The following is a 144,179-nucleotide window of genomic DNA, read 5'->3' on the forward strand; positions in this document are numbered from 1 at the left end:
CAACAACGGGTTTAGCATCAGGTTCTATATTAATTTTGTGCTGACAAATAGTGGGACTAATGCCCTTTAAATCATCAAGAGTATATCCAATAGCAGCCCAGTGCTTCCTTAGAATTTTCAATAATCTTTCTTCTTGATGTTCTGAAAGGTTAGCACTAATAATAACATGATATATCTTCTTTTCATCAAGATAAGCATATTTCAAAGTGTCTGGCAATTGTTTTAATTCAAACACAGGATCACCTTTAGGTGGAGGAGGACCTCCTAGAGGTTTAATAGGCAAGTTGTGTTTAAGTAGAGGACGTTGTTCAAAGAAAATCTTATCTATTTCAGTTCTTCCATGCATATGAAAATCATTTTAATGGTCTAGTAGGTATTGTTCTAAAGGATCAGTAGATGGTACAACAATAGAAGAAAGACCAATTAATTCATCCTTACTAGGCAATTCTTTTTCATGAAGCTTTCTACTAAACTTGGAAAAATTAAACTCATGAGACTCATCACCAAAACTAACACTGACAGTATGTTTGTTGCAATCTATCTTAGCATTAACAGTGTTCAAGAAAGATCTACCAAAGATAATGGGACAAACGTCATCTTGTGTGGAACCAAGAACAAGAAAATCAATAGGGTATTTTATTTCCCCACACAAGACATCAATATCTCTAACACTCCAAATTGGTGATATAGTGTCTCTATTAGCAAGTTTAATAGTAACATCTATGTCTTCTATCTCTGCGGGTGCTATGTCTTTCATAATTTCTTGATATAAGGTGTAAGGAATAGCACTCACACTAGCACCTATGCCACATAAACCATGATAACAGTGATCTCCTATTTTAATTGATACAACAGGTGAGGGGGTCCTGGATTAAGGGGTCCTCGGGCGTTCGACCTGTTGGACGTAGGCCGGACTGATGGGCCGTGATGATACAAGACAAAAGACTCTCTCCCATGTTCGGATGGGACTCTCCTTGGCGTGGATGGCAAGCCTGGCATTCGGATATGAAGATTCCTTTCTCTGTAACTGACTTTGTACAACCCTAGTCCCCTTCGATGTCTATATAAACCAGAGGGTTTAGTCCGTAGAGGCAATCACAATCATACAAGATAGACTTCTAGTTGTAATCCTCATATTCATCAATATCAATCAAGAAGGATGTAGGGTATTACCTCCACCAAGAGGGCCCGAACCTGGATAAACATCGTGTCCCCTGTCTCCTGTTACCATCGACCTTAGACGCACAGTTCGGGATCCGCTACCCGAGATCCGCTGGTTTTGACACCGACATTGGTGCTTTCATTGAGAGTTCCTCTGTGACGTCGAAGATAGGATTGATGGCTCGCCTTGTTATCAAGGACAGTATCACCTCCTGAGGAGCCCTGGTCTCAGGCCAAACCCTCCGACTGGGCGGCTTTACCATGACCGCCCGTCCGGCCGTTAAGCCGACGATGACTTCTCGGGTCATCAAAAATCGCCTCCGTGTTGATTCCGAATACTCCAAACGGATGGATCCGACGGAGTTGTCGTCTTTAAACAAACTCCTGGATCACATCGCCACCTTGGGGGTCGCTACAGACTACGATTGGATTGGGCTTAAACCCGATTAGAGAGAAATCATATCTCCACCGATCACCCATCAGATAGAGGTAGTAGAGGAGCAAATCAACAACTCTTCCTCTATATTGAGGACGAACTATGTTCGGATTTCCAAGCCCGAAGAGCCGGACACCCGTTCGTGGAATGACACGCCCTGTCCTCCGAACCTAGAATCGGATGGTGGACCTAAAAAAATGGTTGATATCCCGGAGCCTGAACTATTAAGCTCGGAAGTTTCTCAAACTCCAGATCCCAAATTGGGTCAGGGTTCGGATTTAAATCCACCCACCCACCCAGATATGCGCGATCTCATGTATATATGACAGCAGTCTCAGGAAACAGTCCATCACTTTTGGGCCAGATTCCTCCATGTCAAAGACAAGATTAAAGATTGCTGCGACGAAGACGCGATCTCAGTATTCTGCAATAATTGCACGGACGAAGGAATCCTCAACTCCATCAACCGTAGTCGCATATTATAGTTCGCTGACTTGGCAACCATAGTACAGAAGTACTGTGCAATGGAAAGCGCCTGGAAAACTCAGGCAGCTCGCTGAGAACCACCGTTTTCCACTCAACCCCTTGTTCGGGCAAAAAGGATGCACCCTCGCGGGGCACCCGACCCAATAGTAAAGAAATCTAAGCCCATCACGGGGCGTGGAACCGTTCTGGAGGTATGGCTCGATAGGCCATGCAAAATACACACAACACTGGATACCATACCAACCCACAGCCTTAGAGCATGTTGGATACTCCGGCAAGTGGCCAAGAGTGGCGAGGATATCCTCACCAAAAATACCTCAGAGCAACACCCCCCGGAAGACGGTGACCTCAGTGTATTGACGGTCTTCGAGACTTTCGCTTCAAACAATCGGCGCCAAAGGGCCCTCTGCGACCTCGCCGAAGTCTGCCCAGTCGCAGCAATAAACCACTGGAACGACACGGCCATAACTTTCAATGCCAGTGACGAACCAAAATTTTGGACAGTTCGGGCACCAGCTGCCTTGGTCCTCAATCCAATTGGGGATGGTTTTCGGCTCACCAAAGTGCTCATGGACGGTGGCAGCAGACTAAACCTCATCTACGAGGACACAGTCAACAAAATGGAAATAGACATGATCCGCATCGAGCAAAGTAGCACGACCTTCCGAGGAATCATTCCCAGTTGGGAGGCGCAATGCGCAGGAAAAATCACGCTCGACGTGGTATTCAGCACGGCGGAGAATTATTGGTCCGAAGAGATAACCTTCCAAGTGGCCCCTTTCAACAGTGGATATCACGCCCTATTGGGGCGAGATGCATTTACACGCTTCCAAGCTATACCTCATTACGGGTACATGAAGCTCAAGATGCCCGGGCCCAATGGTATTATCACTCTCGTCAGTGATCCGGACATAGCACTCCACGCCGAAAACAAAACCGCATCCCTGGCCCTCGTGGCACTGTCTGAAGCCCTCGCGGCCGAAGAGTTAACCGCACTGTGCTCCACGGTGGATAAGGACGACGTAATCCTGGACAAGCAACCCAAATCCACCTCCTTTAAACCAGCAGATGAAATAGTCAAATTTCAAGTCCACCCGACGGACCCCAAGAAGACAACATCCATCGGGGCACAACTGGACCCAATGGTTGAAGCTGCATGATACGTCTCCAACGTATCTATAATTTTTGATTGCTCCATCCTATATTATCTACTGTTCTGGGCAATATTGGGCTTTATTTTTCACCTTTATATTACTTTTGGGACTAACCTATTAACCGGAGGCCCAGCCCAGATTTGCTGTTTTATGCCTATTTCAGTGTTTTGAAGAAAAGGAATATCAGACGGAGTCGAAACGGAACGAAATCAACTGGAGAAGTTATTTTTGGAAGGAAACACACCTGATGGAATTGGACCCCACGTCAAGGAAGAAACGAGGCGCCCCCTGTCTCGTGGGGCCCTAGTGGCTCCCCTGACGTACCTCCTGCACCCATATATACCTACGTGACCTAAATTTTCCAAAACGCACAATAGATCGGGAGTTCTGCCGCTAGAAGCCTCCGTAGCCACCGAAACCCAATCTAGACCCGTTCCGGCACCCTGTCGGAGGGGGCAATCCCTCTCCAGTGGCCATCTTTATCATCCCGGCACTCTCCATGACGAGGAGAGAGTAATTCTCCCTCGGGGCTGAGGGTATGTACCAGTAGCTATGTGTTTGATCTCTCTCTCTCTCTCTCTCCTGTTCTTGAGACGATACGATCTTGATGTATCGCGAGCTTTGCTATTATAGTTGGATCCTATGTTTCTCCTCCCCCTCTTCTCTCTTGTAATGAATTGAGTTTCCCCTTCGAAGTAATCTTATCAGATTGAGTCTTTAAAGACTTGAGAACACTTGATGCATGTCTTGTCGTGAATATCTGTGGTGACAATGGGATATCACGTGCCACTTGATGTATGTTTTGGTGGCTAACTTGCGGGTTTCGTGACAATGGGAACCTATGCATAGGGGTTGGCACACATTTTTGTCATGATTCTCCGGTGGGAACTTTGGGGCACTCTTTGAGGTTCTATGTGTTGGTTGAATAGATGAATCTGAGATTGTGTGATGCATATCGTATAATCATACCCACGGATACTTGAGGTGACATTGGAGTATCTAGGTGACATTAGGGTTTTGGTTGATTTGTGTCTTAAGGTGTTATTCTAGTACGAACTCTAGGGCTGTTTGTGACACTTATATGAATAGCCCAACGGATTGATTGGAAAGAATAACTTTGAGGTGGTTTCATACCCTACCATAATCTCTTCGTTCGTTCTCCGCTATTAGTGACTTTGGAGTGACTCTTTTTTGCATGTTGAGGGATAGTTATGTGATCCAATTATGTTAGTATTGTTGAGGGAACTTACACTAGCGAAGGTATGAACCCTAGGCCTTGTTTCCACACATTGCAATACCGTTTACGCTCACTTTTACCATCAGTTACCTTGCTGTTTTTATAATTTCAGATTACAAATACCTTTATCTACTATCCATATACCACTTGTTTCACCATCTCTTCGCCGAACTAGTGCACCTATACAATTTACCATTGTATTGGGTGTGTTGGGGACACAAGAGACTCTTTGTTATTTGGTTGCAGGGTTGCTTGAGAGAGACCATCTTCCTCCTACGCCTCCTACGGATTGATAAACCTTAGGTCATCCACTTGAGGGAAATTTGCTACTGTCCTACAAACCTCTACACTTGGAGGCCCAACAACGTCTACAAGAAGAAGGTTGTGTAGTAGACATCAAGCTCTTTTCTGGCGCCGTTGCCGGGGAGGTGAGTGCTTGAAGGTATATCTTTAGCTCTTGCAATCGAGTCTTTTAGTTTCTTATTTTATCACTAGTTTAGTTTATAAAAGAAAACTATAAAAAAATGGAATTGAGTTTGTCTCATACGCTTCACCTTTTGAATATCTTTCGTGAGTATGATGGAAAGGATAATTGTGCTCAAGTGCTAGAAGAAGAAATATATAAAATGTTTGGCACTAAATATTTGAATGATGAGCATGATTGCAATGTTGTTAGTATGAATTCCTTGAATATCCATGATGCTAATGATATGCAAAGCCACAAGCTTGGGGAAGCTATGTTTGATGAAGATGATATTTTTTGTCCCCCAAGCTTTGATGAGCAAATTTACTATGATAAAAGCATGCCTCCTATCTATGGTGATTATTGTGATGACTTGTATGCTATAAAGAATAATGATATCCATGAAACTTGTCATCATGATTTTAGTTTTCAATTGGATTATGCTTCACATGATAATTATTTTGTTGAGTTTGCTCCCACTATTATTCATGAGAAGAATTTTGCTTATGTGGAGAGTAGTAAATTTTCTATGCTTATAGATCATGAAAAGCATGCTTTAGGTGCTGGTTATATTGTTGAATTAATTCATGATGCTACTGAAAATTATTATGAGGGAGGAACATATGCTTGTAGAAATAGCAATAATATCAAGTTTCCTCTCTATGTGCTTAAAGTTTTGAAATTATCCTTGTTTTGCTCTCCTATGCTAGTTGATTATTGTTCCCATAAGTTGTTTGCTCACAAAATCCCTATGCATAGGAAGTGGGTTAGACTTAAATGTGCTAGTCATATTCCTCATGATTCTCTCTTTATGTTACAATTCTTATCCTTTATGTGAGCATCGTTGAAATCATCATGCCTAGCTAGGGGCGTTAAACGATAGCGCTTGTTGGGAGGCAACCCAACTTTATTTTAGTTCCTTGCTTTTTGCTCCTGTTTAGTAATAAATAGTTCATCTAGCCTCTGTTTAGATGTGGTTTTATGTGTTTAATTAGTGTTTGTGCCAAGTAGAACTTTTGGGAAGACTTAGGGAAAGTCTTGTTGATCATGCTGTAAAAAAACAGAAACTTTAGTGCTCACGAGAATTGCTGCCATTTTTATTTGGAGAGTGATATTTAGTTAATTATTTTCGAATATGATTAATAGATAAATTCCTCAGGTCCAGAAATTTATTTGAGAATTTTATGGGTTTCATAAGTATACGTTTGGTCCATATTACTAGAGACTGTTCTGTTTTTGACAGATTCTGTTTTTCATGTGTTGTTTACTTATTTTGATGAATCTATGGCTAGTAAAAGAGTTTATAAACCATATATAAGTTGGAATACATTAGGTTTAACACCAATATAAATAAAGAATGAGTTCACTACAGTACCTTGAAGTGGTGATTTATTTTCTTATACTAACGGAGCTTACGAGTTTTCTGTTAAGTTTTGTGTTGTGAAGTTTTCAAGTTTTGGGTAAGGATTCGATGGACTATGGAATAAGGAGTTGCAAGAGACTAAGCTTTGGGATGCCCAAGGCACCCCAAGGTAATATTCAAGGATAGCCAAGAGCCTAAGCTTGGGGATGCCCTCCGGGGCATCCCCTCTTTCGTCTTCGTTCATCGATAACTTTACTTGGAGCTATATTTTTATTCGCCACATGATATGTGTTTTGCTTGGAGCATCAGTTTATTTTGTTAGGAATTTCTTGCTGTTATTTAGAATAATGTTTTGCATCTTTTATTTCAATAAAAGTGGCATTGATAGCATTTACTATGCCTATTTTAGAAGTCCACATGTTGCTGTTTGAAAACAGAAAGTTTACCGCTGTTGCAATAATTCCCTAGAAAATTCAGAATGTTATAAAATGCTGAAACCTTTTGCATACTAAGCTCTGATAAATTTACTACAGTGGGAATTTTATTTCATAATTTTTGGGGCTAGGGAAGTATGGATGTTGCAGCATTCTTTACAGACTATCCTGTTTAGGCAGATTGCTGTTATGTTTGCATTGTTTGCATATGTTTGCTTCTTTAAATATTCTATTTGAGGATAGGGCTATTAAATATGCAGAGGCATTTAGTATTAAATGTTGAATAATAATTTTAGTGATTTTCTATGGTAGAGTATGATAAGGTTTTGGCAATGGTTTATACTAACTTATCTCACGAGTCCTTGTTGAGTTTTGTGTGGATGAAGCTCTTGTGATTTAGGGAGACCATGATATGAGAGGAATTAAGGAGACACAAAAGCTCAAGCTTGGGTATGCCCAAGGCACCCCAAGATAATATTTCAAGAATTCTCAACCATCTAAGCTTGGGGATGCCCCGGTTGGCATCCCACCTTTCTTCTTCAACAACTATCGGTTAGTATCGGTTGATCCTAAGTTTTTGCTTCTTCACATGATGCTTGCTATTCTTAGATGTCATTTTATTTTGCTTTGCTTGCTGTTTGAATAAATTATCAAGATCTGAAATTATTAAATGTTAGAGAGTCTTCACATAGCTAAATAATTATTTAACTACTCATTGATCTTCACTTATATCTTTCGGAGTAGTTTGTCATTTGCTCTAGTGCTTCACTTATATCTTTTAGGGCATGGTGGTAGTTTTATTTTGAAGAAATAGATGAAATCTCATGCTTCACTTAGATTATTTTGAGAGTCTTAAATAGCATGGTAATTTTCTTAAAATCCTAATATGCTAGGTATTCAAGAATAATAAAATTCTCTTATGAGTGTGTTGAATACTATGAGAAGTTTGATACTTGATAATTGTTTTGAGATATGGAGATGGTGATATTAGAGTCATGCTAGTTGAGTGGTTATGAATTTGAGAAATACTTGTGTTGAAGTTTGTGATTCCCGTAGCATGCACGTATGGTGAACCATTATGTAACGAAGTCGGAGCATGATTTATTTATTGATTGTCTTCCTTATGAGTGGCGGTCGGGGACGAGCGATGGTCTTTTCCTACCAATCTATCCCCATAGGAGCATGCGTGTAGTACTTTGTTTCGATAACTAATAGATTTTTGCAATAAGTATGTGAGTTCTTTATGACTAATGTTGAGTCCATGGATTATACGCACTCTCACCCTTCCACCTTTGCTAGCCTCTCTAGTACCGCACAACTTTCGCCGGTACCATAAACCCACCATATACCTTCCTCAAAACAGCCACCATACCTACCTATTATGGCATTTCCATAGCCATTCCGAGATATATTGCCATGCAACTTTCCACTGTTCCGTTTATTATGACATGCTTCATCATTGTCATATTGCTTAGCATGATCATGTAGTTGACATAGTATTCATGGCAAAGCCACCATTCATAATTCTTTCATACATGTCACTCTTGATTCATTGCACATCCCGATACACCGCCAGAGGCATTCATATAAAGTCATACTTTGTTCTAGTATCGAGTTGTATCATTGAGTTTAAATAAATAGAAGTCTGATGATCATCATTAATAGAGCATTGTCCCAAAAAAAGGAAAGGCCAAATAAAAAAAGGGAAGGCCAAATAAAAAAAGAAAAGGCCATAAAAAAGGAAGGCCAAATAAAAAAAAGGCCAAAAAGGCCAAAAAAGGGGCAATGCTACTATCCTTTTTCCACACTTGTGCTTCAAAGTAGCACCATGTTCTTCATATAGCGAGTCTCATATATTGTGCTTCAAAGTAGCACCATGTTCTTCATATAGAGAGTCTCTTGTTTTGTCATTTTCATATACTAGTGGGAATCTTTCATTATAGAACTTGGCTTGTATATTCCAATAATGGGCCTCCTCAAGTGCCCTAGGTCTTCGTGAGCAAGCAAGTTGGATGCACACCCACTAGTTTCTTTTGTTGAGCTTTCATACATTTATAGCTCTAGTGCATCCGTTGCATGGCAATCCCTACTCACTCACATCGATATCTATTGATGGGCATCTCCATAGCCCGTTGATACGCCTAGTTGATGTGAGACTATCTTCTCCTTTTTTGTCCTCTCCACAACCACCATTCTATTCCACCTATAGTGCTACATCCATGGCTCACGCTCATGTATTGCGTGAAGATTGAAAAAGTTTGAGAACATCAAAAGTATGCAATAATTGCTTGGCTTGTCATCGGGGTTGTGCATGATTTAAATATTTTGTGTGGTGAAGATGGAGCATAGCCAGACTATATGATTTTGTAGGGATAACTTTCTTTGGCCATGTTATTTTGAGAAGACATGATTGCTTAGTTAGTATGCTTGAAGTATTGTTATTTTTATGTCATTATGAACTTTTTTCTTGAATCTTATGGATTTGAATATTCATATCACAAGTAAGAAGAATTACATTGAAATTATGCCAACTAGCATTCCACATCAATTTTTTTTATCATTTACCTACTCGAGGACGAGCAGGAATTAAGCTTGGGGATGCTTGATACGTCTCCAACGTATCTATAATTTTTGATTGCTCCATGCTATATTATCTACTGTTTTGGGCAATATTGGGCTTTATTTTCCACTTTTATATTACTTTTGGGACTAACCTATTAACCGTAGGCCTAGCCCAGATTTGCTGTTTTATGCCTATTTCAGTGTTTTGAAGAAAAGGAATATCAGACGGAGTCGAAACGGAACGAAATCAACTGGAGAAGTTATTTTTGGAAGGAAACACACCTGATGGACTTGGACCCCACGTCAAGGAAGAAACGAGGTGCCCACGAGGGTGGGGGCGCCCCCTAGGGCGCGCCCCCTGTCTCGTGGGGCCCTCGTGGCTCCCCTGACGTACCTCATGCACCCATATATACCTATGTGACCTAAAACTTCCAAAACGCACAATAGATCGGGAGTTCCGCCGCCAGAAGCCTCTGTAGCCACCGAAAACCAATCTAGACACGTTCCAGCACCCTGCCGGAGGGGGCAATCCCTCTCCGGTGGCCATCTTCATCATCCTGACGCTCTCCATGACGAGGAGGGAGTAATTCTCCCTCGGGGCTGAGGGTATGTACCAGTAGCTATGTGTTTGATCTCTCTCTCTCTCTCGTGTTCTTGAGACGATACGATCTTGATGTATCGCGAGCTTTGCTATTATAGTTGGATCCTATGTTTCTCCCCCCTCTTCTCTCTTGTAATGAATTGAGTCTCCCCTTTGAAGTAATCTTATCGGATTGAGTCTTTAAAGACTTGAGAACACTTGATGTATGTCTTGCCGTGAATATCTGTGGTGACAATGGGATATCACGTGCCACTTGATGTATGTTTTGGTGACCAACTTGCGGGTTTCGTGACAATGGGAACCTATGCATAGGGGTTGGCACACGTTTTCGTTGTGATTCTCCGGTAGGAACTTTGGGGCACTCTTTGAGGTTCTATGTGTTGGTTGAATAGATGAATCTGAGATTGTGTGATGCATATCGTATAATCATACCCACGGATACTTGAGGTGACATTGGAGTATCTAGGTGACATTAGGGTTTTGGTTGATTTGTGTCTTAAGGTGTTATTCTAGTACGAACTCTACGGCTGCTTGTGACACTTATAGGAATAGCCCAACGAATTGATTGGAAAGAATAACTTTGAGGTGGCTTCGTACCCTACCATAATCTCTTTGTTCGTTCTCCGCTATTAGTGACTTTGGAGTGACTCTTTGTTGCATGTTGAGGGATAGTTATGTGATCCAATTATGTTAGTATTGTTGAGGGAACTTACAATAGCGAAAGTATGAACCCTAGGCCTTGATTCCACACATTGCAATACCGTTTACGCTCACTTTTACCATTAGTTACCTTGCTGTTTTTATAATTTCAGATTACAAATACCTTTATCTACTATCCATATACCACTTGTTTCACCATCTCTTCGCCGAACTAGTGCACCTATACAATTTACCATTGTATTGGGTGTGTTGGGGACACATGAGACTCTTTGTTATTTGGTTGTAGGGTTGCTTGAGAGAGACCATGTTCATCCTACACCTCCTACGGATTGATAAACCTTAGGTCATCCACTTGAGGGAAATTTGCTACTGTCCTACAAACCTCTGCACTTGGAGGCCCAACAACGTCTACAAGAAGAAGGTTGTGTAGTAGACATCACTGCACTCTGAGAGTTCCTGCGTGAGAACTGGGACATATTCGCCTGGTACCCTTCTGATATGCCAGGAATCCCACGCAGGTTGGCCGAACACAGCCTCAACATATTGAAGGGATATAAACCGGTCAAGCAAACACTGCGATGCTTTTCCGAACCCAAACGACAAGCTATTGGGGAGGAGCTAGCCAAGTTAATCGAGGACGGATTCATCAGAGAAATAAAACACCTGGACTGGCTAGCAAACCGGGTGATGGTGCCAAAGAAGGATAAATCCTGGCGCCTATGCGCCGATTTCAAAGACCTAAACAAGGCCTCCCTAAGGATCCCTTCCCCCTCCCTCGCGTCGACCAGATTATTAATGCTACTATAGGACATGACTCACTGCGTTTCCTCCACGCATACTCCGGATACCATCAAATTAAAAAGGAGTCTGACCAAGCCGCAACAACATTTATTACACCATATGGGTTGTTCTGCTTCAACACTATGCCCTTCGGACTTAAAAACGCCGGCTGTCGGTGTCAAAACCGTCGAATCTCGGGTAGGGGGTCCCGAACTATGCATCTAGGATCGATGGTAACAGGAGACAGGAGACACAATGTTTTATCCAGGTTCGGGCCCTCTCTATGGAGGTAATACCATACGTCCTCTCTGATTGATCCTGATGAATATGAGTATTACAAGAGTTGATCTACCACGAGATCGTAATGACTAAACCCTAAAAGTCTAGTCTGGCTATGATTATGAGGATTCGGCCTATCTACGGACCTAGCCCTCCGGTTTATATAGACATGGGAGGGATCTAGGGTTACACAAGGTCAATTACAAAGAAAGAAATCTTCATAGTTGGTCGCCAAGCTTGCCTTCCATGCCAAGGAGAGTCCTATCCGGACACGGGTGGAGTCTTCGGTCTTCGTATCCTTACGGCCCATCAATCCGGCCCATATCCAATAGATCGGACACCCGAGGACTCCTTAGTCTAGGACTCCCTCAGTAGCCCCTAAACCAGACTTCAATGACGATGTGTCCGGCGCGCAGATTGTCTTCGGCATTGCAAGGCGGGTTCTTCTTTCCGAATACTCCAGGATAGTCTTCGGATCAAACGGAGGTGTCCAGATCTGCAACACAAGAACCACACACAACCGCAAGGAATATAGTATTTCACGAGTCCCATCTACTGACAACTTTTTGCAAGATGACATGACATCTGTTCGGTCACTATATCGAACCATTTTTGTCCGCCGTTCCACGTTTGGAGATGCGGTTTCCATTGGCACGTCTTGTCAAAGCAGAGATCATGTCCCCTTATTGCGGGATTTTCATCAATGCGGGCGTGGGTAACCCAACCGTGCCGTTTACACAGCCCTTGGGAATAGGTGAGTTTTAGGGCGAGTGGGGAGGCGTTCGATATTCACTGCCTTTATAAGGGGATAAGGATTCCCCTTCTTATCCCACGCCTTCTCTCTTCCTCTGCCCTTCCACTCTTGAGCTCCAGCGCTCAAGTTCTCATCTTCTTACCACTCATGCTAGCACTCAGTCATGTCCAGATCCGGAGGCCAAGGCAAGTGGATGGTCTCCTCCGTCAAGGAGAAGGACATTACTGAGCTTCGGGCGGCCGGGTACTTGGCGAAGGAAATCACCCACCGTCTTCTAGCCCAGGGGCAAGTCGTCCCCACGCCGAAGCCCAACGAGAGGATGGTATTCATCCCTCATTTCCTCTGCGGGCTAGGGTTTCCACTCCACCCCTTCGTCCACGGGCTAATGTACTATTACGGGATAGACTTCCATGATCTATCCCCAAACTCCTTCCTCAACATCTCGGCGTTCATCATCGTGTGTGAGGCCTTCCTCCGCATCCAACTCCACTTTGGGTTGTGGCTCAAGGTCTTCAGCGTGAAACCAAAGGTGGTGGACATTGTTTGAGAAGGTTCAGTCCGTTAAAAGCGGACTGACCAAAGCCTGCAATAGCCTTCTAACAAGTTTTGAGGTAAGCGGCGTTTAACCAAGAAAATCTCCACATAGACAGTAGCCCCTGAGACATTGTCTGGTGTTTGGAAAGAAAAGCCGGACAGAGGATCAATTAAATTTCGTAGGAAACTAACCAAACTGTGTCTGATGTGAATAAGCAGGCGTCGCTGCTGGCCGCGACTTCTCACACTTCCGAAGTCGCCAGACTAAAGAAGAAACTGGAGCGGGCCGAAGAAGAGCTCGGCCAGGCGAGAAAGCAGCTGGAAGACCAGCAAGGTATGCAATGGCTCTCTATATATTCGGAAAGTGTAAATGGTGTATACTGACCGTAGTGTCATTATATGTGTAGGGGTGACGACCGAGGTCATGGCCCTGAAAGAGGCCCTGGTCGAAGCTGAGGGGAAAGCTGTCAAGGAGCAGGCCGCTCGCAAGAAGCTGAAGGCCCAGCTGAACGAGGTCCAGCAAGAGCTCTAGGACGCGGTGAAGAAGTACGAGACCCTGGAGGGCGATGTTTCGGCTCGAGAGACCGAATTCTCCAAGGCTCGTCAAAGTGCGGAAGCGGCCCGGGTTGAAGCCCAGGGTGCCCTCTAGGAGATCCAAGAGTCCAGGAAGATCGCGGTGGGTAAGGCATTTAGTATGCAAAGCAAATATATAAAGAAGAAGTATTTCTTACTAACCTGGATTCGGAGTTCTCCAGGAGCCTTCGCAGATCTACCTCGTAGTGTGTCCAACGCTGTGGAGTTCTTCCGAGACGAAGAAGGGAGCTCCACGAAGAAATTGTTCTGGTCGCAGTATCTTGAGTCAGAGCATCCCGTGCCCTTCACCGATCAGCTGAAACAGCTGGTGGAGCTGCATAGGGTGTCCGAACTGGGCATGAAGGATTTGATAATCCGGCTGTGGCCAGCCGAAGCTATGCCCGGCAGCTACTTCGGACTCGTGAAGCGGCTGGTGAACGCCTGTCCACGACTGGACGTCATCAAGCGACCGGCCTGCATTGAAGGTGCGCGCATGGCCTTCGCCCGCTGCAAGATGTGGTGGGCGAAGATGGACGCCGTAGAGCTGACCAAGGGGCCGCCGGAGGGAAAGGAGCACCGCACACCCGAGCGCTATTTTGCAGATGTCCTAGAGGGGTCTCGCATTGTAGCAACGCAGTGTTTACAGGATAGTATCTTTGAATGAATGTATTCAAGTTCCTTCTACTTTGTATGATAAAACAAAGTGGGTTTGTAATATAATGCTTGTTATGTTTTTAAATTTTACCTCCTGTGCGGGCCGTGTTGTATGAAATCTGAGGATTGGCTAGTCGTAGGCTTCTGCCCCCACGTAGGTAGTACGGGGTGTTCGGGATGGTATCTAAACAATCTTGATCCAATTATATGGTCCTTGAAGGAGTTGTTTAGCGCAACGAACCAGGCAACCAGACTATGCGGCTTTAATGCCCTCACTTAGTTATAGGAGTTCGACAATAAAAACATGGGCGCAGCCCCTAGTATCCGAACTAGAGTGCTATAAGCGTCTGATCGGGAAGTACCGATCCTTCGTGTAATGCGGAAGAAATTTCCAATGATTTGCAACCTCCGAACAGCTGACCGGCTCTCGCCGCGTCATGATAGTCAGTTTTCGACTTTCTCTACTGAGGTGCTCCTTTGGATAAACCATGGCACAATCGCAGTAGTTCTCCCTTTACTACCTTAGCCGATATAGCGGAACGTAAGGTAGCAAGCACAGGAGCCGGGCAACCCAACTATTGACCAAAGACATGATTCAGAGCCAATGCATATAATGCTAAATTCGGGGTGCCGAACTATACTTATAAAAAGTGTTCGGTCTTTTGTTGCCGTAGTGTGGGGTGCTATGAAGCCCCTGGAAAACATCAAATGTACCAAAGTGTACATGTGCTACCTAATAGGGTTTACCAGAAAAGAAAAGACAAAAAAGGAAGAAAAAGAAGAACAAGTGATAAGCTAGGGCCGTAAAATTTGGGCCGCAAACTATTCTTATTATAATTTCATTGGTGCATTAGAGCGCGCTTATATACAAGTAATGCAATAAGTAGGAGGCTAGTTACTATGCCTTAACCAAGGGAGAGCTGCACGTGGGTCCTGAGAAATAGGTAGAGTGATCATTAACGAAACCACCTAGAGAAGTCCCCCATATGCCTATGCTTCTTGCCGCCTTGGTGTGTTTGTCCTTCGAGAGTACCGATGATCAGGCTATCAGATGGGGCATGCAGATTGAAACCTGAAAAGGAAACGAATAAAAGTGAAAGTATGTGTGTATCCGGTGTCAGTTGAGTCGTGTTGTGGATCACAAGCTAGCTATGCCTCCGTCGATGCCCATGGAATTTTGAGTGCGTAATTATGTACGCGTTGTACGAATGCCACCACTTGATCGGGACTAAGATGGAGGCCGGATTGCTAGTCGAGCTCCTGTCGAGATGAGCTGTCTTGCTGCAGGGTAGTTCAGATCCTTTTAATGGTGTCTGTGGGCTCGGCAGCCGAATTAAGGTTTTGCCTGAGAAGGCCGCTATGTACTTCTGCTGCTAAGGCAACTGTGTGCTCTTCTGTACGGAGGGAGCGTTCGTATTTCCATTGACTGTTATGATGATACGTCCATTTTGCATCATGCTTTTATATCAATATTTATTGCATTATGGGTTGTTATTACACATTATGTCACAATACTTATGCCTATTCTCTCTTATTTTACAAGGTTTACATAAAGAGGGAGAATGCCGGCAGCTGGGATTCTGGGCTGGAAAAGGAGCAAATATTAGAGACCTATTCTGCACAGCTCCAAAAGTCATGAAACTTCACGGAAGATGTTTTCCAAATATATAAAAACTACTCAGCGGAAGAAATTCACCAGGGGGGCCACACCCTGCCCACGAGGGTGGGGGGTGCGCCCTACCCCCTAGGCGCGCCCCCTACCTCGTGGGCCCCCTGGTGGCCCTTCGGTGGCCATCTTCTGCTATATGAAGTCTTTTGATGGAAAAAAATGATGAGCCATCTTCTTGGATGAAACTCCGCCACCACGAGGCGGAACCTTGGCGGAACCAACCTAGGGCTCTGGCGGAGCTGTTCTGCCGGGGAAACTTCCCTCCCGGAGGGGGAAATCATCGCCATCGTCATCACCAATGCTCCTCTCACCGGGAGAGGGAAATCTCCATCAACATCTTCATCAGCACCATCTCCTCTCAAAACCCTAGTTCATCTCTTGTATCCAATTCTTGTCTCCAAGTCCGGGATTGGTGCTAGTAGGTTGCTAGTAGTGTTAATTACTCCTTGTAGTTGATGCTAGTTGGTTTAATTGGTGGAAGATCATTTGTTCAGATCTTATATGCACATTAATACCCCTCTGATTATGAACATGTTTATGCTTTGTGAGTAGTTACTTTTGTTCCTGAGGACATGGGAGAAGTCTTGCTATTAGTAGTCATGTGAATTTGGTATTCGTTCGATATTTTGATGAGATGTATGTTGTCTCTCCTCTAGTGGTGTTATGTGAACGTCGACTACATGACACTTCACCATTATTTGGGCCTAGAGGAAGGCATTGGGGAGTAATAAGTAGATGATGGGTTGCTAGAGTGACAGAAGCTTAAACCCTAGTTTATGCGTTGCTTCGTAAGGGGCTGATTTGGATCCATATGTTTCATGCTATGGTTAGGTTTACCTTAATACTTTTGTTGTAGTTGCGGATGCTTGCAATAGAGGTTAATCATAAGTGGGATGCTTGTCCAAGTAAGGGCAGTACCCAAGCACCGGTCCACCCACATACCAAATTATCAAAGTACCGAACGCGAATCATATGAGCGTGATGAAAACTAGCTTGACGATATTCCCATGTGTCCTCGGGAGCGCTTTTCTCTATATAAGAGTTTGTCCAGGCTTGTCCTTTGCTACAAAAAGGATTGGGCCACCTTGCTGCACTTTATTTACTTTTGTTACTTGTTGCTCGTTACAAATTATCCTATCACAAAACTATCTGTTACCACTTATTTCAGTACTTGCAGAGAATACCTTGCTGGAAACCGCTTATCATTTCCTTCTGCTCCTCGTTGGGTTCGACACTCTTACTTATCGAAAGGACTACGATAGATCCCCTATACTTGTGGGTCATCAAGACTCTTTTCTGGCGCCGTTGCCGGGGAGTGAAGCGCCTTTGGTAGGTGGAATTTGGTAAGGAAAAATTTATATAGTGTGCTGAAATTTACTGTCACTTGTTACTATGGAAAGTAATCCTCTGAGGGGCTTGTTCGGGGTATCTTCACCCCGACCAGTAGAGCAAAGAGTTGCTCCTCAACCTACTGAACCTACTGAAAATGAAAATGTCTGCTTTGAAATTCCTTCGGGTATGATAGAAAAACTGCTAGCTAATCCTTTTTAGGAGATGGAACAAAACATCCTGATGAGCATCTAATATATGTGGATGAAGTTTGTGGATTATTTAAGCTTGCAGGTGTACCCGGAGATGTTGTTAAGAAGAAGGTCTTCCCTTTATCTCTGAAGGGAGATGCATCGACATGGTATAGGCTATGTGATGATATGGGGTCTTGGAATTACAAACGATTGAAATTGGAATTTCATCAGAAGTTTTATCCTATGCATCTTGTTCATCGTGATCGCAATTATATATATAATTTTTGGCCTCGCGAAGGAGAAAGCATCGCTCAAGCTTGGGGGAGGCTTAAATCAATGTTATATTCATGCCCCAATCATGAGCTCTCAGAGAAATGATTATTCAAAATTTTATGCTCGGCTTTCTGATAACAATCGCACCATGCTTGATACTTCTTGTGCTGGCTCTTTTATGATGAAGACTATTGAATTCAAATGGGATTTATTGGAAAGAATTAAACGCAACTCTGAAGATTGGGACCTCGACAAAGATAAGGAGTCAGGTATGACACATAGTTTTGATTGTGTTAAATCTTTTATGGATACCGATATTTTTCGTAAATTTAGCACTAAATATGGACTTGACTCAGAGATAGTAGCTTCTTTCTGTGAATCTTTTGCTACTTATGTTGATCTCCCCAAGGAGAAGTGGTTTAAATATCATCCTCCCATAGAAGTAAAAGTAGCTGCACCTATTAAAGTTGAAGAAAAGATTGTCACTTATAATGATCCTATTGTTCCTACTTCTTATGTTGAGAAACCACCTTTCCCTGTTAGGATAAAGGATCATGCTAAAGCTTCAACTGTAGTTCGTAAAAGCAATATTAAAACATATACACCTCCTGAGCAAGTTAAGTTGAACCTAATATTGCTATTGTTAAAGATCTCTTGTCTGATAATATTGATGGGCATGCTATTTATTTCTGTGATGAAACTGCTAGAATTGCTAAACCCTGTGCTAAAGATAAACCTAGACCTGTGGTAGGCATGCCTGTTATTTCTGTTAAAATAGGAGATCATTGTTATCATGGCTTATGTGATATGGGTGCTAGTGATAGCGCAATACCTCATTCCTTATACAAAGAAATTATGCATGATATTGCACCTGCTGAGATAGAAGATATTGATGTCACAATTAAACTTGCCAATAGAGATACTATTTCACCAATGGGAATTGTTAGAGATGTTGAAGTCTTGTGTGGGAAAACTAAATATCCTGCTGATTTTCTTATTCTTGGAGATAGCTTTTGTCCCATTATATTTGGTAGACCCTTCCTGAACACTGTTAATGCTACCATAGATTGCAAAAGGGATGTTGTTACTGTCGGTTTAGATGATATGACTCATGAATTTAATTTCTCTAAATTTAGTAGACAACACCGTGAAGAAGAATCACCTAGTAAGGATGAAATTATTGGTCTTGCTTCTATTGCCGTACCTCCTAGTGATCCTTTAGAACAATATTTGCTAGACCATGAAAATGATATGTTTATGAATGAAAGAAGGGAAATAGATGAAGTATTCTTTAAACAGGAACCTATTCTGAAAAACAATTTACCTGTTGAAATCCTAGGGGATCCTCCTCCACCCAAGGGTGATCCCGTGTTTGAGCTTAAACAGTTACCTGATACTCTTAAATATGCTTATCTTGATGAGAAAAATATATATCTTGTTATTATTAGTGCTGACCTTTCAGAGCATGAGGAAGAGGGATTATTGAAAACTCTGAAGAAGCACCGTGCTGCTATTGGGTATACTCTTGATGATCTTAAGAAGATGCTAAACCAGTTCGTGATCATCAACGACGGCTGAATCCTAAAATGAAAGAAGTGGTAAGAAAGGAAATACTAAAGCTCCTTGAGGCAGGTATAATCTATCCCGTTGCTGATAGTCAGTGGGTAAGTCCTGTCCATTGTGTCCCTAAGAAGGGAGGTATTACTGTCGTTCCTAATGATAAAGATGAATTGATTCCTCAAAGAATTATTACAGGTTATAGGATGGTAATTGATTTCCGCAAATTAAATAAGGCAACTAAAAAGGATCATTACCCCTTACCTTTTATCGATCAAATGCTAGAAAGATTATCCAAACATACACATTTTTGCTTTCTAGATGGTTATTCTGGTTTCTCTCAAATACCTGTGTCAGCCAAAGATCAATCAAAGACTACTTTTACATGCCCTTTTGGTACTTTTGCTTATAGACGTATGCCTTTTGGTTTATGTAATGCACCTGCTACCTTTCAAAGATGCATGATGGCTATATTCTCTGACTTTTGTGAAAAGATTTGTGAGGTTTTCATGGACGACTTTTCCGTCTATGGATCTTCTTTTGATGATTGCTTGAGCAACCTTGATCGAGTTTTGCAGAGATGTGAAGAAACTAATCTTGTCTTGAATTGGGAAAAGTGCCACTTTATGGTTAATGAAGGTATTGTCTTGGGGCATAAAGTTTCTGAAAGAGGTATTGAAGTTGATAAAGCCAAGGTTGATGCTATTGAAAAGATGCCATGTCCCAAGGACATCAAAGGTATAAGAAGTTTCCTTGGTCATGCCGGATTTTATAGGAGGTTCATTAAGGACTTCTCAAAAATTTCTCGGCCTCTGACTAATTTATTACAAAAAGATATACCATTTGTTTTTGATGATGATTGTGTAGAAGCATTTGAAATACTTAAGAAAGCATTGATCTCTGCACCTATTGTTCAGCCACCTGATTGGAATTTACCCTTTGAAATTATGTGTGATGCTAGTGATTATGCTGTAGGTGCTGTTCTAGGACAAAGAGTTGATAAGAAATTAAATGTTATTCAATATGCTAGTAAAACCCTAGACAATGCTCAAAGAAATTATGCTACTACTGAAAAAGAATTCTTAGCAGTTGTATTTGCTTGTGATAAGTTCAGACCTTATATTGTTGATTCTAAAGTAACTATTCACACTGATCATGCTGCTATTAAATATCTCATGGAAAAGAAAGATGCTAAACCTAGACTTATTAGATGGGTTCTCTTGCTACAAGAATTTGACTTACATATTGTTGATAGAAAGGGAGCTGAGAACCCCGTTGCAGACAACTTGTCTAGGTTAGAAAATGTGCTTGATGACCCACTTCCTATTGATGATAGCTTTCCTGATGAGCAATTAAATGTCATAAATGCTTCTCATACTGCTCCATGGTATGCTGATTATGCTAATTACATTGTTGCTAAGTTTATACCACCTAGTTTCACATACCAGCAAAAGAAAAAGTTCTTCTATGATTTGAGGCATTACTTTTGGGATGACCCACATCTTTATAAAGAAGGAGTAGATGGTGTTATTAGACGTTGTGTACCTGAGCATGAACAGGAATAGATCCTACGCAAGTGTCACTCCGAAGCTTATGGAGGACACCATGCTGGAGATAGAACTGCACATAAGGTACTGCAATCTGGTTTTTATTGGCCTACTCTCTTCAAGGATGCCCGTAAGTTTGTCTTATCTTGTGATGAATGTCAAAGAATTGGTAATATTAGTAGACGTCAAGAAATGCCTATGAATTATTCACTTGTTATTGAACCATTTGATGTTTGGAGCTTTGACTATATGGGATCCTTTCCTTCCTCTAATGAATATACACATATTTTAGGTGATGTTGATTACGTTACTAAGTGGGTAGAAGCTATTCCAACTAGTAGTGTTGATCATAACACTTCTATTAAAATGATTAAAGAAGTTATTTTTCCAAGATTTGGAGTCCCTAGATATTTAATGACTGATGGTGGTTCACATTTTATTCATCGTGCTTTCCGTAAAATGCTTGCTAAATATGATGTTAATCATAGAATTGCATCTCCTTATCACCCTCAGTCTAGTGGTCAAGTAGAATTGAGTAATAGAGAGCTCAAATTAATTTTGCAAAATACTGTTAATAGATCTAGAAAAAATTGGTCCAAGAAACTTGATGATGCATTATGGGCCTATAGAACTGCATATAAAAATCCTATGGGTATGTCTCCGTATAAAATGGTTTATGGAAAAGCATGTCACTTACCTCTCGAACTAGAACACAAGGCATATTGGGCTATTAAAGAACTCAATTATGATTTTAAACTTGCCGGTGAGAAGAGGCTATTTGATATTAGCTCACTTGATGAATGGAGAACCCAAGCCTATGAAAATGCCAAGTTGTTTAAAGAAAAAGTTAAAAGATGGCATGACAAAAGGATACAAAAGCGTGAGTTTAATGTAGGTGATTATGTATTGCTATACAACTCTCGTTTAAGATTTTTTGCAGGAAAACTTCTCTCTAAATGGGAAGGTCCTTACGTTATCGAGGAGGTCTATCGTTCCGGTGCCATAAAAATCAACAACTTCGAAGGCACAAATCCGAAGGTGGTGAACGGTCAAAGAATCAAACATTATATCTCAGGTAATCCCATAAATGTTGAAACCAATGTTATTGAAACCGTAACCCCGGAGGAATACATAAGGGACACTTTCCGGAACGTTTCAGACTCCGAAAAGGAATAGGTATGTGGTACGGTAAGTAAACCGACTCCAAAACAGTTTTTAAGGCAATATTTCTCCGTTTTGGAATATTTAGAAAAATAGAAAAATAAGTAGCAGTCCGACAAGGACACGAGGGCTCCACGAGGGTGGAGGGCGCGCCCTACCCTACTGGGCGCGCCCCCTACCTCGTGGGCACCTCGTGTGCTCTCCGGACTCCGTTTTCGTACACGACACATATTTTGGTCGGTAAAAATTCATTATATAATCCCCCGGGGCTTTTGACTCCCGTATCATGCAAAAATCTCCTGTTTTCATTTCGAGTTGTTTTTCTGACAGATCCAAGTCGTCATGTCGTCTTCAAGCGCCCCCAAGGACCAGTTCTTCGAGAAGGTCATCAACCCCTACCTCGCGGAAGTGCTGCAACACCCTCAAACCATTGAGATGCGTGAGGGGTTGTTGCACATCCGTGATGCTGAGGGACCAAGGAAGACCGGAAGCACGGGCAAGGCTCGTGGCATTGGAGCAAGAAGTTTTCAAGTGTCAGGAGATGGTGGAGCGTGGACTCGATTCCAATCACATCATGATCACGGAGTTCACCAACAACCACAAGCTGGACGTCAAGGACATTGGGGAGGCGATTTTCAAGCTTCATGAGAAAAACGAGCACCTCCAAGCCCAGATCTATGACCTGCAAAATCAAAACTGTGAGTATGAATATAGATTCAAGAGGATGAGTTTGGCTGCAGATTTGAGGTTCCAGGAGACTCGGTCATCCTTCTATGATGGTGAGCCTATGCCTTGGAAGAAGGACGACAAGCCTAAACCATCAACAAAATCACCACCGTCTCCACCAACAAAGAAGAATTGAGTATATGGTATGGGCACTCCACTTGTCAACTGCCAAGCTTGGGGGAGTGCCCCAGTATCGTATCACCATCACTTTTATCTTTACTGTTTTTCTTAGTTTGATCCTTTTGGTAATATCTTGATCTAGTAGAATAAAAGTTCTTAGTATAATCTAGTTGTGAGTTTTGCTTTATTATCCTTCTATGTAATCGAGTCCGTGAGCTATATAATAAAGATTAGTGTTTAGTCAAGGGCTTGATTCTTTTGCCATGATCCTAAGTGAATAAAAGAAAAGAGAAAGAAATAAAAAGAAACAAAGAGATCATATGGATCTCATGGAGAGTAATGAGCTCACATAGAAAAGTATGATGAATAAAAGTAGTTGAGGGTTAACAAACATAGTTTTGGTCATTGTTGCAATTAATAGGAAGTAATAAAGAAAGAGAGGTCTTCACATATAGATATACTATCTTGGACATCTTTTATGATTGTGAGCACAAATATGACATGCTAAAGAGTTGACGTTGGATAAGGAAGCCAACATAATGGGTTATGTTTTCTTACATCTGAGATAAATTATATTGTCTTGGATCCTCCAACATGTTGAGCTTGCCTTTCCCCCTCATGCTAGCCAAATTCATCGCACTAAGTAGAGATACTACTTGTGCTTCTAAATATCCTTAAACCAGTTTTGCCATGAGAGTCCACTATACCTACCTATGGATTGAGTAAGATCCTCCAAGTAAGTTGTCATCGGTGCAAGCAATAAAAATTGCTCTCTAAATATGTATGACTTATTAGTGTGGGAGAAAATAAGCTTTATACGATCGTGTGATATGGAAGAAATAAAAGCGACAGACTGCATAATAAAGGTCCATATCACAAGTGGCAATATAAAGTGACGTTCTTTCGCATTAAGATTTTGTGCATCCAACCATAAAAGCGCATGACAACCTCTGCTTCCCTCTGCGAAGGGCCTATCTTTTACTTTTATCTCCTACCTTGCATAAGAGTCATGGTGATCTTCACCCTTCCTTTTTACATTTTATCCTTTGGCAAGCACAGTATGTTGGAAAGATCCTGGTATATATGGCTAATTGGATGTGAGTTTTCATGAACTATTATTGTTGACATTACCCTTGAGGTAAAACGTTGGGAGGCAAAACTATAAGCCCCTATCTTTCTCTGTGTCCGATTAAAACTCCATACCCATAAGTATTGCGTGAGTGTCAGCAATTGTGAAAGACTATATGATAGTTGAGTATGTGGACTTGCTGAAAAGCTCTTATATATTGACTCTTTCCTATGTTATGATAAATTGCAATTGCTCCAATGACTGAGATTATAGTTTGTTAGTTTTCAATGAAGTTTACGATTCATACTTGAAATTGTGATTGAATTATTACTCTAGCATAAGAAATCATATGACAAGAATTATATAAGTTGCTGTTCTAAGAATGATCATGATGCCCTCATGTCCGTATTTTTTTCGACACCTCTATCTCTAAACATGTGGACATATTTTTCGATTTTGGCTTTTCGCTTGAGGACAAGCGAGGTCTAAGCTTGGGGGAGTTGATACATCCATTTTGCATCATGCTTTTATATCGATATTTATTGCATTATGGGCTGTTATTACACATCATGTCACAATACTTATGCCTATTCTCTCTTATTTTACAAGGTTAACATAAAGAGGGAGAATACCGGCAGCTAGGATTCTGGGCTAGAAAAGGAGCAAATATTAGAGACCTATTCTGCACAGCTCCAAAAGTCTTGAAACTTCACGGAAGACATTTTCCAAATATATAAAAAATACTCGGTGAAAGAAATTCACCAGGGGGGCCACACCCTGCCCACGAGGGTGGGGGCGCGCCCTACCCCCTGGGCGCGCCCCCTACCTCGTGGGCCCCCTGGTGGCCCTCCGGTGGCCATCTTCTGCTATATGAAGTCTTTCGATGGGAAAAAATGATGAGCCATCTTCTCGGACGAAACTCCGCCGCCACGAGGCGGAACCTTGGTGGAACCAATCTAGGGCTCTGGCGGAGCTGTTCTGCCAGGGAAACTTCCCTCCCGGAGGGAGAAATCATTGCCATCGTCATCACCAACGCTCCTCTCATCGGGAGAGGGCAATCTCCATCAACATCTTCATCAGCACCATTGCTACGTCTTGAGCTAGCGTTGGTTTTCCCCAAAGAGGAAGGGATGATGCAGCAGAGTAGCGTAAGTATTTCCCTCAGTTTTTGAGAACCAAGGTATCAATCCAGTAGGAGCCCATGCTCAAGTCCCTCGTACCTGCACAAAGCGATAGCTACTTGCAACCAGCGCGGTTAGGGGTTGTCAAGCCCTTCACGGTCACTTATGAGAGTGAGATCTGATAGATAGAATATTTTTTCGTATTTTTGATATAAAGATGCAAAGTAAAAAGTAAAAGCAAAGTAAATAGCAAATCAATATAAAAGTGATGGAGATTGATATGATGAGAATAGACCCGGGGGCCATAGGTTTCACTAGTGGCTTCTCTCAAGAGCATAAGTATTCTACAGTGGGTGAACAAATTACTATTGAGCAATTGATAGAATTGAGCATAATTATGAGAATATCTAGGCATGATCATGTATATAGGCATCACGTCCGTGACAAGTAGATCGAAACGATTCTGCATCTACTACTATTACTCCACTCACCGACCGCTATCCAGCATGCATCTAGAGTATTAAGTTAAAAATAGAGTAACGCCTTAAGCAAGATGACATGATGTAGAGAGATAAATTCATGCAATATGAAATAAACCCCATATTGTTATCCTTGATGGCAACGATACAATACATGCCTTGCTGCCCCTTCTGTCACTGGGTAAGGACACCGCAAGATCGAACCCAAAGCTAAGCACTTATCCCATGGCAAGAACTACCAATCTAGTTGGCCAAACCAAACGGATAATTCTTAGAGACTTGCAAAGATAACCAATCATGCATAAAAGAATTCAGAGAAGATTCAAATAATATTCATAGATAGACTTGATCATAAACCCACAATTCATCGGTCTCAACAAACACACCGCAAAAAGAAGATTACATCGAATAGATCTCCACAAGAGAGGGGGAGAACTTTGTATTGAGATTCAAAGAGAGAGAAGAAGCCATCTAGCTACTAACTATGGACCCGAAGGTCTGAGGTAAACTACTCACACTTCATCGGAGGGGCTAGGATGATGTAGAAGCCCTCCGTGATGACGGCCCTCTTCCGGCGGAGCTCCGGAACAGGCCCCAAGATGGGATCTCGTGGATACAGAAAGTTGCGGCGGTGGAATTAGGTTTTTGGCTCCTGTTCTGATCGTTTGGGGGTACGTGTGTATATATAGGAGGAAGGAGTACGTCGGTGGAGCACCGAGGGGCCCACGAGGCAGGGGGCGCGCCCTAGGGGGGGGCGCCCCCCACCCTCGTGACCACCTCTTTGATCCCTTGCAGTAGGGTCCAAGTCTCCTGGATCACGTTCGGTGAGAAAATCACGTTTCCGAAGATTTTATTCCGTTTGGACTCCGTTTGATATTCTGTTTACCCGAAACACTAAAATAGGCAAAAAAACAGCAATTCTGGGCTGGGCCTCCGGTTAATAGGTTAGTCCCAAAAATAATATAAAAGTGGAAAATAAAGCCCAATATAGTCCAAAACAGTAGATAATATAGCATGGAGCAATCAAAAATTATAGATACGTTGGAGACGTATCAGGCATCCCCAAGCTTAATTCCTGCTCGTCCTCGAGTAGGTAAATGATAAAAAGAGAATTTTTGATGCGGAGTGCTACTTGGCATAATTTCAATGCAAATCTTCTTAATTGTGGTATGAATATTCAGATTAGAAAGATTCAAGACAAAAGTTTATATTGACATAGAAAATAATAATACTTCAAGCATACTAACAAAGCAATTATGTCTTCTCAAAATAACATGGCCAAAGAAAGTTATCCCTACAAAATCATATAGTCTGGCTATGCTCCATCTTCCCCACACAAAGTATTTAAATCATGCACAACCCCGATGACAAGCCAAGCAATTGTTTCATACTCTAACTTTTTCAAAACTTTTTCAATCTTCACGCAATACATGAGCGTGAGCCATGGATATAGCACTATAGGTGGAATAGAATGGTGGTTGTGGAGAAGACAAAAAGGAGAAGATAGTCTCACATCGACTAGGCGTATCAACGGGCTATGGAGATGCCCATCAATAGATATCAATGTGAGTGAGTAGGGATTGCCATGCAACGGATGCACTAGAGCTATAAATGTATGAAAGCTCAACAAAAGAAACTAGTGGGTGTGCATCCAACTTGCTTGCTCACGAAGACCTAGGGCAATTTGAGGAAGCCCATCATTGGAATATACAAGCCAAGTTCTATAACGTAAAATTCCCACTAGTATATGAAAGTGACAACATATGAGACTCTCTATATGAAGAACATGGTGCTACTTTGAAGCACAATATATGAGACTTGCTATATCATGGTGCTACTTTGAAGCACAAGTGTGGAAAAAAGGATAGTAGCATTGCCCCTTTTTATTTATTTTTTTTTGGGGCCTTCTTTTTTTGGCCTTTTTTTGGACAATGCTCTATTGAATGATGATCATCACACTTCTATTTATTTACAACTCAATGATTACAACTCGATACTAAAACAAAGTATGACTCTATATGAATGCCTCCGGCGGTGTACCGGGATATGCAATGAATCACGAGTGACAAGTATGAAAGAATTATGAACGGTGGCTTTGCCACAAATACTATGTCAACTACATGATCATGCTAAGCAATATGACAATGATGGATGTGTCATGATGAACTAGATGGTGGAAAGTTGCATGGCAATATATCTCGGAATGGCTATGGAAATGCCATAATAGGTAGGTATGGTGGCTGTTTTGAGGAAGGTATATGGTAGGTGTATGATACCGGCGAAAGTTGCGCGGTATTAGAGAGGCTAGCAAGGGTGGAAGGGTGGGAGTGCGTATAATCCATGGACTCAACATTAGTCATAAAGAACTCATATACTTATTGCAAAAATTTAGAAGTTATCAAAGCAAAGTATTACGCGCATGCTCCTAGGGGGATAGATTGGTAGGAAAAGACCATCGCTCGTCCCCGACCGCCACTCATAAGGAAGACAATCAATAAATAAATCATGCTCCGACTTCATCACATAACGGTTCACCATACGTGCATGCTACGGGAATCACAAACTTCAACACAAGTATTCTTTAAATTCACAACTACTCAACTAGCATGACTTTAATATTATCACCTCCATATCTCAAAACAATTATCATGCTTCAATCTTTTCTTAGTATTCAACACACTCAAAAGAAAGTTTCACAAATCTTGAATACCAAGCATATTATTATTAAGCAAATTACCATGCTATTAAGAGACTCTCAAATTAATTTAAGTGAAGCATGAGAGATCAATAGTTTCTTTAAAACAATCCACCACCGTGCTCTAAAAGATCTAAGTGAAGCACATAGAGCAAAATTATTAGCTCAAAAGATATAAGTGAAGCACATAGAGAAAATTATCTAGCTCAAAAGATATAAGTGAAGCATATAGAGCAAAATTATCTAGCTCAAAAGATATAAGTGAAGCACACAGAGCAAAATTATCTAGCTCAAAGGATATAAGTGAAGCACATAGAGCATTCTATCAAATTTTAATTCACGTATGGCTCTCTCAAAAGGTGTGTACAGCAAGGATGATTGTGGCATACTAACAAACAAAGACACAAATAATACAAGACGCTCCAAGCAAAACACATATCATGTTGGTGAATAAAAATATAGCTCCAAGTAAATTACCGATGGAAGTGGACGAAAGAGGGGATGCCTTCCGGGGCATCCCCAAGCTTTGACTTTTTGGTGTCCTTAGATTATATTGGGGGTGCCATGGGCATCCCCAAGCTTAGGCTCTTGCCACTCCTTGTTCCATGATCCATCAAAAGAATTCACCGAAAACTTGAGAACTTCACAACACAAAACTCAAAATAGAAAACTCGTGAGCTCCGTTAGCGAAAGAAAACAAAAGACCACTTCAAGGTACTGTAATGAACTCATTCTTTATTTATATTGGTGTTAAACCTACTGTATTCCAACTTCTCTATGGATTATAAACTATTTTACTAGCCATAGATTCATCAAAATAAGCAAACAACACACGAAAAACAGAATCTGTCAAAAACAGAACAGTCTGTAGTAATCTGTAGCTAGCGCAAGATCTGAACCCAAAAAATTCTAAAATAAATTTCTGGACGTGAGGAATTTATCTATTAATCATATGAAAAAAGAATTAACTAAATAGCACTCTTCAAATAAAAATGACAGCAGTTCTCGTGAGCGCTAAAGTTTCTGTTTTTTACAGCAAGTTCAACAAGACTTTCCCCAAGTCTTCCCAACGGTTCTACTTGGCACAAACACTAATTAAACACAAAAAACACAACCAAAACAGAGGCTAAATAATTTATTTATTACTAAACAGGAGCAAAAAGCAAGGAATAAAAATAAAATTGGGTTGCCTCCCAACAAGCGCTATCGTTTAACGCCCCTAGCTAGGCATAACGAGCAAGAATAGATCTAGGTATTGCCATCTTTGGTAGGCAATCCATAAGTGGCTCTCATGATAGTTTCATATGGTAATTTTATTTTCTTTCTTGGAAAGTGTTCCATGCCCTTTTTTAATGGAAATTGAAATCTAATATTCCCTTCCTTCATATCAATAATCGCACCAACCGTTCTAAGGAAAGGTCTACCAAGAATAATAGGGCAAGAAGGATTGCAATCTATATCAAGAACAATGAAATCTACGGGCACATAATTCCTATTTGCAACAATAAGAACATCATTAATTCTTCCCATAGGTTTCTTAATAGTGGAATCCGCAAGATGCAAGTTTAGAGAGCAATCATCAAAATTACGGAAATCTAGTAAATCACACAAAGTCTTGGGAATAGTAGAGACACTAGCACCCAAATCACACAAAGCATAAAACTCATGATCTTTAATTTTAATTTTAATAGTTGGTTCCCACTCATCATAGAGTTTTCTAGGGATAGAAACTTTCAACTCAAGTTTTTCTTCATAAGATTGCATCAAGGCATCAACAATATGTTCGGTGAAGGCTTTATTTCGACTATAAGCATGTGGAGAATTTAGCACGGATTGCAACAAGGAAATACAATCAATCAAAGAGCAATTTTCATAATTAAATTCCTTGAAATCCAATATAGTGGGTTTAGCAACATCTAGATTTTTATTTCTTTCAATCCCACTTTCATCAATTTCATCATTAAGATCTAAACACTCCGAATTTTTAGAACGCCTTCTAGGTAAAGGAAGATCATATTCAGTTTCATCAAGATTCATATTGCAAAATAAAGATTTAATTGGAGACACATCAATAACTTTTAGATCTTCATCTTGATTTTCATAGGAATTGGAAGAACACGCTTTAATAAAGGCATCTTTGGAAGCACGCATCCTAGCGGTTCTTTCTTACACTCATCAATTGAAATTCTCATGGCTTTTAGAGACTCATTAATATCATGCTTAGGTGGAATAGATCTAAGTTTCAAAGCATCAACATCAAGAGCAATTCTATCAACGTTCCTAGCCAAATCATCAATCTTAAGCAATTTTTCTTCAATCATAGCATTAAAATTCTTTTGCGAAGAAATAAATTCTTTAATATTAGATTCAAAATCAGAGGGCATCTTATTATAATTTCCATAAGAGTTGTTGTAGGAATTCCCATAATTATTAGAAGGATTACTAGGATATGGCCTAGGATTAAAATTCCCTCTATAAGCGTTGTTACCAAAATTATTCCTACCAACAAAATTCACATCCATAGATTCATTGTTATTCTCAATCAAAGTAGACAAAGGCATATCATTAGGATCAGAAGAAACACTCTTAGTAGCAAATAATTTCATAAGTTCATCCATCTTTCCACTCAACACATTAATTTCTTCTATCGCATGCACTTTTTTATTAGAAGTTCTTTCAGTATGCCATTGAGAATAATTAACCATAATATTATCTAGGAGTTTAGTAGCATCTCCTAAAGTGATTTCCATAAAAGTGCCTCCCGCGGCCGAATCTAAAAGATTTCTAGAAGCAAAATTCAATCCGGCATAAAATTTTGTATAATCATCCACAAATTCAAACCATGAGTAGGGCAATTACGTATCATTAATTTCATTCTCTCCCAAGCTTGTGCAACATGTTCATGATCAAGTTGTTTAAAGTTCATTATATCGTTTCTAAGAGAGATGATCTTAGCGGGAGGAAAATACTTAGAGATAAAAGCATCTTTGCACTTGTTCCATGAATCAATACTATTCTTAGGCAAAGACGAAAACCAAGCTTTAGCACGATCTCTAAGAGAAAAAGGAAATAGCTTCAACTTAACGACATCATTATTGACATCTTTTTTCTTTTGCATATCACATAAATCAACGAAGCTATTCAGATGAGTAGCGGCATCTTCACTAGGAAGGCCGGCGAATTGATCTTTCATAACAAGATTCAACAAAGCAGTATTAATTTCACAAGATTCAGCATCGGTAAGAGGAGCAATCGGAGTGCTAAGGAAATCATTATTATTGGTATTGGTGAAGTCACACAATTTGGTAGTATCTTGAGCCATCGCGACAAACAAGCAATCTAACACACGAGCAAACAAAAAGCAAGCGGACAAAAGAGGCAAACAGAGAGGGAGGATAGAGAGAGAGGGCGAATAAAACGGCAAGGGTGAATTGGGGGGAGAGGAAAACGAGAGGCAAATGGCAAATAATGTAATGCGAGAGATAGGGATTGTGATGGGTACTTGGTATATTGACTTTTTGCGTAGACTCCCCGGCAACGGCGCCAGAAATCCTTCTTGCTACGTCTTGAGCTTGCGTTGGTTTTCCCCGAAGAGGAAGGGATGATGCAGCAGAGTAGCGTAAGTATTTCCCTCAGTTTTTGAGAACCAAGGTATCAATCCAGTAGGAGCCCACGCTCAAGTCCCTCGTACCTGCACAAAGCGATAGCTACTCGCAACCAACGCGATTAGGGGTTGTCAAGCCCTTCACGGTCACTTACGAGAGTGAGATCTGATAGATAGAATATTTTTGGTATTTTTGATATAAAGATGCAAAGTAAAAAGTAAAGGCAAAGTAAATAGCAAAACAATATAAAAGTGATGGAGATTGATATGATGAGAATAGACCCGGGGGCCATAGGTTTCACTAGTGGCTTCTCTCAAGAGCATAAGTATTCTACGGTGGGTGAACAAATTACTGTTGAGCAATTGATAGAATTGAGCATAATTATGAGAATATCTAGGCATGATCATGTATATAGGCATCACGTCCGTGACAAGTAGATCGAAACGATTCTGCATCTACTACTATTACTCCACTCATCGACCGCTATCCAGCATGCATCTAGAGTATTAAGTTAAAAACAGAGTAACGCCTTAAGCAAGATGACATGATGTAGAGAGATAAATTCATGCAATATGAAATAAACCCCATCTTGTTATCCTCGATGGCAACGATACAATACGTGCCTTGCTGCCCCTTCTGTCACTGGGTAAGGACACCGCAAGATCGAACCCAAAGCTAAGCACTTCTCCCATGGCAAGAACTACCAATCTAGTTGGCCAAACCAAACGGATAATTCGAAGAGACTTGCAAAGATAACCAATCATGCATAAAAGAATTCAGAGAAGATTCAAATATTATTCATAGATAGACTTGATCATAAACCCACAATTCATCGGTCTCAACAAACACACCGCAAAAAGAAGATTACATCGAATAGATCTCCACGACAGAGGGGGAGAACTTTGTATTGAGATTCAAAGAGAGAGAAGAAGCCATCTAGCTACTAACTATGGACCTGAAGGTCTGAGGTAAACTACTCACACTTCATCGGAGGGGCTAGGATGATGTAGAAACCCTCCGTGATGACGGCCCTCTTCTGGCGGAGCTCCGGAACAGGCCCCAAGATGGGATCTTGTGGATACAGAAAGTTGCGGCGGTGGAATTAGGTGTTTGGCTCCTGTTCTGATCGTTTGGGGGTACGTGTGTATATATAGGAGGAAGGAGTATGTTGGTGGAGCACCGAGGGGCCCACGGGGCAGGGGCGCGCCCTAGGGGGGGGTGCCCCCACCCTCGTAACCACCTCTTTGATCCCTTGCAGTAGGGTCCAAGTCTCCTGGATCAAGTTCAGTGGGGAAATCATGTTTCCGAAGATTTTATTCTATTTGGACTCCGTTTGATATTCTCTTTATCTGAAACACTGAAATAGGCAAAAAACTGCAATTCTGGGCTAGGCCTCCGGTTAATAGGTTAGTCCCAAAAATAATATAAAAGTGGAAAATAAAGCCCAATATAGTCCAAAACAGTAGATAATATAGCATGGAGCAATCAAAAATTATAGATACATTGGAGACGTATCAACCATCTCCTCTCAAAACCCTAGTTCATCTCTTGTAACCAATTCTTGTCTCCAAGTCCGGGATTGGTGCTAGTAGGTTGCTAGTAGTGTTAATTACTCCTTGTAGTAGATGCTAGTTGGTTTAATTGGTGGAAGATCATTTGTTCAGATCTTATATGCACATTAATACCCCTCTGATTATGAACATGTTTATGCTTTGTGAGTAGTTACTTTTGTTCCTGAGGACATGGGAGAAGTCTTGCTATTAGTAGTCATGTGAATTTGGTATTCGTTCGATATTTTGATGAGATGTATGTTGTCTCTCCTCTAGTGGTTTTATGTGAACGTCGACTACATGACACTTCACCATTATTTGGGCCTAGAGGAAGGCATTGGGGAGTAATAAGTAGATGATGGGTTGCTAGAGTGACAGAAGCTTAAACCCTAGTTTATGCGTTGCTTCGTAAGGGCCTGATTTGGATCCATATGTTTCATGCTATGGTTAGGTTTACCTTAATACTTTTGTTGTAGTTGCGGATGCTTGCAATAGAGGTTAATCATAAGTGGGATGCTTGTCCAAGTAAGGGCAGTACCCAAGCACCGGTCCACCCACATACCAAATTATCAAAGTACCGAACGCGAATCATATGAGCGTGATGAAAACTAGCTTGACGATATTCCCATGTGTCCTCGGGAGCGCTTTTCTCTATATAAGAGTTTGTCCAGGCTTGTCCTTTGCTACAAAAAGGATTGGGCCACCTTGCTGCACTTTATTTACTTTTGTTACCTGTTGCTCGTTACAAATTATCCTATCACAAAACTATTTGTTACCACTTATTTCAGTACTTGCATAGAATACCTTGCTGGAAAGCGCTTATCATTTCCTCCTGCTCCTCGTTGGGTTCGACACTCTTACTTATCGAAAGGACTACAATAGATCCCCTATACTTGTGGGTCATCATATGACACCACGTGGACCGGGCATCTTGAGTTTGAGATAAGCATAGTGTGGCACTGCATTGAATCTAGCAAATGTGGTTCGTCCGAGCAGCTCATGATAGCCGATGTGAAAGGGGACGATATCGAAGATTAACTCCTCACTTAAGAAGTTGTCCTGAAATCCAAAGGCAACCTCTAGTGTGATTGAGCCCGTATAGCGGGCCTCTACTCCCGGTACGACTCCTTTAAAGGTAGTCTTTGTGGGCTTGATCTGTGATGGGTTAATGCCCATGTTGCGCATTGTATCCTGATAGAGAAAATTGAGGCTGCTACCACCATCCATCAGGACTCGCGTCAGGTGGAACCCATGAATTATTGGGTCCAGGACGAGTGTGGCTGAACCGCCGTGACGGATACTGGTCGGATGATCCCGGCGATCAAAAGTGATCGGGGCATGATGACCATGGATTAAATTTTGGGGTGACTGGCCCTATCGCGTAGACGTCCCTGAGCGCGCGCTTACGCTCCCTCTTGGGGATGTGGGTAGAATATATCATGTTCACTGTTTTGACCTGAGGGGGAAACTTTTTCTGTCCCCCTGTGTTCAGCGGCTGGGGCTCCTCGTCATCATCCTCGCTTTGCGATCCCTTATCCTTGTTTCCGTCACTCAGCTTGCCGGCCTGTTTAGAAACCCAACAATCTCTATTGGTGTGATTGGGTGGTTTGTGTGGGGTGCCATGAACCTGGCACGGACAATCAAGTATGCGGTCTAAGCTAGATGGGCCCGAATTGTTCTTTTGAAACAGCTTCTTCCGCTGACCGGACTTAGAGCCACTGAATCCGGTGTTGACCGTCGTATCCTCGGTGTTGTCATTGTTGTTTAGTTGCTTGTATCTGTGGCTTCGAGACTTGTCTTTGTTATTTTTAACTTCAGGGGTGCTGGCGTTGCTTGCATTGTTTTTGCTACGGGCCAGCCAACTATCCTCACCCGCGCAAAAGTGGGTCATGAGTGTCGTAAGGGCTGCCACAGATTTTGGCTTTTCTTGGCCGAAGTGGCAGGCGAGCCATTCGTCGTGGATGCTATGTTTAAAGGCCGCTAGGGCTTCGGCATCCGGACAATCAACGATCTGGTTCTTTTTGGTTAGGAACCTAGTCTAGAATTTCCTGGCTAACTCTCCATGTTGTTGAACTATGTGGCTTAAGTCATCGGCGTCTGGTGGCTAGACATATGTACCTTGGAAGTTGTCGAGGAAGGCTTCTTCCAAGTCTTCCCAGCTACCGATAGAGTTTTCAGGCAGGCTGTTTAACCAGTGCCGAGTTGGTCCTTTAAGTTTCAAGGGGAGGTATTTAATGGCATGAAGGTCGTCGTCGCGGGCCATATGAATGTGGAGGATGAAGTCTTCGATCCATACCATGGGGTCTGTAGTGCCATCATATGATTCTATATTCACGGGTTTAAACCCCTCTGGGAATTCATGTTCCATTACTTCGTCGGTGAAGCAATGAGGGTGTGCGGCGCCTCTATATCGGGCCGTATCGTGACGTAGCTCTGATGGGGTCCGTCTGCAGCTTTCAGCCCACGCATGACTAGGTTTGTCACGTCCGAACAGATGGCCATCGTTGCGTGTTGGGGCATGTCCTCGCGATCCGTATATCGATCTGGTATGTCCTGCTTTATTGTTCAGGTCATGTAGAAGGTCATATGTATGACCATGAGCTGATTTACCTTTGCCTCTGCGATGAGGCGGGGCGGGCTGATGTTCGGCTTGAGTTGCCGCTTTGTCCCGGCCACGTGGTGGTCGGTCAGCCGCATTGCGCGATGGTGGTATGTGTTCTGGCGCCTTGTCGTCGAACTGAGGTAGTAATTTGCGCTTCGGGTAGCTTTTGGCTGGGCGCTTGAGGCCATATTCTTCGGCTGCTAGGACGTTAGTCCATTTATCGTTGAGCAGATCTTGGTCAGCTTGAAGCTGCCGCTGCTTCTTTTTCAGGCTCCTTGCAGTGGCTATCATCTGGCGCTTGAAGCGCTCCTGCTCGAGAGATTCCTCAGGCACGATGAAATCCTCAGTGCCGAGGCTCGCCTCATCCTCGGAGAGTGGAAGATAATTGTCGTCCTCTAAGTCTTGTTCAGTAGTTGCGTCAACGGGGTCTTTGTTGTCTTTGGCACCTTCCGGAGTATTATCTTCTCCAGTGCCGGTGTTGTTGTCTCTACTGCGGCGTGACTTAGAGCGACGCCGCTGACGCCGGCACTTTGATTGTATTTCAGAAGGTTTGTCCTCTACTGGGTCTTCCTTGTCATCGCCGTTGTTCTCCTTTGGTGCATCCACCATGTATACATCACACGAGGAAGTGGTTGTCCAGCGTCCGGTGAACTGCGGGTTCTGGGCCTCTTCTTCTCAGGCATCGTCGTCCATACCATCGATGTCGTCGGAGCCTTAATCAAGCGTGTCAGTTAAATCCTCGACAGTGGCTATAAAGTGGGTGGCGGGTGGGGAGCGAAATTCTCCGCCGTCAGCCCCTAGTTCGAACAGGACATAGTTCGGCTGTGAACCACCCACTAATGATAGATTTTTTAATGAGTTTAGCACGTCACCCAAAGGCGAGTGCTGGAAGATGTCTGCGGCGCTGAATTTGAGATTGATAAACGATCAAGTTCGGCATCCGCGGACTCACATGGTTCGGAACTTATTGCCGGAGACGAGTCCGGAGTTTCGGTAACACAAATATCGTGTCAGGTTAAGTCCATGTGCAGCTCCAACGCCGGGGAGTCTGTGGCCTCCGTGGTGGGGTTGAGCCTCGGGTCCTTGGATGGTGCAGTATGCTCTGGATCTAAGGCCAAAGCAGTTACAGGAGCTATCTCCTGGATGCGGTCTGATGACAAATTTAGGTCATGTCCACCGGGGTGACCATGGGTGGTTGCCGCGGTCTCGAATCCGGCGAAGATCAAGTCTCCACAGATTTCCGCAACGTAGTTCAAGCTCCCTAATCTGACCTGGTGGCCAGGGGCGTAGGTATTGATCTGCTCCAGGTGGCCAAGCGAGTTGGCCCACAGTGCGGAGCCGCCGAACATGAAGATCTGTCCAGGGAGGAAGTTCTTACCTTGGACAGCATCGTTGTTGTTGAAGGGGCCATCAAGCCTTTTGGGGACGGCACAGTGGAACTCTCAATGAAAGCACCAATGTCGGTGTCAAAACCGGCGGATCTCAGGTAGAGGGTCCCGAACTGTGCGTCTAGGATCGATGGTAACAGGAGACAGGGGACACAATGTTTTACATAGGTTCAGGCCCTCTCTATGGAGGTAATACCCTACGTCCTGCTTGATTGATTTTGATGAATATGAGTTTTACAAGAGTTGATCTACCATGAGATCGTAATGACTAAACTCTAAAAGTCTAGTTTGGCTATGATTATGAGGATTCGGCCTATCTACGTACCTAGCCCTCCAGTTTATATAGACACGGGAGGGATCTAGGGTTACACAAGGTCGGTTACAAAGAAAGGAATCTTCATAGTTGGTCGCCAAGCTTGCCTTCCACACCAAGGAGAGTCTTATCCAGACACGGGTGGAGTCTTCGGTCTTCGTATCCTTATGGCCCATCAATCCGGCCCATATCCAATAGATCGGACACCCGAGAACCCCTTAGTCCAGGACTCCCTCACCGGCGCCACCTACCAACGCATGATTCAAACATGCCTGGAGAAACAGATCGGCAAGACAGTTGAAGCACATGTGCACAATGTCATCATCAAAACTAGGCACGTCGAGTCATTGATAGATGATTTGCATCTCACATTCGACAACCTCCGTACATATGACATCAAGCTCAATCCAGAAAAGTGTGTTTTCGGCGTTCCCGCCGGAAAACTGCTGGGCTTCATCATCTCCAATAGAGGAATTGAGGCAAATCCAGCCAAAATCCAAGCTTTGTCTCAATTGGCTACACCAATAGACCTTAAACAGGTCCAAAAACTAGCCGGATGTGTGGCAGCTTTAAGCCGCTTTATCTCCAGACTAGGAGAAAAAGCATTGCCACTTTATCACCTTCTCCGACGCACCGACGACTTCGAGTGGATGGATGCGGCAACGGCCGGACTGGAAGAGATAAAGGCTCTGTTAGCAAGCAACCCAATCCTGGCCGCGCCGAACGTCGGCGAACCCATGTTATTATACATCTCGGCAACACACCAGGTGGTGAGCGTGGTGCTCGTCGTCGAGCGAGACAAGGACGGACACAAAGTCCCACTTCAGAAACCGGTATACTACGTATCCACTATCCTGACACCATGCAAATCCCGGTACCCTCATTACCAAAAGATAGCATACATGGTCTTCATGGCATCCCGGAAGCTACAACACTACTTTCAAGAGTGCTCAATCACGGTGGAGTCCGAAGTACCACTCAGTGACATAATAAACAACCGCGATGCCACGGGTCGGATCGCAAAGTGGGCCATTGAGCTCCTTCCATTTGACATAACATACAAGCCACGTTGGGCCATTAAATCCCAAGTACTGGTCGACTTCGTCGCCGAATGGATAGAGGCCGAACTCCCTAAAGAGTACGACACATATTCCAACTGGGTCATGCACTTCGATGGTTCCAAAATGCTGGCGGGCTTAGGAGCCGGCGTTGTCTTAACGTCCCCCACTGGAGACACAGTTCGGTACGTACTCCAAATATTATACACAGACTCCAACAATGCAGCCGAATACGAGGCCTTATTGCATGGTCTTCGGATGGCTGTCTCCAAGGGTATACAACGCATGGAGGTGCGTGGGGATTCAAACCTCGCAATATCCCAAATAAATGGAGATTTCAACGCCAAAGATCCAAAGATGGTGGCCTATCGTAACGCCGTTCTCAAAATGTCGGCTCGGTTCGACGGGCTCGACTTACTTTCATCATGTGGCTCGAGAAAGTAATCAAGCGTCGGATGTCCTTGCTCGCATCGGCGCCAAGCGCGACCCCATCCTGCCTAACATATTCCTTGAAAGGCTCTTCAAGCCATCCGTGGTGTGGCATGGGGAGAGCGGCAACACCAGTCCAAACCCGATTATACCCCCAGATTCCGAACATAATACCGATATCATCGGGGGCTCAGCCACCGAAATAACACCATCGGCCCATCTTATCATGGCAGTAATTGCCCCATGGACCAAACCCTTCTTGGCCTACCTTAATAGGCGAGAGCTCCCTGAGGATCAGAATGAGGCTCGCTGCATTGTCCGGGGCTCGAAAACATACAAGGTCCATGACGGGGAGCTCTACAAGAAAAGTGCTACCGGAGTACTTCAAGGATGTATCTCCGAAGAAGAGGGACGACAACTCTTGGCTGAAATTCATGCCGGTCTCGTGGTCACCACGCTGCGGCTCGGGCCCTTGTAAGTAAGGCCTTCCGTACAGGTTTCTATTGGCCGATGTCCCGAGCAGATGCACAGGACCTTGTCCAATGTTGTGTCCGATGCCAGCTTTTCGCCAACCAAAGCCATATGCCTCCCACCGCTCTACAAACAATCCCCATTACTTAGCCTTTTGTGGTCTAGGGGTTTGATATGGTCGGACGCCTTAAAGGAGGAAGCCATAAGATAAAATATTTGTTGGTCATGGTAGATAAATTCACCAAATGGATAAGGCCAAGCCAGTTAAAACGACCGAATCCAGACCAGTGGTAGACTTTATATCCGGTGTTGTGCACCGTTATGGCGTCCCAGATAGCATCATCACTGATAACGGCTCCAACTTTACAACCGATGAAGTGAAAGCCCGGTGTGCTAACCTGGGGCATTAAGCTTGATTACGCCTCCGTCTAACATCCACAAACAAATGGTCAAGTCGAACGAGCTAATGGTCTTATTATGAGCGGCATTAAGCCCATACTAGTGCGGTCTTTGAAAGAATCAGACAAGCACTAGGTTGAGGATCTCGACTCTGTACTCTGGGGGCTACGGACCTGATACGTCCATTTTGCATCATGCTTTTATATCGATATTTATTGCATTATGGGCTGTTAGTTCACTTTATGTCACAATACTTATGGCTATTCTCTCTTATTTTACAAGGTTTACATAAGGAGGGAGAATGCCGGCAGCTGGAATTCTGGGCTGGAAAAGGAGCAAATATTAGACCTATTCTGCGCAACTCCAAAAGTCCTGAAACTCCACGGAACGTCTTAAAATAAATAAAGAAAAATCCTCGCCAAAGATGAAGGCCAGGGGGGCCACACCCTGCTCACGAGGGTGGGGGCACCCCCCAGGGCGCGCCCCCCTACCTCGTGGGCCCCTTGGTGGCTCTCCGATGTCCATCTTCTCCTATATGAAGTCTTTAGATGAGAAAAAAATAAGAAGGAACTTTTCGGGACGAGACTCCGCCGCCACGAGGCGGAACCTTGGCGGATCCAATCTAGAGCTCCAGCAGAGCTGTTCTGCTAGGGAAACTTCCCTCCGGGAGGGGGAAATCATCACCATCATCATCACCAACGCTCCTCTCATCGGGAGAGGGCAATCTCCATCAACATGTTCACCAGCACCATCTCATCTCCAAACCCTAGTTCATCTCTTGTATCCAATTCTTGTCTCCAAGTCCGGGATTGGTGCTAGTAGGTTGCTAGTAGTGTTGATTACTCCTTGTAGTTGATGCTAGTTGGTTTATTTGCTGGAAGATCATATGTTCAGATCCTATATGCATATTATTACCCCTCTGATTATGAACATGAATATGCTTTGTGAGTAATTATGTTCGTTCCTGAGGACAAGGGAGAAGTCTTGCTATGAGTAGTCATGTGAATTTGGTATTCGTTTGATATTTTGATAAGATGTATGTTGTCTAGCCTCTAGTGGTGTTATGTGAACGTCGACTACATAACACTTCACCATTATTTGGGCCTAGAGGAATGCATTGGGAAGTAATAAGTAGATGATTGGTTGCTAGAGTGACAGAAGCTTAAACCCTAGTTTATGCGTTGCTTCGTAAGGGGCTGATTTGGATCCATATGTTTCATGCTATGGTTAGGTTTACCTTAATACTTTTGTTGTAGTTGCGGATGCTTGCAATAGAGGTTAATCATAAGTGGGATGCTTGTTCAAGTAAGAATAGCACCCAAGCACCGGTCAACCCACATATCAAATTATCAAAGTATCAAACGCGAATCATATGAACGTGATGAAAACTAGCTTGACGATATTCCCATGTGTCCTCGGGAGCGCTTTTCCTATTATAAGAGTTTGTTCCGGCTTGTCCTTTGCTACAAAAGGATTGGGCCACCTTGCTGCACTTTATTTAATTTTGTTACTTGTTGCTCGTTACAATTTATCCTATCACAGAAACTATCTGTTACCACTTATTTCAGTACTTGCAGAGAATACCTTGCTGAAAACCGCTTATCATTTCCTTCTGCTCCTCGTTGGGTTCGACACTCTTACTTATCGAAAGGACTATGATAGATCCCCTATACTTGTGGGTCATCAGGACCACACCTGATTGCACTACCGGATATACACCCTTCTTCATGGTGTACAATGCAGAGGCTGTGTTGCCCTGCGATATTATTCATGACTCACCTAGAGTGCGCATGTATGAAGAGAGAGAGGCCAAGATTGATTGGCAGGACGGCTTAGATGCCCTTGAGGAGGAGCGCGACGTCGCAAAAGCACGTTCCATATTTTATCAATAGCAGGCTCGCAGATATCAAAGCAGAGAAGTGCGGGCCAAGACTTATAACGTTGGCGAACTCATTCTACGCCTACTAGAGAAGAAAAAGGACAAACTCAAGCCCAAGTGGGAGGGTCCCTTCATCATAGATGAAGTTCTCACAGGAGGAACATACCGCCTGCGTGATGCATCGGACAACCGCTTAGAGCCGAACCCATGGAATGCCGCCAGACTCCGAAGATTCTACGCCTAGAGCCGGACTCTTTGTTCGTCTTCTTCTCCCTTTGTTTCCATTATTTTCTTCTTCCTCTCTTTAACTTTTCTTCTAGCTTTAAGCTCTTGTGCGGCTAAATCACACATATATGACATACACATCCTTAAATATGTACGCCCATAATACCTGGGGGCTTCTTGTACAGAAGCTTATTATTATTTTTCGAGCATCAAGCTCACCGCACATGTGTCTTTTTCCTCATATGTACCTTTTCTTCGCCATTATATGCATCGTTATGACTTAAGTTTTGTCCAAGCTGGGTTGCTTGGCTCCTGTGCTTATGCCCTACGTTCCCGTTTGTTCGGCTATGGCATAAAGGGAGCACCTCTGCAATTGTTACTGACGGGTCATCCGGACGTGTACCTCAGACTGGGTGAAGCCGAAAGCTAGCATTCTTAAGGGAATATTCGGTCGGCGGATTAAAGACGTACTGCACTCATTACACTATGAACCCCCAGATGTCACGTGCACTGCAATTTTTTCAATCACAGTTCGGGCATGCACACTCAACGCATGTTCACCCAGGGAAAGGAACCCTTAACGGAACTATTCTCTTTGGAAGATGTTTCTTACAATTACAATGTAGTGAACATAGCTAGCCGGATACAACTTGTCTGTTCAAGCAACTATGACCCTATGCCTGGTTTCCATGCATACCCCGGTCTATATGGCCGCTTTGGTATTCGGAAACACTCCGCACCTTCAGGTCCAGAGGTCGAAGAGAAAAGGTCCGCCATGACAATCATTTTACAATCCCGCTAGGGACAATTATGTCAACTGAAGTACGTAGTCACTTGGACTCAAAAACTTCTTGCTCTATGCCGTCTAACATGCTGTCTAGCTCACAATCCTGTTGGGAATATTTGGCGGCTACCTTTACTTGGTCATATACCAAACTAACTGGAATTTCATTTCCATTTGACCCCTTAGGCCCGACCCGGGCCATATGATTCGGATCAAGCTTGGTGTACCGTGTCTTCACCATGGCCCAGGCCTCCCGCGCACCTTCTCAGCAGGCAGATATCTTCCATAATCGAATACGCCCCCGCGCTCCTTTGAATAGCACCATGAGCTCTGCCATGCTTCCTGGAGGGGAGGCGGATGGCCATAAAGCCGTGGCAACACTCCACATTGCTTGCCGAGCTTGCTTGTGCATTTGGGACAGTTCTTGTAGCAGGTCACCTTGAGATCCGGCCATTTCCTCTTCGGGGCGGCCAGACAGCATACCTACAGACATAAATCTGTCAGTTCCTGTCCTCGCCAAATTATATGGAGGCAAGTTCGCAAAGCATACTGAATATGTCGCCTAGTAGTCTCTTATTCTCCTTCACGGAGTAGACCAGCTGGGCTCGCACATCTTTTAGTTCTTCGCCCAGCAGGGTGTTGGAATCCTGCAACTTATTTTTATCATCCCTAACCCGTGTCAACACACATTCGCCCGTGGCCAGTTGCCTTTTGGCCTCTTGTTCACCCGCTTGTGCGACTTTCAGGGCCTCCTTCAGTTGATCTGACGATCCTGCCATGGGGAATGCACAAAGTATTAATATTACTGATATATGATTACGTTTTCTCGATGGAGGGGAACATTACCAGGCAATGCCTTCTTGAATTTCTCCAGTTCGGCGGTAGCATCAGCTAGCTGGGTCTGACACTTTTCCAGCTCTTGAGTCAACATGTTGTTCTTCTCTGTGAGCACCTGGTTATACAATGATCCTTAAATCAGTTGTATCAACTGCTTCAAGTCTCAGGTCTACTAGTATATAATTATCAAATTTGTACAAATGTGCACTTACCCGCATGTCTTTCAAATGCTGGTCTTTGGCTCTGGTAAGCCCATCTCGAGCAGCTCGGATGTATGCATCAGCCGAGCTGAAGGCGTTGAATGCCTCTTTTGTAAAGTTGGGGTCGCGAAGAATGGCCCGCCGGCGCCGATGATTCATGGCGCTTCCCACTTCATAGTTTGTGACGGATACATCATCTGAATCCTTTGCCAAAGGACAATCCGATGTCACTCTCATATCAGCCCTTGCCTTTAAGGCAGGGTCTGGAACCTGACTTGTGGAGGCGCGGCCGGCAGGATCCCCGGACATAGTCCGGCGAACGATTTTCCTGATAAGACACGGCGGATAATGTCACAGTTTGATGTGACTGCCAGGGGGCATGATTAAAAAACCATACCTCTTTGATGGAGGTTCTGCCGTGTTGTCGTTCGCTTTCCTCTTTGAAGATTTGCTCGGCGCGGGCGCCGCTCTCCTAGGAGATGCCTCTGGTGCACGTTGAGGCATCGGGCACCTCCCCTTTGGAGCATGAAATAGTGCGGTGGGTGAGGCGTAATGCGAAAGCTCTTTCGAAGAAGGTGTCTCTTGATTACTTACCTGCAAGGCAGGGAGGAGGCCGGGATAGTCGGCGATGATTGCCACTTCCGTGCCGTCATAGCTCGCCTGGTAGAACACTCCTATGGATCCCCTCGATAACCTTTCCGCCATTCCTGTTACAATAGATGGGTTAATGTGCATTTTAAGTGACTCAGGGAGAGGATTGAGTAAAGTGGTGGGATTAGAACTCACCCAGCTAGGAGGACTGTACATGGAAAATCCATCTCGATGTTTAAGACGAGTGAACTCCTCTTTCTCCCCTTTGTACAGTTCATGTAATATTTTGACCAAAGCGGCGGGGGTGTCCGGACCCTTCCGACCGCAGCGTGAGGCGTCATCTTCCCCATTATAGTGCCACATGGGAAACCCTCTGTATTGGAGTGGCTAGACTCCCCGCACTATGGAAGTTGCCATTACCTCGATCATTGATAATCCGGACTGGGCGGGTGTCCTTATCTTGCCCATCAATTGACGGACTTCCACGCTATCTTCCTCCTCGAGGCTCCGAGGGCTCTAGCTGTGGCATTTCTTCAATGGAGCATTTGAAAATTCGGGAAGACCCATTCGAACTGGGTTGGGGAGACCAATGTCCTCAATATAGAACCATTTGGAGGCCCATTCTTCAGGCACCTTCTTCAGCGTGCCGGACAGGTATCCGGTCCCGGCTATGCGCCATACTTCGGTGCCACCCACCTCGAATATCGACCCCTCTTGGTTGTGAGGGACGAGGCTTAATAGCTTCCTCCACAAATCAAAGTGGGCTTCACAGCTTAGGAAAAGCTCGCAAAGGGCAACAAAACCCGCGATGTGCAGGATAGAGGCCGGCGTGAGGTTGTGCAATTGGAGGACGTAATACTCTAGGAGTCCATGGAGGAAAAGGTGGATTGGAAACCTGACGCCTCTCAACAAGTAGGAGACGAAGCACACCCGTTCCCTCCTGGTTGGATTGGGGAAATTTTCCGCCAGAACTTCGCCTGTGAAGGATGTCAACCCTGCTCGAACAAGGACCAGATCCGTGGGGGGGAGGAATCCCTGTGTTTGGAGCTTAACCAACTGCTTATGGGATACATAACATATCTCCCAATCACCTTTTTCGGAGCCGTGAGGGCGGGAGGAAGAACTGGGGACGCTAGCCATGTTGAATGGCTTCCCCTGGCAAGACTTTGAGGATTTTCCGCTGGGTGTGGAATGGATTTGAGATCCAATTCCTTTAAATAGAGGCCTTTCTTACGTGGCCGGGGGGTTATGTGCAAAAAATACCCCGACCTCTCGTATTCGTTCGACACATGGAAGAATAAGGTGTGGAGGCTGATACGTCTCCAATGTATCTATAATTTTTGATTGTTCCATGCTATTATAGTATCAACCTTGGATGTTTTATATGAATTTAGAGGCTATTTTATATGATTTTTGGGACTAACCTATTAACCTAGAGCCCAGGGCCAGTTTCTGTTTTTTTCCTTGTTTTAGAGTATCACAGAAAAGGAAAATCAAACGGAGTCCAATTGACATGAAACTTCATGAAACTTATTTTTGGACCATAAGAAGCCCACGGAGTATCGGAGATGGACCATAAGAGTCTCGGGCTGCCCACGAGTGTGGGGGCGCGCCCCCTGCCTCGTGGACAGCCCGAAGATCCACCGACGTACTTCTTCCTCCTATATATACCCATATACCTTAAAAACTTCGGGGAGCAGAATAGATCGGGAGTTCCGCCGCCAGAAGCCTCCGTAGCCATCAAAAACCAATCTAGACCCATTCCGGCACCCTACCGGAGGGGGAATCCCTCTCTGGTGGCCATCTTCATCATCCCGGCACTCTCCATGACGAGGAGGGAGTAGTTCTCCCTCGGGGCTGAGGGTATGTACCGGTACCTATGTGTTTGATCTCTCTCTCTCTCTCTCTCTTGTGTTCTTGAGGTGATATGATCTTGATGTATCGTGAGCTTTGCTATTATAGTTGGATCTTACGATGTTTCTCCCCCTCTACTCTCTTGTAATGGATTGAGTTTTCCCTTTGAATTTATCTTATCGGATTGAGTCTTTAAGGATTTGAGAACACTTGATGTATGTCTTGCATGGGATACCTGTGGTGACAATGGGGTATTCTATTGATCCACTTGATGTATGTTTTGGTGATCAATTTGCGGGTTCCGCCCATGAACCTATGCATAGGGGTTGGCACACGTTTTCGTCTTGACTCTCTGGTAGAAACTTCGGGGCACTCTTTGAAGTACTTTGTGTTGGTTTGAATAGATGAATCTGAGATTGTGTGATGCATATCGTATAATCATACCCACGGATACTTGAGGTGACATTGGAGTATCTAGGTGACATTAGGGTTTTGGTTGATTTGTGTCTTAAGGTGTTATTCTAGTACAGACTCTATGATGGATTGAACGGAAAGAATAGCTTCATGTTATTTTACTACGGACTCTTGAATAGATCGATCAGAAAGGATAACTTTGAGGTGGTTTCATACCCGACCATAATCACTTCGTTTGTTCTCCGCTATTAGTGACTTTGGAGTGACTCTTTGTTGCATGTTGAGGGATAGTTATATGATCCAATTATGTTATTATTGTTGAGAGAACTTGCACTAGTGAAAGTATGAACCCTAGGCCTTGTTTCAATGCATTGCAATACCGTTTGTGCTCAGTTTTATCATTAGTTACCTTGCTATTTTTATATTTTCAGATTACAAAAACCTATATCTACCATCTATATTGCACTTGTATCACCATCTCTTCGCCGAACTAGTGCACCTATACAATTTACCATTGTATTGGGTGTGTCGGGGACACAAGAGACTCTTTGTTATTTGGTTGCAGGGTTGCTTGAGAGAGACCATCTTCATCCTACGCCTCCTACAGATTGATAAACCTTAGGTCATCCACTTGAGGGAAATTTGCTACTATCCTACAAATCTCTGCACTTGGAGGCCCAACAACGTCTACAAGAAGAAGGTTGTGTAGTAGACATCAAGCTCTTTTCTGGCGCCGTTGCCGGGGAGGTTAGCACTTGAAGGTGTATCTTTAGATCTTGCAATCGAATCTTTTTGTTTCTTGTTTTATCACTAGTTTAGTTTATAAATGAAAACTACAAAAAAATGGAATTGAGTTTGCCTCATACGCTTCATCTTTTTAATATCTTTCGTGAGTATGATGGAAAGGAAAATTGTGCCAAAGTGTTAGAAGAAGAATGCATTAAAATGTTTGGCACTAAATCTTTGAATGATGAGCATGATTGCAATGTTATTAGTATGAACTCTTTGAATATCCATAGTACTAATGATGATTGCACTAGTCATGATGAGAATTTCTCTTATAAGCATGTCGATTTTTGTGGAGTGCATAGAGTTTGTAAGTACACACCAATTAGGGAAGATAGATTTTGCAAGAGGCATAAGTTCTTAGAAACTAAATGGTTACAAGAAAGGCTAGATGTTTGTGCTGAAAATTTATTTTTTTCTTAGCCGTACTTGTGAACTTTGCAATGAACGTGGTCATTTAACCATTCGATGCAAATTGCTTCATGATCTAATCGTTTCCAAAAATTGTGATGACTTGATTTCCCTTGCACATCATAATGAACTTAGTTTTCTTATGGGTTATGAAGAAATGAAACGGATAACTAACTATCTTCCAGTATTTTCCCATGATAAACTTCTTTATTTTGATCTAGAGGAAATTTATATGTATTATGCGGTGAATTGTATTGAAAATCCTTATATTGCCAATTACATAAAGAAAAGAAAACAAATATAAGATTAAGAGAATACTAATGAAAGGGAACAGACTTCCCAATATCCTCCTATTATTTCTTATGATGAATCAGGTAACGAGGAGCAGCCTTCTATTCAACCAATCTCAAGGAGCTCCAAAAAGAGGGTTGAACCCACACATGATGTGAAGAAGAAAGAGAAAAGACAGAGAAGCAAAGGTAGAAAGGTATCTCTCCCAAATGATGTTGCTCCTATTTCTCATTGTGATGATGATAATTGCTATACTATTGGTGCTATCCATACTATTAATGATGAGAGTGATTATGCTTATGATATGAAAAGGCCCAAGCTTGGGGATTCTATGTTTGATGAAGATGATGTTTTTGAGAATATATTTGCTGCAATTAATGTCTGTCCCAAGCTTGGGGATGCTACGTTTGATGAAGATGATATTTTTAGCCTCCCAAGTTTTGATATGCAAATTTGTTATGATGATAGCATGCCTCCTACCTATGATGATTATACTGATGAAAGTGGGTTTGGAAGAGTGTCAACTTTAGGAAGTAGTAATCCCACTATTTTGGAGGATGTTGAATCTTATTGTGATAATTATGAAAGTGGATTTGGAGAGGTCATGACTATATTTAGTAATGATTCCACTATCTAGTAAGAGGTTTCAATCGATTATGATGAGAACAAAGTTGCTACTTATGATGATTATTGTGATGACACGTATGCTATAAAAAGTAGTGATGATTATACTTATAAAACTTGTCATGATTATGATTACCCTTTTTCTAAACATTACTCTTTTAATGTGGAAACAATTTATAGTATTCGAGTCTCTTATGATACTCCCACTATTCTGAATGAGAAGAATTTTGCTTGTGTGGAGAGTAGTCAATTTTCTATGCTTGTAGCTCATGAAAAGAATGCTCTATGTGATGGTTATATTGTTGAATTCATTCATGATGCTACTGAAAATTATTATGAGGGAGGAACATATGCTTGTAGGAATTGCAATAATATCAAGTTTCCTCTCGATGTGCTTAAAATCTTGAAGTTATGCTTGTTTTGCTTTCCTATGCAAGTTGATTCTTGTTCCCACAAGTTGTTTGCTCACAAAATCCATATGCATATGAAGTGGGTTAGGCTTAAATATGATAGTCATATTCTTCATGATGCTCTCTTTATGTTCAATTCTTATCTTTTGTGTGAGCATCATTGAAATCATCATGCCTAGCTAGAGGCGTTAAACGATAGCCCTTGTTGGGAGGCAACCCAATTTTATTTTTGTTCTTTGCTTTTTGTTCCTGTTTAGTAATAAATAAATCATCTATCCTCTGTTATGATTGTGTTTTTTCATGTTTTAATTAGTGTTTGTGCCAAGTAAAGCCTTTAGGACCTTCTTGGGTGATTGTTATTTGATCCTGCTGTAAAAAACAGAAAGTATGCGCTCACGAGAATACTTATCATTTCTTACCAAAGAGCGATAAACTACCAATTCCGACTGCAGTAGATCAATATGCAAATTGCCTAGGACTTAATAATTTCTCAGTATTTTTGGAGTTACAGAAGTATTCGAAACCTACAGATTACTACAGACTGTTCTGTTTTTGACAGATTCTGTTTTTCGTGTGTTGTTTGCTTATTTTGATGAATCTATGGCTAGTAATAGAGTTTATGAACCATAGAAAAGTTGGAATATAGTAGGTTTAACGCCAATATAAATAAAGAATGAGTTCATTACAGTACCTTGAAGTGGTGGTTTGTTTTATTTTGCTAACGGAGCTCACGAGTTTTCTGTTAAGTTTTGTGTTGTGAAGTTTTCAAGTTTTGGGTAAAGATTCGATGGACTATGGAATAAGGAGTGGCAAGAGCCTAAGCTTGGGAATGCCCAAGTCATCCCGAGGTAATATTCAAGGACAACCAAGAGCCTAAGCTTGGGGATGCCCCGGATGGCATCCCCTCTTTCGTCTTTGTTCATCGGTAACTTTACTTGGAGCTATATTTTTATTCACCACATGATATGTGTTTTTCTTGGAGCGTCATTTTATTTTCTTTTGTTTTGATTTCTGTTTGAATAAAATACCAAGATCTGAAATTCTTAAATCTTAGAGAGTCTTCACATAGTTGCATAATTATTTGACTACTCATTGATCTTCACTTATATCTTTCGGAGTAGTTTGTCGTTTGCTCTAGTGCTTCACTTATATCTTTTAGAGCACGACGGTAGTTTTATTTTGAAGAAATAGATGAACTCTCATGCTTCACTTATATTATTCTGAGAGTCCTAAACAATATGGTAATTTTCTTTGGTTATGAATTTAGCCCTAATATGATGGGCATCCAAGATGGGTATAATAAAAACTTTCATATAAAGTGCATTGAATACTATGAGAAGTTTGATACTTGATGATTATTTTGAGATATGAGGATGGTAATATTAGAGTCATGCTAGTGAGTAGTTGTGAATTTGAGAAATACTTGTGTTAAAGTTTGTGATTCTCGTAGCATGCACGTATGGTGAACCGTTATGTGATGAAGTTGGAGCATGATTTATTTATTGATTGTCCTCCTTATGAGTGGCGGTCGGGGACGAGCGATGGTCTTTTCCTACCAATCTATCCCCCTAGGAGTATGCGCGTAGTACTTTGTTTCGATAACTAATACATTTTTGCAATAAGTATGTGAGTTCTTTATGACTAATGTTGAGTCCATGGATTATACGCACTCTCACCCTTCCACCATTGCTAGCCTTTCTAGTACCGCGCAACTTTCGCAGGTGCCATAAACCCACCATACACCTTCTTCAAAACAGCCACCATACCTACCTACTATGGCATTTCCATAGCCATTCCGAGATATATTGCCATGCAACTTTCCACCGTTCTGTTTATTATGACACGCTCCATCATTGTCATATTGCTTTGCATGATCATGTAGTTGACATTGTATTTGTGGCAAAGCCACCGTTCATAATTCTTTCATACATGTCACTCACGAGTCATTGCACATCCCGGTACACCGCCGGAGGCATTCACATAGAGTCATATTTTGTTCTAAGTATTGAGTTGTAATTGTTGAGTTGTATGTAAATAAAAGTGTGACGATCATCATTTTTAGAGCATTGTCCCAAGTGAGGAAAGGATGATGGATACTACGATTCCCCCACAAGTCGGGATGAGACTCCGGACTAAAAAAAGAGAGAGAGGCCATAAAAAAAGAGAAAAGGCCTAAATAAGAAAATGAGAGAAAAAGAGAGAAGGGGCAATGCTACTATCCTTTTACCACACTTGTGCTTCAAAGTAGCACCATGATCTTCATGATAGAGGGCCTCTTATACTGTCACTTTCATATACTAGTGGGAATCTTTCATTATAGAACTTGGCTTGTATATTCCAATGATGGGCTTCATCAAAATGCCCTAGGTCTTCGTGAGCAAGCAAGTTGGATGCACACCCACTAGTTTCTTTTGTTGAAGCTTTCATACACTTATAGCTCTAGTGCATCCGCTGCATGGCAATCCCTACTCACTCACATTGATATATATTGATGGGCATCTCCATAGCCCGTTGATACGCCTAGTTGGTGTGAGACTATCTTTTCCCTTTTTGTCTTCTCCACAACCACCATTCTATTCCACCTATAGTGCTATGTCCATGGCTTACGCTCATGTATTGCGTGAAGATTGAAAAAGTTTTAGAACATCAAAAGTATGAAACAATTGCTTGGCTTGTCATCGGGGTTGTGCATGATTTAAATATTTTGTGTGGTGAAGATAGAGCATAGCCAGACTATACGATTTTGTAGGGATACCTTTCTTTGGCCATGTTATTTTGAGAAGACATGATTACTTGGTTAGTATGCTTGAAGTATTATTATTTTTATGTCAATATTAAACTTTTGTCTTGAATCTTATGGATCTGAATATTCTTGCCACAATAAAGAGAACTGCATGGATAAATATGTTAGGTAACATTCCACATCAAAAATTCTCTTTTTATCATTTACCTACTCGAGGATGAGCAGGAATTAAGCTTGAGGATGCTGATACGTCTCCAACGTATCTATAATTTTTTATTGTTCCATGCTATTATATTATCAACCTTGGATGTTTTATATGCATTTATAGGCTATTTTATATGACTTTTGGGACTAACCTATTAACCTAGAGCCCAGTGCCAGTTTTTGTTTTTTCCTTGTTTTAGAGTATCGCAGAAAAGGAAAATCAAACGGTGTCCAATTGACCTGAAACTTCACGAAACTTATTTTTAGACCAGAAGAAGCCCACGGAGTATCGGAGATGGACTAGAAGAGTCCCGGGCTGCCCACGAGGGTGGGGGGTGCGCACACCCCCTGGGCGCGCCCCCCTTCCTCGTGGACAGCCCGGAGATCCACCGACGTACTTCTTCCTCCTATATATACCCATATACCCTAAAAACTTCAGGGAGCAGAATAGATCGGGAGTTCCGCCGCCAGAAGCCTCCATAGCCAATGAAAACCAATCTAGACACGTTCCAGCACCCTGCCGGAGGGGGAATCCCCCTCTGGTGGCCATCTTCATCATCCCGGCGCTCTCCATGACTAGGAGGGAGTAGTTCTCCCTCGGGGCTGAGGGTATGCACCAGTAGCTATGTGTTTGTTCTCTCTCTCTCTCTCTCGTGTTCTTGAGGTGATACGATCTTGATGTATCGCGAGATTTGCTATTATAGTTGGATCTTATGATGTTTCTCCCCCTCTACTCTCTTGTATTGTATTGAGTTTTCCCTTTGAAGTTATCTTATCGGATTGAGTCTTTAAGGATTTGAGAACACTTGATGTATGTCTTGCCTGGGATACCTGTGGTGACAATGGGGTATTCTATTGATCCGCTTGATGTATGTTTTGGTGATCAACTTGCGGGTTCCGCCCATGAACCTATGCATAGGGGTTGGCACACATTTTCGTCTTGACTCTTCGGTAGAAACTTTGGGGCACTCTTTGAAGTACTTTGTGTTGGTTTGAATAGATGAATGTGAGATTGTGTGATGCATATCGTATAATCATACCCACAGATACTTGAGGTGATATTGGAGTATCTAGGTGACATTAGGGTTTTGGTTTATTTGTGTCTTAAGGTGTTATTCTAGTACGAACTCTATGATAGATTGAACGGAAAGAATAGCTTCATGTTATTTTACTACGGACTCTTGAATAGATCGATCAGAAAGGATAACTTTGAGGTTGTTTCGTACCCTACCATAATCTCTTCGTCTGTTCTCCGCTATTAGTGACTTTGGAGTGACTCTTTGTTGCATGTTGAGGGATAGTTATATGATCCAATTATGTTATTATTGTTGAGACAACTTGCACTAGTGAAAGTATGAACCCTAGGCCTTGTTTCAACGCATTGCAATACCGTTTGTGCTCACTTTTATCATTAGTTACATTGTTGTTTTTATATTTTCAGATTACAAAAACCTATATCTACCATCCATATTGCACTTGTATCACCATCTCTTCGCCGAACTAGTGCACCTATACAATTTACCATTGTATTGGGTGTGTTGGGGACACAAGAGACTCTTTGTTATTTGGTTGCAGGGTTGCTTGAGAGAGATCATCGTCATGCTACGCCTCCTACGGATTGATAAACCTTAGGTCATCCACTTGAGGGAAATTTGCTACTGTCTTACAAACCTCTGCACTTGGAGGCCCAACAATGTCTACAAGAAGAAGGTTGTGTAGTAGACATGTGTAACATCCCAAATTTCCAATTTGGAATGTTATACACTAAATCATCAATGCATATCATATTTTATTGCTTTTGGGCCTGATCCAGAAATTCTACGCAACTCAAGGACCCACGGAGAGAGTTGGAGATTTTGTTATTTTCATATTTGAGTTTTCTCAAATTTTGAAAATAGGATCATTTGATTTTATTTATTTTTATCTTCAATTATTTATATTATAAAACAAGTGAGAGGGAATAAAATGACTTTCCCAAAATAAAGGAAATATTGAGGATTTAATAATAAAATCAAATAAGATTTTATTTTGGAGTTTTTCGTGGTTTTATTTGAATTTAGGAAAAAATGCACGTTTTCAAAAACTGCATTTAGGGCCAAGAAAATGTTCATACTGTTCTAAATATTTGATTTAGACGGTGAAAATTTGTTTTGGCATTTTTAGATCTTTATTTAGTTTTTCTAGAATTTTTTTCTTAGTTTAGCGGAATTATTTAAAAAAAACCCCGCGCGCCCGACTGGGCCGAAGGCCCAGCCGAGCCGGCCCAGCCGCCGCTGCCTCCCGCAAGCCGGATCCGGACCGAAGTCCCGATCGCGGCCGCCGCCGTGTCCGGGAGGGACTCGCCTCCCGAGGCCGCCCCCTTCCCCAAGTTGGCCCCCCCTTTTTATAGCCACCGCCGCCGCCCTCTCCTCACCCCGCTCCGCACCGCAGCCCGCCCCGCTGCCGCAGCACCGCCTCGCCGCCACAGCCGCCGCCTCGCTGCCGCAGCCGCCGCCAGGAGCCTCACCGGAGCCCGAGCCGAGGTAGCCGCCCGCCGCCCCGGTTATCTGAGAAAAACCGATCCGTTTTTTTTAGAAAAACCCTAGTTTTCGTTTTTTTAAATAGATCGGTTTTAACAGTTTATTTATTTTGGCGAGCGTTCGCTCGTTCGTTCGTTTTAACGAACGCGTTCTTCATTTAGTTCCATATAACGAACATTTGTTCATTAATCTATTCGTCATTTTTCTTTTTGTCAGATTTTCCGTGATTATTTTTGATCGTGATTTTTGAACGGATTTTCGTTCTAGTATAACTTTTCGCTCGTTTATCAGAATCAGGCGATTCAAGCGCCTGGAGTTTCGTCTCGAAACCCTCTTTCCGTTTAACCCCACAAGGGGTGCGCTAGGAGAGTCCTACTCCCTCTGGGAGTAGGATCCCCCCCCCCAATCCTAGTTGGAATAGGATTCGCGGAGGAGGGAAAAGAGAAGGAGGGGGCCGGCCACCTCTCCTAGTCCTAATAGGACTAGGGGAAGGGGGAGGCGCGCAGCCCATGTAGGGCTGCCTCTTCTCTTTTCCACTAAGGCCCATCATGGCCCATTTAGCTCCCGGGGGGTTCCGGTAACCTTCCCGGTACTCCGGTAAAATCCCGATTTCACCCGGAACACTTCCGATATCCAAACATAGGCTTCCAATATATCAATCTTTATGTCTCGACCATTTCGAGACTCCTCGTCATGTCCGTGATCACATCCGGGACTCTGAACAACCTTTGGTACATCAAAATGCATAAACTCATAATATAACTGTCATCGTAACCTTAAGCGTGCGGACCCTACGGGTTCGAGAACAATGTAGACATGACCGAGACACGTCTCCGGTCAATAACCAATAGCGGGACCTGGATGCCCATATTGGCTCCTACATATTCTACGAAGATCTTTATCGGTCAGACCGCATAACAACATACGTTGTTCCCTTTGTCATCGGTATGTTACTTGCCCGAGATTCGATCGTCGGTATTCCAATACCTAGTTAAATCTCGTTACCGGCAAGTCTCTTTACTCGTTCCGTAATACATCATCTCGCAACTAACTCATTAGTTGCAATGCTTGCAAGGCTTATGTGATGTGCATTACCGAGAGGGCCCAGAGATACCTCTCCGACAATCGGAGTGACAAATCCTAATCTCGAAATACGCCAACCCAACATGTACCTTCGGAGACACCTGTAATGCTCCTTTATAATCACCCAGTTATGTTGTGACGTTTGGTAGCACCCAAAGTGTTCCTCCAGCAAACGGGAGTTGCATAATCTCATAGTCATAGGAACATGTATATGTCATGAAGAAAGCAATAGCAACATACTAAACGATCGGGTGCTAAGCTAATGGAATGGGTCATGTCAATCAGATCATTCAACTAATGATGTGACCTCGTTAATCAAATAACAACACTTTGATCAACGAGCTAGTCAAGTAGAGGCATACTAGTGACACTAAGTTTGTCTATGTATTCACACATGTATTATGTTTCCAGTTAATACAATTCTAGCATGAATAATAAACATTTATCATGATATAAGGAAATAAATAATAACTTTATTATTGCCTCTAGGGCATATTTCCTTCAGTCTCCCACTTGCACTAGAGTCAATAATCTAGATTACATAGTAATGATTCTAACACCCATGGAGCCTTGGTGCTGATCATGTTTTGCTCGTGGAAGAGGCTTAGTCAATGGGTCTGCAACATTCAGATCCGTATGTATCTTGCAAATCTCTATGTCTCCCACCTGGACTAGATCCCGGATGGAATTGAAGCGTCTCTTGATGTGCTTGGTTCTCTTGTGAAATCTGGATTCCTTTGCCAAGGCAATTGCACCAGTATTGTCACAAAAGATTTTCATTGGACCCGATGCACTAGGTATGACACCTAGATCGGATATGAACTCCTTCATCCAGACTCCTTCATTTGCTGCTTCCGAAGCAGCTATGTACTCCGCTTCACATGTAGATCCCGCTACGATGCTTTGTTTAGAACTGCACCAACTGACAGCTCCACCGTTTAATGTAAACACGTATCCGGTTTGCGATTTAGAATCGTCCGGATCAGTGTCAAAGCTTGCATCAACTTAACCATTTACGACGAGCTCTTTGTCACCTCCATATACGAGAAGCATATCCTTAGTCCTTTTCAGGTATTTCAGGATGTTCTTGACCGCTGTCCAGTGATCCACTCCTGGATTACTTTGGTACCTCCCTGCTAGACTTATAGCAAGGCACACATCAGGTCTGGTACACAGCATTGCATACATGATAGATCCTATCGCTGATGCATAGGGAACATCTTTCATATTCTCTTTATCTTCTGCAGTGGTCGGGCATTGAGTCTTACTCAATTTCACACCTTGTAACACAGGCAAGAATCCTTTCTTTGCTTGATCCATTTTGAACTTCTTCAAAATTTTGTCAAGGTATGTTGTTTGTGAAAGTCCAATTAAGCGTCTTGATCTATCTCTATAGATCTTAATGCGTAATATGTAAGCAGCTTCACCGAGGTCTTTCATTGAAAAACTCTTATTCAAGTATCCCTTTATGCTATCCAGAAATTCTATATCATTTCCAATCAATAATATGTCATCCACATAATATCAGAAATGCTATAGAGCTCCCACTCACTTTCTTGTAAATACAGGCTTCTCCAAAAGTCTGTATAAAACCAAAATGCTTTGATCACACTATCAAAACATTTATTCCAACTCCGAGAGGCTTACACCAGTCCATAAATGGATCGCTGGAGCTTGCACACTTTGTTAGCTCCCTTTGGATCGACAAAACCTTCTGGTTGCATCATATACAACTCTTCTTCCAGAAATCCATTCAGGAATGCAGTTTTGACATCCATCTGCCAAATTTCATAATCATAAAATGCGGCAATTGCTAACATGATTCAGACAGACTTAAGCATCGCTACGGGTGAGAAGGTCTCATCGTAGTCAATCCCTTGAACTTGCCGAAAACCTTTTGCGACAAGTTGAGCTTTGTAGACAGTAATATTACCGTCAGCGTTAGCCTTCTTCTTGAAGATCCATTTATTCTCAATTGCTTGCCGATCATCGGGCAAGTCAACCAAAGTCCATACTTTGTTCTCATACATGGATCCCATCTCAGATTTCATGGCTTCAAGCCACTTTGCGGAATCTGGGCTCACCATTGCTTCTTCATAGTTCGTAGGTTCATCATGATCAAGCATCATGACTTCCAGAACGGGATTACCGTACCACTCTGGCGCGGATCTTACTCTGGTTGATCTACGAGGTTCAGTAGTATCTTGTTCTGAAGTTTCATGATCATTATCATTAATTTCCTCACTAACTGGTGTAGGTGTCACAGGAACAGTTTTCTGTGATGTACTACTTTCCAATAAGGGAGAAGGTACAGTTACCTCGTCAAGTTCTACTTTCCTCCCACTCACTTCTTTCGAGAGAAACTCCTTCTCTAGAAAGTTTCCGAATTTAGCAACAAAAGTCTTGCCTTCGGATCTGTGATAGAAGGTGTATCCAATAGTTTCCTTTGGATATCCTATGAAGACACATTTCTCCGATTTGGGTTCGAGCTTATCAGGTTGAAGCTTTTTCACATAAGCATCGCAGCCCCAAACTTTTAGAAACGACAACTTTGGTTTCTTGCCAAACCACAGTTCATAAGGCGTCGTCTCAACGGATTTTGATGGTGCCCTATTTAACGTGAATGCAGCCGTCTCTAGAGCGTATCCCCAAAACGATAGCGGTAAATCAGTAAGAGACATCATAGATCGCACCATATCTCTTAAAGTACGATTACGACGTTCGGACACACCATTACGCTGAGGTGTTCCGGGTGGCGTGAGTTGTGAAACTATTCCACAATTTTTCAAATGTACACCAAACTCGTAACTCAAATATTCTCCTCCACGATCAGATCGTAGAAACTTTATTTTCTTGTTACGATGATTTTCAACTTCACTCTGAAATTCTTTGAACTTTTCAAATGTTTCAGACTTATGTTTCATTAAGTAGATATACCCATATCTGCTTAAATCATCTGTGAAGGCGAGAAAATAACGATATCCGCCACGAGCCTCAATATTCATCGGACCACATACATCTGTATGTATGATTTCCAACAAATCTGTTGCTCTCTCCATAGTACCGGAGAACGGTGTTTTGGTCATCTTGCCCAAGAGGCACGGTTCGCAAGTACCAAGTGATTCATAATCAAGTGGTTCCAAAAGTCCATCAGTATGGAGTTTCTTCATGCGCTTTACACCGATATGACCTAAACGGCAGTGCCACAAATAAGTTGCACTATCATTATCAACTCTGCATCTTTTGGCTTCAACATTATGAATATGTGTATTACTACTATCGAGATTCAATAAGAATAGACCACTCTTCAAGGGTGCATGACCATAAAAGATATTACTCATATAAATAGAACAACCATTATTCTCTGATTTAAATGAATAACCGTCTTGCATTAAACAAGATCCAGATATAATGTTCATGCTCAATGCTGGCACCAAATAACAATTATTTAGGTCTAATATTAATCCTGAAGGTAGATGTAGAGGTAGCGTGCCGACCGCGATCACATCGACTTTGGAACCGTTTCCCACGCGCATCGTCACCTCATCCTTAGCCAATCTTCGCTTAATCCGTAGCCCCTATTTCGAGTTGCAAATATTAGCAACAGAACTAGTATCAAATACCCAGGTGCTACTGCGAGCATTAGTAAGGTACACATCAATAACATGTATATCATATATACCTTTGTTCACCTTGCCATCCTTCTTATCCACCAAATACTTGGGGCAGTTCCGCTTCCAGTGACCAGTCTGCTTGCAGTAGAAGCACTCAGTTTCAGGCTTAGGTCCAGACTTGGGTTTCTTCTCTTGAGCAGCAACTGGCTTGCCGTTCTTTTTGAAGTTCCCCTTCTTCTTTCCTTTGCCATTTTTCTTGAAACTAGTGGTCTTGTTGACCATCAACACTTGATGCTCCTTCTTGATTTCTACCTCCGCAGCTTTCAGCATCGCGAAGAGCTCGGGAATAGTCTTGTTCATCCCTTGCATATTATAGTTCATCACGAAGCTCTTGTAGCTTGGTGGCAGTGATTGAAGAATTCTGTCAATGACGCAATCATCTGGAAGATTAACTCCCAATTGAATCAAGTGATTATTATACCCAGACATTTTGAGTATATGCTCACTGACAGAACTGTTCTCCTCCATCTTGCAGCTATAGAACTTATTGGAGACTTCATATCTCTCAATCCGGGCATTTGCTTGAAATATTAACTTCAACTCCTGGAACATCTCATATGCTCCATGACGTTCAAAACATCGTTGAAGTCCCGATTCTAAGCCGTAAAGCATGGCACACTGAACTATCGAGTAGTCATCAGCTTTGCTCTGCCAGACGTTCATAACATTCGGCGTTGCTCCTGCAGCAGGCCTGGCACCCAGCGGTGCTTCCAGGACGTAATTCTTCTGTGCAGCAATGAGGATAATCCTCAAGTTACGGACCCAGTCCGTGTAATTGCTACCATCATCTTTCAACTTTGCTTTCTGAAGGAACGCATTAAAATTCAACGGAACAACAACACGAGCCATCTATCTACAATCAACATAAACAAGCAAGATACTATCAGGTACTAAGTTCATGATAAATTTAAGTTCAATTAATCATATTACTTAAGAACTCCCACTTAGATAGACATCCCTCTAATCCTCTAAGTGATTACGTGATCCAAATCAACTAAACCATAACCGATCATCACGTGAGATGGAGTAGTTTTCAATGGTGAACAGCATTATGTTGATCATATCTACTATATGATTCACGCTCGACCTTTTGGTCTCTGTGTTCCGAGGCCATATCTGTATATGCTTGGCTCGTCAAGTATAACCTGAGTATTCCGCATGTGCAACTGTTTTGCACCCGTTGTATTTGAACGTAGAACCTATCACACCCGATCATCACGTGGTGTCTCAGCACGAAGAACTTTCACAACGGTGCATACTCAGGGAGAACACTTCTTGATAATTTAGTGAGAGATCATCTTATAATGCTACCGTCAATCAAAGCAAGATAAGATGCATAAAAGGATAAACATCACATGCAATCAATATAAGTGATATGATATGGCCATCATCATCTTGTGCTTGTGATCTCCATCTCCGAAGCACCGTCGTGATCACCATCGTCACCGGCGTGACACCTTGATATCCATAGTAGCATCGTTGTCGTCTCGCCAAGTTTATGCTTCTACGACTATCGCTACCGCTTAGTGATAAAAGTAAAGCATTACATCGCGATTGCATTGCATACAATAAAATGACAACCATATGGCTCCTGCCAGTTGCCGATAAGTCGGTTACAAAACATGATCATCTCGTACAATAAAATTCAGCATCATGTCTTGACCATATCACATCACAACATGCCCTGCAAAAACAAGTTAGACGTCCTCTACTTTGTTGTTGCAAGTTTTACGTGGCTGCTACGGGCTTAAGCAAGAACCAATCTCACCTACGCATCAAAACCACAACGATAGTTTGTCAAATAGACTCCGTTTTAACCTTCGCAAGGACCGGGCATAGCCACACTTGGTTCAACTAAAGTTGGAGAGACTGTCGCCCGCAAGCCACCTATGTGCAAAGCACGTCGGGGGAACCGGTCTCGCGTAAGCGTACGCGTAATGTTGGTCCGGGTCGTCTCGTCCAACAATGCCACCGAACCAAAGTATGACATGCTGGTAGGCAGTATGACTTATATCGCCCACAACTCACTTGTGTTCTACTCGTGCATATAACATCAACATAAATAACCTAGGCTCTGATACCACTGTTGGGTTTCGTAGTAATTTCAAAAAAATTCTTACGCACACACAAGATCATGTGATGCATAGCAACAAGAGGGGAGACTGTTGTCTACGTACCCACACAGACCGACTGCGGAAGCGTTGACGCAACGTAGAGGAAGTAGTCGTACGTCTTCCCGATCCAACCGATCAAGCACCGAAACTACGGCACCTCCGAGTTCGAGCACACGTTCAGCTCGATGACGATCCCCGGACTCCGATCCAGCAAAGTGTCGGGGAAGAGTTCCGTCAGCACGACGGCGTGGTGACGATCTTGATGTACTATAGCAGCAGGGCTTCGCCTAAACTCCGCTACAGTATTATCGAGGAATATTGTGGCAGGGGAAACCGCACACGGCTAAGGAATAGATCACGTGGATCAACTTGTGTGTTCTAGGGTGCCTCTACCTCAGTATATAAAGGACCAAAGGGGGGAGGCTGGCCGTCCACAAGGGGTGCGCCAGGAGAGTCCTACTCCCTCTGGGAGTAGGATTCCCCCCCCCCCCCCAATCCTAGTTGGAATAGGATTCGTGGAGGGGGGAAAAGAGAAGGAGGGGGCCGACCACCTCTCCTAGTCCTAATAGGAGTAGGGAAAGGGGGAGGCGCGCAGCCCATGTAGGGCTGCCTCTTCACTTTTCCACTAAGGCCCATCATGGCCCATTTAGCTCCCGGGGGGTTCCGGTAACCTTCCCGGTACTCCGGTAAAATCCTGATTTCACCCGGAACACTTCCGATATCCAAACATAGGCTTCTAATATATCAATCTTTATGTCTCGACCATTTCGAGACTCCTCGTCATGTCCGTGATCACATCCGGGACTCCGAACAACCTTCGGTACATCAAAATGCATAAACTCATAATATAACTGTCATCGTAACCTTAAGCGTGCGGACCCTACGGGTTCGAGAACAATGTAGACATGACCGAGACACGTCTCCGGTCAATAACCAATAGCGGGACCTGGATGTCCATATTGGCTCCTACATATTCTACGAAGATCTTTATCGGTCAGACCGCATAACAACATACGTTGTTCCCTTTGTCATCGGTATGTTACTTGCCCGAGATTCGATCGTCAGTATTCCAATACCTAGTTCAATCTCGTTACCGGCAAGTCTATTTACTCGTTCCGTAATACATCATCTCGCAACTAACTCATTAGTTGCAATGCTTGCAAGGCTTATGTGATGTGCATTACCGAGAGGGCCCAGAGATACCTCTCCGACAATCGGAGTGACAAATCCTAATCTCGAAATACGCCAACCCAACATGTACCTTTGGAGACACCTATAATGCTCCTTTATAATCACCCAGTTACGTTGTGACGTTTGGTAGCACCCAAAGTGTTCCTCCGGCAAACGGGAGTTGCATAATCTCATAGTCATAGGAACATGTATATGTCATGAAGAAAGCAATAGCAACATACTAAACGATCGGGTGCTAAGCTAATGGAATGGGTCATGTCAATCAGATCATTCAACTAATGATGTGACCTCGTTAATCAAATAACAACACTTTGTTCTTGGTTAGGAAACATAACCATCTTTGATCAACGAGCTAGTCAAGTAGAGGCATACTAGTGACACTAAGTTTGTCTATGTATTCACACATGTATTATGTTTCCGGTTAATACAATTCTAGCATGAATAATAAACATTTATCATGATATAAGGAAATAAATAATAACTTTATTATTGCCTCTAGGGCATATTTCCTTCACATGCCTCCTACTACCCAGTTTTTATTGCATTAGATCAATCCTCAAACATTGCATGATTAGGATCTAATTAAATTGTGGGTTTTGGGAAGTAGATGAGGTAGTACCTATTACCTGTTTTATTATCAAACCCTGGGAGTTACTTCTACGTTTGCTTATATTGCTATGCTATGCTAGTAGACGTGGATTGGGTGAGTGTATCCATGACAGATGTGAGCTTGTTAAATTAATGGTTTACCTAAGGTGGCAACTTAAACACACATCTGGGTGGATTGAGTCACCTGGGTATTCCAGCGATTGCCTGTTTTTACTTATGGGCCGCCACCCAGGCTCAAAGGGATCATGAGATTATTCATACTAGAAAATCCGTGTGCAGCCACAAGCTACTATGGGCTCTAGCATAGTTGACTAAGTCGTGCGAACTCTTATAGTGGTAGACTAGCAGATGTAGTGGTAGACTAGCAGATATAGTGGTAGACTAGCAGATGTAGGGGATGTATGGGCTCAGTACCTGAACATCGGAGTACCAAGCTTCACCGGAACCTACAACGCCACTTTACCTGAAGAGGAGCGTTGGATGATTCAATTCAAGTTCCAGGAAGAACGTTCATGCCAGTCACTGAGCCCATAGAGTTTTCCTTTGATGCACCAACCTGGAGTCTAGGAAAGAGTATGGCAGCTCACATCGCCATGGGACGTAATGGAGAAGTTTACCACAAGGATCTCAAGGATACTATCTACCAGATTTGTGGGCGCCGAGATGAGCACTGCGAGATGGTTAGTACCAAGAAGGATAGATCAATCGCAGCTTTTATCCAGGAGTTAAACCAGCACATTCGATGTCAGGAGAACCAGATGTGCGCAAACATGATAGAACTAAAGAAGGCGAGGACAAGAATCAAGGAACTGGAAGAAGAACTCAAGGCTACACGTGAAGATTATGAGGAGGAAATCGTCGTACTAGTGGAGAAGAATGCCAACCTAACAATGATGATCAAAATATTTATGGGAGACCCTACACCAGTAGAAGAAGACAAAGAACCCAAGGACATACGCCCGGAAGACTACATCATCATCGACGACACCGACTTGGATCCGGATGATAGCGATGATGACTATGTTGATGAAGCTGGAGCAGATATCATCGAATCTGCAACCAAAGAATATTTCTAGTAGACCACCCCAAAAGTAGTAGTAGTCCACCATGAAAATATAGTAGTCCAAGCACTTTTGCGATAGTTAGACCGATTGTATGCCCTTGTTTGATTGAATGAAGTGAATTGTTTGCTTTTGCCTCATGTGCATATGGGTAGTGTTACCCCTCTCTATTCTAAATCTCATCTTTTCTAAACCCATCAGATGCCTCCGAGACGTGACCCCGGATTTACCTTCCCACCGGAGCTCACTCAGTTGATCTAGCAGTAGAATACGTTGATGCAGTTGCTAGTCCAGAATCAGAATCAGGGGAACAACAACAACAACCCACCACCACCTGTTAATCACTTAGCCCGTTTTCTTAGGCTGAATCCACCGGTGTTCTCCAGTAGCACCGAGCCTATAGTAGCAGATGATTGGCTCCGTAAGACAGCAAGTGAGTTGACCATGGCATGATGCACAGATGCGGAAAAGGTGAAGTTTGCCGCACATTAGCTTGACGGACCCGCAACATCATGGTGGGAGAATTTCACAGCCACTTTCCCTATCGGCACTGTCACATGGGACCAGTTCCAGCAGGCTTTCCGTACTGCCCATGTTTCAGCGGGAGCTATGGCCATGAAGAAGCGTGAGTTACGCAACTTGCGCCAAGGAGGATGGACAGTTGGCCAGTATGTGGATGAATTTAGTAAGCTAGCACGTTATGCCCCAGATGACGTTGCTATAGATGCAGCTATGCAGGAGAAGTTTCTGGAAGGATTGAATGATGAGTTGAGCATGCAGTTGATGGTAGCAACCTTCAACAACTACCAGGAGTTGGTAGATCGTGCTCTTATGATTAAAGGGAAGCAGCAACAAACTGAGAACCGCAAGAGAAAGTATGGACAAGGGAAGTACAATTCTGGAGCTCAGCAGAAGCCGCGTTTTACCCCTAGGCCGGGAGGACCTTTTTAGCATACCCATGGATGAGGAAGCTCGTACAATCATAATGGCCCCAAGAATGGTAATGGGAATGGAGGAAGCAACGGCCAGAACCATACCAACCCATCAACCCCAGCCAAGAGAGACCTAAGCCAATTCACTTGCTTTAAGTGCCAGAAGACCGGACATTATGCCAATGAATGTGCTGAATCCCAGAATGGAAATGGCAATGGAAGCTCTGGGAAGAAGCCGAACCCTTTCAATAGGGGACAGGTGAACCACGTAAACGTGGAAGAGGTTGAAGCCCAGCCCGATGCAGTAATAGGTAACTTTTTGGTTAAGTCATTTACCGCACTCGTTCTTTTTGATACTGGTGCATCGCATTCATACATCTCAAGGGGATTTTTGGATAAGTATAAACTGCCAACCCAAGCCCTTAGGGCACCCATGTTAGTCTATGGAAGTATATGGCTAGTCTATGGTGTGATCAGTTACCATTAAGGATTGGTAACTATGTAGGACCTAATAGTATTGGAATCTCAAGGATTGGATGTGATATTAGGCATGGATTGGTTATCGAAGTATGAAGGGAACATTGAATGCACCAGTAAGTCAATTTTGCTTACAACGCCAGAAGGAAGAAGGATCAAGTATGTATCCCGGCATGAGCCGAAGAGGACTCAAGTAAATTCCTTAACAGGAGTTGTGCAGGAGGAAGTACCAGTAGTGAAGGATTTCCCTGACGTATTTCCAGAGGAGTTGCCAGGCATGCCATCGGATAGAGATATTGAGTTTTTGATTGAGCTTTTGCCAGGCACAGGGCCAATATCTAAGAGACCATATAGGGATGCCCGCAATGGATTTGGAAGAGATTAAGAAGCAGATTAAGGAGTTATTGGATAAAGGCTATATTCGCCCAAGTTCTTCACCTTGGGATCGCCAGTACTTCTAGTGGAGAAAAAGGATGGATGATTAAGAATGGTTGTTGATTATTGAGGATTGAATGAAGTAATCATCAAGAACAAGTACCCACTACCAATGATCAATGATCTGTTTGATCGATTGCAAGGAACTAAGGTATTTTCCAAGATCGATCCGCGATCAGGATACCATCAATTGAAGATTCGAGAAAAGGATATACCTAAGACGGCTTTTACCACCAGGTATGGGCTGTACGAGTATACCGTTATGTCATTTGGGCTGACTAACGCACCTGCATATTTTATGAACATGATGAACAAAGTATTCATGGAGTTTTTGGATAAGTTTGTCGTAGTGTTCATTGATGATATTCTAGTTTACTCAAAGAATGAAGAGGAGCATAAGGAGCATTTGCGTTTGGTACTTGAGAAGCTCAGAGAACATCAATTATATGCCAAGTTCAGCAAATGTGAGTTTTGGTTGAAGGAAGTTGGATTCCTCGGACACGTTATATCCGGAGAAGGTATATCAGTAGATCCCGCCATGGTTGACACTGTGACAAATTGGGAAGCACCAACAACAGTTGGAGAGATCCGGAGTTTTCTTGGACTTGCAAGATACTACCGGAGATTAATTGAAAATTTCTCGAAGATTGCGAAGCCTATGATGGAGTTGTTGAAGAAGGATACCAAGTTCAAATGGACTGAGGAATGTGAGGCCAGTTCCCAGGAGTTGAAGAAACGTTTGGTTACCTCGCCAGTGTTGATTCTGCCAGATCAGCGCAAAGATTACGAGGTGTATTGTGACGCTTCATGTCGAGGACTTGGAGCAGTGCTTATGCAGGAGGGAAGAGTTGTTTCATATGCCTCACGACAGCTTAAGCCTCATGAGTTGAATTATGCCACACATGATTTGGAGTTAGCAGCCGTAGTGCATGCATTGAAGACTAGGAGACATTTTCTCATTGGAAACCATTGTGAAGTATACACGGATCACAAGAGTTTGAAGTATATTTTCACGCAGAAGGAGTTGAATCTCAGGCAAAGGAGATGGTTGGAACTCATCAAGGATTATGATATGAGATTGCATTATCATCCCAGAAAGGCTAACGTAGTAGTTGACGCATTGAGCCGTAAAAGCCACGTCAATACCCTAATGACGGGAGATTTACCATGGGAGTTAGCCGAAAATCTTCATGAGCTATGTTTGGAGATAGTTCCAAGAGGCTATGTAGCAGCATTAGAGATTCAGTCTACTTTGATGGATAAGATCAGACAAGCTCAAAGGACTGACAAGGAGATTGCTTCTATAAAGGAGAAAATGAGCAAAGGAAAAGCTAAAGGATTTCGTGAGGATGAGCACGATACCTTGTGGTTTGAGGACCGTGTTTATGTGCCTAATGACCCGGATATCAGGAAGTTGATTCTACAAGAGGCCCATGATTCACCATACTCGATTCACCCAGGAATTACCAAGATGTATCTGGATTTGAAAGATACTTTCTGGTGGACGGAATGAAGAAGGATATAGCGGAGTATGTAGCAGTTTGTGATGTATGTCAAAGAGTAAAGGCAGAGCATCAGAAGCCAGCAGGATTGCTACAGCCATTGCCAATACCCGAATCGAAGTGGGATAAGCTAGGCATGGATTTTATCACAGGATTACCCAGAACTCGTTCAGGCTATGACTCGATTGGGTAGTAGTCGATCCTTTGACAAAGGTAGCTCATTTCATCCTAGTGAAGACTACTTATAGCAGTGCCAAATTGGCTAAGATATACATGACCAGGATCGTATGTCTGCATGGAGTTCCAAGGAGCATTGTATCAGACAGAGGGACCCAGTTTACCTCACAGTTCTAGAATTAGTTGCATGAAACTTTGGGTACTAGGCTAGAGTTCAGTACAGCTTTCCATCCGCAGATAGATGGACATACCGAGAGAGTCAATCAGATTTTGGAGGATATGTTGAGAGCTTGTGCACTAGATTATGGATCTAGTTGGGCCGACAATTTGCCGTACGCAGAGTTCTCTTACAACAACAATTATCAATCCAGTTTGAAGATAGCCCCTTTCGAAGCCTTGTATGGAAGGAGGTGCAGAACCCCATTGTCGTGGGATGAAGTTGGAGACCGCCAGTTGTTTGGACCGGATCTGATTAAGGAGTCTGAACTGAAGGTGAAATTGATTCGCGATAGGCTCAAGGTAGCCCAGTCCAGGCAGAAGAGCTACGCAGATTCTAAACGCAAGGAAACAGTTTACGATGTCAGAGACCGAGTTTATCTTTGAGTATCTCCACTTTGAGGAGTTAAGCGCTTTGGAGTTAAGGGAAAGTTAGCGCCACGTTTTGTAGGACCATACAAGATTTTGGAGTGTATGGGAGAAGTAGCCTATAAGTTAGAATTGCCCGAAGGATTGTCAGGAGTTCACGACGTGTTCCACGTTTCCCAGTTGAAGAAGTGCCACGCAGAGATGGCTGATATACCGCTGAGAGATACAGTGCCACTAGAAGCGATTCAGTTGGACAGTGATTTGACTTATGAGGAGAAACCAGTCAAGATTCTTGAGTATGCCAGCCGAGTCACCCGCAGCAAGGTTCTCAAGTTTTTCAAAGTTCAGTGGAGCCACCACACGGAGGATGAAGCCAACTGGGAGCGAGAGGAAGATTTGCTGAAGGACCGCCCTCACCTATTTTCTAGCCAACCCGAATCTCAAGGGCGAGATTCATCTTAAGGGGGGTAGGTTTGTAACATCCCAAATTTCCAATTTGGAATGTTATACACTAGATCATGAATGCATATCATATTTTATTGCTTTTGGGCCTGATCCAGAAATTCTATGCAACTCAAGGACCCATGGAGAGAGTTGGAGATTTCGTTATTTTCATATTTGAGTTTTCTCAAATTTTGAAAATAGGATCATTTGATTTTATTTATTTTTATCTTCAATTATTTCTATTATAAAACAAGTGAGAGGGAATAAAATGACTTTCCCAAAATAAAGGAAATATTGAGGATTTAATAATAAAATCAAATAATATTTAATTTTGGAGTTTTTCGTGGTTTTATTTGAATATAGGAAAAATTGCACGTTTTCAAAAACTGCATTTAGGGCCAAGAAAATGTTCATCTTGTTCAAAATATTTTATTTAGACGGTGATAATTTGTTTTGGCATTTTTAGATCTTTATTTAGTTTTTTCTAGAATTTTCTTCTTAGTTCGACGGAATTATTTAAAAAAAACCCGCGCGCCCGACTGGGTCGAAGGCCCAGCCGCCGCCGCCTCCCGCAAGCCAGAATGGGACCAAAGTCCCGATCGCTACCGCCGCCGTGTCCGGGAGGGACTCGCCTCCCGAGGCCGCACGCTTCCCCAAGTTGGCCGCCCTCCCTTTTTATAGCCACCGCCGCCGCCCTCTCCTCACCCCGCCCCGCACCGCAGCCCGCCTCGCTGCCCCGCCGCCGCAGCGCCGCCTCGCCACCCCATACCGCAGCCGCCGCCCGGAGCCTCGCTAGAGCCCGAGCCGAGGTAGCCGCCCGCCGCCCTGGTTATCTGAGAAAAACCGATCCGATTTAGTTTTCGTTTTTTTAAATAGATCGGTTTTACCAGTTTATTTATTTAGCGAGCGTTCGCTCGTTCGTTCGTTTTAACGAACACGTTCTTCATTTAGTTCCAGATAACGAATGTTTGTTCGTTAATCTATTCGTCGTTTTTCTTTTTCTCGGATTTTCCATGATTATTTCTGATCGCGATTTCTGATCCGATTTTCGTTCTAGTATAACTTTTCGCTCGTTTATCGGAATCAAGCGATTGAAGCGCCTGGAGTTTCGTCTCGAAACCCTCTTTCCGTTTAACCAACTCAAACAAGTTTTTTTCTCTGTAAAATTTTGACCTAGATCCAGATTAGTAATCGAAGCTTGTTTCTTTTGCTGTTTGAATTTTTTTGCTTCATTCGATTTGATTCTTTTTGCAAACCGGAGTTCTTAAGTTGAACTATCTGGTTAGATCTCTTATTTGAGTTTTACCTGTGCATTAGATGAGTACTTATTGTATGATTGTTTGTTTGCGATAGAGTACCCAGAGTGCGCCGCTTGCTACTTCAAATCCCTAGGTTTAACGGATCATCAGCAAGGCAAGTAACACTTTGATCATACCTCCTACTACCCAGTTTTTATTGCATTAGATCAATCCTTAAACATTGCATGATTAGGATCTAATTAAATTGTGGGTTTTGGGAAGTAGATGAGGTAGTACCTATTACCTGTTTTATTATCAAACCCTGGGAGTTACTTCTACGTTTGCTTATATTGCTATGCTATGCTAGTAGACGTGGATTGCGTGAGTGTATCCATGACAGATGTGAGATTCTTAAATTAATGGTTTATCTAAGGTGGCAAGTTAAACACACATCTGGGTGGATTGAGGCACCTGGGTATTCCAGTGATTGCCTGTTTTTACTTATGGACCGCCACCCAGGCTCAAAGGGATCATGAGATTATTCATACTAGAAACTTCCGTGTGCAGCCACAAGCTACTATGGGCTCTAGCATAGTTGACTAACGTGCGAACTCTTACAGTGGCAGACTAGCAGATGTAGGGGATGTAGGTTGGTACGGTCTACTCAATCGTAAGGTGCTAGCACTTCTGAAAGACTATGTCTCGGTCATCCGTTTCTCAAACACCATGTAGTGCGAGAATCCCAACGGAGGAGATCGAGTCTTGTGGGGAAAAGTGCGCAAACCTCTGCAGAGTGTATAAACTAATCATGGTTAGCCGTGTCCCCGGTTATGGACATCTTGAGTATCTAGTACTTGGATTATCATGTGAATCTCATCATGTTACTCTAATTAATTTTGTTGGGTTTTAATGATGATGCTTAATTGGGATTGAGAGGGTGTCTACACTCTCAATGTTTAACAACTACCATGATAGTTAAAAAATTATTCCTTTGCAGTACGGAAAAATTGGCTTTACGCAAAACTATAACCATAGAGCTTTCCACCAGCCAAATATGCATGTATTATAGTCTATTTCTTTCATTGCTCTCTATGTGTTATTTTGCCGGCATATTCCACGTGTTGACCCGTTCCGGGCTGCAACGTTCATGTTGCAGACTTTTCAGACGACGAGTAAGAAGTCTTTTAGGTCGTGGTTCTATACTCAGTGATGCCGTTGGAGTTGATGGACTCACTTATCTTCCAAGCCTTCCGCTGTTATCGTTATTAGATGGCCTTAAGCCATATTTATTGTAATAAGTTCTCTTTTGAGACACTCGTTGTAATAAGTGTGTGATTGCTACTCTGTTATAAATCCTTCAAGTATTATGCGGTGTCAGCATTACTGATCCAGGGATGATACTAGAGCATAGAGGTCGGACCGTTTGAGGTCTAGTCGCTACAACATCAGAGGCACAGAAGCCGATGGGTGCGACTTTAAATGGAAGGCCGAATACAACTATTTAAGTCAGGTACTTTGAAGTGACCGGAGGAGGAGCCCGGCTTGCAATGCCGAAGACAATCTGCACGCCGGACACCTCGTCATTGAAGCCTGGTTCAGGGGCTACTGAGGGAGTCCTAGATTAAGGGGTCCTCGGGTGTACAACCTGTTGGACGTGGGCCGGACTGATGGGCCGTGAAGATACAACACAGAAGACTCTCTCCCGTGTCCGGATGGGACTCTCCTTGGTGTGGATGGCAAGCCTGGCATTCGGATATGAAGATTCCTTTCTCTGTAACCGACTTTGTACAACCCTAGTACCCTCCGATGTCTATATAAACCGGAGGGTTTAGTCCATAGAGGCAATCACAATCATACAGGCTAGACTTCTAGGGTTTTAGTCACAACGATCTCGTGGTAGATCAACTCTTGTAATCCTCATATTCATCAATATCAATCAAGTAGGACCTAGGGTATTACCTCCACCAAGAGGGCCCGAACCTGGGTAAACATCGTGTCCCCTGTCTCCTGTTACCATCGACCTTAGATGCATAGTTCGGGACCCCCTACCCGAGATCCGCCGGTTTTGACACCGACAACGGGCATGCCAACAACAGGTCTATGTTTATCCTTTTTATCAGGTTTGGCAATTCTAACAGCTTCTTCACAGAAGTAAATAAGATGCCCATCCATATCTTGTTCCAAGAGATCTTTAACCATAGCAATACTAGGTTCAACTTTAATTTGTTCATCAGGTTTAGGTGTTTTAATATAGCTTTTGTTAACCACAGTTGAAACTTTAGCATGTTCCTTTATCCTAACAGGGAAAGGTGGTTTCTCAATATAAGCGGAAGGAACAACTAGATCAACATTGTAAAGTATAGTTTCTTCTTTAACTGGTACCGGTTCTCTGATTTCTTCTTTAATAGGTGGGTGATATTTAAACCACTTCTCTTTAGGGAGTTCAACATGAGTAGAGAATGATTCACAAAAGGAGGCTACTATCTCAGAGTCAAGTCCATATTTAGTGCTAAACTTTTGAAAAGCATCGCTATCCATAAAAGATTTAACACAATCATACTTAAGTTTAATACCCGACTCTTTACCTTCATCGAGTTCCCAATCTTCAGAGTTGCGTTTAATTCTCTCCAAAATATCCCTCCAAAATTCAATAGTCTTCTTTATAAAAGAACCATCACAAGAAGTATCAAGCATGGTTTGATCATTACGAGAAAGCCGAGCATAAAATTTTTGGATAATAATTTCTCTTGAGAGCTCATGCTTCGGGCATGAATATAACATTGACTTCAACCTCCCCAAAGCTAGAGTGATACTTTCTCCTTCACGAGGCCAAAAATTATATATATAATTCCGATTACGATGAACTAGATGCATAGGATAATTCTTTTGGTGGAACTTCAATTTCAATCGATTCCAGTTCCAAGATCCAATATCATCGCATAGCCTATACCATGACAATGCTTTTCCCTTCAAAGATAAAGGGAAAACCTTCTTCATAACTTCATCTCCGGGTAAACCTACAAGCTTGAATAATCCACAAATTTGTTCTACATATATCAAGTGCATATCAGGATGTTTGGTTCCATCTCCTGCATAAGGATTAGCTAGCAGTTGTTCTATCATACCCGAAGGAATTTCATATTCAATATTTTCAGTAGGTGAAGTAGGTTGAGGGGTAGCTAATTGTGGTTCTGTACGAGGTGAAGATACCCCTCAAAGGATTGTTTTCCATAGTAACAAGTGACAATAGATTTCAGCACACTATATAAATGTTTCCTTACCAAATTCCACTTACCAAAGGCACTTCACTCCCCGGCAACGGCGCCAGAAAATAGCCTTGATGACCCACAAGTATAGGGGATCAATTGTATCTCTTTTTGGTAAGTAAGAGTGTCGAAACCAACGAGGAACAGAAGGAAATGACAAGTGGTTTTCAGCAAGGTAATGTCTGCAAGTGCTGAAATTGTAAGTAGTGAAGTAGTTTGATAGCAAGATAATTTGTAATGAGCAAGTAACGATAGTAGTAGCAAGAGTGCAGAAAGGTAGCCCAATCCTTTTGAGTCAAAGGACAGGCCAAAACGGTCTCTTATAATAAGCAAAGTATTCTTGAGGGTACACGGGAATTTCATCTAGTCACTTTCATCATGTTGGTTCGATTTGTGTTCGCTACTTTGATAATTTGATATGTGGGTGGACCGGTGCTTAGGTCCTATTCGTACTTGAACAAACCTCCTACTTATGAGAAAAGTATCCACAACTACGAGAAAAGTATTAAGAATAAATTCTAACCATAGCATTAAACTTTTGGATCCAATCGATCCCTTACGGAATAGCACATAAACTGGGGTTTAAGCTTCTATCACTCTCGCAACCCATCATCTAATTGCTACTCCAGAATGCATTCCCTTAGGCCCAAATATGGTGAAGTGTCATGTAGTCGACGTTCACATGAAACCACTAAGGGAATCACAACATACATAGTATCAAAATATTGAACACATATCAAGTACACATGATTACTTGCAACATGATTTCTCCCGTAACCTCAAGAACAAAAGTAACAACTGATACGTCTCCGACGTATCTATAATTTATGAAGTATACTTGCCAATATATTATAATTCTTGGATGTTTTACAATCATTTTATAGCAACTTTATATCATTTTTTACTAACCTATTGACCCAGTGCCCAGTGCCAGTTGCTGTTTTTTGCTTGTTTTTTACATCGCAGAAAATCAATATCAAACGGAGTCCAAATACCGTGAAACTTTTTATGGATTTTTATGGACCAGAAGACTCCCAATGGGCTAGAGCAGCACCTGGGGGGTACCCCGAGGGGGGCACAACCCACCAGGGTGCGCCAGGGCCCCATGGCGCACCCAGGTGGGTTGTGCCTACCTCGGTGGCCTTCCGTACCCCTTCTTTGCACTATAAATTCCCAAATATTCCAAAACCCCTTGGGGTTACCCTGGATCAAAAGTTTCGCCGTCGCAAGGCTCCGTAGCCACCGAAAACCAATCTGGACCTGTTCCAGCACCCTGCCGAAGGGGGGGAATCATCTCCGGTGGCCATCTTCATCATCCCGGCGGCCATCACGATGAGGAGGGAGTAGTCCACCCTCTGGGCTGAGGTTTGTACTAGTAGCTATGTGTTTAATCTCTCTCTCTCTCTCTCTCGTGATCTATATCATGGGCTTTGTTAATATAGTCAGATCATATGATGTTTCTCCGCTCTATACTCTTATTGTGATGAATTGAATCTTTACCCTTTTAAGTTTTGTCTTGTCGGATTGAATATTCAGATATGAGAACACATGATGTATGTCTTGCGGTATGAATACTTGAAGTGATAATGGGGTATCATATTCATTCACTTGATATGTGTTTTGGCATTCAACTCGCGGATTATCGCGGTGATATTGGGGTAATCTATGCATAGGGGTTGATGCATGTTTTATTATCTTTTCTCCGATAGAAAATTTGGGGTCTCGTTGTAGTTCTTTGTGTTGAATTGAGTATTATGAATATGAATTTGTTTTGGTGTTATTTTAGTACGAACTCTAGGATAGATCAAACGAAAAGAATAGCTTTGTGTTATTTTAGTAGGAACTCTTGAATAGATCGAACAGAAAGAATAGCTTTGAGGTGGTTTCGTACCCTACAAACAATTTCTATATTTTTGTTCTCCGCTAATAGGAACTCGGGAGTGATTCTTTATTGCACTTTGAGGGATAATCATATGATTCAACTATGTTAGCACTGTTGAGAGGTTGCACTAGTGAAAGTACAGACCCTATGCCTCATTTTTAAGCATTGCAATACCATTTTTGTGCCCGTTTACTATTTGCTACCTTGCTGTTTTTATTTATTCAGGTTATAAAAATATATTTCTACCATCCATATTACACTTTTATCACCCTAGGCCTCATTTTTATTCAGGCCATTGTATTGGGTGTGGTGGGGACACAAGAGATTTCTTGTATTTGGTTGTAGGGTCGTTTGAGAGAGACCATCTTCATCCTACACCTCTCACGGATTGATAAACCTTAGGTCATCCACTTGAGGGAAAATTGCTACTGTCCTACAAAACTCCGCGCTTGGAGGCCCAACACGTGTCTACAAGAATAAAGTTGCGTAGTAGACATCAAGCTCTTTCCTAGCGCCGTTGCTGGGGAGGTGAGTGCTTGAAGGTATATCCTTAGATCTTGCAATCGAATCTTTTAGTTTCTTGTTTTACCACTAGTTTGGTTTATAAAAAGAAAACTACAAAAAATGGAATTGAGGTTGCATCATGTTATTGATCATCTTTATGATATCTTTCTTGAAAATAATGGTTCGGAAAATTGTGCTCAATTGTTAGAAGAAGAAGTCAATAAAATGTTTGGCACAAAATATTTGAATGATGAGCATGACTTCAATGTTGTTAGCATAAATTATTTGAATATCAAAAATGCTAATGATGATTGCACAAGTCATGACAAAAATGTTTCTTATAAGCATGTCAATTTTTGCAGAGTGAATTGGGAATGAATTTGCACACCAAAAAGGGAAGATAGATTTTGTAAGAAGCATAAATATTTAGAAATGAAAAGGTTGCAAGAGAGGCTAGATGATTGTGCTAAAAGGTGTAATTTTTTTGCCATCCTTGTGAACTTTGCAATGAACGTGATCATTTAAATCTCCAATGCTTGATGTAGGGTCCAAGTCTCCTGGATCATGTTCGGTGAGAAAATCACGTTCCCGAAGGTTTCATTCCGCTTGGACTCCGTTTGATATTCCTTTTCTTCGAAACCCTAAAATAGGCAAAAAAAACAGCAATTCTAGGCTGGGCCTCCGATTAATAGGTTAGTCCCAAAAATAATATAAAAGTGGATAATAAAGCCCAATAATGTCGAAAACAGTAGATAATATAGCATGGAGCAATCAAAAATTATAGATACGTTGGAGACGTATCAAGCATCCCCAAGCTTAATTCCTGCTCGTCCTCGAGTAGGTAAATGATAAAAGACAGAATTTTTGATGTGGAATGCTACTAGGCATAATTTCAATGTAATTCTTCTTAATTGTGGCATGAATATTCAGATCCGAAAGATTCAAGACAAAAGTTTAGTATTGACATAAAAATAATAATACTTCAAGCATACTAACTAAGCAATTATGTCTTCTCAAAATAACATGGCCAAAGAAAGTTATCCCTACAAAATCATATAGTCTAGCTATGCTCTATCTTCACCACACAAAGTTTTAAAATCATGCACAACCCCGATGACAAGCCAAGCAATTGTTTCATACTTTTGAAATTCTCAAAACTTTTTCAATCTTCACACAATACATGAGCGTGAGCCATGGACATAGCACTATAGGTGGAATAGAATGGTGGTTGTGGAGAAGACAAAAAGGGAAGATAGTCTCACATCAACTAGGCGTATCAACGGGCTATGGAGATTCCCATCAATAGATATAATTGTGAGTGAGTAGGGATTGCCATGCAACGGATGCACTAGAGCTATAAGTATATGAAAGCTCAAAAAGAAACTAAGTGGGTGTGCATCCAACTCGCTTGCTCACGAAGACCTAGGGCATTTTGAGGAAGCCCATCATTGGAATATACAAGACAAGTTCTATAATTAAAGATTCCCACTAGTATATGAAAGTGACAACATAGGAGACTCCCTATCATGAAGATCATGGTGCTACTTTGAAGCACAAGTGTGGTAAAAGGATAGTAGCATTGTCCCTTCTCTCTTTTTCTCTCATATTTTTTTATTTGGGCCTTCTATTTTTTATGGCCTCTTTTTTTTCGTCCGGAGTCTCATCCTGACTTGTGGGGAATCATAGTCTCCACCATCCTTTCCTCACTTGGGACAATGCTCTAATAATGATGATCATCACACTATTATTTACTTACAACTCAACAATTACAACTCGATACTTAGAACAAAATATGACTCTATGTGAATGCCTCCGGAGGTGTACCGGGATATGCAATGACTCATGAGTGACATGTATGAAAGAATTATGAACGGTGGCTTTGCCACAAATACGATGTCAACTACATGATCATGCAAAGCAATATGACAATGATGGAGCATGTCATAGTAAACGGAATGGTGGAAAGTTGCATGGCAATATATCTCGGAATGGCTATGGAAATGCCATGAGAGGTATGTATGGTGGATGTTTTGAGGAAGGTATATGGTGGGTGTATGATACCGGCGAAAGGTGCGCGGTATTAGACAGGCTAGCAGTGATGGAAGGGTGAGAGTGCGTATAATCCATGGACTCAACATTAGTCATAAAGAACTCATATACTTATTGTAAAAATCTACAAGTTATCAAAGCAAAGTATTACACGCATGCTCCTAGGGGGATGGATTGGTAGGAAAAGACCATCGCTCGTCCCTGACCGCCACTCATAAGGAAGACAATCAATAAATAAATCATGCTCCGATTTCATCACATAACGGTTCACCATACATGCATGCTACGGGAATCACAAACTTTAACACAAGCATTTCTCAAATTCATAACTACTCAACTAGCATGACTCCAATATCACCATCTCCATATCTCAAAACAATTATCAAGCATCAAACTTCTCATAGTATTCAACACACTCATAAGAGAATTTTATTATTAATCTTGTATACCTAGCATATAAGGATTATTTAAGAAAATTACCATGCTATTTAAGACTCTCAAAATAATCTAAGTGAGGCATGAGAGATCAATATTTTCTATAAAACAAATCCACCACCGTGCTCTAAAAGATATAAGTGAAGCACTAGAGCAAAACTATATAACACAAAAGATATAAGTGAAGCACATAGAGTATTCTAATAATTTCCGAATCATGTGTGTTTCTCTCAAAAGGTGTGTACAGCAAGGATGATTGTGGTAAACTAAAAAAGTAAAGACTCAAATCATACAAGACGCTCCAAGCAAAACACATATCATGTGGTGAATAAAAATATAGCTCCAAGTAAAGTTACCGATAGAAGTAGACGAAAGTAGGGATGCCTTCTGGGGCATCCCCAAGCTTTGGATTTTAGGTGTACTTAGATTATCTTGGGGGTGCCATGGGTATCCCCAAGCTTAGGCTCTTTCCACTCCTGCTTCCATAATCCATCAAATCTTTACCCAAAACTTGAAAACTTCACAACACAAAACTTAAAGTAGAAAATCTAGTGAGCTCCGTTAGCGAAAGAAAACAAAAGACAACTTCAAGGTACTGTAATGAACTCATTCTTTATTTATATTGGTTTTAAACCTACTTTATTCCAACTTATCTATGGTTTATAAACTATTTTACTAGCCATAGATTCATCAAAATAAGCAAACAACACACGAAAAACAGAATCTGTCAAAAACAGAACAATCTGTAGTAATCTGTAGCTAGCGCAAGATCTGGAACTCCAAAAATTCTAAAATAAATTTCTGGATGTGAGGAATTTATCTATTAATCATCTGAAAAAATAATTAACTGAATATCACTTTCCAAATAAAAATGGCAGCAGTTATTGTGAGTGCTAAAGTTTCTGTTTTTTACAGCAAGATTAACAAGACTTTCCCCAAGTCTTCCCAACGGTTCTACTTGGCAAAAACACTAATTAAACACAAAAAACACAACCAAAACAGAGGCTAGATAAATTATTTATTACTAAACAGGAGAAAAAATCAAGGAATAAAAATAAAATTGGGTTGCCTCCCAACAAGCACTATCGTTTAACGCCCCTAGCTAGGCATAAAAAGCAGGGATAGATCTAGGTATTGCCATCTTTGGTTGGTAATTCTTCAATGAGGCATCTACCGTATTTAGGAATTTCTTTATTTTATTGATTATCAAACTTTTAGGCACAAGATCGAAAAATCATTAGCAGCAAATGGTTCCTTAATAATAACAAAAAGATTAGGATGAACACTTATAGATTTGAGATCCGCAGTTTCTTTGCAAGAGGATTCACCTTTATTTTTAGGAACATACATAAGCTTGCCAATTTTAGTAGGAGGACTTGGAGTATTCTTTACGGAAGAAAAAGTGGGTAATTTGGTTGTGGATCTTTTTATCGAAATTTTCAAATAACTCAACGGTAGCAACTTTATTTTCAATAATTTCAAGTTTTTGCATTACATGCTCCAAAGTTAACATAGTTCCATTAACCAAAAGAGGTGGTGAGCCAAACAAATCTATCATAGCATTGGAAGAATCAAGAAGTTCCCTCCGGTAATGGTATCAAGGATATATCTATGCCAAGGAATAACGCCTACATAAAAATTGCGAAGAAGAACGGAAGTTGATTGCTTCCTGGTAGATCTATTTTGAGCATTGCAAATTCTATACCAAGCGTCTTTTAGATTTTCACCCTCCCTTTGTTTAAAGTTTAGAACTTCATTTTCGGGAGACAACAGGGAAGATAAGGGACTAGCCATAATGACAAGCGAACGGAAAAGCGACGAATGAAAAAGAAAGGGAGGATAGAGAGAGAGAGGGCCAATAAAACGACAAGGGTGAAGTGGGGAGAGGAAAACGAGAGGCAAATGGCAAATAATGTAATGTGGGAGATAAGAGTTTGTGATGGGTACTTGGTATGTTGACTTTTGCATAGACCTCCTCGGCAACGGCGCCAGAAATCCTTCTTGCTACCTCTTGAGCACTTGCGTTGGTTTTCCCTTGAAGAGGAAAGGGTGGTGCAGCAAAGTAGCGTAAGTATTTCCCTCAGTTTTTGAGAACCAAGGTATCAATCCAGTAGGAGGCTACGCACGAGTCCATCGCACCTACACAAAACAAATAAATCCTCGCAACCAACGCAATAAGGAGTTGTCAATCCCTACACGGTCACTTACGAGAGTGAGATCTGATAGATATGATAAGATAATATTTTTGGTATTTTTATGATAAAGATGCAAAGTAAAATAAAAGAAATGGAAATAACTAAGTATTGGAAGATTAATATGATGAAGATAGACCCGGGGGCCATAGGTTTCACTAGTGGCTTCTCTCAAGAGCATAGGTATTTTACGGTGGGTGAACAAATTACTGTTGAGCAATTGACAGAATTGAGCGTAGTTATGAGAATATCTAGGTATGGTCATGTATATAGGCATCACGTCCGAGACAAGTAGACCGACTCCTGCCTGCATCTACTACTATTACTCCACACATCGACCGTTATCCAGCATGCATCTAGAGTATTAAGTTCATAAGAACAGAGTAACGCCTTAAGCAAGATGACATGATGTAGAGGGATAAATTCATGCAATATGATAAAAACCCCATCTTGTTATCCTCGATGGCAACAATACAATACGTGCCTTGCTGCCGCTACGTCACTGGGAAAGGACACCGCAAGATTGAACCCAAAGCTAAACACTTCTCCCATTGCAAGAAAGATCAATCTAGTAGGCCAAACCAAACTGATAATTCGAAGAGACTTGCAAAGATAACCAATCATACATAAAAGAATTCAGAGAAGATTCAAATATTGTTCATAGATAAACTTGATCATAAACCCACAATTCATCGATCTCAACAAACACACCGCAAAAGAAGATTACATCGAATAGACCTCCACAAGAGAGGGGGAGAACTTTGTATTGAGATCCAAAAAGAGAGAAGAAGCCATCTAGCTAATAACTATGGACCCGAAGGTCTGAGGTAAACTACTCACACTTCATCGGAGAGGCTATGGTGTTGATGTAGAAGCCCTCCATGATCGATGCCCCCTCCGGCGGAGCTTTGAAACAGGCCCCAAGATGGGATCTCGTGGATACAAAAAGTTACGGCGGTGGAATTAGGGTTTTGGCTCCGTTTGATCATTTGGGGGTACGTAGGTATATATAGGAGGAAGAAGTACGTCGGTGGAGCAACAGGGGGCCCACGAGGGTGGAGGGCGGGCCTGGGGGGGGGGGGTAGGCGCGCCCCCTACCTCATGGCCTCCCTGTTGGTTGCTTGACGTAGGATCCAAGTCTCCTAGATCATGTTCGGTGAGAAAATCACGTTCCCGAAGGTTTCATTCCGTTTGGACTCCGTTTGATATTCCTTTTCTTCGAAACCCTAAAATAGGCAAAAAAACAACAATTCTGGGCTGGGCCTCCGCTTAATAGGTTAGTCCCAAAAATAATATAAAAGTGGATCATAAAGCCCAATAATGTCCAAAACAGTAGATAATATAGCATGGAGCAATCAAAAATTATAGATACGTTGGAGACGTATCAGTATCTGTCCCAAATAATGTTGCTCCTATTATTGTTATGCCTGATGAAAATGAATCAAATATAATTGTGGAAGATGATGCACTTGATGATGATTTTGTTATGCCTATTTCTTGTTGTGATGATTATGATTAGGAAGATAATTATACTTTTTATAATCTTGGAAATCATTTTGGCACCAACTTGGGAAATTATGATGATAACAATTTTATACTGTTGGTGCTATTCATACTATTATTGATAAGAATGATTGCGATGATATGCAAAACCACAAGCTTGGGGATGCTATGTTTAATGAGTATGATATGTTTGAAGATTTATTTTCTAGAAATAATGCTTGTCCTAAGCTTGGGGATGCTTTGCTTAATGAATATGATCCTTTGATTCCGTCTACTTTCGATAAGAAAATTTATTATGATGATAGCATGCCTCCTATTTATGATGATTATATTGATGAAAGTGGGTTTGAAAGAGTGTCAACTCTAGGTAATAGTGATCCCACTATTTTGGAGGGTGTTGAATCTTGTTACAATATTTATGAAAGTGGATTTGGAGAGGTCATGACTTTATTTAGTGATACATCCACTATTTTGGAATAGGTTTCAATTGACTATGACAATAAAGTTGTTGTCTATGATGATTATTATGATGACATGTATGCCATAAAGAGTGATAAATCTTCTATGCTTGTGCATCATGAAAAGAGTGGTGCATGTGATAATTATATTGTTGAATCCATTCATGTTTCTGAAAATTATTATGAGGAAGGAACTTATGCTCTTACTTATCTAAATAATATCAAGTTTCTTCTCTATGTGTTGATTGCTTTGAAGTTGCACTTGTCTTGCCTTCCTATGCTAGTTGATTCTTGTTCCCATAGGTTGTTTGCTCACAAAATCTCAATTCATAGGAAGTGGGTTAGACCTAAATGTTCTAGTCATATGCTTCATGATACCCTCTTCATGTTTCAATTCTTATCTTTTATGTGAGCATCATTGAAATCATCATGCCTAGCTAAAAGGCATCAAAGAAAAGCGCTCGTTGGGAGACAACCCAACACTTTTACCTACTGTTTTTTTGTGTTCACATGATTAGGCTACTGTAGTACTCATGTTTTATTGATTTTGTTTCAATAAGTGCCAAGTAAGATCTTTGGGATGGTCTACGGTGATAGTTGATTTGATCTTGCTGAAAAACAGAAAATTTTGCGCTCGGGAAAACAATTATCATTTTTAACAGGAGCATGATAAAATGTTGATTCTTTTTGCAGAAGATTAATAGATAAATTTCCCAGGTCTTAGTAATTGTTCAGAATTTTTTGAGTAACATAAGTATGGTTGGAGTACATATTACTACACACTGTTCTGTTTTTAACAGATTCTGTTTTCAATGCATAGTTTGCTTGTTTTCTAGTTTCTATAGCTTATATTCCTCAATATAAATTGTGGAAATGATATGCTACAGTAGGAATTGTGTGGAAACAATTATTAATCTTGTCTTTGACAGTACCAAAGTGAAATGGTTTGCTCTTTATCATACTAACCTATCTCACAAAGTTCCGTTAAGTTTTGTGTGATTGAAGTTTTCAAGTTTTGGGTGAGATGTCAATATGAGGAGAAGGAGTGACAAGGCCCTAAGCTTGGGGATGCCGAAGGCACCCCAAGGTAATATTCAAAGAAGATCCAAGCAACTAATCTTGGGGATGCCCCGAAGGCATCCCCTCTTTCGTCTCCAACATTATCGGTAACCTCACTTGGAGCTATGTTTTCATTCGTCACATGGTATGTGTTTTGCTTGGAGCATCATTTTATTTTGTTAGGATTTGCTTTATGTTATTTAGAATAATGTTTTGCATCTTTAATTTCAATAAAAGTGGGAATGATAGCCTTCGCCATGCTTATTTTGCAAGTATACATGTTGCTGTTTGAAAACAGAAAGTTTACCGCTGTTGCAAAAATTCCCTAGAAAAGTCAGAATGTGATAAAATGTTGGATTTTTTGCAAAATGAGCTCTGATAAATTTTATAAAGTGTGGTAAATTTTCATAACTTTTGGAGTTAGAGAAGTATTGATACTCTTGCATTCTTTACATACTGTATTGTTTTGGCATATTGCTGTTATGTTTGCATTCTTGCATATGTTTGCTTGTTTAGTGATTCTATTTGCGGATAGGAGTATTAAATATGCAAAGGCATTTAGTATGCAATCTTGAATAATAAGTCTAATGATTTGCTACAGTAGATAATGATAAAGTTTTTGCATTGGTTTATACTAACTTATCTCACGAGTTCTTGTTGAGTTTTGTGTGGATGAAGCTTTTGAGATTTAGGAAAACCGTGATATGAGAAGAATTAAGGAGACACAAAAGCTCAAGCTTGGGGATTCCCAAGGCATCCCAAGATAATATTTCAAGAAGTCTCAAGCATCTAAGCTTGGGGATTCCCCGGTAGGCATCCTACCTTTCTTCTTCAACAATTATCAGTTAGTATTGGTTGAACCTAAGTTTTTGCTTCTTCACATGATATGTGCTATTCTTGTAATGTCATTTTATTTTGTTTTGCTCGCTGTTTTAATAAAATGCTTAGGTCTGAAAGTTCTTAAATAAAATAGAGCCCTCAAATAGTTACGATGGAGGCTAGGTAAGCGGCATTCACAACCCTTCAACGAAGCTCTTTTCTATGGAATTGCTCTAGTGCTTCACTTATATCCTATGAGTAAATTGTTGAATGGATTGAAAATCATGAAGTTGAAATTATATCATGCCTAGTGGTAGCTTCACATTGGGTTTAGAAAGTGAAATCTTTTGAGTCTTGATAATCACAGTATTGGTTATACAAGCAATTCATGAATAATTAGTATAAGGAAGAGAACTTTCACATGCAAATACACTATCATGGAAATCTTTTGTGATTGTGAGCCCCCATCAAAATATTATATGCCAAATTGTTGATGTTGGACAAGGAAGACAACATAATGATTTATGTTTGTTCATATTCAAATAGAAGTTATATTGTCATAGATCCTTCAACATGTGGTGCTTGCCCCCCATCTTTGCTAGCCAAAAATTCCGCACCAAGTAGAGATACTACTTGTGCATCCAAAAACCCTTAAACCCAAATCTTATTTTCAAGAGTCCACCATACCTACCTAAGGATTGAGCAAGATCCTTCAAGTAAGTTGTCATCAGTGCAATAAGGCAATAAAATTACTTCTAAAAGTGTGAGATCATTTAGTGTAAGAGAAAAATGAGTGTTGTACGAACTTGTGATGGAAAAGAATAAAAGCGACAAACTGCATAATAAAGGCTGCTATCATAAGGGGCAATATAACATGACGTTCTTTTGCACTAAGGGGTTGACCGTACAAACAAATAAGCGCATGGCAACCTCTGCTTCCCTCTGGACGGGCCTATCTTTTACTTTTCAGTATTTACTTTTACGCAAAGAGTCAAAGTTTTTCTCTCTATTCCTTTTTATTTTCTCTTTTGGCAAGCATCATGTGGTGAGGAAAGATCTAGGCACATATATCCAGTTAGATATGGGTAGCATGAGTTATTATTGTTGACATCACCCTTGAGGTGAATACGTTGGGAGGCGAAATTATAAGCCCCTATCTTTCTATGTGTCCGGTTGAAACATTTTGCTCATGTGTACAAGGTGAGTGTTAGCAATCTGTCACGGTATGGGGTCCCGGCAAACCCTTAAGGTTCAAACACTGGGGTGCACGCGAAGGCTTTCCCTCCAACCGATCTACGCCCTAGCTTGCTAGGATCTAGCGGACGAACTTGACGAACTCGCAACACAGAAGGACACAGGGTTTATACTGGTTCGGGCCACCGTTGTGGTGTAATACCCTACTCCAGTGTGGTGGTGGTGGATTGCCTCTTGGGCTGATGATGAACAATACAAGGGAAGAATGGCCTCCCGAGGTTGAGGCGTTCTTGTGCTCGGCGAGCTTGTGTGTGTGTGTGTGGGGGGGGGTGGTCTCTCTCAAGCTCAGATCCTATCCCCTCAAGCTTAGATGAGATCGTCCTCTCAAGCTCAGATCAGATCCCCCCTCCACTGTGGTGGCTAGTCCTATTTATAGAGGCCCTGGTCCTCTTCCCAAATATCGAGCCGGAAGGGAGCCAACAATGGCGGGCTAATTTGAAGGGGGGAAACTAGTACAAGCTATCCTGAAAAAAGTAGTCTTCGCCTGCACAAAGTTCTGGTGGTGACACTGTTCTGGGCTCCACGGGGACCTCCATCTTGCAGTCCATGGTCTTGGTCTTGTTGCACTGAAATGTCAACCTTTGCCTGAGGCCTTGGTACTCCGCGGCTACGCTTGCCGCCTTTGCACCAAAGAGGAAACAAGGACGCTGTGCGCGCTGGCGCCCGCCTGGTGTCGATCGTCACGGCTCACGTCACGAGAACCTCGTGAGGTTCGCCTCGCCTTGATATCTCCGCTCCTCGTGAGCCTGCCTGGCTAGGCCACTCCAGAGGAGGTCTTGCGTCGTCCGCCTCGCGAGGCTTGGCCCCTCGCGAGGGTCTTGGGTGCTTTGTTGGTGAAGATGGGTCGTACGGCCTGCTGGCTCAGCCACGCCGCGGGCCGTAGGCAGGCAAGTCTGGGGACCCCCGTTCCTAGAATGCCGACAGTAGCCCCCGGGCCCAAGGTGCGTGCGGGCTTGGCTTCACGGCGAAGCCAAGGGTCAAGCTCGAAGTGTCGCGGGCCCCCAAAGCCTGCGGCCTCGGTTGATGCGTGGCGGTTGATTGGACGTGGGTGTCTCTGCTTCCCCACGCTGCTTTGGTGACCGCATGACTTGACAAGTCCCTGCGACATGCAAGGGAAACCATCATTACCTGTGATCGTGGGAGACGCCGGTTGGCCTTCTCTTGCTATAAATGGGGAGGGGGCGGAGCCCCCGTTGTCCATCTCTTCCTTGCTTGCTTCCTCCTTCTTGATCCATTGCTTGCAGTGCCTCCGATGGCGCCCATCAGAAGATTCTCCGCCGGGGAGAAGGGGAAAGCCCCCCGGGATGCCCCGGAGCCGCTCCCGCCGAAGAAGAGGTCGATCCATCTTCGTGATGAGGCAGCGATGCAGGTGGTGGCGAGGCCTTTGTGCGAGCGGCCTCCACCGGGGTACCCACTACCCCTGTACGCCCAAGCCATAGGCTCGGGAGGATGAAGTAGCAAGCAGCGTCACCCACACCGCACCCGGGGTCGCCGCGCCACGGCGACGCAGGCCGTCCATGTTGCGGATTCCTCGCGCGAGCTGGTGCTGTGGGTGCCGATGCCTCCGAACTCCTGGATCCGCTTCCCACGGTTCTTCTCCGACGTGATGCCGCCGAGGGGGCCTCTCGAGTTTTGGCTGCAGCATGCCGATTGTGGCGCTCCGGCGATCAGAGCGAAGGTCGAAGTGGTCCCCATTGGCAAAATCTTCATGACTCGCGGCTGGGGCGAGATTGCATGGATCTGTCGCGCGAAGGGTGGACTCGCGATCCACTTCGAGTACGACGGCGCCTCCATGCTTCTCTCCAAGGTCTTTGACGCTAAGGGCCGTCGCCTGGAATGCTGCTCTAGAGAAGAGCGTCAGGCTGATGCGTGCTCCGCCCGCGACTACTCCAGCAGCAGTAGCCCTTGGGAGTCCAGCAGTTCTCCTGAGCTCTATGAGACTCTGGAGACGAGCGACGACAGCTACGTCCCCCCGATCTCTCGCCGTGCCCGGGGCAAGGCTGCGGCGTCCGGCCGCCGCCGCCGCTGATCTGGATGGTTGGCGCCGGCCTCCCATGGCCCACTGTTGATGATGGCGTCCGCCACGGGAGGATGTAGATAGGATCCCCCTTAGCATCAGCTTATGTTTCGTGCGAAGGATCATGAATCACCCCATGGGGGCATGTAAGGATCTGCAATGCCTTTGTACCTATTTTCCTTGTTATGAATATTTGACGAACGCGTGTCCCGTTAAGGCTTGGCCTCCCCTTTCTTTCCTCGCAATAGCTTGTTGCTCTACGCTGACGGGTCCCGGTGCCAAGGCGGCTACAACCGTCACTGGTATGCCAGGTCATGATGTCGTGGTCAAGGCCAGGAGGTGCACGGCCCGAGGTACAGTAAGAGCCCTTGAGGCACGATGCTCAGGAGGTCCCCCTTAGCACCCAAGCGGTCAGGGCAAGGAAAGAAAGGAAGATGACTTGGCTGCAACGGGGTTGCGGCATGGGGTGAGCGACTATTAGGCCCAAATGTTTTGCTGATCCGAGGGCGAAACTTATCTTGATGACTTCGCGGTGATTCCTGATGTTGCGCTAGGGCCGCGCGCCAACTCACACGACATAGCCAGGCCGGCCCGTGCGAGTTTTCTTTCTCCCGAGCTCCTCTTAATGCTCTACGTCCTCAGGTCCCGGCCCTTGAGCGAGCTCAGCCGCCGCTGGTATGCCAGGTCGCGATGCCGTGGTCAAGGCCAGGGGTGAGGGCTGGAGAGCCGGTAAGAGCTCCTGAGTCGCGATGCTCAGGAGCCCCCCTTTAACGCGCAAGTGAGTCGCACGAGAGGAAAGGAGACTCGCGGTGCCGCCTGCTACCCTTCCTGCGGGGTTCCTGTGAACAGGCATGAGGAGAAACATGGTTTGCCGTTACAGCCGCCTGCCTGCCGCTGGTTTGTCCTGATGAAGTGAAGGCATTGAGGGCTTGGTGAGGTGATGTGCACGGCGCGTGCCGAGAGCCAGAGCTCGACCACTCAGATTTGTCGGTCATGGCAGGGACGGACCCATGCACCAGCGACGTGCCTGTGTAGAGGCCCCGAGGGAGGTGATGATCGAGCAGGCGATTGCAGTTGGTAGTTTAAGCATGAAGAGCAGATTATCTGGGATAAATGCAGGAAGGTACATGCCACTGGGTCTGGCCCGAGCAGCATGGGGATGATGCAGCCCGAGGGGCGCCCCCAGCAAGGTAAACTAAAAAACATAAGCAGAAGGGATACATGCCATAGGGACGGACCCACATGGCCTGGGAATAGTGCATCCCGAGGGGCGCTCCCAGCTTAAATGAACTTGGAAGATGTCACCTGAGTCTGTAGACGAAGTAGAGCTGGTGCAGCTGAAGTCACGCGTCGAAGGAATGACTCCTCGTGAGCCACCGGGACCCTGAGCCTCGGGAGGCTCTAGGAGCTCAGGAGGTTCCCTGAATACCGTCACCATCTCCTCCAGAACGGTGTGGAACCTGGCCTCCTGAGCCGCCAGGACTTGCCGCACATTGCGCTGATGGGCTGACGCCACGCTCGGCAAGCCGAAGGGCATGCAAACGAAGCTGTGTGGTGGACCCTCACAGCGGCCCGCGTGTGATGGCCAGAAGCGTTCCTGAGATGCGGCCCTGTTGAGCCCTGGGATGTCGACACAGGCGTGCATCTCAGCACCCTCGCCTGGTGAGCCACACTCTGTGAACGGCTATGGCCACGCATGGCTCTTGCGTCTTGTAGCTCCTGGGTGGTCTTGGTGATGAACTCCTGGGTGGTGCGCATTTCTTGCCCCATGTTCTCCTGAGGAACACGTGCCGTGAAGCACGCTCCTAAGTGGTGCCCAAGCGCCTCCCTCGTGAGATTGGCAAGGTTTGAGGGCCTCCAAAAGAGAGCCCCCGAGCCTTGCCTAAGGAGGGCGCCAGGCGCGCTTTCCTATGCGGTGGAGGGAGGCACCCCTGGAGCGGGTGCCGATCCTGACGAGGCTCCTGATGAGACGCCATCTTCTTGGGGTCCTGCTCGGCGTGGTAGCTTCTTCTTGGGGATGGTCTCCGGAGGGCCTTCACTTCTGCTGTCAGGGTTGTTGATTGCTTGGAAGGCGCGCTCAAGGGAGCACACCACATCCCTTTCTTCACATGGGACCGTGATGATCCCCCCGCTTCCTGGCATCTTGAGAACATTGTAGCCGTGGTGAGTGACTGCCATGAACTTGGCCAGGGCCAGATACCCGAGGATGGCATTGTACGGCAGGCGGATGTGCGCGATGTCGAAGTTGATGAGCTCGGTGCGGTAATTCTTGCGCTCCCCGAAGGTGACAGGCGGGCGGACTTGCCCTATAGGTGTGGTGGAACCGTCAGTCACTCCTGAGAAAGGCTTGGTTGGCTGGAGCTGCTCATAGGGCACTTGGAGGTTGTCGAACGTGTCAACGGATAGGACGTTGAGCCCTGCGCCGCTGTCGATGAGAGTCTTGGTGACTTGCACATTGCTGATGGCTAGGGAGCACAGCATGGGGAGTGTGCCAGCGGTGGCTGCGCACTTGAGCTGGTCGGCCGAGCTGAAGGTGATGGCGCACTGGGACCACCGGAGCGGGCATGTGGCCTCGAGCTTAGGGAGCCGCGCGTTCACCTCGCGAGTGAATTGTTTGAAGATGCACTGAGAGGCTGGGGCCTGAGCGCCGCCCAAGATGCAAGCAACCGCGCACGGCTCCTGGAAGCCCCCAGCCCCTCGTCCTGGTGGTGGTCGTCGTTCCTCCTTGGCGGCGTCAACGGGGGAAGACCAGCGTTGCCTCGGGGGCGATCCTCACGAGGCGGATCCCTCCAGGCGCCCTCGCGAGGTTGGTCCTGCCAACGGTCCTCACGAGGCTGGTCACGCCACTCCTAGCACGGGCCACGGTCGTCCCAGCGTCCGCCTCCGCGTCCTCCTCCGTGGCCGTAACCCCGGTCGTTGCGCTCGAGGCGTCGGCCGAAGCGTCCTTCCCAAATGGCTCTGAGCTCTTGACAGTCGCTGGTGTTGTGGGTGTTCAGGTTGTGGAAGGCGCAGAATGGGCGGCCGTTCTTGGATGACTCGGGCTGATCTCTGCCTCGCTTGGTGTCGAGCTCTCCTGCGAGCACTATTACCTCTTTACGCTTCATGTCCTTGGCCTTGGCCTTCTTTTCCTCCACTCCTCCAGCTGGCAGCTCGAGGAGAGAGAGGCGCCCCTCCTCAGCTCTTGCGCACCTGGTCGCCAGGTTGAACAGCTCCTGAGATGTGCAAAGCTCCTCATGGATAGCCAGCTCTTCCTTCATCTTGACGTCGCAAACACCGTTGGAAAACGCGGAGATGATGTCCTCGTCCGTGACCTTGGGGATCTTGAGGCAGGTGTTGTTGAAGCGCTGGATGTACTTCTGGAGGGTTTCTCCCGGCTGTTGCTTGATGCGACATAGGTCGCCCGTGACTGGTGGGCGGTCACGAGTGCCCTGGAAGTTGGCGACGAAGCGGTCACGCATCTCGTCCCAGGAGGAGATCGAGCCGTGCTGTAGGTTCAGGAGCCAGGAGCGGGCCCCATCCTTGAGAGCCATGGGAAACTAGTTCGCCATGACTTTTTCGTCGCCGTTGGCCGCTTCGATGCTCTACTCATAGAGCTATAGGAACTCCGCAGGGTCGGCGGTGCCGTCGTACCGAGGAGGCAGATCTGGCTTGAACTTGCCTGGCCAGGCAACGCTACGCAGCTCAGGGGTGAAGGCACGGTAGCCTGCCGTGGTTGCCGGGGCCCGCTTCGAGGGTGGATCTTGGTCTTCGCGAGGTCTACGCTGTGCCACCGCAGGCGGCGCGCGGTCTTGACGAGGTGGCGGGGGGAGCGCTGGCGCAACTTCTCGCGCTGCGGGATTTCTTGGCAGCTCCTTTCTTCACGCGCGGGCGCTAGGCGCGGCGGATCACGCCGCGGAGGCGCACGCCTTGGCGCCAAGGCACCGTCTTGGGGTCGAAATGGTGGAGGCACGCCACGAGCCCCGTCGCCCGCGGCCTGTTGAGGGGGAGGCAAAGAGTGGGACGGCGCCAGAGAGCCCCCTGCAACACGGACGAGCTCGGCAATGCGGTTGAGCCACTCCTCATAGACGTCGTCAATGGGGCGGTAACGCAGAAGCTCGTTCGCCACGATGAGCGTGGCCCGTGCCTCCATGGGAGCGCGGTGCGCATGAGACGAAGAGCCATCAGGGGTGAGCGATGGAGTAGCGGTGCGGCTGTCCTGTCGCACCGGAGGATGTTGCAAGGACGCCTGTTGCTCGTTTCCCACCGGGCCGGTGGCAGCATTGGCGGCGGGGGACGGAGAACGACGAGGCGGCCCGTCGACGGGAGCCGTCGGAGCGACGCGGGCGGCGAGGGCGGCCCGACGCTCAGCTTGAGCGCTGCGAGCGTCCGACATGGAGACGACGGAGCGACGGACTGATGGAAGGGAAGCTATGGCGCACCCCTACCTGGCGCGCCAAATGTCAGGGTATGGGGTCCCGGCAAACCCTTAAGGTTCGAAGACTGGGGTGCGCGCAAAGTCTTTCCCTCCAACCGATCTACGCCCTAGCTCGCTAGGATCTAGCAGACGAACTCGACGAACTCGCAACACAGAAGGACACATGGTTTATACTGGTTCGGGCCACCGTTTGTGGTGTAATACCCTACTCCAGTGTGGTGGTGGTGGATTGCCTCTTCCGTTGATGATGAACAATACAAGGGAAGAACGGCCTCCCGAGGTTGAGGCGTTCTTGTGCTCGGTGAGCTTGTGTGTGTGTGTGGGGGGGGGGGGTGGGGTGGTCTCTCTCAAGCTCAGATCCTATCCCCTCAAGCTTAGATGAGATCGTCCTCTCAAGCTCAGATCAGAACCCCCCTTCACTGTGGTGGCTAGTGCTACCTCTTGAGCACTGCGTTGGTTTTCCCCGAAGAGGAAGGGATGATGCAGCAAAGTAGCGTAAGTATTTCCCTCAGTTTTTGGGAACCAAGGTATCAATCCAGTAGGAGGCTACGCGCGAGTCCCTCGTACCTGCACAAAACAAATAAATCCTCGCAACCAACGCAAATAGGGGTTGTCAATACCTATAAGGCCACTTACGAGAGTGAGAACTGATAGATATGATAAAAATAATATTTTTGGTATTTTTGTGATAAAGATGCAAAGTAAAATAAAGGCAAAGTAAATAGCAAAGGAAATAACTAAGTTGTAGGAGATCAATATGATAAAGATAGACCCGGGGGCCATAGGTTTCACTAGTGGTTCTCTCGAGAGCATAAGTATTCTACGGTGGGTGAACAAATTACTGTTGAGCAATTGACAGAATTGAGCATAATTATGAGAATATCTAGGCATGATCATGTATATAGGCATCACGTCCGAGACAAGTAGACCGACTCCTGCCTGCATCTACTACTATTACTCCACTCATCGACCGCTATCCAGCATGCATCTAGAGTATTAAGTTAAAAACAGAGTAAGGCCTTAAGCAAGATGACATGATGTAGAGGGATAGACTCATGCAATATGAAGAAAAACCCATCTTGTTATCCTCGATGGCAACAATACAATACATGCCTTGCTGCCCTTACTGTCACCGGGAAAGGACACCGCAAGATTGAACCCAAAGCTAAGCACTTCTCCCATTTCAAGAAAGATCAATCTAGTAGGCCAAACCAAACTGATAATTCGAAGAGACTTGCAAAGATAACCAATCATACATAAAAGAATTCAGAGAAGATTCAAATATTATTCATAGATAGACTTGATCATAAACCCACAATTCATCAGACTCAACAAACACACCGCAAAAAGAAGATTGCATTGAATAGTTCTCCACAAGAGAGGGGGAGAACGTTGTATTGAGATCCAAAAAGAGAGAAGAAGCCATCTAGCTACTAACTATGGACCCGTAGGTCTGAAATAAACTACTCACACTTCATCGGAGGGGCTATGGTGTTGATGTAGAAGCCCTCCGTGATCGATGCCCCGTCCGGCGGAGCTCCGGAACAGGCCCCAAGATGGGATCTCGTGGATACAGAAAGTTACGGCGGTGGAATTAGGGTTTTGGCTCCGTATCTGATCGTTTGGGGGTACGTGGATATATATAGGAGGAAGTAGTACGTCGGTGGAGCAACATGGGGCCCATGAGGGTGGGGGCGCGCCCCCCTACCTCGTGGCATCTTGTTTCCTTTCTTGACGTAGGGTCCAAGTCTCCCAGGTCTTATCTGTTGAGAAAATCACGTTCCCGAAGGTTTCATTCCGTTTGGAGTGCGTTTGATATTCCTTTTTCTTCGAAACCCTAAAATAGGCAAAAAAAACAACAATTCTGGGCTGGGCCGCCGGTTAATAGGTTAGTCCCAAAAATAATATAAAAGTGGATAATAAAGCCCAATAATGTTCAAAACAGTAGATAATATAGCATGGAGAAATCAAAAATTATAGATACATTGGAGACATATCAGCTAGTCCTATTTATAAAGGCCCTGGTCCTCTTCCCAAATATCGAGCGGGAAGGGAGCCAACAATGGCGGGCTAATTTGAAGGGGGGACAGCTAGTACAAGCTATCCTGACAATAGTAGTCTTCGCCTGCACAAAGTTCTGGTGGTGACGCTGCTCTGGGCTCCACAGTGACCTTTGTCTTGCAGTCCATGGTCTTGGTCTTGTTGCACCAAAATGGCAGCCTTTGCCTGAGGCCTCAGTACTCTGCGGCCGCGCTTGCCCCCTTTGCACCAAAGAGGAAACAAGGACGCTGTGCGCACTGGCGCCCGCCTGGCGCCCGTCTGGTGTCGATCGTCACGGCTCACGTCACGAGAACCCCGTGAGGTTCGCCTCGCCTTGATATCTCCGCTCCTCGTGAGCCTGCCTGGCTAGGCCACTCCAGAGGAGGTCTTGCGTTGTCTGCCTTGCGAGGCATGGCCCCTCGCAAGGGTCTTGGGTGCTTTGTTGGTGAATATGGGTCGTACGGCCTGCTTGCTCAGCCACGCCGCGGGCCGCAGGCAGGCAAGTCTGGGGACCCCCGTTCCTAGAACGCCGACACAATCATAGAAGACTATATGATGGTTGAGTATGTGGAGCTCTTACTTAAAGTCTGTTGAATAAGTTGAATTGCAATTGCTTGGTGACGAAGAACATAGGTTGTTGGGTTTCAAGAGAATTCATAGTTTGAACCTCAACATGTGAATGGGTTGCCACTATAAGATGAGAAGTTTTATAAGAAAGAATTGCTGTTATGATGCTAGGAAAAGTGATTGAAATTATCATTGATCAAACTTGTGCACTTTGCTAGCACTCACACTTCATAAATTACTTCATTTATCATTTACCTACTCGAGGACGAGTAGGAATTAAGCTTGGGGATGCTGATACATCTCCAACGTATCTATAATTTATGAAGTATTCATGCCAATATATTATCATTCTTGGATGTTTTACAATCATTTTATAGCAACTTTATATCATTTTTTGGGACTAACCTATTGACCCAGTGCCCGGTGCCAGTTGCTGTTTTTGCTTGTTTTTTACATCGCAAAAAATCAATATCAAACGGAGTCCAAACACAGCGAAATTTTTTGTAGATTTTTTATGGACAAGAAGACTCCCGACGGGCCAGAGCAGCACCTGCGGGGTGCCCTGAGGGGGCACAACCCACCAGGGCACGCCAGGGCCCCCTGGCGCACCCAGGCGGGTTGTGCCCACCTCGGTGGCCTTCCGTACCCCTTGTTTGCACTATAAATTCCCAAATATTCTGAAACCCCTCGGGGTTACCCTAGATCAGAAGTTCCGCCACCGCAAGGCTCTGTATCCACCTAAAACCAATCTAGACCCATTCCGGCACCCTACCGGAGGGGGGAATCATCTCCGGCGGCCATCTTCATTATCCCGGCAGCCACCACGATGAGGAGGGAGTAGTCCACCCTCGTTGCTTAGGGTTTGTACCAGTAGCTATGTGTTTAATCTCTCTCTCGTGATCTATATCATGGGCTTTGTTAATATAGTCGGATCATATGATGTTTCTCCCCTCTATTCTCTTATTGTGATGAATTGAATCTTTACCCTTTGAAGTTTTGTCTTGTCGGATTGAATATTCAGATATGAGAACACGTGATGTATGTCTTGCGGTATGAATACTTGAAGTGATAATGGGGTATCATATTGGTTCACTTGATATGTGTTTTGGCATTCAACTCATGGATTCCCGCAGTGATATTGGGGTAATCTATGCATTGGGGTTGATGCATGTTTTTATTATCTTTTCTCTAATAGAAACTTTGGGGTCTCCTTGTAGTTCTTTGTGTTGGATTGAGTATTATGAATATGAATTTGCTTTGGTGTTATTTTAGTATGAACTCTAGGATAGATCGAACGGAAAGAATAGATTTGTGTTATTTTAGTATGAACTCTTGAATGGAGCGAACGGAAAGAATAGCTTTGAGGTGGTTTCATACCCTACAAACAATTTCTATCTTTTGTTCTCCGCTAATAGGAACTCCGGAGTGATTCTTTATTGCACTTTGAGGGGTAATCATATGATCCAACTATGTTAGCACTATTGAGAGGTTGCACTAGTGAAAGTACATACCCTAGGCCTCATTTTTAAGCATTGCAATACCGTTTTGTGCCTGTTTATTATTTGCTACCTTGTTGTTTTTATTTATTTAGATTATAAAAATATATTTCTACCATCCATATTACACTTTTATCACCATCTCTTCACCGAACTAGTGCACCTATACAATTTGCCATTGTATTGGGTGTGTTGGGGACACAAGATTTCTTATATTTAATTGTAGGGTTGTTTGAGAGAGACCATCTTCATCCTAAACCTCTCATGGATTTATAAACCTTTAGTCATCCACTTGAGGGAAAATTGCTACTGTCCTACAAAACTCTGCGCTTGGAGGCCCAACACATGTCTACAAGAATAAAGTTGCTTAGTAGACATCAACTACTCACAAATGATAAACATGCTAATGATCAGAGGAGTATTAAATAGCATATTGGATCTAAACATAAAATCTTCCACCAAATAAACCATATAGTAATCAACTACAAGATGTAATCAACACTACCAGTCACCCACAAGCACCAATCTATAGTTTCGGTAATAAGATTGAACACAAGAGATGAACTAGGGTTTGAGATGTGATGGTGCTGTTGAAGATGTTGCTGGAGATTCCCCTCCCCAAGATGGGAGAGTTGTTGGTGATGATGATGACGATGATTTCCCCCTCCGGGGGGAAGTTCCCCCGGCGGAATCGCTCCGCCGGAGGGCAAAAGTGCTCATGCCCAAGTTCCGCCTCGAGGCGGCGTCGCTCTGTCCCGAAAGTCCTCCCTTTATTTTTTTCTAGGTGAAAATGACTTATATACCAGAGGATGGGCACCGAAGGTGGGCCTAGGTGAGCACAACCCACCAGGGCGCGCCTGGGCTCCCTGGCGCGCCCAGGTGGGTTGTTCCCACCTGGTGGGCCCCTTTGGTAGTTATTTGCTCCAATAATTCTTCAATATTCCATAAAAAAATCCTTGTGAAGTTTCAGCTCATTTGGAGTTGTGCAGAATAGGTAGCCTGACGTAGCTTTTTCGGGTCCAGATTTCCAGCTGTCGGAATTGTCCCTCTTTGTGTATACCTTGCATATTATGAGAGAAAAGGCATTAGAATTACTCCAAAAAGCGTTATTATGGATAAAAACATTATAAATAACAGTAAGAAAACATGATGCAAAATGGACGTATCACAGCACTATATGGGCCTAAAGGCCCATTCGCTCTCCACCAATAAGGCTATAACCTATTAGAGGAGCCAATGGCGCCTAAATAAATCACGTGGGGCTCTCAGTAAATACTAGAGGCCGCCTATATTTATATTAGGTCCTCGGGTATTTTTTTCCAACTATACAGTAGTACCCTGTATTCCCCAAAATACTTCCGGTAACTTCGAAACTCTTTCGGTTTTGCTCAAAACTATTGATTTTATTCCGAAAACTTTTCTGGCAATATTTTTTCATATATGTACTTCCTATAGAACACAATAGATTGTTATGTGGATCGAACCCCGTGGCGAGACCCGATTTGTTGTTGCGCCCCGGTCTTTCATGACACTCCACCACCACCGCGAGTAACCTTATGATTAGAGGGATTGAACCTTATGATTCAGTACGAGAAAATCAATCTTGATGAAGTTACTCATGCGCAAAAACATTTTTTACAAAAAATGCAACATAGAGGTTTTCTAAAGATTTCTTCAAATCTTAATATGAAAAACACATCGTGTAGTGGCCTCGGCGGGGCACTCGTCGGTGACACAAGCAAAGAAGCTACTAATTGAATACCCTCTGGATGTTTCACGTCGGTGCTCTCCAGGTGGGCCCCATCCTGTCACACATAAGCAAAGCAAATCCCATGATCTGACCATCCTAATCGCATCGACGTTTTTGTTGTGAGGCAAGAAGAGAAATAGGAAGTTAATCTTCATGGCTTCCTTTTTAAACTAGTATGGACACTTGATATCTGGGACAAAATCACCAACACTCTCCTTGCCGTCAAATATACGGGTATCTACCTTAAAAAAACACCTCATGAATTTGTTTCCTTATATGTTATCGATTTTTTCTCTTTTCTTGTTCTCATGTTGCGGAAACCCCGTGATCAATTAACATTGTGTCTAGATAGATGACGATGGATGTCATCACATTAAGAGGGTCCTAAGAATATATCTCCATTGTTGGAGGAGCAAATTGCAGTCTCGAGCTATCTAGTCCTTCATCATACATTTTCGATGTACCCGCAAGTTGCCATTAGTATCACCCTAGTATGGATGACGTTGGAACAACTCCAAAGTGCATCATCTGGTATGGAGTGACTCAATGCTTTCATGGTCAGAGGAATCATACAAATGTTAAATTCCCGTGTTATGGACTATATAATTTTTATGATTTTATCTCTAAGTATAACATATGACTTGTATCAATTCAACACGAGTGTTCTACCAACATCCTACCCTCATGGCTTGTTTGGATGTGAGGGCAGATATTTCTAGGCAAAAGATGCCCGGGGTGAAATATTCTCCTCAAAATAGAAATCCCATGGGAAATTCAATTTGCCCTTTGGTAGAGATGGGGATAGTGTCGTCTTCGTTCTTAGCTTACTCGATGCGGCCTTCAGTTGCGTTGGTGCAAGAAGATTTAGCTTGATGAGGTCATCCCAGGATGACAGGAGGGAGGGATCATGAAGCTGAGGAGAGAGAGAGAGAGAGAGAGGAGAGAGGGAGGGAGGTCACTGCAGTCAGAGCAGAGGAGGTCGCAAGGTGTCGCGCGCGGCACGTCGCGAGCAGGATAGTGAGATTCCTCCCGATGTGTGGAGGCGATGGTTTCCTGCCACGGGAATCGGGAAGGGTTGGGCAGGGAAGGGCCTCTCCCGCTTGGCACTAAATGGGAGTTCGGAAAAACCAGGGAAAAATCTACTCGAGGTACTCCTACACAGGGAAACGAAGGGGATCCCGGGAGGATCCCTCGCGACCAAATGAAGCCTCAATGTAGTCGGCATCATCGTTAGGCAAGACTAGGAACCATGTTTTACTATTTATAGCCTACACGTGCTTCCTCTAACTGGCATATTCAAGAACCATAACAGTTATAGCATATACTATAAATAATAATTATAAACCTAGAAATACATAATACTCAAATATTATTGCTTCTAGGGCATATTTCCAAGAAACACAACCTCCTTAAGAAAAAGACCAAACAACTCACGATGCAACCCGACTCATGAGATTCGATCAGGAACCCCACGTCACACGGGGCCTGACAAACACATCATTGGCCACTTAGGTTTTTCCCGTCGTAACCCCTACCTGGATGGACCTCAGTGAATCACTCAACGTGCACCACGCCGAGCAGGACGCTTGCACGTGCCTGGCTGCGCTCTACCTGAGCTTAACCGGCGTGATCGGACAATCCGGGCGAGGACCGGAGACACTGACAGGCGCGCCCGTCGCGTGTAGGATAGTCGTCGGAACAGCGCACACATGTGCAAATAAAAACAACCCATGATGATGGTCTCGGTCTCCCCCGCAATCCACCCATCATGGACTCTCAAGGCAACACAACTAATTGCATGTTATCTGGGCAGGTCGCATGTCCAAGAGAGCTTGTGGGGGCCACCCACTCGAGCCAGATGTGGAACAGACGACACAAAGGCTACCCACAACCGCGAAAGGGCCCAAGAGGCATTCAAGTCATTCGGTCGCACAGGTTCGGCTCACACGACTGAACTAGGCTGTTGTAGGGCGATGACATCGACAGGGGCTCTCGCGCATGAGGCAGTGCGGGGACGCCGAACGCACGCGCGACCAAACACGCTGCATGAAGGTGTCCCCGGGCGTGTCCGTTGTCCAGCCTTCATGGAACGCCGAGGCGGATCGCCTAGGCGCGCGTTGTCCAAGCAGACCAGACAGCGCGGAGAGCCCCCAAGAGGCCTGTTGGGGAACGTAGCATGCAATTTCAAAAAAAATCCCAAGATCACGCAAGATCTATCTAGGAGATGCATAGCAACAAGAGGGGGAGTGTGTGTCCACGTACCCTCGAAGATCGAGAGCGGAAGCATTAGGTTAACACAGTTGATGTAGTCGAACGTCTTCGTGATCCAACAGATCAAGTACCGAACATATGACACCTCCGAGTTCAGCACACATTCAGCTCAATGACGTCCCTCAAACTCTTGATCTAGCAGAGGGTCGAGGGAGAGTTTCGTCAGCATGACGGCGTGGTAACGGTGATGGTGACGTGATCCGCGCAGGGCTTCGCCTAAGCACTACGACGCTGTTACCGGAGGAGTAAATTGTGGAGGGTGGCACCGCACATGGCTAAGAGAACAACTATTGTGCTTTGGGGTGCCCCCTGCCCCCATATATAAAGGAGGAGGGGAGGAGGTGGCCGGCCTAGAGGGGGCACGCCATGGGGTGAAATCGAATAGGACTCCAAGTCCTATTCGGCCCCCTTTCCTTTCTTATGGAGGGGAAGAGGGGAAGGGAGAGGGAAGAGGAGAAGGAAAGGGGGGCGCCCCCTCCCCTAGTCCAATTCGGATTCCCCATGGGAGGGGGGCACGACCACCCCTTTTGGGCACCCTCCCCTCTCCCCTATGGCCCATTTAGGCCCATTACTTTCCCCGGGGGGTTCCAGTAACCCCTCGGTACTCCGAAAAATATCCGAACCACTCCGAAATCATTCCGGTGTCTGAATACCATCGTCAAATATATCAATCTTTACCTCTCGACCATTTCGAGACTCCTCGTCATGTCCGTGATCTTATCCGGGACTCCGAACAATCTTCAGTCACCAAAACACATAACTCATAATACAAATCGTCATCGAATGTTAAGCGTGCGGACCCTATGGGTTTGTGAACTATGTAGACATGACTGAGACACATCTCCAGGCAATGACCAATAGCGGAACCTGGATGCTCGTATTGGTTCCTACATATTCTACGAAGATCTTTATCGGTCAAACCGTAATGACAACATACGTTATTCCCTTTGTCATCGGTATGTTACTTGTCCGAGATTCGATCGTCGGTATCCTCATACCTAGTCCAATCTTGTTACCGGCAAGTCTCTTTAATTGTTCCATAATGCATCATCCTGCAACTAACTCATTAGTCACATTCCTTGCAAGGCTTATCATGATGTGCATTACTGAGAGGGCCCAAAGATACCTCTGTGATACTCGGAGTGACAAATCCTAATCTCGATATATGTCAACCCAACAAACATCTTTATTATTGCCTCTAGGGCATATTTCCTTCAGTCTCCCTCTTGCACTAGAGTCAATAATCTAGAATACATTGTAATGATTCTAACACCCATGGAGTCTTGGTGTTGACCATGTTTTGCTCGTGGAAGAGGCTTAGTCAACGGGTCTGCAACATTCAGATCCGTATGTATTTTGCAAATATCTATGTCCCCCTCCTTGACTTGCTCGCAGATGGAGTTGAAGCGTCTCTTGATGTGTTTGGTTCTCTTGTGAAATCTGGATTCCTTCGCTAAGGCAATTGCTCCAGTATTGTCAAAAACGATTTTCATTCGACCCGATGCACTAGGTATTACACCTAGATCGAATATGAACTTCTTCATCCAGACTCCTTCATTTGCTGATTCTGAAGAAACTATGTACTCCGCTTCACACATAGATCATGCCACAACGCTCTACTTGGAACTGCACCAACTGACAGCTCCGCCATTCAATATAAATATGTATCCGGTTTGTGACTTAGAGTCATCCGGGCCAGTGTCAAAGCTAGCATTGACGTAACCATTTACGACAAGCTCTTTGTCACCTCCATAAATGAGAAACATATCCTTAGTACTTTTCAGGTATTTCAGGATGTTCTTGACCGCTGTCCAGTGATCCACTCCTAGATTACTTTGGTACCTCCCTGCTAAACTTATAGCAAGGCATACATCAGGTCTGGTACACAGCATTGCATACATGATAGAACCTATGGCTGAGGCATAGGGAATGACTTTAATTTTCTCTCTATCTTCTGCAGTGGCCGCGCATTGAGTCTGACTCAACTTCACACCTTGTAACACATGCAAGAACCCTTTCTTTGACTGATCCATTTTGAACTTCTTCAAAACTTTATCAAGGTATGTGCATTGTGAAAGTCCAATAAAGTGTCTTGATCTATCTCTATAGATCTTGATGCCCAATATATAAGCAGCTTCACCGAGGTATTTCACTGAAAAATTCTTATTCAAGTATCCTTTTAGGCTATCCAGAAATGTTGTATTATTTCCAGTAAAAAATATGCCATCCACATATAATATTATAAATGCTACAGAGCCCCCACTCAGTTTCTTGTAAATACAGGCTTCGCCAAAAGTCTGTATAAAACCATATGCTTTGATCACACAATCAAAGCGTATATTCCAACTCCGAGAGGCTTGCACCAGTCCATAAATGGATTGTTGGAGCTTGAACACATTGTTAGCACCTTTAGGATTGACAAAACCTTCTGGTTGCATCATATACAACTCTTCTTTAAGAAATCCATTAAGGAATACAGTTTTGACATCCATTTGCCAAATTCATAATCATAAAATGCGGCAATTGCTAACATGATTCAGACAGACTTAAGCATCGCTACGGGTGAGAAGGTCTCATCGTAGTCAACTCCTTGAACTTGTCGAAAACCTTTCGAAAAAAGTCGAAGTTTGTAGACAGTAACATTACCATCAATGCCAGTCTTCTTCTCGAAGATCCATTTATTCTTTATGGCTTGCCGATCATCGGGCAAGTCAACCAAAGTCCATACTTTGTTCTCATACATGGATCCCATCTCAGATTTCATGGCCTCAAGCCATTTTGCGGAATCTGGGCTCATCTTCGCTTCCTCATAGTTCGTAGGTTCGTCATGATCTAGTAACATGACTTCCAGAACAGGATTACCGTACCACTCTTGTGCGTAACGTACTCTGGTTGACCTATGAGGTTCGGTAGTAACTTGATCTGAAGTTTCATGATCATCATCATTAGCTTCCTCACTAATTGGTGTAGGCATCACTGGAACCGATTTATGTGATGAACTACTTTCTAATTCGAGAGAAGGTACAACAACCTCATCAAGTTCTACTTTCCTCCCACTCACTTCTTTCGAGAGAAACTCCTTCTCTAGAAAGGATCCATTCTTAGGAAAAAATATCTTTCCTTTGGATCTATGATAGAAGGTGTACCCTATAGTTTCTTTTGGGTATCCTATTGAGACACATTTCTCCAATTTGGCTTCGAGCTTACCAGGCTGAAGCTTTTTCACATTAGCATCGCAACCCCAAACTTTAAGAAACAACATCTTAGGTTTCTTGCTAAACCACAGTTTATATGGTGTTGTCTCAACGGATTTAGATGGTGCCCTATTCAACGTAAATGCAGCCGTCTCTAAAGCATAACCCCAAAACAATAGTGGTAAATCGGTAAGAGACATCATAGATGACACCATATCTAATAAAGTAAGGTTACGATGTTCGGACACACCATTATGTTGTGGTGTTGTAGGTGGCATGAGTTACGAAACTATTCCACATTGTTTCAAATGAAGACCAAACTCGTAACTCAAATATTCGCCTCCGCGATCAGATCGTAGAAACTGTATTTCTTGTTATGATGTTTTCCTACTTCACTCTGAAATTCTTTGAACTTTTCAAATGTTTCATACTTATGTTTCATTAAGTAGATATACCCATATCTGCTCAAATCATCTGTGAAGGTCAGAAAATAATGATACCCGCCGCAAGCGTAAACACTCATCGGACCGCATACATCAGTATGTATTATTTCCAATAAGTCAGTGGCTCACTCCATTGTTCCGGAGAACGGAGTCTTAGTCATCTTGCCCATCAGGCATGGTTCGCAAGCATCAAGTGATTGCAAAAGCCCACCAGCATGGAGTTTCTTCACGCGCTTTATACCAATATGACCTAAACGGTAGTGCCACAAATAAGTTGCACTATCATTATTAAGTTTGCATCTTTTGACTTCAATATTATGAATATGTGTATCACTACGATCGAGATTCATCAAAAATAGACCACTCATCAAGGGTGCATGACCATAAATGATAGTACTCATATAAATAGAACAACCATTATTCTCTAATTTAAATGAATAACCGTCTCACATCAAACAAGATCCAGATATTATGTTCATGCTCAACGCTGGCACAAAATAACAATTATTTAGGTCTAAAACTACTCCCGAAGGTAGATGTAGAGGTAGCATGCCGACGGCAATCACATCGACCTTTGAACCATTTCCGACGCGCATCGTTACCTCGTCCTTAGCCAATCTTCGTTTAATCCGTAGCCCATGTTTCGAGTTGCAAATGTGAGCAATAGAACCAGTATCAAATACCCAGGAGCTACTACGAGCATTAGTAAGTACACATCAATAACATGTATATCAAATATACCTTTCACTTTGCCATCCTTCTTATCCGCCAAATACTTGGGGCAGTTCTGCTTCCAGTGACCAGTCCCTTTGCAGTAGAAGCACTCAGTTTCAGGCTTAGGTCCAGACTTGGGTTCTTCCCGGGTGCAGCAACTTGCTTTCTATTCTTCTTGAAGTTTCCGTTTTTTCCTTTGCCCTTTTTCTTGAAACTAGATGTCTTGTTAACCATCAACACTTGATGCTCCTTCTTGATTTCTACCTCCGTAGCCTTAAGCATCACGAAGAGCTCGGGAATTGTCTTTTCCATCCCTTGCATATTATAGTTCATCATGAAGCCTTTTATTGCTTGGTGGCAGTGATTGAAGAACTCTGTCAATGACACTATCATCCGGAATATTAACTCCCAACTGAGTCAAGTGATTATGATACCCAAACATTTTGAGTATATTTTCACTCACAGAACTGTTCTCCTCCATCTTGCAGCTATAGAACTTGTTGGAGACTTCATATCTCTCAACTCGAGCATTTGCTTGAAATATTAACTTCAACTCCTGGAACATCTCATATGCTCCATGACGTTCAAGCCGTCTTTGAAGTCCCGATTCTAAGCCGTAAAGCATGGCACACTGAACTATTGAGTAGTCATCAGATTTAGCTTGCCAGACGTTCATAACGTCCGGTGTTGCTCCTGCAGCAGGCCTTGCACCCAGCGGTGCTTCAAGGATGTAATTCTTCTGTGCAACAATGAGGATAATCCTCAAGTTACAGACCCAGTCGTGTAGTTGCTACCATCATCTTTCAACTTAGCTTTCTCTAGGAACGCATTAGAATTCAAGGGAACGGTAGCACAGACCATTGATCTACAACAACATAGATATGCAAAAACTATCAGGACTAAGTTCATGATAAATTAAAGTTCAATGAATCATATTACTTAAGAACTCCCACTTAGATAGCCATCCCTCTAGTCATCTAAATGATCACATGATCCATATCGACTAAACCATGTCCAATCATCATGTGAGATGGAGTAGTTTTCAATGGTCAACATCTCTATGTTAATCATATCTTCTATATGATTCATGTTTGACCTTTCGGTCTAAGTGTTCCGAGGCCATGTCTGCACATGCTAGGCTCGTCAAGTTTAACCCGAGTATTCTACATGTGCAAAACTGTCTTACACCCGTTGTATGTGAACGTAGAGCTTATCACACCCGATCATCACATGGTGTCTCGGCACGATGAACTGTCGCAATGGTGCATACTCAGGGAGAACACTTATCCCTTGAAATTTAGTGAGGGGTCATCTTATAATGCTACCGCCGTACTAAGCAAAATAAGATGCATAAAAGATAAACATCACATGCAATCAAAATATGTGACATGATATGGCCATCATCATCTTGTGCCTTTGATCTCCATCTCCAAAGCACCATCATGATCTCCATCGTCACCGGCTTGACACCTTGATCTCCGTCGTAGCGTCATTGTCGTCTCGCCAACTATTGCTTCTACGACTATCGCTAACGCATAGTGATAAAGTAAAGCAATTACATGCCGATTGCATTTCATACAATAAAGAGACAACCATAAGGCTCCTGCAGTTGCCGATAACTTCTACAAAACATGATCATCTCATACAATACCGTATATCACATCATGTCTTGACCATATCACATCACAACATGCCCTGCAAAAACAAGTTAGACGTCCTCTACTTTGTTGTTGCAAGTTTTACGTGGCTGCTACGGGCTTCGCAAGAATCGTGCTTACCTACGCAGCAAGACCACAATGATTTTTCATCAAGTGTGTTGTTTTAACCTTAAACAAGGACCAGTCATAGTCAAATTCAATTCAACCAAAGTTGGAGAAACAGACACCCGCCAGCCACCTTTATGCAAAAAAGAAATTTCATGTCTGTCGGTGGAACCAGTCTCATGAATGTGGTCATGTAAGGTTGGTCCGGGCCGCTTCATCCAACAATACCGCCGAATCAAAATAAGACGTTGGTGGTAAGCAGTATGACTATTTGTTGGGGAACGTAGTAATTTCAAAAAAAATCCTATGCACACGAATATCATGGTGATGCATAGCAACGAGAGGGGAGAGTGTCATCCACGTACCCTCATAGACCGTTAAGCAGAAGCGTTATAACAACGCGGTTGATGTAGTCGTACGTCTTCACGATCGACCGATCCTCAGCACCGAACGTACGGCACCTCCGTGTTCAGCACACGTTCAGCTCGGTGACGTCACGCGAACTCACGATCCAGAAGAGCTCAGGGAAGAGTTTCGTCAGCACGACGATGTGGTGACGATGTTGATGAAGCTACCGACACAGGGCTTCGCCTAAGCACCGCTACAATATAATTGAGGTGGATTATGGTGGAGGGGGCACCGCACACAGCTAAGAGATCAACAGATCAATTGTTGTGTCTATGGGGTGCCCCCTGCCCCCGTATATAAAGGAGCTAGGGGGAGGCGGCTGGCCAAGGAGGAGGGCGCGCCAAGGGGGGAGTCCTACTCCCACCGAGAGTAGGAATCCCTCTTTTCCTAGTTGGAGTAGGAGAGGAGAAGGAAGGGAGAGAGGAAGAAAAGGAAAGGGGGGCGAAGCCCCCCTCCTTGTCCAATTCGGACTAGAGGGGGAGGGGGGTTCTGGTAACCCCCCGGTACTCCGGTAAATGTCCGAAACCTCCCGAAACACTTCTGAACATAGTCATCCAATATATCGATCTTTACGTCTCGACCATTTCAAGACTCCTCGTCATGTCCGTGATCATATCCAGGACTCCGAACTACCTTCGGTACATCAAAACACAAAAACTCATAATACTGATCGTCACAGAACTTTAAGCGTGCGGACCCTACGAGTTCGAGAACTATGTAGGCATGACCGAGACATGTCTCTAGTCAATAACCAATAGCGGAACCTGGATGCTCATATTGGTTCCTACATATTCTATGAAGATCTTTTATCGGTCAAACGACATAACAACATACGTTGTTCCCTTTGTCATCGGTATGTTACTTGCCCGAGATTTGATCGTCGGTATCTCAATACCTAGTTCAATCTCGTTACCGGCAAGTCTCTTTACTCGTTCCGTAATGCAACATCCCACAACTAACTCATTAGTCACATTGCTTGCTAGGCTTCTAGTGATGTGCATTACCAAGAGGGCCCAGAGATACCTCTCCGACAATCGGAGTGACAAATCCTAATCTTGATCTATGCCAACTCAACAAGTACCATCGGAGACACCTGTAGAGCGCCTTTATAATCACCTAGTTACGTTGTGACGTTTGGTAGCACACAAAGTATGTAAAATCCCAAAATTCTTAATTTTGGAATGTTATAATAAATAGATAGATTGATTGTTTGTTTGATTGTTTTGTGATTGATTGAGTGAAATTCGAAACTTTTTGAAAGTTAAATGAGAGGGAATAAAAGGACTTTCCCAAAATTTCACCTTTTTGCATTTTGATCTCCGTGAATTCAAATTCTTTTCAAATACAAAACCCTCGAGAGAAGATGATATGACTTCTTCCATTTAATTAAATGAAAAGGGGTTTTTGAAAAGATTTGAATTTTATTTGGAAATATTTCAAATTCAGAAACTTTAAGCAACTCAATGATTTTCATGAGAGAAGATAAAATGACTTCTTCAAAATATATGAAATATGAGTTGGGAGTTTAAAAGGATCAAATTCAAAGTCCTTTTGAAATTATTTTCAATTTGGAGTTATTTGGGTTTTATTCAAATTATTTTTCTCCAAAAATAAAATATATGGAAAATAGGGTAACATAATTCCCTACATGAGAAAATTGGAGAGAAATTAATTTGAAATCATTTTGGTATTGTCAGGACCCCGACTCGATGTCACATCGATCTAGCTTGTAACACCTCATATCACTTTGCGGCCTCACGCACGGTAACCCCACGGGTGTCGCCTTACCTTTGCCCGGGACCGTTTGCGTCTTTTGGCTCACGTATATGATAGCGTCGCTAGCATCCATATGATAAAGAGCCCGGGCTGACATGACTAGTCGTAAACCCAAAGTGGCACAGACTTACAGGGACAGGCATCCATGACCCAGCAACGAACGTGTCGGTCATTAGCAAGTGGGTCCGGGCTGTAGCACTGGGCTAGCGGACTCCGGTAAACCGGGCTGTAGCGGGCTAACAGGTCTCCAGTACTCAATGCGTGACATTTCCCCGAAGGGACAGACACCGGAACGAAGAAGGACACATGCCGGCCAGCCTAAGTGTTCCAGAGCAGTAGCAAGCTACCATGGCTCAGTGGTAACACTAGGAGACATTTCCCGGTAAGAGAGGCTACTAAAGATAAACAACTAGATAGTCAGATCCCACACATACCAAGCATTTCAATCATACACACAATATGCTCGATATGTGCAAATACAACAAGGCATCACAACATGACTCTACGACACAAGTACTTTATTTAAGGCTCAGAGAGCCATACATAACATACACAAAGGTACGGGTCACACGACCCAGCATTCAAGTCATACAGTCATACAAACTAGCAGCGGAAGTAACTTGTCTGAGTACAGACAACTAGAAAAATAAAAGAGGCTTGGAAAGCCTAGCTATACTACGAGGTCCTTCACAAGCTCAGGATCACCACCTGGGCCTTAGCCTACTCATTGATGTCAACGTCTACGTAGAACCCATCAGAAGGGGTTGCAGCGTCTTCTGTAAAAAATGTAAATTATAGCAACATGAGCACAAAGGTACTCAGCAAGATTTACATCAGATCCTACATACATGCATATTATCAAGAAGGGTTGGTGGAGTTATTGCAGCAAGCCAGCTTTGACTCTTGGCTAGGCTAACCTATGAGACTCCAACTTGAAATGGTTTTGCGTACACGAGTCCACTACTCACCACTTCAATACACTACCGAGGATCCACCTCCGTCTTCCTACGGAAGAGCCATCCTCGGCACTCACACTTATCTTGAGGCTTTTAATAGTTTCCATTTACTTGTCTATGAACTGTATAGGCAACCAAGTAGTCCTTTACCGTGGACGCGGCTATTCGAATAGATTATGATAACCCTGCAGGGGTGTACTTCTTCATACATGCTCTCACCACTTACCGTCGTTTACACGACATGTACTCGGCAACCTTCAAGCGGAAGCCCAACGTGGGTGTCGGCCACGACCTACCTAACCACCTAAGCCTCCAGTCCAGGTTTATCGCCTGTCCAGGTTCCATCCGCAGGGAGTCCGGCCGAGGTTTCCCATACGGCCCCGAACGATGTGAACAGGGTTCCCGAGATACCTAACGGGTATTCGGTACACCCGGCCACGTACCTACCGCATCACAGCCCACCCCTATGGTCAGCGCTGTCCACGGCCTCCAGTAGGCTACAAACACCAGAAACTACTTGCAACTCCTGGACGGAGAACTAGGGTGAATAAGAAGCCGAGAGGGTCCATTGGTTTCGGGCCCAATGCATGGTAGTAGCTGATTCTTAAATCACACATACAGATCTTAGTGCTTAAGGTCGGCTTCAATGAAACAACCCACCATGTACTCCTACATGGCCTCTCATCGATACCTTTACCAAATCGTGTTCACCACACCACTCTTATTACCGACACAATCATTTCACTCTAGCCCATCACCCAGATGAACCAGACCTGACACGACTCTAAGCATAGCAGGCATAGCAAGGTAGGAACAACACATACATATGGCTCAATCAACTCCTACACATGCTAGTGGGTTTCATCTAGTTACTGTGGCAATGACAGGTCATGCAGAGGAAGTGGGTTCAACTACCGTAGCATACAGCAGTTTGAAACGTGTTGTCTTAATGCAGTAAAAGAGAGCAGGAGCGAGAACATGGGATTGTATCGATATGATCAAATGGTTGGTTGCTTGCCTGATGGTTCGATGCACTGATACGGTTCTTCGTTAGGGTAATCACGATACTCCTCGGAGGCAGATCCTGCCGCAAAGAACACCGATACACAACCATCACCAAACAATGTGCAACAATATGATGCATGCATGAAACATGGCAATATGAGTGTGTTGGGCTAATGCAACTAAGACCAGAAGGGTTTGTACCAATTTGGATCAAAGATTCAAATTTCAAACTCAATTATGGTCCTTTAAAGTGTTTTTCCTTGTTCTGCATTAAACATCAAGTTAACTTGTTTAGTCATGCATGAAAATAGTACAGATGGATAGATTGGATTTTTCTGATCATTTTTCATATATAATTTGTCTGATTTGGAGTTACAGAATAAAAGTTATGAAATTTTGAAGTTTAAATTATATTCTGGAATTTCCTATATTAGAATAATTCCAGAAAATCAATTATTGCGTCAGCCTGACGTCAGTGTGACGTCAGCAGGTCAACGGAACACGTCCGGGTCAAACCTGATAGTGGGTCCCGCATGTCAGGGTGATTAAATTAATTAAAGTTTAATTAAAACTAAACCTGTTTAATTAACAAGGCTGGGCCCCACCTGTCATTGACTCAGGGAAGTCAACCAGGGCCCACCCGTGGTCAAACCCGGGTCGGCGACACCGGCGTTTAGCCGCCGGCAAGCCCGACGTGGCGGCGGAAGTGGTTTTGGCTGTTCCGGCCACCAAATGGGTCGCGGAGACCACCGGAGTGGAGCTGAGGACGAGCCGCAGCTCTTGGTGGAGTCCGTTGGGGTCGGGGTGGCCGGAGTTGGCGCCGGCGACAACTTTGGCGGCCACCGGAGTTCGGGTGAAAGCGAACTCGGCCTAGGGTGTGCGGGGAGGTGCGGGAAGTGCACGGTTGGGCCCAACGCAGCGTGGTGAGTGCGTTGGACACCGCGGGTTGGCCGGAGGATGGCCGGGAGCACGTCGGCGACGAGATCCGCGGCGGTGCGTGCGTGTGATCTTCGTGCGGTGGCTACACGGCTCGGGAATGAGAGAGGGAGGGTCGGAGGGGTATCTAGGCTCACAGCGCTCCCGTAGAGGCCACCGGCGGGGTCGGGGACGAGCTGAGGCGGCAACGGCGTTGAAGGGGATCTCCGGCGACGGCGAGCTCGGGCGAGGTCGGTGCGGTGGTCTCGGGCCGCACGAGCACACGGGGCTCGGCTAGCTCGATGAAGTGGACGGCGGCGGAGCTCCTGGACACGGCGGCACGGCGTGGGGTTGACGGAGGGCGTGGCTACGGCGAGGGGGTGGCGGCGATGGTGTCGGCCATGGCGTGGGAGAGCGAGGGAGAGGAGCTGGAGAGGAGAGGGGGTGTCTGGGAGGTTCGGGGGAGAGAGGGAGGCCGATTCACGGCGTTAGCCGAGCGAGGGAGGCGGCGAGGCGGCGAGCAGGTGCGTGGCACCCATGCGGTGCTCGCTGTCGAGCACCTGCCTGCCTGCCTGGCCGGCAAGCAGCTCGCTGGCGCGGTGCTGGGCTGGGCCGGCAGGTGGGCCGGGTGCTGGGCGCCAGGTAAGCCTTTTCCATTTTTTTTTTCTGTTTTCTGTTTTTTTAATACTTCTGCAACTTTGTTGAATTAAATATAATACTTAGGCAACTCCTAAAATCATCAAACTACTCCTGGACCATAGTTGGATTATTTCCAACATGAAACATTTTAGTTTGGAGTTATTTGAGCATTTAAATATTTTATATAATTTTAAATGCCCAAATTCAAATATTTATGATTTAATTCAAAAACCCTAGGATGGCCTAGGAAAATGTGCACCACTTTTGGCAGAGGTTCTGAACCAAGACAAAAATTATGGGCATTTTAGAAGGGCATTTCAGGTTCATTGAAAAAGTTTTTAGTAAACCCTAGTTGGTTTCAGAGGGGACTGGGGGTTCTGTCATCCCCATTTCAGGTTTCTGATGAAGGAGTAAACATGATGCAACACTCTAATGCATGGCTAACTAGGATGTGACAGGTATTTTTTTTAAAAATGATGTTTATTGGATTATAATAGAGCAGTAGCACTCTTTGAATTATTTGAATTTGTCTGGATTTTATTTGACTTTACAAAAATGTTCATGTTGTAGATATTATTTTTCTGAAAATTTTGATATATTATATGCCTATGTCATATTTTTGTTTATTTTGCTTTTATTATTTTACTCGTCTGGAAAAAAATGTTTATTTAAAAAAACTTCTTCGTCCTAGCTGGGCCGAAGCCCAGCTACCGGCCCGCTCTGGCGCCGCCTTCCCCGTTGTGGCCGACCGGGACTCCACCAGAGTCCGGCGCCGACACGGCTCCGGCCGGCCCCTCCTGCACGCCTCGGAGTCGCCCCGCCCTCCTATAAAGCCGCGCTTAGCCCCGCCGCCTCTTCTTTTCTCCCCCAAGCCGCCTACGCCGCCGCCGCGGCACTTCGCCCGCGCCGCCTGCACTGCACCCCCTCCGGCGCCGCTGCCCACGCTGCGCCGCCCCACATCGCCGGAGCCGCCGCGACACTCGCCGGATCCACCGCTGCTGCATCGCTTGTATCGCCGGAGTTAACCGTCGCCGCCTCCGTTTATTTCCCTCGAACAGGTATAACCCCGATCGGTTTCCGGTTTCTTCGGTTATGTTTCAAAAACCCGGTTTAGTTTTTTTAGTTAGTTAGATCTATTCAAAGAACGTTCTCTGTTTAGAACTAGTTAGAGAACGTTCGTTATTTAGTCTTTTCTTTTCCTGTTAGTTTTAGTCAGGGACCTATCCGTAATTAGTTTCTTTACTGTTTAGCCCCTGATCTTCAAACCTTCGTAACTTTTCACTCGTTTGTCCAAATCCAACGAAACCAACGCTCGCGTCTTTGTTATGATCCCCTCTATCGAGTAATCCAACTTAAACATGATTTTGAAGGTTTAAAATTTTATTTAGACCAGATTTGAATTCAAACTTCGTTTGATCATAACTTGAGTTTCATAGCTCCGTTTGAGTCGATTCTTTTTCCAAATCGAAGCTCTTGACCTAAACTTTCTGATAAGGCCAAATACACATAATTTTCGTACTATTAGAAATTGTTTTATGCGGCAAGAGTTATTTGGTTGGTTTTGATGTTTTCTGAACTGTCTTCTTCGGTCTTTCCGACCTTTTGAGTGATTGCTTATGTGTGGTTACTATTGCTTGATTATGATAGATTGACCGGAGTGTGACGAGTAGAACTATCAAGAGTTATGAGTGCGAATCATCTTCATCAACATTGCAGGCAAGTTCACACTTTGATCATATTCCTTTCATACCCAGTTTTTATGCATTAGTTTCAACCTCAAACATTGCATGAGTAGGATTGATAACATGTGGGTTTTGGGAAGTAGTTGATGAGGTAGGAACCTATTGTCCTGCATTCAAACCCTGGGAGTTACTATTACGTTGCTTATATTGCTATGCTATGCTCATAGACGTGGATTGGGTTTCAGAGTATTCATGACAGATGTGAGATTGTTAATTAATGGTTTACTTAAGGTGGCAACTTTAACACACATCTGGGTGGATTGAGGCACCTGGGTATTCCAGCGATTGCCTATTTAGGCACCTGGATATTCCAGCGATTGCCTGTTTTTTTATGGACCACCACCCAGGCTCAAAGGGATCATGAGATTATTCATACTAGAAACTTCTGTGTGCAGCCGCAAGCTATTATGGGCTCTAGCATAGTTGATTAAGTCGTGTGAACTCTTACAGTGGTAGACTAGCAGATGGAGGGGTAGTAGGTGGTACGGTCTACCCATCATAAGGTGCAAACGCTTCTGAAAGACTATGTCTCGGTCATCCATTTCTCAAACACCATGTAGTGCGAGAAATCCAATGGAGGAGATCGAGTCTTATGGGGAAAAGTGCGCAAACCTCTGCAAAGTGTATAAACTAATCATGGTTAGCCGTGTCCCCGGTTATGGACAACTTGAGTATCTAGTACTTGGATTATCATGTGAATCTCATCATGTTACTTTAATTAATTTTGTTGGGTTAATGATGATACTTAATTGGGATTGAGAGGTTGTCTACACTCTCAATGTTTAACAACCACCATGATAGTTAAACAAAATATATTCCTTTGCAGTAGGGAAAAATTGGCTTTTCGCAAAAACCTTATAACCATAGAGCTTTTCCACCAGCCAAATATGCATGTAGTGATAGCCATTGTTCGTCATTCTCTATGGTGTGAATTTGCCAGTACATTCAATGTACTGACCCTTTGTGGCTGCAACGTCTCATGTTGTAGGATTATCTTACGATGAGTAAGTGATACGTTAGGGTTATGATTTCTACACTCAACTTTGTCGTTGGTGTTGATGGGAATCCACAACCTTGTTACTTCCGCTATTTGGATTGAGGTAATAGTATTTACGTTACTTTATACATGTGATTTACCTCTGTTATAAATCCTCGAGTATTGTGTGTGTCAGCATACCGATCCAGGGATGACACTTAAGCACAGAGACTTGATCCATTCGGGTCAGGTCGCTACAAGATGGTATCAGAGCACATGTTGACTGTAGGACCTGACCCCTAGAAACTGGCAAACCCATAGGAAAGATTTTCTCTATAACTTTATTTTCAAAAAAGATCTTTTACCTCTCTTCTCTTCTGAGCTTATTCAAATATCCCCTTTTAGTTAGACCATACCCCCTTTTCCCTTTTGACCACACGAAGATTCAGCTAATGAGACCACTTCAAGAAGTACAAGATATCGGACAACCGAGACCATTCAGAATGAAGAGGATTTTACCATACATTATGATAATGGAAACTGCAACGGTTGAAGACTCCGAAGACTAGGAGAATTTGAAGGCCCCGTAGAATTTCTAGATTTGTATGACCTAGGAAGGCTACCCTATTGGAAATTTTCAGACTATGGAAGCCGTCAATACCCGAGATCAAGGTGTATCGGAGAAAGACCGGAACATGGAGCATGAGAACTCAAAGTTTTGTCAAGAAAACCCTAAGGCAAGAGATATCAACTATGGAATATAGCTCATGGCAATGACAAGGGCAGAAACACGGTTATCCATGATGTCATAGCCACTAATACTATGGTCACCGAGCTGAGCTAAGCATGCATTTCTTCAGAAGGATTGGATGGTAGAAGGCTGATGGAGCATCTATCAGCAAAAGATGAAGTTTTAACCTAAGCTGATGTATCACCAGGATCTGGAGTAATACATCAAGAAGTTTAAGATGGACTTGTAGGAAGTCATATTTGACAAGGAGGCCATTCGTGAAGAACTTAGGACCCAGAAGCTGAAGTAGCCAAATTGGAGGAACAAAACCTCGAGATACCGGAGATTTGTCAGGAACTAAAGGACAGTAGGACCATGGCTCATGCCAAGGGTGTTGAAACCCAGAAGTTTGGAATGCAACTCCAAAAAATATTAAAGGATGTCACTAGAGACTTCGCGTCAACATAAATGTGGCAGAGGAACTTGACAAGCATGATCAGAAGAAGCCATGAGAGACATGAACAAGACTTGAAGAGTTTGGCGACGTTGAAGATTCATTGACCTCTAGAAGACCAAACCCCTGTTATATACCTACGTTAGATGCGATGATTGTGAGCTGTCATTTGTTTGACGTTTTTCCGACAGCCACAAAATAAAACCTATCTTTTCAAAACTGTTGTTTGCATTGTCTGTATCCCTCTCTATCTCTCTTATCTCACCCCAAACCCTTGGACCCAATAGAGGATGAATGGAGATGAGCTTGTACTTTCTGGACCGATGAGTCAGTTGGAGACAGACCGATGGATTCAGAACATGGAGGATCACATGGAGAATAACCCTATAGTTGGACATGATATGACCCAGCATGCTCTTCAGTGTTTTGAAAGAGGTGCTGCTACTTGGTGGAGGATGTACCAAACCATGAATGGATGGCAAGGAGTAACCACTTGGAGAGAATTAAAGTTGACTCTGCCAAAGTCTCAGCTTGTGTCCCAGAAGTTGAATCCTTATGGAAAGGATATGAAGAAACCTTGTGCATGCAAGATTTGTGGAGAAATAGGACACACCCATAAAGAACACAAGGATGAATGCCCTAATTGTGAAGAAAGTCACCCAGTCGAAGAATGCCCAACTAGGCAGATTACTTGTTTCTTCTGTGAAGGGACTACCCACTATCCTGCTCAGTGTCACATTTACCCCATGGTACGAACAACCGTACAGTAGAAGAAAGAGGTAATGAAAGGAGCCCTCATGGAAATTTTAGAAGAAATTGTGATGAAGGAAGATGTTGGGGACACACCCAAAGAAGAACCAATTAAACCCTGCACCAAGTCATGCTATTCATGCGGAGAAGAAGGACACATCTCCCAGAATTGTTTGAATTGGGATCTAGTAGTATTCCCGACAGAGGAAGTAGAGTATGACCCACAGGAAATAGAAGCCCTAATTGGAATGGAAAAGTCCAGAAAGAGAAGCAGAGTGGATTCCAGGAAGGATCTGAGTCATATCACCTGTTATAGGTGCAAGGAGTCAGGGCACTACCTCAGCAATTGCCCAAAAAGGAAACCTCGATACTTGTCAGAAGTAATATGTTTTAGTTGTAATGGAGCAGGGCACTTTGCCAGAGAATGCCCCAAGGAGAAGGAAACTTGTGCTAGATAGTTGAGTTTGCAACAAAAGAATGGAGTAGTAGAAGTGAGAACATTTTCTTTTATATCGAGGTGTTGAGTTGAGACATGTAATGGAAAAGCGAGAGATTGTAATCATTTGAGAATGAATAAAGTTAGCATCGTTGGTACTGATATGGATTTTATGAGTTGTTACTCTATGAAGAAGAATTTTGGCCATTTTGAGGATATGAGAAATATAGTCTATGGAAGATTTGTGCATTTTAAGGGTGGTAGTACCCTGTAAGAACCGTTGACCCCTGGAAAAGATAAGGATACTCCACTGAGTGGACTCCGGACAAAATAAATATGAGTTTTGTCTCGATATGTGTGATACCCCAAGAGTATGTGGGATAAAGTTGGAGACCATCAGTTGTTTGGACCAAATGTGATCAAGGAGTCAGAAGAGAATGTTAAGTTGATTCGAGATAGACTGAAGGTAGCTCAGTCCAGACAGAGGAGATATGCAGACTCAAAAAAATCAAGGGGTAGTCTATGAGATTGGAGATAGAGCATGTCTTCGTGTGACCCCTCTGCGAGGAGTTAAACGATTTGGAGTTAAGGGACAGTTAGCCCCGAGATTTGTAGGACCATACCGAGTTTTGGCGCGTATGGGAGAAGTGGCCAACAAGTTGGAGTCACCCGAAGGACTGTCAGGAGTTCATGATGTGTTTCACGTTTCCCAGTGGAAGAAGTGCCATGCAGAGATGGCCAATATTACCCTGTGAGAACGCTTGACCCTGGAAAGGATAATGATGTTCCACGAAGTTGAATATGGACTTCATAAAAATAAGTTTTTATCTCAGTATGTGGGATATCCCACAAGGATGAAGGGATAAATTACTATTGGATATAAAGGAGGTAAGATGTCAGAAATATGGGTCAATGGAAATTCCATGATGAGTCTGAGTAATCGTGCATGTCCTAGTTTGATGCCAATAGAAGGAAGGAATACAGTACAATTGGATGGATTTAAGAATACTAAGAAGTTGGAAGTTGGAATAATGATCATTTGCCCCTAGGATGAGCTCAAGGATTACAAGTAATGAGATGGGCCATAACCCACAGGCCCCAGGACCTGCCAAGAAGCAATCACATTGTTGCTGAAGGAAAACCCCTGGAAGAGGATATGCTTTTCTCAATAGACGATCTTATAGGAGTTTACGCAAACCTGAGAGTTGTGAAGGAAACGATAGATGATTGTTTGGCTTGCAGAATCAATGGATTCATTCGAACCTTGGTTCGTCGACAAGAGAAATTCTGCAATGCTTGTGAGGATGACCGAGTGTTAGAATGCGAGATTCACTAAACCGTATACGGGGTAATGATTTGGGTGCGGGATGGATTGATCACCATACCGACTTACTCTTATTATTCGCCTTGCTATATGGGATGGTAAATCTGAGTGACTTACCTATAGTAGAGAGAGGACGGTATTAAACCTTGTTTGAACCTTAGAATGGTATAGCAATTTTCCTTGGTACAAGGCAGCTTTTGCCAACCGTAGGTTATACGGTGAGGTTCAGCCCAGACTCATTTCCTGCAGGAGAAACCATAAATTGTTGACCCCCATGAGATATCGATAGTTGATTAGTATTGGCGCCAGACCCGTCAGCTAAAGAAGATCCAGTCACAGAAGAACCTTACCCAGATGAAAGGACGGAAGAATTGTGGTAAAGGTTATGCCACTACCGCAGGAGCCCAGATAATGAATTATCCTTACGATCTGAGAAGACCGGCCCTGTCAAGAATAAGGATGGAGTATATGAGTATTGATGGGACCGTAACGATGTTTCTAAGGGTGGTAGCACCCCAGACCCCGGTGATGATTGATGGATTTTGAGGAGACCCCCAAACCCTAACCTTTTTCTTGCAAGCCTCTCTGAATCTCGAGGGCAAGATTCATTTTAAGGGTGGTAGGTTTGTAACATCCCAAAATTCTAAATTTTGGAATGTTATAATAAATAGATAGATTGATTGTTTGTTTGATTGTTGTGTGATTGATTGAGTGAAATTTGAAAGTTTTTAAAAGTTAAATGAGAGGGAATAAAAGGACTTTCCCAAACTTTCACCTTTTTGCATTTTGATCTCCGTGAATTCAAATTCTTTTCAAATACAAAACCCTCGAGAGAAGATGATATGACTTCTTCCATTTAATTAAATGAAATGGGTTTTTTGAAAAGATTTGAATTTTATTTGGAAATATTTCAAATTCAGAAACTTTAAGCAACTCAATGATTTTCATGAGAGAAGATAAAATGACTTCTTCAAAATATATGAAATATGAGTTGGGAGTTTAAAAGGATCAAATTCAAAGTCCTTCTGAAATTATTTTCAATTTGGAGTTATTTGGGTTTTATTCAAATTATTTTTCTCCAAAAATAAAATATATGGAAAATAGGGTAACATGATTCCCTACATCAGAAAATTGGAGAGAAATTAATTTGAAATCATTTTGGTATTTAAAAAAAATGATGTTTATTGGATTATAATAGAGCAGTAGCACTCTTTGAATTATTTGAATTTGTCTGGATTTTATTTGACTTTACAAAAATGTTCATGTTGTAGATATTATTTTTCTGAAAATTTTGATATATTATACGCCTATGTAATATTTTTGTTTATTTTGCTTTTATTATTTTACTCGTCTGGAAAAAAATGTTTATTTAAAAAAAACTTCTTCGTCCTAGCTAGGCCGAAGCCCAGCTACCGGCCCGCTCCGGCGCCGCCTTCCCCGTCGTGGCTGACCGGGACTCCACCGGAGTCCGGCGCCGACACGGCTCCGGTCGGCCCCTCCTGCACGCCTCGGAGTCGCCCCGCCCTCCTATAAAGCCGCGCCTAGCCCCGCCGCCTCTTCTTTTCTTCCCCAAGCCGCCTACGCCGTCGCCGCACTTCGCCCGCGCCGCCTGCGCTGCACCCCCTCCGGTGCCGCTGCCCACGCTGCGCCGCCCCACATCGCCGGAGCCACCGCGACACTCGCCGGATCCACTGCTGCCGCATCGCCTGTATCGCCGGACTAACCGCCGCTGCCTCCGGTTTATTTCCCTCAAACCGGTATAACCCCGATCGGTTTCCTCGTTTTTCGGTTTTGTTTCAAAAACCCGGTTTAGTTTTTTTTAGTTAGTTAGATCTATTCAAAGAACGTTCTTTGTTTAGAACTAGCTAGCGAACATTCATTATTTAGTCTTTTCTTTTCCTGTTAGTTTTAGTCAGGGACCTATCCGTAATTAGTTTCTTTACCGTTTAGCCCCTGATCTTCAAACCTTCGTAACTTTTCACTCATTTGTCCAAATCCAACGAAACCAACGCTCATGTCTTCGTTATGATCCCCTCTATCCAGTAATCCAACTTAAACATGTTTTTGAAAGTTTAAAATTTGAATTAGACCAGATTTGAATTCAAACTTCGTTTGATCATAACTTGAGTTTCGTAGCTCCGTTTGAGTTGATTAATTTTGCAAATCGAAGCTCTTGACCTAAACTTTCTGATAAGGCCAAATACACATAATTTTGGCACTGTTAGAAATTGTTTTATGCTTTAAGAGTTATTTGCTTGGTTTTGATGTTTTCCGAACTGTCTTCTTCATTCTTTCCGACCTTTTGAGTGATTGCTTATGTGTGGTTACTATTGCTTGCTTACGATAGATTGACCGGAGTGTGACGAGTAGAACTATCAAGAGTTATGAGTGCTAATCATCTTCATCAACATTGCAGGCAAGTTCACACTTTGATCATATTCCTTTCATACCCAGTTTTTATGCATTAGTTTCAACCTCAAACATTGCATGAGTAGGATTGATAACATGTGGGTATTGGGAAGTAATTGATGAGGTAGGAACCTATTGCCCTACATTCAAACCCTGGGAGTTACTATTACGTTGCTTATATTGCTATGCTATGCTCGTAGACGTGGATTGGGTTTGAGAGTATTCATGACAGATGTGAGATTATTAATTAATGGTTTACTTAAGGTGGCAAATTTAACACACATCTGGGTGGATTGAGGCACCTGGGTATTCCAGCGATTGCCTGGTTAGGCACCTGGGTATTCCAGCGATTGCCTGTTTTTTATGGACAGCCACCCAGGCTCAAAGGGATCATGAGATTATTCATATTAGAAACTTCCGTGTGCAGCCACAAGCTATTATGGGCTCTAGCATAGTTGATTAAGTCGTATGAACTCTTACAGTGGTAGACTAGCAGATGTAGGGGTACTAGGTGGTACGGTCTACCTATCGTAAGGTGCAAACGCTTCTGAAAGACTATGTCTCGGTCATCCGTTTCTCAAACACCATGTAGTGCGAGAAATCCAACGGAGGAGATCGAGTCTTGTGGGGAAAAGTGCGCAAACCTCTGCAGAGTGTATAAACTAATCATGGTTAGCCGTGTCCCCGGTTATGGACAACTTGAGTATCTAGTACTTGGATTATCATGTGAATCTCATCATGTTACTTTAATTAATTTTGTTGGGTTAATGATGATACTTAATTGGGATTGAGAGGGTGTCTACACTCTCAATGTTTAACAACCACCATGATAGTTAAACAAAATATATTCCTTTGCAGTAGGGAAAAATTGGCTTTTCGCAAAAACCTTATAACCATAGAGCTTTTCCACCAGCCAAATATGCATGTAGTGATAGCCATTGTTCATCATTCTATATGGTGTGAATTTGCCAGTACATTCAATGTACTGACCCTTTGTGGCTGCAACGTCTCGTGTTGCAAGATTATCTTACGACGAGTAAGTGATACGTTAGGGTTACGATTTCTACACTCAACTTTGCCGTTGGTGTTGATGGGAATCCACAACCTTGTTACTTCCGCTATTTGGATTGAGGTAATGGTATTTATGTTACTTTATACATGTGATTTACCTCTGTTGTAAATCCTCGAGTACTGTGTGTCTGCATACCGATCCAGGGATGACACTTAAGCACAGAGACTTGATCCATTCGGGTCAGGTCGCTACAAAGTATGCCTCCGGTAATCGGGAGTTGTATAATCTCATAGTCATAGGAACATGTATAAGTCATGAAGAAAGCAATAACAGTAAACTAAAATGATCAAGTGCTAAGCTAACGGAATGGGCCAAGTCAATCACATCATTCTTCTAATGATGTGATCCCATCTATCAAATGACAACTCATGTCTATGGTTAGGAAACATAACCATCTTTGATCAACGAGCTAGTCAAGTAGAGGCATACTAGTGACACTATGTTTGTCTTTGTATTCACACATGTATTATGTTTCTAGTTAATACAATTCTAGCATGAATAATAAACATTTATCATGAAATAAGGAAATAAATAATAACTTTATTATTGCCTCTAGGGCATATTTCCTTCAGTCTCCAACTTGCACTAGAGTCAATAATCTAGATTACACAGTAATGATTCTAACACGCATGGAGCCTTGGTGTTGATCATGTTTTGCTCGTAAGAGAGGCTTAGTCAACGGGTCTGCAACATTCAGATTCCTATGTATCTTGCAAATCTCTATGTCTCCCACCTGGACTTGATCCCAGATGGAATTGAAGCGTCTCTTGATGTGCTTGGTTCTCTTGTGAGATCTGGATTCCTTTGCCAAGGCAATTGCACCAGTATTGTCACAAAAGATTTTCATTGGACTCGATGCACTAGATATGACACCTAGATTGGATATGAACTCCTTCATCCAGATTCCTTCATTTGCTGCTTCCAAAGCAGCTATGTACTCCGCTTCACACGTAGATCCCTCCGCGACGCTTTGTTTAGAACTGTACCAACTGACAGCTCCACCGTTAAATATAAACACGTATCCGGTTTGCGATTTAGAATCGTCCGGATCAGTGTAAAAGCTTGCATCGAGGTAACCATTTATGGCGAGCTCTTAGTCACCTCCATAAACGAGAAACATATCCTTAGTCCTCTTTAGGTACTTCAGGATATTCTTGACCGTTGTCTAGTGATCCACTCCTGGACTACTTTGGTACCTCCCTGCTAAACTAATAGCAAGGCACACATCAGGCCTGGTACACAACATTGCATATCAAAGGCCATTTCCCTACTTTATGTTTTGGATGATGATGACAACCCTTTGTGGTCTAATCGTGTGCTATATGTTTCAGGTTCTCAATGCTTAGGCTTTCATCGGATTGCTATTGCCTCTTGTAGGAAAAGATCAAAGATGTGTCCTCCACGCTTTTATTTTCTTTGGTCGTAGAGTACCCGTACTATCAAGAGGGAATCCTCATTAGGAAGCTTTGGGGGAATCTTTTCACGTACACGTTCATCACCCCTCCTTTGTCTTCCTCAATTGTGTGAGAGAGAGAGAGAGAGAGAGAGAGTTCCCCCTGTCTTTCCTTCTGGTTTCTGCTCTTCCCAGCGGTTGTACCGCTCCTTGGAGCAGTTGTACCACTGGACCTTGACACTCTCCAGCTTTGACCAAGAGGTTGTACCGCTGCCTCCGGGCGGTGGTACCGCCACCTTACTCAACAAAGGCTAGGGCGGTGGTTCCGGCCATGCACCGCTCAAGTACCGCTCAAGGTTCTGTTTTGATGCGGTTCTTGGGCGGTGGTGGCCCGGTTGATCCGGTCGATCCTCAGTGACCGGTACCACCAGTGGTCTGAGCGGTTCTTCCGCTCAGTACTTCGCCGTCCAAGAGCTCAAGGCCATGCGGTTGTTCCGGTCTTGCACCGCTCAAGTACCGGTCTCGTCTCTGTTTTGAGGCGGTAGTTGTGCGGTGGCTGGGTGGTTGGTCCGATCATTTCTCTTAACTGGTACCACCGCCTAGTAGCCTGGTTGTACCGCCTGGTAGGGTTCTGCAGCTACATCGTGAGTCCCGGTTGTACCGGGACAAGGACCGGCTGTACCGCTGCGGGGCTGAAAACGCAGCAACGGCTGGATTTTTAGGGTTGGTATATAAGAGTGCTTCTCCCACCTACCACTCTCACCTTTGACCTCTCTCACTCCACCATTAATGCACTTCAAGCTCTCTTGCCCGATCTCTCTCTCTCTAGCCACTCAAACTTGTTGATTTGCTAGGGATTGAAGGAGGAGACCTAGATCTACACATCCACCAAAGGATATTTGCTTCCCCCATACTTTCTTGTGTGGATTTTGTTACTCTTGGGTGTTTGAGCACCCTAGACGGTTGAGGTCACCTCGGAGCCATATTCCATTGTGGTGAAGCTCCGTGGTTTTGTTGGGAGCCTCCAATTAAGTTGTGGAGAGAGCCCCAACCTTGTTTGTAAAGGTTCGGTCGCCGCCTTCAAGGGCACCAATAGTGGAATCACGGCATCTCGCATTGTGTGAGGGCGTGAGGAGAATACGGTGGCCCTGGTGGCTTCTTGGGGAGCATTGTGCCTCCACACCGCTCCAACGGAGACGTACTTCCTCTCAAAGGGAAGGAACTTCGACAACACATCCTCGTCTCCACCGTCTCCACTCTTGGTTATCTCATGCCTTTATTTGAGCAAGCTTATTTGTTTCATATCACTTGCTTGCTTGTGTTCCTATCCTTGTTGCATCATATAGGTTGCTCACCTAGTTGCATATCTAGACAACCTACTTTGATGCAAAGTTTAAATTGTTAAAGAAAAGCTAAAAATTGTTAGTTGCCTATTCACCCCCCCTCTAGTCAACCATATCGATCCTTTCAATTGGTATCAGAGCCTCGTCTCTTTATTAAGGACTTTCCCGTCCAAAGAGTATGGTTGATACCGTAGACGGTGTGGAGGAACACTCCGGTGTGAATCCTACCTTGTCTACGAGCGATGGGAGAACCTCGATCTCTCGTGAGGAGTTCAATGTGGCCTTGGAGACATTGAAAACCTCCATGACGACCGAAGTTGAAAGCATGTTTACTAAATTTCTTGAGGGGCTTAAACTATCCACCGCACCATTGAAAGTGGGTGACCCCGTCGACAAGGTGACAGATGCTATCCCCGACAAGGGGGAAGCTAGTAGTGAAAAGGCTCCTTCTTCTAGTGGTAAGAATGGCACCGACATCTTTGCCCATGTGGAACCACCACTTGTTTATGGTGGACCGGTTCCTTCCACTCATTTGAATCATGCCGGTCCTCCCCCTAAGATTGTGAAAAATGAGGACTTTGATTCTTGGGTTTACCGCTTTAAACGTCATTTAAATCATGTGAACACTAACCTTTGGAGAATCATTGAAGAAGGTTTCTATCCGCATGATCCAAGCAACTTCACTCCTCGAGAAGCCGCGGACAATCAATTCAATGAGAATGCTCTCTTCATCATTCAAGATGCAATTCCACCCGAATACCTACCTCATCTTCGTCCCTTCGCCTTGGCCGAAGATGCATGGCTTTGTGTTGTCTCTCTCTACCGGGGAAGCGCAAGCATTCAACGCTCCAACTATGCAGTGGTACAAGATGAGGCCGATGAGTTTGCAATGAAAGAAGATGAAGAACCTCGTGAGCTTTATCGAAGAGTAACCAAACTCGCGGTCTCACTACGAGATCACGGGAGCAAGGACACGGATGACAATTGGATCAAGCGCAAATTCATCAAGGCAATGATGCCCTATCACAAGGCCATGTCCTCCATCATTCATCAAAGACCGGACTTCCACACTTTGACCTCAAGCGAAGTGTTGGATGAGTTTGTGGCCATGAACATTTTGGACAGGACCGCCGACAATGCGGTGCTTCGTTCTCAAAGGGCAAAGAGGCCTAACCTTGCATTGAAGGCAAAGCTCACCGTTGAAGAAGAAGAAGAGGAAGAAGAGGAGAGCAACCCCGAAGATACGAAGTATGCATATCATGAACACATGGCACTTGCTTCAAGGCAATTTTGGAGCAAGAAAAACTCGAGGCCAAACTTTAGCAAAAACAACTCAAGTGGCACGAAGAGCAAGCAACGTGTAAGGACTTGCTACAATTGTGGTAACGTGAGTCATTTTGTTTCGGAATGCCCGTATGAGAAGAGGGAAGACAATGGTGGCAAGCTCATCCGAAAGGACAAGGCCAAGTCGTTCCCCAACAAGAGCAACTTCACCAAGAAGACTCCTCCCAGGGCATTGGTGGTACAAGAAGAGTACAATGAGGATGATGACGATGATGAAAGTGATGAGTCGGTTGCCATGGCCTCCATTGCCATTGCGACGACTCCACGGGTGTCTCTCTTCGACTCACCCAATGAGAGCATCACCGCCAAGTGCCTCATGGCTAAAGCCACCAACAAGGTAACCCCCAACATCAAAACTACCATCATTAATCATCCTTCTTCAACGGATTGCATTGGTGAACATGAGGGAACTAATGTGGAGGAGAATGAGTTTGAGACCTTTATGGGTAAACTCAAGGGCAAGTCCAAGAAGCACTTTGTTGCTCTCTTGGAAGAACTTGGTGAAGCCAATGACATGATCGATGCTCACGAAGATACCATCTCTAAGATGGAAGGGCATAGTCGTGACTATGCCGATGATATTTTGGATATTTCCAATGCTCTTGAGGAAGAGCGTGGTCTACATTTGGCTCTTGAGGAGTCACACAACGAAGATCATGCTAAATTAAAGAAAGATCTTGATCATGCTCTTGTTGTTTCTCGTGTGCTAAATTCCGAGAAGGCCAAACTTGGGGTTGATCTTGCTAGACTCAAAGAGGAGTTTGATATACTTGACAAGGCCCACAAGGCCTTGAAGGGTATTCGCGCTAGTCTCAAGGAGTCTCATGATCAACTCCAAGTGAAGCTAACTAAGGAGAAAACCACATTTCCTCATATGGTTTTAATTGATAATGCAAATGCTACTAACCCGTGTTGTGAGCATATACATCTTGTTGAGGAAAATGCTAAGTTTAAGGAGCAACTTGAGAAAGGCCTTGTGTCATGCATACAAGGTGAAAAGAACCTCAACGACCTTTTGAGTAGTCAAAAGGAAGTCGTGGCCAAGGAAGGGGTTGGGTACGTGCCCGACTCCAAGAACAAGAAGAAGAATGACGAGACCAAACGACCTCCTCCTCTCATGCAAAACTTTGTGAAGGAGGGAGAGAGTGTCTCTGAGGAGAAGAAGAAGAACATTGCAAAGGGCGGCAATGTCAAGAAGGGCAATGCCACCCCTCCCAACAAAGCCGGCGATTTTAATCCTTCTTATGTGTTATGTCGTGCTAGTGATGGGCATGTTTATACCAAATTTTTTGGTTCTCTTCATGAATACATTGAATGGTCTATTTGGGTTCAAAAGGCCCTTGTTACTAACATCAAAGGACCCATTACAAAATGGGTACCTAAAACCAAGCATTGATCTCTTGTAGGTGTTTGCTTCCGGTGGGGGATCAACGTTGCTCGATAGCGGAGCTACAAATCATATGACCGGAAGAAAGGACTTGGTGGTGGACGTGCACAAGGTTCCATCTATGCCCACCAATGTCGAGTGGGGTGACGCCTCATCTTCTAAGGTATTGGGACTTGGCAAGGTGGTCATCTCTCATGATCTCACGATCGAGAAGGTCATGCTTGTTGAGTCCCTTGCATACAATTTACTTTCGGTTCGTCAACTTGCAATCATGGGCTTTGCCCCTTTCTTTGATATCGATACCGCGGCCCTCTTGTGGAGCAAGACTCTTAAAGTAGCCTTTGTTGGGAATGTCGAGAACGGTCTATATGTGATTAACTTTTCGGAGCGACCCACTAAGACCGCCACGTGCCTAATGGCTAAAGTTGATGTGGGATGGCTTTGGCATCGCCATTTAGCCCATGTCAATATGAGATCTTTGCAAAGTCTCCTCAAGGGGGACCATGTCCGTGGACTAACGAATGTTAGTTTTGCTAAAGATCGTGCTTGCAGTGCCTGTATCAAAGGAAAGCTACATGAGAAGGCTCACCCTCCCACGACTATCATTTATTCAAAGAGGCCTTTGGAGATCCTTCACATGGATCTCTTTGGGCCTCCATCCTTCGATAGTCTTGGAGGTAGGAAGTATTGCTTGGTGATTGTGGATGACTACTCAAGGTACACGTGGGTGTATTTCTTCAAGAGGAAGAGCGAGACCCAACAAACTGTCATTGACTTTGCAAATGAAGCACAACGTCAACACAATGCAAAGATCTTGACAATAAGAAGTGACAACGGCACCGAGTTCAAGAACTACACCTTGGATGAGTTTCTTAGTGATGAGGGAATCAAGAATCAATATTCTGCACCCTACACCCCTCAACAAAACGGTGTTGCGGAGAGGAAGAATCGGACGTTGATGGATGCGGCAAGGACCATGATGGCGGAGTTCAAGTCTCTGTACAACTTTTGGGCCGAAGCCATCAACACCGCGTGTCATGCATCCAATCGGCTCTACCTCCGCAAGCGCTTGAACAAGACTCCATATGAGATACTCACCGGTAACAAGCCCAACCTCAAGTACTTCCGGGTATTCGGGTGTAAGTGTTTCATTCTCAAGAAAGGTGTTCGGTTGTCTAAATTTGAGGCTAGAGCTTATGAGGGCATATTTGTTGGTTATGCTACAAACTCTTATGCTTACCGTGTCCTCAATAAATCCACGAGACTTATTGAGGAGACGTGTAACATGGAGTTTGATGAGAATAACGGCTCCCAAGTGGAGCAAAGTGGCACTTGTGATGTAGGTGATGAAATTCCTCCCCAAGCCATAAGAAGAATGGGTGTTGGCTTTATCCTACCCATTGAGGAACCCCTTGTGGCCGAAGGAGAAGGACAAAGCTCCACTCAAGTGGAGCCATCACCAACCCAAGGCCCACACGCTTCCGAAGAACAAAGTGAAGGCCCTCAACCTCATGAACAAGACCAAGGGCAAGATCATACTCAAGACGGTGTTGACACACCAAGTGATGCCCAAGGTCAAGTTCTCTCCCCCGAGCAAGTTCAAGGTCAAGAACAAGTGCAAGATAAAGAACAAGTTCATGACGACACTCAAGATGATCAAGTAACTGCTCCTCAACTCACCCTCGAGGAGGAATTAGAGCGTCGTGCCGCCAAGGTTGCTTCCAAGCTCTCCACCAAGGATCATCTCATGACGAATGTGCTTGGAAGCTTAAGAAAGGGGGTAAGCACTCGTAGACAATTAGCAAATTATTGTGAGCATCACGCATTTGTCTCTTGTGTGGAACCCCACAAGGTCTATGAGGCGCTAGAAGATCCGGATTGGCTCAATGCCATGCATGAAGAACTCAACAACTTCGAGTGCAACAAAGTGTGGATATTGGTGCCAAGACCGACCGGGAATCACAATGTCATAGGAACCAAGTGGATATTTAAGAACAAACAAGATGCCCATGGTATTATCATTCGCAACAAGGCTCGTTTGGTAGCACAAGGCTACTCCCAAGTCGAGGGTATCGACTACGGTGAAACCTTTGCTCCCGTTGCTCGTCTTGAATCCATTCGCATGTTGATTGCATATGCTTCTCATCATAACTTTAAGTTACAACAAATGGATGTGAAGAGTGCTTTTCTTAATGGTCCTATTAATGAATTGGCTTACGTCAAGCAACCCCCCGGGTTCGAGGATCCCTACCTTCCCGATCATGTGTATCAACTCGATAAGGCACTCTATGGCCTTAAACAAGCCCCACGTGCGTGGTATGACCACCTTACCGAGTTATTACAAGATCGTGGTTTTGAAGTTGGGCTAATCGACCCCACTCTTTTTACTAAGAAGGTCAAAGGGGAGTTGTTTGTGTGCCAACTATATGTTGATGACATTATCTTTGGTTCTCCTAACAAAGCTTTCAATGAGGAATTTTCCGCTCTCATGACCTCAAAGTTCGAGATGTCCTCCATGGGAGAGTTGAAGTTCTTTCTAGGGTTCGAAGTGAAGCAAAGAAGAGAAGGAACCTTAATCAATCAATCCAAATACACTCAAGAGATGCTCAAGAGATTCAAACTAAGTGACGTCAAGCCGGCTTCCACTCCAATGCCCACCAAGTGCCAACTTGACTTAGATCCCAATGGTAAAGTGGTGGATCAAAAGGTATATCGCTCCATGATTGGTTCCTTGCTTTACCTTTGTGCATCTAGACCGGATATCATGTTGAGTACGGGAATTTGTGCACGGTTTGAATCTGCACCTAAGGAAAGTCACTATGTGGCGGTCAAACGAATCTTTCGATATTTGGCTCATACCCCAAACTTTGGCTTATGGTATCCAAGAGGATCAAACTTCAAGCTTGTAGGGTACTCGGATTCCGATTGGGTGGGAGACAAAGTGGATAGGAAGTCCACTTCCGGAGGGTGCCAATTCCTTGGTTGCTCTTTGGCAAGTTGGTCTTCCAAAAAGCAAAGTTGTGTGTCTCTCTCGTCCACCAAGGTGGAGTATGTTGCAGCCGGGAGTTGTTGTGCACAACTCTTATGGATGAGGCAAACTTTAAAGGATTACGATGTCATTTGTGACAAAGTGCCTCTTTGGTGTGATAATGAAAGTGCCATCAAGATCTCTCTCAACCCGGTGCAACACTTCAAGACGAAGCATATTGAGATCTGGTATCACTTTATCCGGGATCACATTAGGCGAGGAGAGATCAAGCTCAACTATGTCAACACACATGATAACCTTGCAGATATCTTCACGAAGCCCTTGGATGAAGCAAGATTTCGCAAGTTAAGGCATGAGCTAAATATCATTGATTCTAGCAATGTTGCACACCCCACCGTACTCAACATGTTGTCTTGATTAGATGTAGGCATGAACATAGGGGGAGTGATGTTCTCTCAATGAACTCTCCCTCCCCCCATTATGCATAAATTGATCAAGTCTTTCACATTAGCCATGTTTGATGGTACTTGTGCTTCAAAGACGAGTTTCGGTCATGGACCCAAGGATAATTATTTGTGGTGCCATACCAATTGACTCAAACATAGGTGGCCTCGGCCACCGTCCTCTCTTCGGGAGGTTGGAGTTAGCCTTTTTGTCCTCATGTTGTTTTCTCTCGTTCCTTCTTTGCTCTTTGCGTTGGTTCTCCTAGGGTGTTGCTTCTCTCCTGTTTCGTGCTCTTTCTTCCCCCCTTCGGATTGCACTCATTTGATCTTGGCTTGAGCATAGGTGGTCGGGCGGTACAACCAGGATCACGGGCGGTTCTACCGCTGGAACCGGGTTGTGCCATCCCAATGGGTCTCCGTTCAGTGCTTGGGCGGTTCCACCGCCCAAACCCACGGTAACCTACGTCCGGTACTACCGATTGACGCCGAGCGGTACTACCGCTGCCTCCCAGGCACCGGAAGTATTGCCTCCAACCACCGGTCTGTACCAGACGAGCGGTACAACCGCTCCCCAAAGCGGTACTACCGGGGCGTGTCTACGGGCCTATATATTCTCGACGGGGCTGAAGGGTTTTCTTTTTTCCCTTCGTCCTCGTCCTCTTCTCTTTGCCCTAGCCTCCGGCCATCTCTACCCCTGCCCCGGAGTGCGTCTCGCGCTTCAGATCCTTGGCTCTCCGTGGATTCTCTCCGTGGAGGCCTCCCGATCTCTTCCCATGGATGGTGGTAATGCCTCATGTTCCTTGCTCCTAGATCTTTCTAGGGTTCTTCCTTTGCCTAGGGCATTACTTAACTTTCTGCGATTAGTGTTTAAACTATGGAGTAGAAGAGATCTTTGTTTGCCTCTTGTCTTGTTTGCAGCACTTAGAATTCGGAATATTACTTGTGTGATTCATATGCCTCGGTTAGATCTATCTTCCCTGGTAGTGCCACTGTCAGCGGTTCTACCGCCCCTACGGGCGGTACAACCACTGGAGTGGTACTACCGGCGGAAGATCCGGTACAACCGGAGTATATCAACCACAAAGCACTGTTCTATCTTCTCTGTTGTTGCAACTTGTTCCTTTTCTACTAGTGGGTGCAATCCTCTCATCCTTGCTGGGTTTTGTGTGTTCTTTTCGTGTGTGTGTGTGTTCAGGTGGTTCTAGTTCTCGCTCTGCTCCTCGCAAGACCAAGAAGAGGGCACGAAGGACCTTGCGCCCGGTTGTGTCTGATGATGAAGAAGAAGTTGTGATTCCCACCAAGCCCACTCGCCGTGAAAAGTCTGCAGCTGCTAAGCAACATGTGGTTATGTCGTTGCATCATTGGAAAACCAAGGATTGGGAAGCCTTCCATTCAAAGAATCTGTATGAGGTTCCCATTGCTCCCCGTTGGACCACCGTTCAGTTCCGGAATGAAATGCAAGTGCGGATTGTTTATGAACTCTTTGAGCACAACAAGAACAGGTATGCCAAGCAGTGGACAATTGATCTTGACCATTGGAGGAACAGCTTGGAGTATTTTGGTGAGGCGCTGGCTCTCTGCGAGGAGTTTGACCTTGTCAAGCTCATGTCAGTCAACTGTGACTTTGATGTTCAACTCATCCATCAGTTCTATGCCACGGTTCATTTTGGGGAAGATGACGTGCGCACTCTCACTTTCATGTGTCGTGATGAACTGTTTCAAGTTCCCTGGAGGGCATTCTGCAATGCTATTGGGTACGAGGATACCGGTCTGGAAGGAAGGGGTGGCATTCGTCCTCATGACTTTCCTAAGTCCATGCTTAAGGAGAAGCTTGCCCCTCTGTACATTCGGGGCCGTGGGATTATTGGAGAATCCAAGGATTTGGAGAAGGTCTATGACATCATGCATTGAGTGTTTCGCAATGTGCTCTTGCCCAAGGTGGGCAATCAAGATGAGATTCATGGTTATCTGGTTGATTTGATGGTTGCTATGAAGACCATGGTGGGGACAGGGGCAACGTTTGATGTGTCAAATTGGATGTGGCATGAGATGTACAACATGGTCATCTACCGTAAAGTCCCAATCTATGCCCCGTTTGTCATGTGCTTTCTGAACTCTGTGTGGGCTGTTCGTCGTCCTGGAGAGCTCCTCACTTCTCTAGACAACCTCACTGTTCATGAGGTCAAGCTCCTTAAGAAGAAGAAGCATGCCGAGCCTCGCTTCCCTGTAAATGCTCCTGAGGATGTCTATGCTACTTCTGACGATGAGGACTTTGAGATGGAGCCAGGGGCCAAGCCTTCATGGGTGGCCAAGCTCACTGCCAAGGTAAAGAAGACCTTTTGTCTCCAGGCTGACATCCAGAAGAGGATGTATGAGGCACATGTCAATGAGAAGCTTGCACGGGGTCGCCAAATTGCAATGATGAAGCACCTCAATATGCCGATCCAGAGTGGCTCTGAGAAGAGCATCACCGCGAAGGAGCGTTGGATTTCTACCCATAGCACCTGGACTGATGATGAAGCCCCTCCCCAGCCATCCTCGTTTGCAGCAGCTGACAATGCCATGGAAGAATCCGATCACGACGACGGTGACAACTCTGATGATGAGGATCCAGATGCGACCGAGGAGACAGAGGAGGACGCCTGAGCTTTGGGACGCTAGCTTTGCTCTTTTCCTTTTTGGTGTCTTGATGCCAAAGGGGGAGAGGGTTCTATAGGTCTCGGGGATTTGCATGAGTTTTTCTCTTTTTCTCGTGTTTAGTGTTGGTCTTTGTTCGTGGACTTGTTTCGTTCCTTGCTGTGTGTGATACTTATGTTACTCCGTTGACTTTTCCGTTCATCGGTCATTATCGTTATTATTGCACTCTAAGTATTATATTATCTCTCCTTTTGTGCTCAGAGTGGTGAGTTTATAAAATCTAGGGGGAGTCTAGTCCTGAAAGTGTGCCCATGCTTTCTAATAGCTAGTTCCTTTTGGGGCACACACTCAGGGGGAGTTCTGTCTAGATTTCATTGACTTATCTCTTGCAAATCGTGTTGTTTTCATCATCCACCAAAAAGGGGGAGATTGAAAGGGTATTTCCCTACTTTATGTTTTGGATGATGATGACAACCCTTTCTGGTCTAATCATGTGATATATGTTTCAGGTTCTCGATGCTTAGGCTTTCATCGGATTGCTATTGCCTCTCGTAGGAAAAGATCGAAGACGTGTCCTCCACGCTTTTATTTTCTTTAGTCGTAGAGTAACCGTACTATCAAGAGGGAATCCTCATTAGGAAGCTTTGGGGGAATCTTTTCACGTACACGTTCATCACCCCTCCTTTGTCTTCCTCAGTTGTGTGTGAGAGAGTTCCCCCTGTCTTTCCTTCTGGTTTCTGCTCTTCCCAGCGGTTGTACCGCTCCCTGGAGCAGTTGTACCGCTGGACCTTGACGCTCTCCAGCTTTGACCGAGTGGTTGTACCGCTGCCTCCGGGCGGTGGTACCGCCACCTTTCTCAACAAAGGCTAGGGCGGTGGTTCCAGCCATGCACCGCTCAAGTACCACTCAAGGTTCTGTTTTGATGCGGTTCTCGGGCGGTGGTGGCCCGGTTGATCCGGTCGATCCTCAGTGCCCGGTACCACCGGTAGTCTGAGCGGTTCTTCCGCTCAGTACTTCGCTGTCCAAGAGCTCAAGGCCGTGCGGTTGTTCCAGTCTTGCACCACTCAAGTACCGGTCTCGTCTCTGTTTTGAGGCAGTAGTTGTGCGGTGGCTGGGCGGTTGGTCCGGTCATTTCTCTTAACCGGTACCACCGCCTAGTAGCCTGGTTGTACCGCCTGGTAGGGTTCTGCAGCTACACCGTGAGTCCCGGTTGTACCGGGACAAGGACCGGTTGTACCGCTGCGGGGCTGAAAATGCAGGAACGGCTGGATTTTTAGGGTTGGTATATAAGAGTGCTTCTCCCACCTACCACTCTCACCTTTGACCTCTCTCACTCCACCATTAATGCACTTCAAGCTCTCTTACCCGATCTCTCTCTCTAGCCACTCAAACTTGTTGATTTGCTAGGGATTGAAGGAGGAGACCTAGATCTACACATCCACCAAAGGATATTTGCTTCCCCCATACTTTCTTGTGTGTATTTTGTTACTCTTGGGTGTTTGAGCACCCTAGACGGTTGAGGTCACCTCGGAGCCATATTCCATTGTGGTGAAGCTCCATGGTTTTGTTGGGAGCCTCCAATTCAGTTGTGGAGAGAGCCCCAACCTTGTTTGTAAAGGTTCGGTCGCTGCCTTCAAGGGCACCAATAGTGGAATCACGGCATCTCGCATTGTGTGAGGGTGTGAGGAGAATACGGTGGCCCTAGTGGCTTCTTGGGGAGCATTGTGCCTCCACACCGCTCCCACGGAGACGTACTTCCTCTCAAAGGGAAGGAACTTCGGCAACACATCCTCGTCTCCACCGTCTCCACTCTTGGTTATCTCGTGCCTTTATTTGAGCAATCTTATTTGTTTTATATCACTTGCTTGCTTGTGTTCCTATCCTTGTTGCATCATATAGGTTGCTCACCTAGTTGCATATCTAGACAACCTACTTTGATGCAAAGTTTAAATTGTTAAAGAAAAGCTAAAAAATTTAGTTGCCTATTCACCCCCCCCTCTAGTCAACCATATCGATCCTTTCAGCATACATGATAGAGCCTATGGCTGAAGCATATGGAACACTTTTCATTTTCTCTCTATCTTCTGCAGTGGTTGGGCATTGAGTCTTACTCAACTTCACACCTTGTAACACAGGCAAGAACCCTTTCTTAGCTTGATCCATTTTCAACTTCTTCAAAACTTTATCAAGGTATGTGCTTTGTGAAAGTCTAATTAAGCGTCTTGATCTATCTGTATAGATCTTGATGCCCAATATATAAGCAGCTTCACCGAGGTCTATCATTGAAAAACTCTTATTCAAGTATCCTTTTGTGCTATCCGGAAATTCTATATCATTTCCAATCAACAATATGTCATCTACATATAATATTAGAAATGCTGCAGAGCTCCCACTCACTTTCTTTTAAATACAGGCTTCTCCAAAAGTCTGTATAAAACCATATGCTTTGATCACACTATCAAAATGTTTATTCCAACTCCGAGAGGCTTGCACCAGTCCTTAAATGGATCACTGGAGCTTGCACACTTTGTTAGTACCCTTTGGATCAATAAAACCTTCGGGTTGCACCATATACAACTCTTCTTCCAGAAATCCATTCAGGAATGCAGTCTTTACATCCATTTGCCAAATTTCATAATCATAAAATGTGGCAATTGCTAACATGATTCGAACGGACTTAAGCATCGCTATGGGTGAGAAGGTCTCATCGTAGTCAACTCCTTGAACTTGTCGAAAACCTTTCGCGACAAGTCGAGCTTTGTAGACAGTAACATTACCGTCAGCGTCAGTCTTCTTCTTGAAGATCCATTTATTCTCGATGGCTTGCCGACCATCGGGCAAGTCAACCAAAGTCCATACTTTGTTCTCATACATGGATCCCATCTCAGATTTCATGGCTTCAAGCCATTTTGCGGAATCTCGGCTCATTATCGCTTCCTCATAGTTCGTAGGCTCGTCATGGTCAAGTAACATGACCTCCAGAATAGGATTACGGTGCCACTCTGGTGTGGATCTTACTCTGGTTGACCTACGAGGTTCAGTAGTAACTTGATCTGAAGTTTCATGATCATCATCATTAGCTTCCTCACTAATTGGTGTAGGTGTCACAGGAAGCGGTTTCTGTGATGAACTACTCTCCAATAAGGGAGCAGGTACAGTTACCTCATCAAGTTCTACTTTCCTCCCACTCACTTGTTTCGAGAGAAACTCCTTCTCTAGAAAGGATCCATTCTTAGCAACAAATATCTTGCCTTCGGATCTGTGATAGAAGGTGTAGCCAACAGTCTCCTTTGGGTATCCTATGAAGACACATTTCTCTTATTTGGGTTTGAGCTTATCAGGTTGAAGCTTTTTCACATAAGCATCATAGCCCCAAACTTTAAGAAACAACAACTTTGGTTTCTTGCCAAACCACAGTTCATAAGGCGTCATCTCAACGGATTTCGATGGTGCCCTATTTAACGTGAATGCAGCCGTCTCTAAAGCATAACCCCAAAACGATAGTGGTAAATCAGTAAGAGACATCATAGATCACACCATATATAGTAAAGTACGATTACGATGTTCAGACACACCATTATGCTCCGGTGTTCCGGGTGGCGTGAGTTGCGAAACTATTCCACATTGTTTCAAATGTAGACCAAACTCGTAACTCAAATATTCTCCTCCACGATCAGATCGTAGAAACTTTATTTTCTTGTTACGATGATTTTCCACTTCACTCTAAAATTCTTTGAACTTTTCAAATGTTTCAGACTTATGTTTCATTAAGTAGATATACCCATATCTGCTTAAATCATCTGCGAAGGTGAGAAAATAACGATACCCGCCGCAAGCCTCAATATTCATTGGACTACATACATCAGTATGTATGATTTCCAATAAATCCGTTGCTCGCTCCATTGTTCCAGAGAACGGCGTTTTAGTCATCTTGCCCATGAGGCATGGTTCGCAAGTACCAAGTGATTCCAGAAGTCCATCAGTATGGAGTTTCTTCATGCGCTTTACACCAATATGACCCAAACAACAGTGCCACAAATAAGTTGCACTATCATTATCAACTCTACATCTTTTGGCTTCAACATTATGAATATGTGTATCACTACTATCGAGATTCAATACAAATAGACCACTCTTCAACGGTGCATGACCATAAAAGATATTACTCATATAAATAGAACAACCATTATTCTCAGATTTAAATGAATAGCCGTCTCGCATCAAACAAGATCTAGATATAATGTTCATGCTTAATGCTGGCACCAAATAACAATTATTTAGGTCTAAGACTAATCCCGAAGGTAGATGTAGAGGTAGCGTGCCAACGGCGATCACATCGACTTTGGAACCATTTCCCACGCGCATCGTCACCTCGTCCTTAGCCAGTCTTCGCTTAATCCGTAGTCCCTGTTTCGAGTTGAAAATATTAGCAATAGAACCAGTATCAAATACCCAGGTGCTACTGCGAGCTCTAGTAAGGTAGACATCAATAACATGTATATCACATATACCTTTGTTCACCTTGCCATCCTTCTTATCCACCAAATACTTGGGGCAGTTCCGCTTCCACTGACCAGTCCCTTTGCAGTAGAAGCACTTAGTCTCAGGCTTAGGTCCAGACTTGGGTTTCTTCTCTTGAGCAGCAACTTGTTTGCCGTTCTTCTTGAAGTTCCCTTTCTTTTTCCCTTTACCCTTTTCTTGAAACTGGCGGTCTTGTTGACCATCAACACTTGATGCTCCTTCTTGATTTCTACCTCCGCAGCCTTTACCATTGCGAAGAGCTCGGGAATCGTCTTATCCATCCCTTACATATTATAGTTCATCACGAAGCTCTTGTAGCTTGGTGGCAGTGATTGAAGAACGTTGTCAATGACACTATCAACCGGAAGATTAACTCCCAGGTGAATCAAGTGATTATGGTACCCAGACATTCTGAGTATATGTTCACTAACAGAACTATTCTCCTCCATCTTGCAGCTGTAGAACTTATTGGAGACTTCATATCTCTCAATCTAGGCATTTGCTTGAAATATTAACTTCAACTCCTGGAACATCTCATATGCTCCATGACGTTCAAAATGTCGTTGAAGTCCCGGTTCTAAGCTATAAAGCATGGCACACTGAACTATTGAGTAGTCATCAGGTTTGCTCTGCCAGACGTTCATAACATGTGGTGTTGCACCTGCAGCGGGTTGGCACCTAGCGGTGCTTCCAGGATGTAATTCTTCTGTGCAGCAATGAGCTCAAGTTACGGACCCAGTCCGTGTAATTGCTACCATCATCTTTCAACTTTGCTTTCTCAAGGAACGCATTAAAATTCAACGGAACAACAACACGGGCCATCTATCTACAATAACATAGACAAGAAAAATACTATCAGGTACTAAGTTCATGATAAATTTAAGTTCAATTAATCATATTACTTAAGAACTCCCACTTAGATAGACATCGCTCTAATCATCTAAGTGATCACGTGATCCATATCAACTAAACCATAACCGATCGTCACGTGAAATGCAGTAGTTTTCAATGGTGAACATCTCTATGTTGATCATATCTACTATATGATTCACGCTCGACCTTTCGGTCTCAGTGTTCCGAGGCCATATCTGCATATGCTAGGCTCGTCAAGTTTAACCCGAGTATTTTGCTTGTGTAAAACTGGCTTACACCTGTTGTAGATGAACGTTGAGCTTATCACACCCGATCATCACGTGGTGTCTCGGGATGACAAACTTTGGCAACGGTGCATACTTAGGGAGAACACTTTTACCTTGAAATTTAGTGAGAGATCATCTTATAATGCTAACGTCAAACAAAGCAGAATAAGATGCATAAGGGATAAATATCACATGCAACCAATATAAGTGATATGATATGGCCATCATCATCTTGTGCCTTTGATCTCCATCTCCAAAGCACCGTCATGATGACCATCGTCACCGGCGCAACACCTTGATCTCCATCGTAGCATCGTTGTGGCCTCGCCATCTATTGCTTCTACGACTATTGCTACCGCTTAGTGATAAAGTAAAGCAATTACAGGGCGATTGCATTGCATACAATAAAGCGACAACCATATGGCTCCTGCCAGTTGCCGATAACTCCGTTACAAAACATGATCATCTCATACAATAAATATAGCATCATGTCTTGACCATATCACATCACAACATGCCCTGCAAAAACAAGTTAGACGTCCTCTATTTTGTTGTTGCAAGTTTTACGTGGCTGCTACGGGCTGAGCAAGAACTGTTCTTACCTACGCATCAAAACCACAATGATAGTTTGTCAAGTTAGTGTTGTTTTAACCTTCTCAAGGACCGGGCGTAGCCACACTCGGTTCAACTAAATTTGGAGAAACTGACACCCGCCAGCCACCTGTGTGCAAAGCACGTCGGTAGAACCAGTCTTGCATAAGTGTACGCGTAATGTCGGTCCGGGCCGCTTCATCCAACAATACCGCCGAACCAAAGTATGACATGCTGGTAAGCAGTATGACTTGTATCACCCACAACTCACTTGTGTTCAACTCGTGCATATAACATCTACGCATAAACCTGGCTCGGATGCCACTGTTGAGGAACGTAGTAATTTCAAAAAAAAAATCCTACGCACACACAAGATCATGGTGATGCATAGCAATGAGAGGGGAGAGTGTCGTCCACGTATCCTCGTAGACCGTTAAGCGGAAGCGTTATAACAACGTAGTTGATGTAGTCATACATCTTCATGATCGAACGATCCTCAGCACCAAACGTACGACACCTCCACGTTCAGCACACGTTCAGCTCGGTGATGTCCCGTGAACTTATGATCCAGTAGAGCTCGGGGAAGAGTTTCGTCAGCACGACAGTGTGGTGATGATGTTGATGAAGCTACTGACGCAGGGCATTGCCTAAGCACCGCTATGATATAACAAGTGGGTTATGGTGGGGGGCACCGCACACGGCTAAGAGATCAACACATCAATTGTTGTGTCTATGGGGTGCCCCCTGCCCCCGTATATAAAGGAGCTAGGGGGCGGCCTGCCAAGGAGGAGGGTGCGCCAAGGGGGGAGTCCTACTCCCACCGGGAGTAGGACTCCCTCTTTTCCTAGTTGGAGTAGGAGAGGAGAAGGAAGGGAGAGAGGAAGAGAAGGAAAGGGGGGCGCCGCCCCCCCTCCTTGTCCAATTCGTACTAGAGGGGGAGGGGCACGCGGCTGCCCTTGGCCGCCCCTCCTCTTCTCCCACTGAGGCCCATTAAGCCCAATATACTCCCCCAGGGGTTCCGGTAACCCCACGGTACTCCGGTAAATGTCTGAAACCTCCCGAAGCACTTACGGTGTCTGAAAATAGTCATCCAATATATCGATCTTTACGTCTCGACCATTTCGAGACTCCTCGTCATGTCCGTGATCATATCCGGGACTCCGAACTACCTTCAGTACATCAAAACAAAAAAACTCATAATACCGATCGTCACAGAATTTTAGCGTGCGGACCCTACGGGTTCGAGAACTATGTAGACATGACCGAGACATGTCTCCGGTCAATAACCAATAGCGAAACCTAGATGCTCATATTGTTTCCTACATATTCTACGAAGATCTTTTATCAGTCAAAACGCATAACAACATACGTTGTTCCCTTTGTCATCGGTATGTTACTTGCCCGAGATTTGATCGTCGGTATCTCAATACCTAGTTCAATATCGTTACCGGCAAGTCTCTTTACTCGTTCTGTAATGCAACATCCCACAACTAACTCATTAGTCACATTGCTTGCAAGGCTTATAGTGATGTGCATTACCGAGAGGGCCCAGAGATACCTCTCCGACAATCGGAGTGACAAATCCTAATCTTGATCTATGCCAACTCAACAAGTACCATCAGAGACACTTGTAGAGCACCTTTATAATCACCCAGTTACATTGTGACGTTTGGTAGAACACAAAGGGTTCCTCCGGTAATTGGGAGTTGCATAATTTCATAGTCATAGGAACATGTATAAGTCATGAAGAAAGCAATAGCAGTAAACTAAAACGATCAAGTGCTAAGCTAACGGAATGGGTCAAGTCAATCACATCATTCTTATAATGACGTGATCCCGTTTATCAAATGACAACTCATGTCTATGGTTAGGAAACATAACCATCTTTGATCAACGAGCTAGTCAAGTAGAGGCATACTAGTGACACTATGTTTGTCTATGTATTCACACATGTATTATGTTTCCGGTTAAGACAATTCTAGCATGAATAATAAACATTTATCATGAAATAAGGAAATAAATAATAACTTTATTATTGCCTCTAGGGCATATTTCCTTCACTATTATCGCCCACAACTCTTTGTGTTCTGCTCGTGCATATCATCTATGCATAGACCTGGCTCGGATGCCACTGTTGGGGAACGTAGCATAGAATTTCAAAAAATATCCGACGATCACGCAAGATATATCTAGGAGATGCATAGCAACGAGAGAGGAAGAGTGTGTCCACGTACCCTCGTAGACCGAAAGCGGAAGCGTTAGGTTAACGCGGTTGATGTAGTCGAACGTCTTCGTGATCCAACCGATCAAGTACCGAACATATGGCACCTCCGAGTTCAGCACACGTTTAGCTCAATGACGTCCCTCGGACTCTTGATCCAGCAGAGGGTCGAGGGAGAGTGTCGTCAGCACGACGGCGTAGTGACGGTGATGTGACCCGCTCAGGGCTTCACCTAAGCACTACGACGCTATGACCGGAGGAGTAAACTATGGAGGGGGGCACTGCACACGGCCAGGAGAACAACTGTTGTGCTTTAGGGTGCCCCCTGCCCCCGTATATAAAGGAGGAGGGGAGGAGGTGGCCGACCTAGAGGGGGCGCGCGATGGGGGGAAACCGAATAGGACTCCAAGTCCTATTTGCCCCCCCCTTCCTTTCTTACGGAGGGGAAAAGGGGAAAGGAGAGGGAAGATGAGAAGGAAAGGGGGCGCGCCCCCTCCCCTAGTCCATTTCGGACTCCCCATGGGAGGGGGGCGCGGCCACCCCTTGTGGGCTGCCTCCCCTCTCCCCTATGGCCCATGTAGGCCCATTACTTTCCCTGGGGGGTTCCGGTAACCCCTCGGTACTCCGAAAAATATCCGAACCACTACGAAATCATTCCGGTATTTGAATACCATCGTCCAATATATCAATCTTTACCTCTTGACCATTTCGAGACTCCTCGTCATGTCCATGATCTCATTCGGGACTCTGAACAATCTTCGGTCACCAAAACACATAACTCATAATACAAATCGTCATCGAACGTTAAGCGTGCGGACCCTACGGGTTTGTGAACTATGTAGACATGACCGAGACACATCTTCGATCAATAACCAATAGCGGAACCTGGACGCTCATATTGGTTCCTACTTATTCTAGGAAGATCTTTATCGGTCAAACCGTAATGACAACATACGTTATTCCCTTTGTCATCGGTATGTTACTTGCCCGAGATTCGATCATCTGTATCCTCATACCTAGTTCAATCTCGTTACCGTCAAGTCTCTTTACTCGTTGCGTAATGCATCATCCCGCAACTAACTCATTAGTCACATTGCTTGCAAGGCTTATCTTGATGTGCATTACCGAGAGGGCCCAGAGATACCTCTCTGAAACTTAGAGTGACAAATCCTAATCTCGATCTATGTCAACCCAACAAACACCTTCGGAGACACCTGTAGGGCATCTTTATAATCACCCAGTTATGTTGTGACGTTTGATAGCACACAAGGTGTTCCTCCAGTATTCGGGAGTTGCATAATCTCATAGTCAAAGGAATATGTATAAGTCATGAAGAAAGCATTAGCAATAAAACTTAATGATCATTATGCTAAGCTAACGGATGGGTCTTGTCCATCACATCATTCTCCGAATGATGTGATCCCGTTCATCAAATGACAACACATGTCTATGGTCTGGAAACTTAACCATCTTTGATTAATGAGCTAGTCAAGTAGATGCATACTAGGGACACTTTGTTTTGTCTATGTATTCACACATGTATAAAGTTTCCGGTTAATACAATTCTAGCATGAATAATAAACATTTATCATGATATAAGGAAATATAAATAACAACTTTATTATTGCCTCTAGGGCATATTTCCTTCAAGGACCACAACACGCCATACAAAAAGGATGGTGTGGAGAGCCTCTTCGCCCTCGAATGGGTGCAGTAGGCGAGTATTTTAGCATCCTTTACAAGAGGAATGTTTTGGTATTTTACAGGGAAAAATAAATAGTCATATTAGTAGATGGTGGCACGTAAATTCGCAGAGGATGGTCTCGGTAACCGTCAGTTAACACAAAACTAAAGGTGGCCACCCTCGGACTATGGAGGTGATCACAATCTCCAATGACATGATTACTAGAAAGAAATGAAATCCCACGAGTTAGTTGCCATAGGTTGTTAGGAAAACAAAGAGATTAAGAACCGGTCTTGGCCATCGTTGATCCACTTGATCATTTCTGAATGCAAACTACATTCACCGTGTGCCCAGAAACTCATAGGATAGTAGACAGGAGCCATGTCTACAGGGACCGTGTTCGAGATAGCAATGGTAGCCCGTACAATGACTCCTCTGTGCCATTCGTGCACAAGTTTAACAAGCGCAATATTTAGAAGCCACTCCTACTGAGAATTGCATTGTATTGAATTTCAAGTTATTTATGTTTTTAATTAAATCAAATAGAGTGCTTACTTGATATATATGTTGTTGGGGAACGTAGCAGAAATTCAAAATTTTCCTACGCGTCACCAAGATCTATCTA

This window comes from Triticum aestivum, chromosome 6A (assembly GCF_018294505.1).
Source record: "Triticum aestivum cultivar Chinese Spring chromosome 6A, IWGSC CS RefSeq v2.1, whole genome shotgun sequence".
Taxonomy (NCBI): Eukaryota; Viridiplantae; Streptophyta; class Magnoliopsida; order Poales; family Poaceae; genus Triticum; species Triticum aestivum.